The sequence below is a fragment of the Mytilus galloprovincialis genome, chromosome 6 (assembly GCF_965363235.1).
Source record: "Mytilus galloprovincialis chromosome 6, xbMytGall1.hap1.1, whole genome shotgun sequence".
Taxonomy (NCBI): Eukaryota; Metazoa; Mollusca; class Bivalvia; order Mytilida; family Mytilidae; genus Mytilus; species Mytilus galloprovincialis.
Window position 1 is genome coordinate 80,227,433 of NC_134843.1, and position 144,179 is coordinate 80,371,611.

The 144,179-nt window shown below is 31.3% G+C and overlaps 1 protein-coding gene across 1 annotated transcript; it reads left to right on the forward strand.

Annotated features, from left to right (window-relative positions):
* Window positions 1-4,773: 4,773 nt before the first annotated feature.
* Window positions 4,774-114,759, forward strand: LOC143078346 (thyrotropin-releasing hormone receptor-like). Its single transcript, XM_076253234.1, has 3 exons — window positions 4,774-5,508; window positions 111,022-111,244; window positions 114,586-114,759. The coding sequence occupies exons 1-3, from the start codon at window positions 4,828-4,830 to the stop codon at window positions 114,741-114,743; spliced, it is 1,062 nt and encodes a 353-aa protein (XP_076109349.1). The 5' UTR covers window positions 4,774-4,827; the 3' UTR covers window positions 114,744-114,759.
* The last annotated feature ends 29,420 nt before the right edge of the window (window positions 114,760-144,179 follow it).

The following is a 144,179-nucleotide window of genomic DNA, read 5'->3' on the forward strand; positions in this document are numbered from 1 at the left end:
CAGAAAAGTTATCAAGAGGACAATCAAAAATCATATGCCCAACATCTAAAAACAATAAAATGGACTTACACAACAAGCAAAGAGATAACAATAAGAAGTTTATCACGATTTATGCCTTATTCTGTATACAGCCGCAGCCATATGTTTTATAAAAAAAAAAATGACAGAAGAGGTCCATCTATCATATAAATTCTTTGACGAGTTATTGAAATGGTTCTTAAAAGAGATGAGAGTCTTGCATACTCCTTTATTTCTACGGCGTCTCGGTTAATTTGAAACTGCACATGTATATATTGGTATATGAATAAAGTCAAATTTTCATTTGTTTCAAGCTGGAGATGGTTCATTATGTCTTTTTTATTTGTCCTTTATTCTATCAGCATGAAAACGTTATGTAAAGTATACGCTTAGACTTATTACAAAATATGAAATATTCATTTAATCAATAGTGGTTGTTACAGTTTCAACTATTTTTAATGAAAATTGTACATAGTTAAATGCATTGGTTATTAATTTAATACCTTTAAACCGATTTAAATTAAGTGATCATTCAAAAGTGAGTGAAAGGCGTAGAATGATAGCCATCTTGGTTCTGTATGTAGTGAATAGAATATCTTCCCGCTACTTTTATCTTTAACTATTTTCTGCGATGACAACACAAATGATATATTTGAAGTTTACTTAAGAAATTCATATACTGTATTTCGCTATTTATTTCTAAATTAATTTTCGTGTTGTGGATTTCAATATCTGATTGACAATAAACGAGATATAGAAACGAACGAAACTAGATCTGCACTATGTGTCACTGTAATAATTTTTTTTATTTAAATTTTTACCATAACAATTCTTACCAATAAATGTTTTAAACTTATGATTGCTCTGTTTTTGCATAATATTCAACGCAAGGATCAATCTTTAACCTGATTACTGTGAAAGGTTTACTAAAATTATAAAAGTCATAGACATCACATCTACTTGGAGATATCAAGATGTGGTGTGCACACAGGCAGCAAAAACATATCTAATTAACAAAAGAAAGAAAATCAATAAAATTAGTTCAAACATAAGTACAAATTGAGGCATCACGTTTTTGTTACTTTTTGCAACGTTCTTTTTATAAGGTGTCCCTTCTATTCTTTTGAACCCAATCGTCCAACGTCAGGAAAAAAAAGAACGTAGAAACAAACAAAAATAGACATAAGTAACAAAAACAAAATCTTAACCATTTAAGATATTTATGATTGTTTCAATCCAATATATACTGTGAATGTATAAAGTCGCCAGTTTGTTTATATAACTTGTAAATCAGTGTTAACCGTACATCAGACAATTGTCACGTTTAATCACGAACAAGTTATTGACGATTCTGTCATAAGATATTTTTAGAAAAAAATCCTCAATTTAGGAGGAATAGTATGAATAAAGGCAACAGTAGTATACCGCTGTTCAAAACTCATAAATCCATGGACAAAAAACAAAATCGGGGTAACAAACTAAAACCGAGGGAAACGCATTAAATATAAGAGGAGAACAACGACATAACACTAAAATGTAACACACATAGACAAAATCCCACGAGAATAACAAATATAACATATATATATAACATCATATTAATGTATTCAGTAACACACATACATGTACATATTTTGATGAACAACACTCAATAAAAAAAACGTAAATACCATAGACATTGAAGGAACCCACGGTTTATAAGTTGTACAAAAGAGAAAGATAACGACGGTTAAGGATGAAAAATGATTACATGTGCATTTAACAAAAGGGGAGGGAAACATAGATATTCATGTGTACATAGCAATGTACAGCAGACAACAAAATGAGTACCAATTAAGGATAAACAATTAAAGTTAACGTGTCAGGAGGCACGGACATTGATTTATTTATAAACAGTAGACACACTTAACGACAAGCAAGGATGAAGAATAAAAAATCAATTTACCAGAAGACATGTTCTGACATACACTTCTTTTGATGTACAGCAGTCAAAAATAACAAAAATTAACTATTTGACTTACCATAATAATTTGACGAACATCTTGTTAAAAATGTACAGGAGAAAATCAAATTAAACCAGCAGTCAAGAATGTACACTGAGCCATTCACATTTCATAGGTTATATTAATTATATACTGGTGTTTACCAGACAATTAAAAAATCATAAGATTTAATATAAGTAGGCGTGAACACACATTTCTTTGGAGTTTTACAAAAGACAAACAAACAACAAATAAGGATAAATATAGGAAGTCAACGTATCAGATGGTATTGAAATTCATTTTCATTTGAATATACAAGAGACACAAGAAATGATAGTAAAGGAGTAAAATTGAGAAGTTTATTACATTAGATGGCATAGGCTCACATTTACATATTGATATATTAATGTGCATTAGACAATTGAACGACATTAACTGCAGGTTACCGATACGATCTAAACTTTCAAAAGACATCAACCCGCATTTGTATACTTATGAAACCCGTATTATTCCCCTACAAAAACACATGCCTCTTAATTTATATGTAGTTTTTACACACTTTAAGTTGTTGATCAATCGTGAACCAGGTCACTGTTTTCTTATGCATTGATTTACATTATTCTTGTCATGTCCTTTTATACGTTAATATAAGGTATTGGTTCTGTTCATATTTAGACTCCATACATTAGCATACTTTTTTGTCTCTTTTTTGTTATATACGTTAATGCCTTTGTAATATGTACATGTTTATGAATTATATAATGTAGAAAAATGTCGATATGTCGATAGCAAAACACGTTAATCCAACTTCAATTATAAAAAAATGCTCGATATTAAACGACACGTTACTCGTTGTCTACATCTTATACTTCTATAGAATATACCCACACTCTTTAGATTGTTAGTAGCACGTAGGTCAAATTTATCATACACGTAGTTTCACTGCAAATGTTTGTCTAAAAACAATGAAATACAACAATACATATTGCTAGACTTGACGTCATGGTCCCATTTTTAAATCTGCTGTACCCCACGGACCCACCGTGGCGGCGTCAAACCAATCACAACGTCATAATTAAACTTAATAATAAATGACTGATTAAAGTCCAGTGGCAAAATTAAATGCATAGTCATGACGCGCATGTGTAAACATCATATGAATGTTAACCCAGTGTTGTACCAGTTCGACACCCTTGTCGGTTTTTATATGTATTTGTTCACAAATAACTCCAAGTCGAACAGCATTTACACTTACTTCTCAATATCGCAAGTCCATAAAAAATTATTGCACCAATTTTTTTGAGAGGCAATATTTCAGTCCTAATCCGTTATATCTTGTTTGTCCCAGTGGCGCTCCAAGTTGCCCGACCAACCTTACAGTCAATCTCCTATTACAAGACCTACCTATTGTATTTATTTGTTATTGTCATGAACATGCATAAAAATATTGGTATCTGGGCGTAAAGTAATCAACAATCATTCAAATTCATCAATTATTTCATGTAAACATTACACGAAGACAAGCTATCATCTTAAATTTCTATTCAAATTACTTGATAATTATGCAAACTGAAACGGTTTTTAGTTAGTTTTTGCCGAAACTCTGAAAAAAAGTCTGAACGCTCATCTCATTTCTTTAAATATCTTTTTTTTAGTGTTGTTTTTATTTACTGATTGGATACAGTCTATCATATATTATTATGTAGGGCAATTATGGAATTATGGTTATTAAAAGATTTTATAAAGGGTTTATGCTTAATTAAGACATTTGAAGTTTAGTACTTGACATAAAATATGTCGTTTTCGTGTAAAGCAATGTATTCAATTCAGGACCAACTTCATTTTGTATCTCGTATACGCGATTTTTAGCATTGTTGGATTGCACATTTGACTTTAATTATATTCCTAAAATCATCAATAAATTAAGAAAAAATTTTAAAATGCTTCAATATATGATAGTGTATAACTAAAATATATCACATTTAAAACACATCCACTCCACTCCATTTGAAATCTGTTGCAAATTTTATTTAAGGATGTTTGCTCCTCTACTTTTTGAATTTCTTGCCAGATTTTCGGAATCCTCCGGTTTTATCCATGTATTAACATTTGAAAAATTTGCCCACTAACCCGTACTTTTCTTTTCATATTTGTATTACATATTATTTAAAAAGCCATATTTAAAAATCTTATGAAATCCTTGTTATTTTTTCATAGTTTTCTTAAAAAAAAAGGTGCCAATGTTAAGTGAAAGAAAAGTCTAGAGAGATTTATTTCCCGCTTAATTTCAACGGCTTATATCTCGAAAACAAGCACACGGACCCTCCATTCTTTTAAGCCTTTTAGTTTCTTTTTTTATATTTTATATTCTTATTTTAAACAGAGTAGCGAACATCCTTAATTGAATCATTTCGCAATAATTCTGTCTCAAACTTCTTCAGTGTTTCTAAATTAAATATAAAATCTACATTGTTCACATCGCGTAATGTAAATCCACAAGAAATCTCCACTTTCAAAGATCAGGAAGCAGATTTTAATCGCTGTGTAATTGTAGGAACACATGTTATTATATATAATCTAAGGCGATAAAACGTCACCAATGATTTATTATTGTAACTGTCAATTGATACGTATAACTGTATTGATTGGCTAAAAAGCGAGGGATGGTTCTACTGTATGATTTCTAATGCTCATGAATGAAAGTGTGCAATTATCTTTAATAGTGACTTAGTTTCAATCTATCGTCAACAGATTTTTGAAAATGAATGAAAAAACAAATGAATCGATTGTTCTTTCAGTGCTGAAGAACGAGAGCACAACAAATTCAATGTATTATCCAAAAATATATCAAATTATTTCCGTTTTGTTTGGAATTATTATTTTTCTCGTTGGATTTTTTGGAAATATACTGGTAGTGATAATTGTTTCGAAAAGCCGGAAAATGCGTTCTCCTACCAATTGTTATTTAATTAGTTTAGCGGTAGCGGATATTTTGGTGCTTTTTTCAGCCACTTTGCCTGCGATTCCAGAACCTTTCTTTGAGATGCAACAATGGCCATGGGGAAGAGCAATGTGTTCTATCTTAGTTTTTCTGCAATATTTAGGAGTTGATGCCTCATCGTTGTCCATAACAGCGTTCACAATAGAACGATACATAGCAATATGTCATCCTATGACGGCACAACGCATGTGTACTATACGAAGGGCCAAAAAAATTATTTGTGGTATTTGGATATTTTCTATCTTGTATTGTTCTCCGTGGCTAGGTCTTACAATTATTATAAAAGCAGGTGACAAAAGCATCTGTACTTTCCGACTTGAAAGAGAGCAGTATAATGTTTACTATTTAGCGGATTTAATCGTGTTTTATGCAATTCCGTTGTGTATTGCTGCAATCCTGTATGCCTTAATTGCAAGAATATTGTTTGGAACTACTATAGCATCAGTACGAGGGGGACAACCTCGAGACGCATCGCGTGCTCGATCGGCAACAAGTTCTAGGAAACAGGTAAGTTAATTCAATACACGCAGCTTTTAAAGTAATCAAGGATTCCATGCACAAAACTCCAAGTTGATTAAAATGTTATATGCAATATTTACTACGCTTACTTGTGTTATACAAGATATATATAACGCAACAAAGATGTATCTGTACGAAAATTGCTGCCTATTTTAACACATTTATATAGGAAAACGTATCAAAATGTATTGAAAGTTTTTAAAAATGTGTAACATTTTTAGAGAAACTTGAAAAGTATTTGAATTCTGAATAACTAAGAAAATGTTGAGGACATTTTTACATAGGGTTTGATTGTTGTTGTTTCAAACTGTACTATTCGCAAACTAATATGTGTCGTTTGTCGACAACCCCATTTGCGCGTTTTCCGCAAGTATCAATCAGACGGTGGCACTTCCTTTGTTATCTCTTGATATTTTTGTCGTTAATGTGGCCAGGGTATATAAACACTAATAAGTCTTTAAGGGAGCTGGCTTCTCAGTTTCAAAGTAATTAACTTTTCAAAACACTAGCATATATTGATAGGGGATTAATGAAGGATTCAAAAGAGCAAAACAATTATATAGGTCACCGTGCTTGTTTTCGAGATATTAGCCATTAAAATTTTGACGTGAAAATGTTCTCTCTTGACTTTTCTTGGCTTTATCATTGACAAGTTAAAGTGTTCAAAAACTATTAAAAAGTAATTGAAATTTTATAAGACTTTAACAGACAGCTTATCAATATATATGTTAAAGAATTATAAAAAAGAAAAATGGGGGTCACAGGGCAAATTTTGTTAAGGCATTCAAATGGATAAAACCAGAGGATTCCAAAAATCTGACCAAAATTCCAAAGCATGACAAGCGAGCTTCCTTAACGTGCTTTTCCTATAATATTAATAATCATCGAAATACTAATGATTGTCGTACCCAAGGCATAGATAACCTTAGCCGTATTTGACACAACTTTTGGAATTTTGGGTCATCAATGCTCTTTAACTTTGTACTTATGTGCCTGTCTAACTATTTTTATCTGAGAGTCACTGATGAGTCCTATGTAGACGAAACGTAAGTTTGACGTATTAGATATTAAGCCTGTTATCTTTGATAACTATTAACATGTACTGCGATTTAAGTTGTGTTTATAACCAATGCCTGATGTAAATATAAGTATATAACAAAAAACAATATGCCTGGAAAATGAAGCATGACATCAGTTATTATAGAAGGATCAGCAAATAATTCGCTATTAATGAAACCCGGTTGCCCTTCTTTAAAAGCGAGTTGAAGTTTCATATCTTACATGTATAGACCATCAAACAAAAAAACACAATCAGACAAGCGTCTTTACAATATTGCGAGTTGTTTATAGTAGTTATTTAGTATTATTATGCTTTTTGTCATTTTTAGTATTGATGTTCTATGTGAAGCAGGATATTCTAACTCTTCCAGATCACTCAAAAAATTAACATAACTTTTGTTGTGTTCGTTTTGCTCAGTCTTTGGTTTTCTGTGTTATGTTTTGTCTATTGTTGTTTGTCATTTTGTCTTTTTTTTTCATTTTTAGTCATGGTGTTGTAAGTTTCTGTTTGACGTATGAGTTTGAAAGCCCGTTTGGTATCTTTCATGTATATAAATGGTAGCATATAAAACAGAAGATGTGGTATGATTGCCAATGAGACAGCTCTCAACAAGCATCGTTCTTTCAACACAAATGATATCTTACAAACAAGCTGTTCTGCTGATTCAGTTTTAAGGTAGCCATATACAAATATAATTTAACGATTGTAGAATGCTACCTCTATATGAAATGACATAGATCAAATTTGATGGGACTTCTTTGTACTTTATAAAATGTAAGTAAATTATTAATGGTCGAAATACGTTCATTGATAATAATTATTATAGTAAACATGATACGACTCGCAGACGTCCTTTTTTCCAATAGTGGGTATTTGTCACATTAAAATTGGCATTCATACCTCATCCCATTTTGATAAATATGTAAATAGGTAAATTTTAAACCATATGCTTTAAAAATAATTACAGCAAATTCAAATGAAGCAAGCAGTGATGACAGTGACTATATATAATAGTGTACATTTCAACGTTATAGCATTTTATATTTCTATTGTGATAAACCAGTATTGTTACAAAATATAACTCAATACAAAACTTAGGATATGAAAAAAAAACCTTCAAAGACAATATAAGTCTATCTGACAAGATAAAATCACCATGATAGTGTCATGTTGAAAACTAATAGCGTATTATTTCAATAGTATAAACATATGTCAGAATTATCAATATACATACAAAACGAAAAGACAATACTACGAAAGATTAAGGGTGACATTCTATTGGTAAATATTTATTTGTTTACATTTACATTTCTTACTTCAAGATTGACATTTCAAAAATCCAAAGTGAAATATCTCAATTTTCACTTGAACTTTTTCACTTCGAACCTGACAGTTCTCAGATCTAACCTGGCATGTTTCAGTTTCTACTTAGAGATAAGCCATGCTAAAATGAAATTGAGTAATTTCAAATTGGACCTAGGAAAATAAACTTGTATATGAAAAAAATCAAATTTGAAATGTGAAATGACTGCTAGCAATTGAAAAATGTCAGCTTGGAAATTACAAATACCAGATGAGAATTGAAACCGAAATTGTCAATATCATGTACCAAACGGTATTTCAAACCACAAGTTGCATAATATGGTACACTGTGGAACTCCTTGAAATGTGTACAGACTTATTAGAAGAGTGTTGACTAACGATTTATCTCTACCGTTTCAAAACCTGTTGTTCAATGCATCAGTAGCTATGTACCAATTAGTTAAACAATTAGTCACAAGAAATTTATATTGGCATACATAATTAATAAAGTATCATTTTTTCATTTGAATTTACATTTCTATGAATTAATGAAGAAGATAAACAATTCTATGTAACTTTTTTTTAAAAACTGTAATTTTACACTATATCTTTTATTCATGAAAGAATGAACCATGAAAAATAATATATATGATAAATGCACAGATGAATGACACTGGAGAATGTTTTTACCTAAAATTTCCTGTATCAATTCAGGAAAAAGTCAATTGCTATCCTTTACTTCGTTTCTGTGTGTGTTGCATTGTCGTTTTTTGTTTGTTGCACTTTAGTATTTCTGTTGTTTCGTTGGTTTCCTCTCATATTTGATTCGTTTTCCTCAGTTTTAGTTTGTAACTCGGGTTTGTTTCCTTTCAATTGATCGATGACGTTTAAACAGCGGTATACTATTGTTGTCTTTATTTATTAACAAGATCATGCAGAACACAGTTTTCATAGCTTTTAATATAATTTAGTGGTAAACAATTTAAAATTATGAACCAAATTTTTCTACTGTATGGATGCTTCATGCATACATAAGATTTAAAAGAGCCAAGTAGGCAACATTAGTGATTAGACTTATAACAACTCCATAGAGAGAGTTCATACCCAAACCCGCCTCTTAAGTTCTCCTCTGATAAACAATTTTCCTACAGAATTTACCAAGAAAGGTGATAAATCTCATCTTTAAGCACCACTGATCAACTTACATATTGAAATACACAAAGTACGTACTTCTGTAGACAGTAAGAAGACGAGTCGAATAAGACTGAGAATGGAAATGTGGAATGTTTCAAAAATACTACAACCCGAGCAAAGAGCAGAAAGCTGCCCAGGTCAGCTTGTATAAAAAACACTATACGATTCAAAGTGAAGGAGTGAGCAACCTGTGACATATTTATATGAATTTTATGAATTAATTGCATACACCATTATTAGTCCCAGATGCAATAAAATTGCCATGAAATGGTTAACTTAATTAATTGACTAAAAAAAAACAAATTATAACATGGGTTTTTAGTAGCCATTGTAAATGTTATAAGGTTAATTTAAATGGGTCTGTATCTTTGTACACTGTTTTCCTTAATTTTATGAACATTTTGTTGTTATGCATGCCTGTATAAACCAGCAGTACTTAATTATTGATGGTTATAGTTTGCTGCATCCCTTATACATTTTTTATTCGGGGCAAATGGGAAACAAACCATTAAAAGTCAAGTCAAATTGTCCTAAAAATCTGCACATGGAAAATATATGTTGTTCTTGTAAATTCAAATGATACAACTACTAGCCAGAGATAGCTTCAAACTTGACGAATATATTGATACACTCGATTCACTGTTATTGTATAGATATGGAACCAAGGAAAACGGTATATTGAAACTAAAGTACATGATTTTGTTAAATTATATATAGAATTAAAATTTGAATATGGAAACTAGAGATATTTTAAATGAAATTTGATTTGAGGACCAATTTGGCTCAAACCGTATCGAATACATTAACATGGAATACCATCACACAATAAAAAACGATTGTGTGGTTCAACGGTTGAAGTAATTGATACTTATATTTTGGTATCTACCTATTTCTGAAATGTCGTTTCAAGGCGGGATTAAAAGTTGAAAACACATAATATGAAAAACATTTTCCACCAAAAACAAGGTGTGAACTAATGTGTTCTAGAAGGGTAGGTGTGTTTTGCTCCACATGTTTCACCCGTCGTGTAACTCGTGAAAACGTTTATGTTTGAAGCTATACATACGTGAATGAGTACGTAAACTATTGATGATACCGTGTTGTAAAAAAACTGTTTACTACATAACGGCTAGATTACTCTTGACAATTGCGAAAAGGAGTGTGAAGATCATCCTTTTTTATTAGTGGATTTACTGTGACGATACTTATGGTATACGTCATTGCATATTGTATCAATAGTTATTGTTGTCGGGACTTACAGAAATGTACAGTCTTGCTTATTTCAGGTGCAAACTTTGAAACATTTGTAATGCCTATGAATACACGATTAACATTAAATGTATATTTCTTTTAAAAGTTTTATTATCATTAGTCTAAGTTAACATTTTTTAACAAATCTATGGGGAAAAGTAAGCATATCAGACAATGTTTCTTATTATTTAGGAGATAGTTAGAATAGCGAATAATGTACAACTTAACACAAATTGAACTTGTACTTATAAAATTCTGATTCGCATACACAAAGCACAATACCTGTGGTTAATAAGTGTTTAGCGTTTCTGTTTTTTTTATATCGATTATACGGTCACGATTGGGTTTCCTGTTTGAATTATTTGCACAGTTTTAATCGGGCCCCTTATAGCTTGCTGTTCGGTATGAGTCTATTGTGCCTTAGTCTAGTACCCAGCCTTTATAGTTTGCTGTTTGGTATGAGCCTAGTGTGTCTTAGTCTGGTACCCGGCCTTTATAGCTTGCTGTTTGGTATGAGCCTAATGTGGCTTAGTCTGGTACCCGGCCTTTATAGCTTGCTGTTCGGTATGAGCCTAGTGTGGCTTAGTCTGGTACCCGGCCTTTATAGCTTGCTGTTCGATATGAGCCTAATGTGGCTTAGTCTGGTACCCGGCCTTTATAGCTTGCTGTTCGGTATGAGCCTAGCTATATATAGTGTGGCTTAGTCTGGTATCTGGCCGTTATTGAAATACTTGATAATATTTTTTATAATCCGATGGCATACTGGGTATTTGACGGAGGGACCTTTTACTGCAAGTGACGAAATAAATCCTTCGTATGAAAACATACACCTTAATATATGATGCATATTATTTACTTTGAGTAAAATCAGAAAGAAAACCACAACGAACTACTATAACCAGGTTGTAATATTGTAAAGCATTTTAACTGAATTTCAATATCAATACTATTTCTATTTTTTGTTGTTAAAATGAGAAAAGAAACAAAACTTTCGTGAATGAAGTTAATTTGATCAGTCATCAAACAGGATTTGTTATTTCTATAAGAAAATATAATGATTAAGGAAGATAAGATAAGTCGACTAAAAGAAAGCAAAGTAATTCGATATTATTCTGCCAGATCTTTAATAAGTAGGTTTATTACAGTTGTACCCCATGACCCCGAGATAAAGAGGAAAAAATAATATCGACCTGCCGCCATCGTTTGTATGTTTAAATATAGAGGTGAACATATTCCTTGGTATGATTTTAAAAAGCAACATAATCTCACAGTTGATAAGAATTCAGACTCTACACATAATAATAACTTATAAAGTACACAATATACTTTACGTTGCTGAGAACTAATCTACCTTATATATTCACTTTTCATTTGCTATGCACATTTAAATGAAGCTATATTCAAACTCGTTATTCTTCTGAAAGTCTTTCTACAAAGCAGATTATCAAGAACAAACTAAAATACAGAAATAACCTTTGTCATCCCTGATATCTCAACGTGTAAACGTAAGACAAACATCAACAATAACCAAAAGCATCTCATGCATACCAATAAAAAGAATCTATTAAGACGGAAGTGATCAGAATTTCAAAAAACACGATTTATTAATGTCTCATTTCTTCTTTTTCTAAATGGATTCCTTTTATAGAAATATTTATGACCAATAGTCGTCAATTATGGCGTTTAATTCCATGAAATGACTTTTTGATCTGTTTAAAAGTAACATATTTATCTTTATTACGTGTATTTCATCAACTAAATGTCATCCGCAAGTACGTCACATGTATTAATCTTGAATTTTTTAAACTAGAAAATTAAAATATTTAAAGTAATTTTTAGAATTTCTTCACTGTCGTGTCATATTTACAGTTTAGATAAATAACAATACAATACATAAATTATTCAGGCTTATTTTTAGAATTCCTTTACTGTCTTATTTAAATTAGAGTAAAAATAGAAAAGAGAGAATACTAACGACGCCAGAAGTTTCCGAAAATGTAAATTTGAATATGTAAAGTCGGTTGATGAATGCTGAGTTTAGGTATTGACGCCATCTCTATTATCTTGTATTTTGTAATTATTTCTGAATGTATTGTACATGAGTTATCCTGGCTGAATAAAAAATCATAGAAAATATATAACTGAGAAAGTAAATGATGACATCACATTGAAGAAACAATAAAATCAACAATAACCTTTTCGAACTGTTTAGTATGAAAATTATCAGAACAAATATATGAAAAAAGTACTAAGCAATTATAGTAAAATTTAAATATCTCCATCATAATGACGAAAACACAGTTACTTCTTACAGACTTTAAGTCTTAAATGGTCATTTTGATCTGACAATCGTCTGATGACAGCCCCATAGTCCAGTCGATTTGTGCAGATTTTTGACAAAATTGCTCAGATTGTGGTAAAAGCATGAAAATTGGCATAGTAGTAGTATATGTCATGGACAACATTTTAAGCTATGGACCCAATCTGAAAGTCAAAATTGGGGGAAGAGGCGGCCATTTTAAAATGGCGGCCGTTTGATCTCAATAGATTAGTATAATAAAAAAAACATGAAAATGATATTAGAGAAGATATTGACATGAAATCTGGTTAATAGAATAACAGTGATGAATCCAATTGTCTTGTAGAACAAAAGGTTTGGAAATATTACCCATATTGAATGGCGGCCATTTTGAAATATTTTTTTTTAAGCCAAAATATGTAGTCATTATTCGATATAATAAAAAAAAATGCATTGTGGAAGATATACAAATGTATTTGTTTGAGCTATATAAACAGGACAAAATGCGAGCCTATCCCCCTCCCCGAGTTATTCTTCTGTTTTGAAGAAGACACAAAGAGGATCATAACATGAACTATCTATACTATTAAACGAGAAGACCTCATTTTGTGTGTCGCTTCTCTTCTTTTCACAATAAATTAATCAACACACCTCTGTGTCCTATAGGTACAGTGCATAGTCGCATTTGTCATCCATTCATATAATTATTCAGATTGAGTTATTTTGGGAGAAAAACGAGAAAAAAGGCATCCGGATATTGTCCCGACATTGGACGAAATTTTAAGTCAGATTAAACTTCCGGTTTGCGTTTTTCTGTATACTTTGAACATACATATACAAAGAATAAAGTGTATTTTCAGAATTCTATCTGCTATTATTTTCAAATTTACTATCCACGGTTGTCACAGAGTTTATTAAATAAAGAGGGTCTGTATACTATATCAATGACCACCATGGATCGATTAGTAAACTTAGAATTGAAAGTAAATACACTATACTTATATAGTAATGAATGTTCAAATAAGCGCTAAAAATATTCATGTGAACTTTTGATACCTTTTCTGAAATTCTTCAGTCATTACATCTTTTACAAAATTCATTGATTACAAAAAACAATTCAAACCAGAAAACTATCGGCCTTATTTATGTACAAAAAATGAACGAAATCAAATATGTTACACATAAAACAAACGACAACCACTGAATTACAGGCTCCTTACTTAAATCTTCATAACATACTAAATGTATGTTCATTTAAGGAATGACTGTAATATTTTTTCTGTCTATGAAGAAATAACATAAAAAATTTGGCGCACACTGAATAGCGCGCGTAGCAGGTTATTTAACAGTGTGCACCACATTTTTTTATGTTATTTCGAATAGATAGAAAAAAATATTACAGTCATTTCTTATAATCTAATTCTAAATTCCATTTTAAACCGTAGAAAACATTGAAAAAACGTTGATGACGTGACGGTCACATGACTAAATTATGTCTATGGTCTGATAACAAAATAACGTCAGCCAATCAGAAGACGCGTTACATCCAAAATTAAATTATATTGAAATAGATAGAAAACCAAAAATTGGGAATTTTGGAAATAAAGGAGGAGGAATAAAAAACAAAAAAACATTTTCCAGTCCCCAATAACCTATGACTTATGATACTTTTGCTGAAATTCTCCAGTCATTCAATATTTTACAAAATTCTTCCAACAACACTTTACATACTTTAAATTACGCTCTGAATGTCCGCGATTTCGCGGGTGTGTTCTAGTTACTTTGAAAGCAATATTCGTGCAACCGCTTGTTCAACATAGAATAACAGGAGAATTTTATTTTATACGTACAAATAAAGCAAGAAAATATTTGTATACCTGTCGTTTATAATAGTTGACTGATTACTGGATAATTATTGTTGATATTGTTCATTTGAAACAACTTTCAAAAACCTTGATTGTAGACATAATAAATTTTATATTATACAAGTAATGTTATAAGAACATAAACTGCTCAAATGTTCTCAATTGACGTTAAAAATATCTAACAATAAATGAAATGTACATGTTATGTCAAACAACACTCTGTTTATCATATTCTATCGCATTGTCCCCCACATTAACATAGAGTAGTACAACTTAATACTGCCTTTACATATTTGCATTTCCTTAGTAACCGTGTTCACTTTGACTAATAAGTTAATCGCTTGCTGCAGGAAATTAATATGTAGTCATGGTATATTCAACACAGATGACAAGGACTGTCATCTGAGGACTTCATATATATATTGATTATTTGGTAGCCATTTTGAATGCATGAATTTCCAATATATCATTATTCGACAAAAACAGGGCATGAATGTGCACTTGTACTACAAGACATATTCCCTTAGCCAAAGTCAGAGCTGGAGATGTCAAATCACTAGTATCATGATTAATGATTGATGAAACTTGACAACATAGCAAATAGGCAAAGAAAAGAAAGAAAGCCAGGATTTTTTTATCCTTGGAGTTGTGCTTTCCTAAATAATAAAATACATTGATGGCACATGGTCTGGAAGAGGTATTGTACCAATCTACAAGCTTGCAGATCACGCTAAATTGTACAGTGAACGCCTGGAACATGTTGGAGTTATCATGGACGGAAGAACTGATACAACACAGTTAATAAAATTGGAATGTAGCTGCCATACAAGCAAGATAAACTAGTGCTCTTAATTTTCAACAAATGTAATCGTGACGCTCTGAAACAGACTCATAATAAAAGGGTAAAAATGAAGGCATCACCATAGCCATAGCAGGTAAAATATACATGCTTGGTACTAAGAATAACTTTACAGGGACACTCAATAACAACTGTTGACACGAATCAGTTCAACAGACATAAGTTTCCTTAGTAAGAATGATACAGGATGGCCAAAGCCTACATTGAATGTCCCTGTAAACCTTTGTATAGTAACTAGCTAAACTCTTCAAACTATTCTAGTTACTTTGACTATGAAGAGGCTTTCATAATCACGACTAAAAGACATGGCCTGTTTCAGAACTTCCCCAACATATTCGTTGAGAATCCAAAGAAAGACGAAATCTTTCATGTGTGCTTGCATATTATCTATCGCAGCTAGTATTTAATTTTTCAGAAGTGTTGTATTAAGCATTCCTTCAATGACAACTCATATTTACTAAGAACGTTTACTGTACAATTTACCAATATCATCAATTTCAAATATTAAAACAATATCGGTTCCAGAGCGTGAGCCGTCACTGTTTTCTATCAATTTGGCGAGCCCCATTCCATGGATATCAGATTCTTGACTTTTTTACTGTGTCTCGAATTCTGTCTAATTGTCTTGTCGTGCAGTTTTAACAAACATTTAGCATGATATCTGCTCCTGAAATATTAATCTCCAGCACTGAGTCTGGCTAAAAGAACAATGGTTAGTAGTTCAAGTGACAGTCACATAATCTATTGTCGATCATAATTGTCGAGGCTTCATGATGATAGTCAGATACCTCAACATAATGGAAGGAAAAAATCCCTGCAATCATATTGCTCTTGTTAATTCATCACAACCGTGGCTGGTTATTTTACTGGTATTTTCAATTCATGACTCATCTTAGACTTTTTTCGTTTTTCCTGACAAAATATATTTTGATTTTAAGATTTGCTTTGACAGGATAAGTACCTTTTGCTTTGTGATTCTCCCATTACATGGTATTCTTCAACTTAAAACAGTTGTATGCTTACAAAAATGACTGATTACCAGCTCAAATGTCTATGTCTGCTCTTTTTGTATTTGATTGGCATTGTAAATCCTCATGTGTCCTCTCTTGGCGTTACGGAATTCTTTCCAGTCTATTTATTATTTTTTCAGCTCCAGTGACTTTAATACCTACGTATTATTCCGTTTCAACATACAGTGGTCATAACTTATATTGTATATACGCAATTTTTGGTGGTAAAAAAGTAACTAAGCCCTACATGCTAAACTGCATTTAAAAGAATTTACGCGTATTGTTTATAAAATACATTTATTTGTTAACATATGCATGCCTTATTTGAGCACTTGGTGAATATATCATATATGAATAGCAACAGTCATAAATAAATGATTAGCAAAACTAGTTGTACATGCATATAAAACTTAGTATCAATTTAGAAAACGATTTAGGATAGCGAATACGGATATATTGGAAATTTACGTTTCCAAAATGGCCACCATTCAAGATGGCCACCTTATACTTCAATAGTCCTCAGTTGATATTCTTTGTCATAAGATATACGAAAGTTTATCAAAATTGGTAACGTAATATATTTTTCAAATTTTTTTTTAATAATTTTTATTAATTTTTTGGACATGATTTCAAATTGGTCGCCAAGAGCCGCCATTTTGATTTTCTGAATTGGGTCCATAGCTATAAATGTTAGTTATGACCTCAACTAACGCTATGCAAAATGTTATGCTTTTACCACAATCTGAACAATTGTTTCACAAATCGACTGAACTACCAGTGTGTCGTGTAGATGAATATCAAGACATTTTTACAAAACTTAATAAAGATATGTTTTTGTCGTGAGTACTGTTGACAAATTCAAGCTGTCACAGCTAATCTCATACTTTCGATATCATTCCATTCACTATTTAACCAAGGGACAGACAGCACCCGAAATGACCGCCTTTGTATTGTTTAACTTTGCAGAAAATTTTATCTGCCAGCAAATTAACTGCATTTGACAGACAACCACCTAAAAAATGCTTGGACAACTAAAATAATACATTGCTGTTAGAGTAATTTTTTTTAAGAAGGTAAAAAATACAAAGACCAGTTTCGTCATGAGTTTGCACCAATATGGCTGTAAGATATATAAGTGGTTGCTTTTAACAATTTCATTTTCAGCGAAAAATGTAGATGTATACTTTGAAATACATGTTTCATATCTAAAAATGTTTATGCTTACATACACTTATCTATGCGTTTGACTGTCCCTTTGACATCTTTTTTCCCTCTTCTACTTTTAAAGGGATAATTCTTGATTCGTTTGGATCGTTGTCTTCGTTTGTCCAATTTTAAAGTTATTTTGGTTTTACATTACGTTTTTCATAAATATGGTTAAACGACAATAATTGTGCACATGGAAAACCATTACATTTAAAGCTAGTTGTATTATCTTGGTTTATCTTTTAATTCCATCCTCACCATAGTGACATGTGCAAAAATCGAACTGGGATTCAGTATCGTTTATATAGGATATAAATGTCGTCTTATTTGTATCATTTTCCAAAGAAAAAAATACATATACGCTCAGACATATATTTATATATAGCTTCTTATTACCATATACATGCATATTCTATTCCATTTTTCCATTCAAAGCGTAACTGTTTGAAACATACACTAAGACACAACCATTTTTAAAATAATGTTTGGGTACACGAACAATAGTATCTGATCATTTTCAATATCAAGTTGATGGTACGCCAAAGGTCAATATTTTATTAATCAATGTGATTTGAACACAAGTTTATCTAACCTTGCTTGATACAGTCACGCTTTAATCGCTTCGATTCATGAGTTTGAATGTCCCTCTGGTATCTTTCGTCCCTCTTTTTTAACCGCTTAAAGATGAAGATTTAAAAGCCGACAATGTATCATAAACGAAACAATTGAACAGCTGTGACTAAAAATACATTTAAGGTCAACTTTGTCTAATAAAATCTAAATGTTAACTTTGATATCATCTGGATACATATGTTAACACTTTTCTAGATCAAAGGTGGTACTTTGTTTATAAAAGGTATGTTTTGTAAGGAAACAGAGCTGATAACATAAGGATGTTGACAAATACATCTTCTGTTCTTTATACTAATTAACGTCTAATGAATTCAAGATACCGGTAATATGTATACCATATACCGTCTCATAAGAGTTTGATATTTAAGAATATGTTGATATATTGAATTATCAAGAATAGTTGCTGATGAATATGTCAGAAAACAATCTTCACGCTTTAAAATCGGCTCAGACTGTACTTAACCTTTTACACTAAAAATCGGTAATGCTTAGCATTTTATTTTGATACAAAATGATAAATTTATTAAACATGTTAGATGTAAGCTTAAGTTTTTTTTTAACTTTTTTTGGATTCGAGCGTCACTGATGAGTCTTTTGTAGACGAAACGCGCGTCTGGCGTATAAATAAAATTAAGTCCTGGTATCTATGATGAGTTTATTTGTATGAGAAAAGTGGTGATAATTTTAATGAATTTCTTCTGAAATTATTTCCTTTTATTTTCATTTCTTCTGACGTATATAAACATGCGGACTGTTACTTCGGTCATCATTCTTCAGTTTTCTGAACATTACTTTCACTGGGTTCATTTTGGCTTTTGACTATTTTTCATTGTTTTGCCATATTATCAGGTGTTTGACCATCCCTTTTGAATTATTCGCCTCTCATTTTCAAAACTAGCATTATGTATATGCAATAAAAAGGAAGTTATAATCTGCTCTATAGATTTGAAACACTGTTAAGCTAAATCTTTTTGCAGTAAATCAATCAGCAGCGTAATTCTTTGACGCATGCTTGTATACACTCCCAAAGAATATTTGTCATAACAATTTTAATTTCAATACAATTGATTTTGCGACCATAAAATCACAATAATATTCAATATTTGAAAAGTTACTCAAAAACATGTTTGATATTTCAATTTTTGAAAGGCTATATACTTCATTAGTTGTAACAAATATCTGAAACTATAATTTATAGGGGAAAAAATGAAATACTTCTTATTCTGAAAATAAGTTTTGTTTGATTATGTTTGCTTTCTAAAATTCAATATACAGTCTAAAGATTTATTTTCGACATAAAATCGGTATAACCTTGCCCTTCCCAAGTTTCACACCCTTAATGAAAAAAAATACATTTTTTTTTACATTGACCTAATCTTGCATATATACATGATCATATGTTTACGCGTAAGGTAAACATATGGGAATTTAATAACATCCTTTACCAGTTGGTCGTTTTTATGTCTAAGATTATCAACTCATTTTGAAAAAAGAGGGGCAATATTAATAGGCGACTATCTAAAACAATAAATTGAGATCTACTACCAGTAAATGACAAAAAAACAACACAGAAAGATAAAACAGCACATTACAATTATATAAAGAAAACTTTAACAAACGCAATGAGACTATGTCTTGTTAGCAAATACAAAACTTTCGATTTATCTCAGTCGGTTAATTGTCCAAAATATGTAACCTGTTCAGGAAAACCCTTTCTTCTTTGATTTTGATAAAATGAAATACTTCGAATTACCGTTAAAAAAAATCATCAAAGATAACAGGTCTACTTATGATAAGGTAAACCGAGTAAATTATATGGTGTTTAAGAATCTTTTGAATAACTCGACACTTGACACATTCGCGGCAATAAATAAAGGCAACAGTAGTATACCGCTGTTCGAAATTCATTAATCGATAGAGAAAAAAAAACCAAATCTGGGCAATAAACAAAAACTGAGGGAAACACATCAAATATCAAAGGAGAACTACGACACAACAGAAACACAACACTAAGATAAAACACACAAAGAAACAAACTATAATATACCAATAAAACTGGCTAAATATATATTAAATCAACTTAAAAAACACCATCGTGCTGGAGAGTATTTAGATCAGCGTCTGTGTTCGTCAGATTGTGTTAGTTTTTTGTTCTTTGACTGTTCAGGATTTTTTTTGTAACTATGAAAGCTTTGTTATTATTCTGGTTAATTACTAAGTAATGTGGCTTGTTAAGTTTCATCTTCGTCTGTTTAAGAGAGATATGTCGATAAGGCAACTAAAAAATTCATGGATATGTCCAGTTTATTTAACCATTTTGATTACAGATAATGACAACTAAGTTCTTGGAGTACATTTGGCATATTTATTTTAAAAGTACACTTTCATTTAGTTCATCAGAAATAAGACGTAAACAAGAAATACGATATTGGCAATCTTGCTTTAGATGAAGTGGTACCAATATCGTATCACATGATGGTACTGATGTAGATTTAATTTAAATGTTCCAATTTCATTACACGACTGTTTAAACAGGTTTTTTTAATGATGATTTGATACATGTATATGATAAATATGAATAAAATTATCATTTTGATTAAATAACTTTGTTAAAAAAAGAACCTGGCAAAGCAAATTTACAGAATGTAATTCATCATAAATGAAATTAGATATAACTCTTCTATTACTCGTATCATCTTGTAATAACTTCACATTATAATATTAAATTTAATTCTCATAGTATATATATTCCCTTACACAAATGATAGATTTCACTATTTACAGAGTTGCTAGTATCTGCATTTTTTAGTTGCTCTGTACTTATACATTTTTCTATTGTATAATTAATAAATGGTAAATGTTTATTTATATATTTGTTTGTTTTGATAGTGATTAAGATAATAAAACAATGTGGGTTGTTTTTACCCATTATGTTTGTTTGTTTTGTTCATCCATCGTTGTCAATATAATGGAATTAATGCGACTTTCATTCGAGTGGTTTAACTCGCTTTAAAAATAAGGTTTAATCCATCATTTTCGACAAAAAAAAACATGACTGTACCAAGTCAGGAATATAAAAGCTGGTAGTCATTTGTTTGATATGTTTGAGCTTTTGAATTTGCCATTCAATTAGAGACTTTTTTTTTTTAATTTTCCTCGGAGTTCAATATTTTTGGGATATTACTTTTGGTCTTTTTTAGTTTTCTTATAGCTTGTTGTTTTGTGTGAAACAAGGCTCCGTAATAAAGACTTTGACATATAATAATTTACTTTTACAAATTGTGACTTGGCTAGAGAGTTGACTCATTTGCACTTATACCATATCTTCTTATATCTAAGCACTGAATGTTCTGCGAGCGGAATGTCAAAACCATATTGAATTGAACGCAATGAACGAGTTTGACATGTCCCTGAAACATGATAATGACTGAACAATCTTTTATTCAGACCATTTCAGATCCTTCTAAGATGAAAGTTATCGTTTCAGACTAAAATCAGTTTACTTGTGCACTAATTAAGAAAGCTGATGATACGTTTTTCGATCAACCATTATTGAAATACGTATTATTTAGTTAGTCATACAATGCCTAATAAAAGAGACTATCAAATATCTAAAATGAAATGCCTTATATTTCTTCGCAGAAGTATTTTCTAACAAAAAGAAATGTGTTCTTTCATATTGCACCAATGAGTGACTCGATAAGCGTATGATTACATAAACTTTCATCCGTCTAGTATTATGATCTATGATGTGGGTGCGCTGTTTGGCATTATATACTGTACCAATTCATCAATTTATTACCATTTCAACTCGAAATGAAGACGTTTAATTGCCACAAATAGTGCAACTGCCTTTGGGCGCAAACAAAGACCCGTTGAAAGGCTACACTGTTTCTCCTATTCTATTTCTTTTATGTAAATCACCCAATGTTTCGTATTACAAATCGGTAGAACAACTTTGTAATACTAAGGTAATGTATTTGATATAGTACCATTCTTACCATGCATAAAATGTTATGCACCATAAGCTTATCATTCAACTACCATACAAACAGAAATAGGATTATCGTGCAAATTCGCACTCACACACTTATATATTTAGACAATATACGTATAGTGTCTTGAAATATGATTTTTTTTTTATGAGGCTTAGAAACGGAGAAAATGCGAGGTTGTACCGTGTATTTTTCCGTTTCGTGCCGAATACAAATAAATTTCATATTTCAAGACACTATACGTATATTGTCTTTATACTGAAATCGATAAAACATTAAAGAAAATAAAAAAAAAAATATGTAACAAATATTGTTAAAAAAAAGTGTTTTGAATTTCCCTCATGGGGTACCATTTTGGGGTATTTTCCTATGAGCGTAGTCCAAACGGTAAGACATTGACGTTTTAAGGAATTAGAAAGGGAAAATGAACTTAATTGATAACATTTAATAAACATGGTATATGAATAACCAATTTGAAGACATAACAAGTTTAACCCTGCCACATCATTTATGTATGCGACTGTCCCAAGTCAGGAGCCTGTAATTCAGTGGTTGTCGTTTGTTTATGTGTAACATATTTGTTTTTTACATAAATAAGGCCGTTAGTTTTCTCGTTTGAATTGTTTTACATTGTCTTATCGGGGCCTTTTATAGCTCACTATGCGGTATGGGCTTTGCTCATTGTTGAAGGCCGTACGGTGACTTATAATTGTTAATGTCTGTGTCGTTTTGGTTTTTTGTGGATAGTTGTCTTATTGGCAATCATACCACATCTTTTTTTTTATATTAAATTCATAAAAGTTTGACCATTTTTACTACACGTTGTCATGGTTGTGACGTGACGTTGTTGATGAAATACAGTAGTTCCGGTAAGTAGGCGAGGCTTATAGGTTAGTTGAGGTCATTGACGTATAAACATATATATCTGTATCGTAAAAAAGCTGATTGCAGTATAATTATGTTTATAAGACAATAGATTTTAAACAAAATTTGTAAATACTTGTGAGAATCATAAGATTAAACTTTCGCTAAAATTACTGCTGCAAGTTGTTGCGTAATATAATATAGATACGTATATTGACATTATCGTGAAATTTTATTTACTTTTTTTTTCAAACATGCATTATTCATTCTTTCGTTTAATCATAAAGCAACTGATCTTCGCGTAATTGTCCTGGTTTTTATTTTATAGATTTATGTTTCATATTTCAAGTAAATTGATTAATTTAGAAAAAATAAAACCAAGGGTGAAGCATTACAAAATTAACTGCGAAGTCTTGAAAAAGATATGGTTGCTGTGCTTATTTTTACGGTTTATTATTTTTTAGAAAATATCAAGACATTTCAAAAATTGAACATTAAGTATCTTTCGCCTCTTAAAATATGATTGAAATTATTATTAATTTGTTTCTATTGTGATATCAAATTGTATTTTCTCTCAACTTAACAAAAGATGCAGTGGTGTTATATTGATAAAAGGGAAAATTTCTGTTTCTGACATACAATAATTATTTGATTAATCTAATTCTTATTATATCAAATTGCATTTTCTCTAAATTCAACAAAAGATGCAGTGATGTTGTACTGACAAAATGAAAAAAACTTCTACATGTGACATACTAATAATGACTTGATTAATCGTATTCTTGATAAATTAGATCAATATATTATTAGATAAGTAGATACAGTCAATACGTAAATGAATTATTAAAAGCTATAAAAATATATTGAGTACGTTTTTATAATCAGAAAACATTAGTACATCATTAAACAAAGGCTTCTTTTAACTTCTTACAGACATCTTTTTGAAACTATTTGTTACGGAATGTATATCACAGCGGTACAGACCCTTTGTTGTTACATTTTCTCAATTCAAACATTCATCAAACTTGACATTTGCAAGTTGATATATTTTTTTTTTTAAGTTGACATTTTTCATTTCAAGCAGACCTTTTTTTTATTTCTTGTAGACATTATTTTTCTAGTAGACATTTTTTTTGCTAGTAGACATTTTTCATTTCAAGTTGATTTCTTATTTAAGTTTACATGTTTTACTTGCTATTTGATATTGTTCAGCTGAAATTAAGTTAGCATTTGCAACTTCAATGTTGACATTTCTCAGTTTTTTTTAAAATATTAATATTTCTACTTTTGAACGGTGAATAGTTATTCCGGAAATAACGAATATCAATTTAAAACTGAGAAACGTCAACTCAGAATCAAGGAAATATCAACTTGAAAGCTAACACGTCTAATGGAACTTTGGTGGTCATGTAACATATGTTACTTTTTTATAGGCACTGGGTTGGTCACGTAACATATGTTCTTATTTTGTGTTTATCTACGATCTTGCATACTACTGGACCGATTTATTTACATTCGTTTTTTCTTATAATCGGCTGGATTAAGATATTAACATTTGATGTGGATATCAGCCTAATAACATAACTACTGAACTCCAAGAGAAATTAAAACGTCAGTCCCCTTAATTCAAACTCAAACTCATCAAACGAAAAGAATGCAACTGGTATATTCCTGACCTTGAACAGGAATTTCATTATTTGAACAAGGTGAATTAAAACCAGCTAAAGCAAATGATCAATTAAACATAAGTTCTATATGATTACTCAATAAGGAATTTAGTAAAACGAATGTCAAGGACAATATATCTGAAAATAATATTAATTTAGTCAATGAAAATTTAATTGAAAACACATGTTTGTATAAAAGATCGTATAACAAACTTTGTAATTTTTTACGCTTTGAAGAGAATAAAACGAAAAGACATGACACATAGCTATTTAAACATTTTCAAGTTCAACTGAGTTTGTCTTACAGAAGGTGTTAATGTAAGGTCGTTTGTGTTTAACTCAGTTACAAAATCAGCATAGAATAAACCAAACATGTATGTGTTGACAAGCGTTAGGTGATCGTCTATTAGCTGTCGAGCGTAATGAGGTAATTCGTGATGTTCTCGGTTTAACATATGACACAATTGCGTATTTGATCACATCGAATACACATTTTCAGCCAAGAAAGTAATAACCTAATAACATCAATCCTGACATATTCATATCAAAGACTAAGATCTTTGCCCATTTCGCTAAGTCAGCAAACACGCATGGCTTGACATTTTCCACGATAAATGTCAAGAGTATGGAAAACTTTTACAATTTATCATCATGACTTCCAATAATAAAATTTTAGATATATAATCCAATCATTCTACTATTGTCTTTTAGTTAAAACTATCTGGGTACAATGCATATTTTAGAATTCAATGTATATAGCTATGTACTAAAAATAGCATAGTCAAAATCTTCATTTACAAAATATGTAAAAGTAGTAAACTAGATGTATAGTTATGATAATTAAGGAAACATTAGTTTTACTACATTCATTCCTGACAGTGAATTATTTAAAAGTTGATCTTAAAACGCAGGTCTATATAGATAAGACAATATGGTATGACTGCAAGTGTGACAACTCTGCTTCAAGGTAACTATGTATATATAGTTAGAAATTACAGGTAAAAGTACAACCTTCAATACGAAGCTTTTGCTCACACCGAACAGCAAGGTATAAAGGGTTACAAAATGACTAACTTATTTACCGATTTGCACAAATCCCTCATGTGTGCTTATGTGTTTGGTCTGTCACTGTGGAGTGTCTACAAGCCATTTTGTTTGTCTGTGTTCACATAGTTATTTTTGTTTATAGTGATTACAATCCTTATATGATAGAGAACTTTCCATTTTGAAATTTCCTTGGAGTTCGGTATCTTTGTTTTTTTTACTTTTCCAACCAGTAGGCCACGGAATAAAGGTAATACAAAATTGAGTATAGCAAATTCCATCAACTGCCCAAAGTCTTTTTTTTTTTTGGCAGAAAGTATGATTTTGTATTTCATGAAATCCAACGAAAACAATTAAAACAAGAATACAATACTTATAATGTTATTGTTTATTTTTACTTTAAAATAGTATAAGAAACATTAAAGGACCATTATTTTATATATGAACTATTCTCATAAGACAAACGTCAATAACTAGTCAAGTCTCTCATCGGAAAATATGATTTAAAGAAATGAGATTGAAATATTCAGATTAATATGTATATCTTGACTAAATCTGACACTTATTAGATATATGTTCGAATCGGAAATTAAGATCAGTAAATTTGCCAGCAACAAAATATATCAATTATATTATGAGTAATGCATTATATCAGAAGAATTCACATGCTGTTAAAATTTTATCACGAAAAATAATTTTCAACTGAAAGGTACGTGATGGAATACACAAGAAGCTTAACTTTGTTAGAAATACTTACACTGCATTGGTAAACTATCTATTATATATATATTGTATAACACGACGGGTGCCGTATACGGTGCAGGACATGCTTACCCTTCCGGAGCACCTGATTTCACACCCGGTTTTTATTGGGGTTCGTGTTGTGTCTTTCTATTATTCATAACTGTTGATGTAAATATCCTTTGGTTTTGTAAGTCTTTGTTTACTCCTTGGTTTTGATTGTTATTATCATCTATAACAGAGAATATATTCGAGTGTTATAAAAAGCTACGAGTAGTTAAAACGATGAAATAAACAGTCCTTAAAACAGAACAATTCATACTTGGATTCGGTTCAACATGTTACATCAATCTTTAACATATATTATGAATAGTGATGCGTCATTATAGTAAATATTAGTTTCCAAATACACACTATCGAATGGTTAAGTAGAGTTAACTTTATCGCTTGTTGTCCTTATTATGAAATTAAATAAAATGGTTGTGAGTTAACAATGTAAGATAAAACATACACGTTCTAAAACACTAAACGATTGATTTTGATAGAATAGAAGAGATTTTGGGTAACTATTCTTTACACAAAATCAGTACTTGTGCAGAAATAAAAACCAAAAGTACAGGTACATCGCTTTTATAGCTGTTCTTCTTGTTAAAGTAACAGTGTGGTATTGAACACTTTAAAAATTGGGACAGTCCTAGCACTAGTTTGAGAAGAATTCTTGACAAACTGATGCATTCATCATAACTTTGAACTAAAAAACTTGTTCATAGAGTTATATCAATATAATACCTCTGGTAAAAAAAAATTTAAACTTTTACTGTTAAGATTTGAACTTTTATTCAAAACAATCGTTTATTCTCATGATTAACAAATTCTAAATACAATTTAAAACAAATGCTAAATTAATTACCTCAAGAGGAAATGCACAATAAAGTTCTGTGTATACTTATTTTTATATAAAAAGCCAATATGTTTCTGGTCTATTGACTAAGACACAAGACTTAGTTAAGAGATGTCTATTATATCCAACACTTATGACTAAATACACTGTACGTTTATTAACAAATTCAATTTATGGTAGAGTCATTACACCACTGTTGACACGAATATACTCAGAGATTTTATCTATTGTATGACCATTATATCAAGAGAATTATTGTTCAGTTTTCACCAAATGCAATATCATATTATTGACTTAAATGCAAAATTAAACTATGACATACAAATAGAAGATATGTTATGTGTTCATTTTTTAAAATTGAAATGACAGTACTCATTATACTGGGGAAATTAAACACGATTGCGGACAGAAAATGACCACAGTATTTCATATTAATTTGAAATCCAATAAAATCACACGCTTTTGGTGTATCAACTTAAATGTTCTCACTTGTTCTACATAGTCATTTTCAAAATAACCACCATAAATGTAAGGCATTATTTTGTAAGACAATTTGATAGTCGTTCTAAAATCGACAAATTCGCAATTTTCTTGTCGATGGTATATATACTGATCAAAGCGTATGACTTATATTTCTAGTAGGGAATAAGGAGGTATGCATGCAACAAATATTTCAGAAGCAACCAATACGTCATTGATTTTTCAAATGTCTAAATTTTACTGGAAACATCTAAAAATAAAAATGTAAAAAATGAACAAAATAATTATTACAAAACATCAATTTATTAACAGACATATATGAAGATAGTAACTTAGAATATAAAACCCTTTATTATCATGTATTAAGTTGTATAACATGAAGGGTACCAAGTCTTCTGCACCAGATGCACATTTTGACAATCGATGTTTATCCAGTGATACTCGAGGCCAAATCTATAAATTCATTGTTCGTATACTAAATTACAATTTAGCGTTTCGTCATTACTTGTTTTTCCATTATCAAGAATACCGAACACAATGTTTTCCGTTCCCGCTTTGAAAATAATACCCAGAATGCGTTAGATTTTGAAATGTCTAATGAGAACACAAGAGGATTGGCTTTCGACATTTCCGATATACCTAGGTTTTGTAAAGACAGACTCTCTTACATACATGATCAAAACAATAATCAATATTAACTTAGTCAATTAAGACTTAAAGTATTTTCTTGCAATTAAAACGTTTATCCCTTAAAAAAATTTTAATTGCAGAATAAAGTTAATAGAGGTTGTTATTGATTTTATTGAATTAGGGAAAGAACCTTTTATTGTCTTAATCTCCATTTTATGCATTTTTATGATATAAATGCACATTACTACTGTCATATCATCAAAGGTAAATATAGATTAAATAAAAAAATTAATCGCTTCGTTGTAAATACATGTTAAGACATTCTATTATATGACTCCATACACTCATTTTGATATGATGAAAAGTTCCAATTAAGCCCTTTTTTACTGCATGCCATAACCATATAAAAATACTGCGTGAGAAGCAAATGAAGGCGTCTTTGTTAAACTTAACTGTTAGATTTCTAAAACAATAACAATAAGTATTTAACGCATACATAAAAAAAAAACCCATTATGTTGACTCCATACTGTGCACCATCCCCTCTGCTCTCCTCAAATAAAAAGAGTCAAAAGGTGCTTCAGGAATATATTAACTTATAATAAAGAAAAGCCGTCAACTGTTTTTTTTTTCTAGTTGGATACAAATAAATTCATCATAGATACCAGGACTAATAACTATAAGATGCAAATGCACTCTGTGTTTGGCAATTCCATAAAACCAAAAGAACGTTTTCAATCTGTATCACGACACAAACGCTGAAAATTACTTCCTTTTGTGGCATGATAACAGCTATATTGACTTCTAGCTTTTTTAATATTTTTGTTTCAAGATTTAATGTTTTCGACATTTCAAAATAATCGTGGATTATTCCTTTCAGATAAAAATGTTTTCATTGTTTCATAAGTATGCGTTTTTACTCCTAATAAAGTGCTTATTTGTTATTGCTGTGACAGCTTCAACACTTAGTGTGTATAATGCTACAAATTACCAAACTTCTTGGATTAAGGTAGCACAATACAAAGACTTTTCATCCCCAATCAGACATCTTTAAACTGATGTTATTCCACTCATCTTTCTTTAAATTTTATAAATAAGGTACCAAAAGAAAGAAGAAGGATTAATCTTTCAAATTGTGATAATTTCTTTATGACATAATTATTACATAATTTTTTATGTAATTAGTTGCCATATTGTGACGTCCATACTTGAATGAATTTAGCTTGTTATTCATAGCATCCCAAAATATTTTATAGACTGTTGTAAAACACAGTTTGATCTCCAAAACTGTGGTTTTTTTTTCTCTCTGTCTGTTATGATTTAACAAATATGACTGCTCATTAAATGCCGTGCTTTGAAGCCGAGGTTTACCGATTGTCACCTTATAGTAAACAAATAACAAAAAGCATGGGTATTGAGCACGTGTTTAACATGAACAATCAGATATTTGTTTATTTTAATGACAGATCCATGCGTATTGCGGTCGCCGGAGTTTTACGAGGAGGACTAAGCTCAGGTCACTTTGCATACGGAAAATATGTCGGGGAATTGCTTCCTGGAAGGATGCAATTAATAATAAGTAAACTTCTACTAAATGTGGATAAATAAAAGAATTTTCCTGAGAAAAAAGTATATGTACATAAGTTGTATAATGAAAACTATCCATTTGGTTATAAAAAACATATGCACATTTTTTTTTAATTTGAAGTTTCTTATGACTTTAATTATTAGGGATAGATTGTAGGCGTTAAAAAAGAACCATGTAGTATATATTCGTAAAGTTTATTCTGGTATCTGTAATGAGTTATGATATCATGAACACATCTATATATTTAAAAAGAGCGACGCAATATACCAGAGGGTCATTCAAACTAATAAATCAAAAATAAACCGACAACGCCAGGGCTTAAACAGAAAAAGACAAACAGACAAACAATTGTACTCGAAACGAAACATAGAAAAAGACTAAGCAACATAAACCCCCCTAAAAACCTTGGATGGTCCAAGGTGCTCCGAAAGGATAAACAGATCCTGTTTCACATTTGACAATAGTCGTGTTGCTCATGTCAGTACAAACTCGGTAAAAAGTCTAATTCGGTAGGTCACACTCGTGAAAAAGGGATGGAATTGTAGTTACGACATTATGAACATATCCGCTATCATTGAAACAGATACTCCATAACAGTCTACCGACTCGTTTTGGCATCCTTCAAATATACCAAGAGAGTAGGATATCAATGGAGAACAAAACATACTGAATGATATTAACTAGGTTCTCTGAAGAAACAACCTTGACGAACTAAATTTTTCAGAAATGCATTACCTTTTTTCAATATGTTAAGTACATTTGATTACATTCTTCAATTATAAGTTTACTTTATTTCAGATTTCTTAATTCAAAAATCTGAAGGTACTATTACATTTTTTTTTTAACTTATTATTAATATTATGTAAGTCTTGTTTGTGTATTAACGCCATGACTTAGATCTCTGATAACCAATATAACAAAGTTATCTAAGGTCTGCTATCTTTCATGCAAAAAGGATTAATATTACATTATCAATTGAGTTTTTATCATTTTTGTGTTTTTATCACTTTTTAAAACGTTTTGAAAATTGCATACTCATTACGTACTGTTGGGGGTAATTATTCAAACAGCATATATAACTTAAAAATACTACGTGTTAATCTCAGATGATAGATATCGTCTTATCTTACAACGAAATAAATTATCATTACAACCTCAAAGCAAATTGTTATTAAATAATATATACAAGCCATCTTCCATCTAATTACTTCATCTTCTATGGGTTGTCTCACATTTGTATCAGTATTGTGTAATGGAGTGTGAACTAGCTACAACGAAATCAAGATAATTTAGCATATGTCTTATTTGCTTGATATAGCATGACATTCTGATCCTTTTAAATATCACAAATCTTTACTTTCCCTGAAGAGGTTAACCCAGAAACTATAGTGAGCATCGCTATTGAATATGAAGGCTAAATACATTCGATTTCAACATAATTCAATCAAGCTGTGCAAGTAATGCATTTACATGTCCAAAATCATAAAATTAATTACGTTGTGCTAAGAAAATAACATCAATGACTGTGATATTAACGTTCATATAGTACATTATATTCAATATACAATTAGTTGTCTCTTATATCGAATCCGGAATCTGGAGAGTTCAAGGATAGTGCATCGTAAGAAAACGCCGCCTGATGTCCCGTATATTTTCATTTTAGTTCTTTGTTGGTACTAATAATTGGTTTACTAAGCCTTTTTCATAAGGCCTTAAACAAAATCGGCCTAACAGAGATTTAGTTGAGAAACGAAATCGACAATACACCATTAAACTGTCAGAAACTGGTTGTCCGATGCTGTGTGTTTGTGTGTCAGCTTACAAACGCTATATTTTATCAGTCTGTATATATTCGGAATTCATGTTTTTATATTTTTTTCGAAATATTAATTGTTCATTGATTTCTTTGGTATTGGTTGACCAACAATTTAAATGTACAAACTGTCTTTATGTTAGTATGCATAATTTAGCAGAATCATAAATTTGAATACAGTGAAAATACTTTTATTTGTAGGTCCCATTTTTTAGGAATGAGCAAAAGTTTCATTTTCGAGGGTTCCTAAATTTGTGTATTTCAGAAAAAAAGTGAAAATGTTAAGTCAGCAGAACGGATATTTTTGTAAAACCGAATTTGTTGGGGAATAATGATTTGTTTAGGTTTACACAATAATGTGTTCATTTTTACTTACTTGTCTTTCATTACTGATAACCTTCATCAATGTTTAACAAAATAAAAGCTTATAGAAATAAGCGAATTTATATATCCTAATAAGTTGTTTCGATAGAAAGAAATTGCAAAGTCTACATTTTAATTGTTGCAGAAGTGTTATCAGAAGTGACGACCTTTCTTAACACGAGATTGAATGGTAAACATATTATTAAACGTTCATCAAAAGTTTTATTTGGCCATAAACATTTTACTTAAAGGAAACAGTTACATTAAAACTTACACCAAAGTACTTTGAAACAAGCAATTAATTCTTGTCAATTTAAAAAGAAAGTTCAATGTTTGCCAGACATCATTATCAGGAGATAAAATGAACACCTCATCATCGCATATTACCCCCGATGATTGACTTTCGTTATTTTATATAAAAATTTAAAAGTCAAAGTCGTACTACTTAGATTTTTTAAAAGATTGAATTATTTATTATGTCTGAAATTGTACATGTATAATAGTTCATAGTGCGTTTGCTGATATTCGATGTATTCTCTAGATTATGTGCAGGTATCAATGTAGTTAAATCTACATGGAGATCTTTGCATATCTTGATTTGGACTGTAATAATAGTTATATTTTATTGGACAGTTAAATTCGTAGATAAAGCCATCAACGAAAAGTGCCAACGAATAAAGGTACTTTTAGCATATCGACGAAAATTACAATTTTCCTCACTTTGATTTAGTGATTTAGAAAATTAGTATTCTCGGGCACTGACAGTCCCTCCCCGACACAGGTAGCGATGAATTAGTAAACATAACAGTTTTGCAAGATCAGGTTTGATTCATTACTTTGTAGATTAGAACATGTGTGTGATAAGTCAGGAATATGAAAGTAATTTTCGATTCGTTTGATGTGTGTTAACATATGATTTTGCCATTTGAAAAGAGACTTTACGTTTTGACTTTAACTTGGAGTTCTGTAAAAAAAAATGTTTGTTACATTACAGTGTCCACATTGTTGTTCAATTAAGCATCTCTACTGAACGTATCATTTACACATTTATGCAAATCGATTCATCTAAGATTTTGCCTTTTAAAATATGAAATTCAGTTCTGAAGTTAACATATAAGACGAATATAGCGGTATAACTGAGGTCATTCTGGTGAAAGTTAATCAAGAGATTTATTTCTGAAGCATGCAAATTATGAAGAATTCTTTATATATATTTCCCATTTTTGAAGATTTAAAGGCATATACAAATTTCTAAAAGTATTGCGAATCTTACTGACAATCTTTTTTTTTAAATGTTATAAATATTTGTTGTTATACTGATGGTAGCGATTGTTCGCAGTTCAAATTTAGTTCATAATTTTTTTACAATAAATTACAACGTACTATCAGTAGATTAAAGTTTGTATTAGATGAAGAAGATAGTAATATGTGATATGGAAAAAACAGATTTCAAACTATTAATGAACAACTTTAAAGAGAATTCGTTTTACCCACAGGACCTGTATGAAACTTACAATCTAAAATTACAATCAGCAAGATTCCAAAACAAGGGAAAACAATTAGCTACCACTAAAAGGAAACATTAAATTGTCAAGCCGCAGGCATTTGACATGCTTTTAATGAAAGAAAGCAATTGTCCTTTTTTTAATAAAACTTAACCACAAAGCCAATAGTTTTGCAGTCTTGTTCATTGATTAAGTTTTTATCACTACTCGACAATGTCGACATATACCTTGAGTGTCGAAGATAGAAGAGGACCAAATCATGAAGAATCTTTGAACATTTGTTATAAAAGAGGGACGAAAGATACCAAAGGGACAGTCAAACCCATAAATCTACAACAAACTGACAATGCCATGGCTAAAAATGAAAAAAGACAAATAAACAACAGCACACATGACACAACATAGAAAACTAAAGAATAACCAACACGAAACCCCACCAAAAAACTAGGGGTGATATCAGGTGCTCCGGAAGGGTAAGCAGATCCTGATCCACATGTGGCACCGTCGTGTTGCTAATGTGATAACAAATCCGGTAAATAGTCTAATTCAATAAATCTTTCCAAAAAAGCTGTAGTCTTGCCTTATAATAAAATATATTCTAGCCTTTCCAAAGTTAATGTTTCATTCTGATCATTTAAGAGTCTATTTTAATCAAATCATCAGGATTTCCGACGAATAGTACCAATAAAATATGAAAATTTAATCAATCGGACAAGTTAATTGACATTTTCTTTTCATCATATCAATTCTAATACCACGATATAAACAACAACTAAACAGAGTGTAACAACATTTATGATCTTTTGATTAAATGTATACATTGATATATAGAATTATAATGCTCCCTTTATGTAGTATATATATTCTACATAAATTCTATATAGTTTAATATTCTACTGTAATAATTGGTCTTATTTTTTTTAAGTATGCACTGATTTTGTTAATATTCAAACATTAGTAAAAATGGTTCAAGTACTCTTCAATTCAGGGAAAACAAATTAAATCACAGTCTGAAATTAAGTAATCAAAATAGAAAGATTATCTATTGAGATACCGTGAAAGGTTATTGATTTTTTTTATATATTAAAGTGATGAAACTGTTCTGATATTCTGATATATTTCTTTTGGAAAATTGTAATATCAACAATCGGTGAAGAAAATTATTGAAATCTGTAGCAAATATTACATTATTCATTTCCAATTTAAATTAGTTTATAACCCGTTACTTCAACTCAACAACATACAGTTTGGTTCGAGAATCGATTATTTCTATAAAATATGATTTACTAGAATGAAATTCATTTCTGCATGCATACTTATTTTCTGTTTCTCTTAAATGTAAACACAATTATTTGTTTTAGAAAACTGAAGCATCAATCATTTTGTTTTATATAATGACTTTTGTTTCATAAATGAGAAATCAGGCAACGGCAGTTTTCCGATGCCAGCATCCAAAAATCAATAAAAAATGAGTAGCTTATAATTGTGAAAATCTTTTGTCAAAGAGACATCAACCCGACTAAAGACCAAAAATAAAGTCTTAACATAGCAAACAAAATCCCGCTCCCGGATATTCATATACATTGTAATGATATAATTGCTATTGTTAACTGACAGATTATATATTCTGGTATCGAAAGACAATTAAGACACAGACATATATTATCAGTCACCCAATTCTTGACAATGATCGTAAACATTATGTTGTGTCGATTTGAGTCCCTCTTGCTCATAAATTTGTTAAAGTTTGTTTGTTTTTGTAATGATTAAGATGGTAACATAATGTTGACTGCTATACCCTTATTTTTGACATTGTTTACCTATTGTGTCTATTTGTTTTGTTCACGCATCGTTGTCAATAGAATTGAATTTGATGCGACTGTAATGCAAGTGAGATGTTAAGCTAGCTATAAAATAAGGTTCAATCCACCATTTTCTACATACGAAAATGCCTGTACCAAATAAATGCAACAGTTGTATACCGCTGTTCTAAAGTCATAAATCGATTGAGAGAAAACAAATCCGGGTTACAAACTAAAACCGAGGGAAACACATCAACTCATTACATTACCAAGTCAGGACTATGAAAGTTGTTATCCATGTGTTTGATGTGTTTGAGCCTTCGATTGTGTCATTTGATTAGTTACCTTCCTTTTTTAATTTTCCTCCGAGTTTAATATTTTTGTGATTTAACTTTTTTTAAGCAGTTTTTTTTTAGATTTAATCTTAACCTTAAAAACATGTCGTCTATCAAATCTTTTAGTCTAGATGAAAATAGTAAAGAACTATAAAAAAACGTCTAGTAGAATATATGGCTACAAATCTTAGTTTATATCTTTGTTTTATGGATTTTTGAGAGTCATATCCGGTTCAAAGACGAGAGATAATTATCAATCTGTTTTATGTTTATATAAATGGACATATTGTCTATGTTCTTGAAAATCAACTTTCGTGAATGGTGTAACATTAAATGTTGGATTCACAGTTGATTTTATGAATTCTAAAAAACTAAGTGACTAACGTACTCTTGCGTAGACCAGTTATTTCAATCTTTGGCACATCATATATGATCTGTTGTCCAATACATTACTATCTTCACTTTATCAATAATTTAAGAAAATAAAAAGCCTCTTGCAATCCAAGACTCTGTCAGGAAGAGATAAGAGGATTATACTGTAATCACGAACAAAATTATTCTGCAATATTTAGATTAAGTATAAATGTATAATGACTTATTAATTATATTATATAAATTTGAAGTTAAAATGTGCATAAAAAATTTGACTTTCCATATTGACTGACGAATTATTTTCATATTAATGCAAGAGGTTGAACCATACATGTAAATAAAATTTACGATGATAAACAAGAAGACGTTACCATATGGTCAATCACTGCTAAAAATTTTAAGCAAAATTGTGGGTTATAAGAGAAAAACAAACAAAACTTTTTAAACATTATAATTAGATGCAAGGCATCAATATCAAACTGATGTTCAAACCTCGTGAATTTATTTCAATAATCAAATGAAGAAAAAGCAAAACAGGAGGGAATCACATAACTCCAAATCAAACGAGACCAGATGTCCGATAAGGAAAATTTGTCTTGTCAGGTCAGCATCACAAAACAAACAAAACCAAAATAAGGCAAAATATTGCAATGCAATCTATATTTTACAAAATCAGTAAATATACAGTTCAGATGACTTTTCCGGTATCTAAAAATATATAACTGTGGGAAACTTGTCGTTTGTAAGTAATGGCACAATCAAATAGTATTGACCAGTACATGTAATGGTAACCATACATCTTTTGGAATGTTCAGTACAGTCGTTATTTAAGTACACATAAGTAAATTGTTGCACGAATCAATATAAATCTAAAACAATGGGTTTTTTGTGGTGCATCAAAGGTTCAATTAGCACAGATTTATAGTTTTTTTTTTTGTTAAGCCTACAAGAAATATGTTTATGGCTTCAATATAGAATAATAATTTCACGGCAAACAGTCATTTTTCATTTCAGATTTAACTTTTGGAAGTCGAATGTTTCTGCCTATTAATTTCTCAATCTCTAGATATCTACAACCTTACAACGTTCTTTTAAAAAGCCCGACAAATCCACAAGAAAGAGCCAATCTACCAACAACAAAATATGAAGCACAATGTAAATGATTTTAGATATAAGTTGTACTGTTAGTTTAAGTAAAAATATCTTCAACTTTTGAACAACAAAATGGGATTTATGATTTGTTTTATAACAATAATTGATTCTGCTGGAAAAAGTGTAGGATCATGTTTTAGGTCTTTACAATTTTTTAGATATGGAAGCATTTGTATCTTGTAAAAGTTCTCCGATATCTATGAGTACTGTTTTATTACCATAATCAAAAAGTGATCACTACTTCAAAATAGAAAAGTAACATAATTTTAAGTATATGTTAACATGATCCGGTAAAAGTAACACAATTTTCAGTACATGTTAGCATCATCTATTAAAAGTTCGCCAATGTCTGAGTACTATTTAGCTACCATAATTAGACGGTTGGATAACTACTCCGAAATAGAAATAGCGGCCATTGACATCACGAGTCTGTAATGATATAACTATTCCCCGATAAACTTATTTGATCTTCTTACTAATGAATGAACACTTGTAAAACTCCTTTAAGAACATTGTAGAATATTAGTGTTACGTTTATGTGATATCAGAAAAAAATTGGCTCTTGTTCAATATTTCTTGATTCTTCAAAATCCGCCAATTAATGTTTTTTTAACAATTATAGGGTTTTCAATGGTTAAGGTAAAGTGACGCAATCTTACGATAAAACAAACTTGTTTGATTTTGTCAGCTCAAAATCTTACTACTCTAAAATAGTTCAAGTTATCAATACGTTCTATAGATATTACATCACATTTTATAAGAATAAATTATCTTTTTTCTCAATTAATTTGTGTTCTTGTGGTGTTAGTGACTGACTGATCGTTATTACATTTTTTTGTATATGACTATAACAATAAAGCATAAGAAGCGTAAATTTGTAATATTTATTAACAATTCGATTAAATGATATTACCATGAAATACGACAAATTCAAACTACTTTGAAAACACATTATCATGATTGTGATGAGGGGAATGGATTATTATTTTTTATCACGAACTTTGAACAAAGAAAATTATTCCATATTGATATTATTCTCTCAAGTATATGAATTTGATTTGAATAAAACAAAATATAAGCAGAAAAAGAAGTAATCTTACCAGCGACAAACATACCTGTCGTTTCATGTATAATCATGTTTATAGGATGTATATGTTTGTAAGACAATCGATTTTGGAAAATTATTTGTACTGGCATAAAACAAATGCGGATTTTATGTGATTAAAATTTGCTTTGACACATTTTCGAAATTATCTAAAATTTAGTAATGTATCTCCCTTATACATAGTTCTTATTCCTTGCCCGGCTTTGGCTACATTTTTTGTCCTTTTTTTTAATACGGCTTTTCATATTTTTAATAGGCACATGATTTTCAAACATTTTTGCTTTGAGTGTTTATCTTATTATTGTCATTTGATACATTTGTCTCTCGGTATATGAAATGAAATAATTATTTTATTTTTATTTTGGTAAAATATGTGATTAAATTTATTTTTGACCAAAAAAATATGATATTCAATCCGTCTTTGCCTCAGTAAATATCAAGGTTTTTTTTAAAAGTCAATAAAATAAGATTTTAAGCTCATTATAAGACAGCAATTGTATCACACCGAGTATAAATATATACGTGATAAAATTTAGATGAAAATAACCAACAGTGTAATTCTAAGATTCATGTAACTATATATTTTTCTGTAGATATATTTGGTATATTGTTGAGTCGAGTTACTTGCTGATTAACTTTGATGTATGATATTGTATGCCAAAATTAGCAGCGAAATATGTTCCAATCTTTTTCTTCCAATACCAGCATACTGTTCCATTGGATATCAGAGTCCGAAAAACGAAGCAGTAGAACAGAGCTTGGAAAAGTACACTCCTTAATGTAATAATGCTTATTGATAGAAAGCTTTGGGTTTGTTTTTGTCAACTCTCATGGGAGAAATTTTTTTGTAGTAAGCTTTTCAAGGGAAATAAGAACGACAAAATTGGATAAATGTTTACGAACACGTCTCTACGTAAATAAATTATATCTGCTCGCATTATTCCCTTTTTTCTCATGAGGACAATAACCTACTTATATTAATAATGTTTTTATAGTAGATTATGATGACGATAGCTCCTAGCACTCATCTGAGGAACGTTTTACTTTTATAACCTGCATTTCTTTTAAAAGGTGTACAAGTAGGGATGATAGATATATAGTATTCAATCATTATGTATCAGATACTGTTTTACCAATACGATTTTACAAATTACTTTTTTGCAACGCCTTAATTCTTTGCTACACGTTTTAGTTTCGAAATAAAAGATTTTAGATTAGTCGAACTAGATTTTTAGATAACGTTTGTTTATCCTTCAACATAAAAACTGTCTACTAGTTATTACAATCTGAAATTATTCATAAGTACCATACAAGAATAAGCATTCTCTCAAACGAGACAGACAAGAAAACAAAAACAAAAACCAAAAAGATTCAAAGAAAAGTCTCTAAGACAATAACTAATATACTGAAAATATAGAATTCTTTGATAGATACCAATCTTCGTACTTTATTTGGCCTTTATAAATTTTTTCGGTTCGAGCGTCACTGATGAGTTTTTTTTGTAGACGAAACGCGTGTCTAGCGTATATACTAAATTTAGTCCTGGTATCTATGATGAGTTTATATTCATTGATTCATAATGTAATCAACCACCATACGAGCCTTACTTGTATTACCTGTTGATACTTATAATTTGATAGTTCTGTGTCATTAGCAACGCCATAAATGCAAATTGTGTAACCAGAAATGCATAACCATCTCAAGGTAAACACAAGATTGTCTATCCTTTGTGCTTTCTTGTTTTTTTTTCAGATATGATGTTGTCTGTCCTCAATAATTAATGATTGTAATTGTTCCCCTTGGTATTTTTATGTGGTTTGGATCAACAACTGTTTAGGTCTAATGAATTTAACACGGGCATTTTACAAGTTCTTTAATCTCTAAAATATACGTATCGTAGTGTACACTGCCACAATTTAATAGTATATGGAATTTGTTGATGGAAGAATCAGCGTTAGTTTCAAGATTTTGGTAGTCCTTGTGGTTTTATTTTAATGTTATTTTTCTATATTCAAGGGCTTAACCTGTTCTCTTCCATTACATAGCGTTTCGTTCCCAAGGCAAGTCGGTCTCTTTTGGTCTTTATAATTGAATCCTCTGGTTTTTTTAATTTTCTGTTTATTTATTGTTCAGCTTTTAAAAAGATCAACATAAAGATTTAATCGTTTTTGTATTTGTTACACAGTTTAAAAGTTCAACATAAAAATAGACAAACATTATAAGAAAAATAACATGAACTCTAAGGTATACGTATTTTGATCAGCTTTGGTAGTCTCCTCAATCTCCACTTCAGTGGGATAAATGAGATGCAAACACTTACTGAAATGTAAATAATTGAGTGGCAGGATTAACGGATAGCTCGAACGGATGCCTAACGGATAACTTTTTTCAAGACGTTCATGTCCGTAAGACGTCCCTTCTTATCCGTTAGACGTCCGTCCATATCCGTTGCATGTCCGTTTAGCGTACGTGTTATCCGTCGACGTCCATTCCGTCCGGTGGAAAATTTTGAGGACGTTCAAAACTATGAACGTACGTCCAATGGATGAAATGTCCGTTGAACGTCCGGTAGGCGTCCGTTTTGTACGGTACTCGTCCGTTTCGTTTCCGTTTTGTATCCGTTGTGTGTCAGTTATACATCCGTTGGAGGTCTGGAAGATACATTCACCAACGGACTTCTACCGGACATTTAACGGATAAAACGAATGTTGAACGAATGTGAAACGGACTTCTACCGGACGTATAACGGATAAAACGGATGATGAACGGATCTGAACCGGATAAATGCCAATTGAAAATTTTGTGTCAGAAATGCCAATGATTGGTATGTCACATTTCTTAGGGTTCATAAATTCTTATTATTCATAATCGATCTTATATAGTAAGGCCACGTCTTCACAATTAAGCAGATCTTATTCAGGTCAGACACTGCCCTTTTGTGGCATTTTGAAGAACAAACCAAAACCAGTTACACAGAAACATTTTAAATATTATTCGATTTATATCTATCATTATTGTCGCCTTTAATGTTTCCGTATATCTTGTTCATACGTTTCCGTGAGGTGTCCGTTTCATGCGGTACTCCTCCGTTGGATGTACGTTCGACATCCGTTATGTCTGGTACGTTTCCCTTTCTCGTACATTGTATATCCGGTGTGTGTCCGTTATGCATTCGTTACGAGTCCATTTTATTTTGTCAGTACATCACCGGACTCCCAACTGATAAAAATTTTGTAAACGGACAACTTTTATTTTCTTCCATTAGACGTCCGTTCGTGCTATCCTGTAAGTTGTGACCACATCTTTACAGTCTTAATCCCAAGAACTCTTAATATTTTAAAAACAGTCGAAAGATAAATCAAGTTAAAATCGCCTTTGTCACGAGTAAAACAAAAATATACAAAATGTCAAACGAAAACACAAAACGAAACAATAAGTTCGTTTATTCTTTCAACTACAAATTGCTTAAATAAAAAACATAATGTTGATCTAAACTGTAGATGACTTTCCTGATGTTACACTTTTTAGTTTTCATATCTCGTTTTATTAGGATTGAACAATTATGTGAAAGACAAACCTTATGATTAGCCTCGTGGGAAATTACAACCAACCGTTCAATATTACAAAGCTTTCCTAAGACATGAAATCAGTCAGCTGGAGATAGGTTTGCACGCAATATCTCAATCAATTTTATATAGTTCATATGCTGTCATATTATCACTGGATAAATCATTATTAAACAGAACAACTAAAGGAGACAAACATTTTCTTTTCAAGATTTTACATATTGATGTTCCCTCACTGAACCTTCTAAAACATTTTGCTTCTAATTAAACACTTCTCTTGTGATTTAATCTCTAGATCATACGTGTAAATGCATATGATTGGTGCAGCTCTACTTATATTTATTAAAAGATACATCAAAGTCAGTATTCATGAAAAGTAGAGTACAAATGATGGTGAAGGGATTCGTTGCAACGATAAACGATATTGTACCGGGATAACGACATTCAAATGAAGAGTCTTACTAATATTATTATTTGCTTAAACCTAATGGTGTGTAATCATAACACATAGGCAATCATAGACATAGAACGGTAAATGGGGTAATACAATACCCTGGACGGTCTAAATAAAATTTCAGTACACCAGAATGTCTTTAGAAATGCATAACCAAAATAAATAATTCTATAATGATAAATATACACACACATGCAATGAGAGCAAATACATTTTTACTTTCAATTGTCTTTATATGGTTATATATATAAAAAAAGAAGATGTGGTATGATTGCCAATGAGACAACTATCCACAAAAGACCACAATAACACAGACATTAACAACTATAGGTCACCGTACGGAATTCAACAATGAGCAAAGCCCATACCGCATAGTCAGCTATAAAAGGCCCGATAAGATAATGTAAAACAATTTAAACGAGAAAACTAACGGCCTTATTTATGTAAAAAAAAATGAACGAAAAACAAATATATAACACATAAACAAACGACAACCACTAAATTACAGGCTCCTGACTTGGGACAGCACATACATAAATAATGTGGCGGGGTTAAACATGTTAGCGGGATACCAACCCTCCCCTAACCTGGGACAGTGGTATAACAGTACAACATAAGAACGAAAGCTTAACTCATCAGATGGACAAAAATACAAGTGGACGTTAGTATTGAGCGTTCCTGGTGAAAAATAAATCAAGAAAAAAAGCTATGGGCGCACAAAATTTATGACGTGTTATCTTCATTTTCAAAACTAAAGAGCAATCTGTTAAAAGATTCATCATGTCTTTTAAATAATTGTGAAGGCGTATAACTACATCAAGTAGCCTTCAAAGTGCAAACAGAATTTAATTTTCTTTGAAATTGAAAACGTCAAGATATTGTTGAAATTCAAGATCGTAAAACGTATTTTTAGTAATTTTTGTCTTTGTGTTGTCACCTCATGACGTTAAATCCATACCTTCTTTGATTGATAATTATGTTATCCTTATAATAAATTGTACAACATTGCTTATGCTGTAGTTTCAAGAACTTATAAAACAGAATTAAGATTAGGCATTTGTTTGAAGTTATGTCTGTGTAAAGAATAACAAACATAACAAACCATCAAACTAAAAGCGTAGACATTTATATACAATGCTGTATGATATATACTGACGAAAGTAATTGTTTATCTGTGAAATAAATAAAAATCGTTTTATGACCTTCGAAAACGACTGTATGAAGGTCATGATACTGTTTGATAAATTTCTTTGCTGATATCCTGTTATTTGATATTTCTTTTTCGGAGTTCATTTTTGCTTTTAACCTTTTAGTACAAGATTTTCAAACAAAAAATGCTCACAATTTTACCATACTTGTCAGATTTGAACATATCATTGATAACAAGATAAGGAATATCATTTAGTATTAAAGAAATTATTTGACTCATCAATTTTGATTGTACAAGGCAAGTATCTTGATATTAAAAACCCGCACTAAAAGACCTACATCAATTAAAAAGACAAACTTCGTGTTCTTTGAAGTTCTTTATACATATATTTATCATATCAAGGATGTTTTAAGTGAAATTTATTTTATGATTGATTTTTTTTAAATTGCTTAGAAAAACTGACTCGGACTTTTCCTTCCTCTCAACACTTTTGTAAGAATAACCATTATGAGTAAAACCTGTAAAATTAAATTCATATGTAAATCACAACCACGAAATATTCTGCCTTGTCTTAAAACGAAACTGGCATTTTTTATGTTGTAATGCGGGGACCGTCATAATTTAATGGATAATTTAAAATTGAGCCATTGTATTTGAAGGATACTGATCAATTGTTTTACCTCGATCACTATGATTTCTTTTTGGGAATAATTTTATCATAATCAAGGCTGTTAATGACGATTCTACATGAGGGTTTTAAACATATGAAGGTTATATTAATGACTACACATGCAATTCGTCTTGTTTATTTCTAAAATGAAACCAAGTATTTTTGTGCAAGTTTTAAAGGACTAGTATTTGTCGTTTCATCAATTTTCTTTTGACATTGTCTCTCCTAACGATTTTTGACATTGTTCCAGTAAAAATAAACATAGTCAAATCACTGTGTTCAAAGTGCATTTGTATAACCAATTTTCCAGTACAAAAACGCAGAGCTTTCCCTAGTGTATGAAATAAAGACGATGTGGTTATCGAAATTACTAATGAGTACGCTACTGCAATAATTTCGGACGAACGGGAAAATATGCATAACGCTGAAAGGCAGTTAAGTTGTTGTATTTACTTTCAAGAAAGATTAAAAAGATCAATAATTCTGAAATGAACAATGTGTATGGCATAATTAACAGAATACCGTGTGAGAACATTTTTGACAAACAGGCAGATATATAATTTCCGAGAATGGGGTGTTACATTTGTATACAAGCAAAACGCATCAACATTAGCATATATTATTAGTTAAATGGTGTGTTTGTGTCCTAATACGATATATATGGGGTCAGTAAATTCAATATGGGGTGAGAGCGAAGCTCCAATACCTATATGGAGTTCACTGACCTCATATAATTCGTATTAGGTCACTAGCACACCGTGTAACGAATTTATCTCACCTACTACATGTATCTTCACATGTGGTATTTTGACTAGCGTCCTAATGAACGTGATCAAGTCTTCAGTACTTAGTATTAAGATCCTACTTCCATTTGTCTATACAGAAAACTAATGCCAACAATAACAACTTTTTAGCTTTAAATTTGTTTTATGAATTTATTTCCTTCGTTTATTACATGTATCAATTTCTTCGTCTGGTGAGTCCTTTCAGATTTGTTTTTGTTTGTTTTGAAAGGGAAGTAACTCTGTTATGCCAACAATAACAACTTGTTAACTTTAATTATGTTTAATGACCTTGTTTTAACCTTTCATCGTCAATTTCTTCGTTTGTTGGATCCTTTCAGATTTTTCTTCAACACCGTTTTTGTTTTTATAAAAGTTTGTGTCATCTTTTTTTGTTTTGAAAGGGAGCTAAGTCCTTACTATGTGGTCATATTTATAAATTTACTGTTTAGAAAACTTTGAATTTTTCGAAAAACTAAGGAGGTAAGATATATATATATATATATATATATATATATATATATATATATATATATATATATATAAAATGACTGAATAATAGTCAAGGATCATTCTTACAGGACGATTGTTCATATAATTATGATACAGTAAACTACAAAATATAATATATAACAAGTCTAAAAGGATACAGAATCCATATAAAATAACAATAAAATGAACACATGTTAGATATTTCGGAAATAAACATAGTTTTAGTAGCAATAAACAAAAGAACTATGTCAATTGGACATGCTTTGATACTATATATGCGCTTGAGTTTTTACTTGATAACATTTTTGTTTGCTTTGAAGATTCCGTATATCGTCATGTTATTGGAATTCCAATGTGGACTAACTGTGCACTACTTATTGCGGACCTGTTTTTGTATTGTTATGAGTTACAATTTATGACTAAAATTAGCAAAGACCCATCGAAACAATATACAACAATTTAACAATACTTTAAGATATTTGGATGATATATTGGCTCTCAATAATGACGACTTCAGTGGGTATACTTTAATTTATCCTGTTGAACTCACTTTAAATAAAGCTAATACTAACAATGACCACTGCCCTCTCCTCGATCTTGATATCTTTATCATTAACGGGAAGCTTAATACAAAATTTTATGATAAAAGATATGATTTTTTATTTCCTATCGTTAATTATCCATTTTTAGATGGCGACGTTCCCTTGTCACCATCTTATGGTGTTTATATATCTCAACTTGTAAGATTCGCTCGAGAATGTAATAACAAACGTATTAGATTTTAGCGAAAGAAATTATGTTTTACTGAAAAAAATATTACACCAGGGTTTTCGATATCACAAAATAGTCAAAACATTAACCAAATTTTATCATCGGTATAAAGTAATCATTCGTAAATATAACTCAACATGCAGACATCTTATACGTTCTGGTATTTCACATCCAATCTTTTATGGTAATATTCTTTACAAAGCAATAAAATGTCAGTATTTATCCCAAAAGCTTACAAAACCTTTATACAGACTTATCAAGAAGGAATATAGTTACGACACTGTTGTCAGGTCATTAAAGATTGCATATTTTGGCTTTAATATTGATTCACTTATAGGGTCTTTGCATCAAAACTATACCCATTTATTTAAAAAAAACAACAGTTGTTGGCATGACACGGGTTATTTTTTTCTCATATATTTTATGATAGTATGATACTAAACCCCTTACGGAAGGGATTCTGCCTGATATTCATATGATGAAGACATAATCTTTCAATCAGATTAATTGAGGTCTGGAGCTGGCATGTCAGTTAACTGCTAATAGTCTGTTGTTATTTATGTATTATTGTCATTATATTTATTTTCTTTTGTTACATCTGACATCGGACTCGGAATTCTCTTGAACTGATATTTAATGTGCGTATTGTTATGCGTTTACTTTTCTACATTGGCTAGAGGTATAGGGGGAGGGTTGAGATTTCATAAACATGTTTAACCCCGCCACAATTTTGCGCCTGTCCCAAGTCAGGATCCTCTGGCCTTTGTTAGTCTTGTATGATTTTTTATTTTAGTTTCTTGTGTACAATTCGGAATTTAACGTCTATTATCACTGTACTGGTATACATACTGAAGGACGCCTACGGATGCGGGAGTTACTCGGTACATTGAAATCTCATTGCCGGCCTTCGTCTGTTGTCTGCTCTATGTTCGGTTTGTTGTCGCTTTGACACATTCCCCATTTCCTTTCTCAATTTTATATAAATGATTTTAATTCATGTTTTTTTTTTCAATAATAAGTCAAGCGTTACTAACAACTAGCTACGAAAACCGCTTACCCTAGTATTAGGGACCGTATCAAACGTGCGATACAATGTAAGAATTCGAACTGTGAAAAAACCTTCAATATGACGTTTGATGTCAAACACGAAACAAAACTTATTTTCTCGATTAACTACCGGGCAATCATTTCAAACATTAACATGCCATAGTTCTTCTTTCCCATTTCAGTGAATTAGATGATTGACTCTTACGAATCTAAGATGAAGATAGCTTTAATTAAGACATAATATCTTTTCTGATTTAACAATTTCGAAAGGATTTATATCGTAGTAACCGAGTTAAAGAATGTAGTATGCAAATCAATATTCTTACACAATTTTCTAATCAACAAATATGATTAGACCATTCTGTGACTACCCCTTTAATAGTTTGTTATTTTCACGAATACATATTGTGTTTCTCTGGACTTCAGATAACACTATTTGAAATTTCAATTGAGATGACCTCTTGATTTGATCGCAGGAAATGGAAATTAATATAACTTTTTTATTTTTTTATAACCGTATTATCAAATTTGTACAGACCAATTGTCGCTTTTAATCCATATAAGATGCAACTTCATTCAAGTAATTCTTACAACTGCTTTTTACAAGTGCAAAGTTATAACAAATTTTTAAACAAAATTAAAAAAAAAAGGAAATATTGACTGTAAATATTGTGTCTGACAGGGCACACTATATGATTTTATGACAAAGTTCACTACTTAACAATGTCTTTAATGGTACATGGCCGAAACAAAAATATGGACATCATTAGCTTTACATGTGCTTTAGATAATTACTCATTTAATACACAAACGCAGAGCTTTCCCTTGTGTAAGAAATAACGAAGATGTGGTTATCAAAATGGCTAATTAGAATGCTACTACAATACTATTAGATAAACGTGAAAAAACATTTTAAGTCGTCTTTACTTTTCAAGAACATTGAAAAGTTCAATAAATGGGTATAACATAATTAACAGAATGCATTGTGAGGATATTCCTGACAGATATATTTATAGATTCCAAAACAAAGTTGTTATATTCCAATAAAAAGCATCAACACTAGCTAACAAAACCGTTTAACCTAGTACTAAAGATTTCAATTGGCGTTAATGTGAGCATTCGAACCGTGAAGAACAACCTGCACTATGATTCTCTGTTGAAGTCAAACAAGACAAAAACTCTGTGTTTACTCGGGTGCTTACAGGGCAATCATTTCAAAGATAAACATGCCATAATTTTTTATTTCCATTTCACAGAATTTAATAATTGAACATTTACGACTCTTAGATAAAGGTAGATTTAAGTTAGACATAATATTGTTTTTTACTTTAACAATCTCGAATGGATTAAAATCGTAATAACCGAGTTTGATTAATAGCGTCATATATATATAAGTGTTTTTAAAATAGACTGTCGTGAAAATGAAATAAACTAACAACGACCATAATTGCTTTCAGTTTTTATAAGATGTATACAACTGGATGCAAAGTGAGTCTTGTAACTGTTACTTTACGCGTACAAAACAATGAAAATTATTATATTAAATACAGAAATACTGACTATGATAAATATAATTAACAGCGTGCACCAGACATTTGTATGACAAAGTTCACTACTGAACGATTTCCTTAATATTGCATGGCCGATTTTTTAACGGTAAGATTTATATAAAGCTTTAGATGAAACTGAACGTATTTTTTTTTATTTAATAGATAACCTAGATTGAAGCTTAAGTACTTGATGGAAATTGGTCTATTGTTTTACTTTGATCGAAATGACTTGGACTTAGACCTTACTTTATCATAATAACGACTTTACTTTCACCTGCTAAATAAGTGTTTGAAAAAAGTTATCTAAAAGAGGGACGAAAGATACCAAAGGGACAGTCAAACTCATAAATCTAAAACAAACTGACAACGCCATGGCTAAAAATGAAAAAGACAAACAAACAACAGCACACACGACACAACATATAAAACTAAAGAAATAAACAACACAAACCCCATCAAAAAACTAGGGGTGATCTCAGGTGCTCCGGAAGGGTAAGCAGATCATGCTCCACATGCGGCACCCGTCGTGTTGCTTATGTGATACATGTAACAAATCCGGTAAATAGTCTAATTCGGTAGGTCACATGCATGAAAGGGAAGGGGATTGTAGTTACGACGTAAGGAACATATCCGATATCATTTGTGAAACGGTTATTCTATAACGGTCAACCAACTCGTGATGGCGTCCGTAAAATTTACGAAGGGATGATTTCAACTTCACCATTTGGAACTCTTGGTTTAATAGCTTCCTCTTGAGCAGCAACCCTCTATCAAGAAAATCATGATAGGAAATGCAAGCACGGGAATATCGTATCAATTGGGAGATATATACCCCGTATGCAGGTGCTGCTGGAATGTTGCTACTTAGAAATTGAAAGTTCACAATTGGAAAGCTGAAGTCAACTCTTTTTAAATGGCTATACACATGATTCGTAATGGTTTTTGTAAACAATCAATCAATCCTTTTGTGCAAGATTTTAAGGACTGGTGTTTGTAGTTTTATCATTTTTCTTTTGGTCATGACATTGGATGTCTTCATCTTATTGTTCTTTTTCGTCTTTTTCCATGCTAAGGACTTGATTCATATTTGTATGTTACAAGACTACTAGACAAAGAATGAAACTGCAATTCTTTTGTTTTAAAGATAAAACATTGCGAGATTTATACAATTTAGACCATGTACACGTGGCTGCTGTATATGAACTTAATTTCTGAGGTACACGATTGTTGGATACTGCACTGTTGAACCCCTCAATTGTCAGACCTTCCATTGGAGCTGTTAGGAGATGGTTCAACTCTTGTATAGTATAGTTTGAGGGAAGAATGATGGTTTGGTTAGACGTTGCTTGCCTGTAGTATGTCGATCGCTTGTCGACTTTTTTAATTGTTCCCGTTGTAAAAATAGGAAAATCATGGTGTTGAAATGAGCAGTGGTATAACCAATTTTTCAATACCCAAACGCTGAGCTCTACTTAGTGTAAGAAATAATAAAGACGTGGTTATAAAAATGCCTGATTAGAAGGCTACTACAATATATCGGATAAAAGGGAAAATATGCAAAACGCTAAAGGGCAGTAAGGTAGTCGTATTTACTTTGCAAGAAGATTGAGAAGATCAATAATTCTGAAGGCAACAATGTGTATGACATAATTAACGAAATGCCTTGTTCTTGACATACACGCATAGATATATTTTCCGAGCAAAGAAAACAGTTAACATTCCGAATTAGAGAAGCTGATCCTACACAATGTATTTAGGTGCCTCGGAATGGTAGGTTGTTCCTACTCGCTAATATTAACATACGTCGTGCTGCTCATTGTAAAGTAAATTTTGGTATAAGAGACATTTGCTGATGACACACTCTAGTGACAGACGACAAGTGGAAAGTTTATGTGTTTATCTATAACACAAATATTCAAAAAGGATCAATCTAATAATGATGGCGCCCATAGAGCTGTGGAAGATCTAAATTCCATGTGTTTTACTTTACCAAATTGAACATTGTTACAAGTCCAATTTTAACCTTTAATCTTCTATGAAGGACATTATGACAGAAAACACAAACCCTTGAATATCTTTTTTGTATTGAAATACATATACTCTATATGCCCCTGCTGCCTTAAATTGAGAATTTCAAACATTTTGTCGTAAAGTTTAGTCGTTATTGTCAATTTTTAGATAGGTCTCAATCTGTTATAATTCATCATTTAGTAGGGACACCAAAAAGTATGATAGTCTTTAAAATGAAACAGCATGGATCTTTTTGCACATTCTAATCATATTAATATGCATTCTAGAAACCGTGAACTTCTTTACTTGAGTGGTCAGTATGTAGTTGAATTATTTAAAACATGGCAACGCTCAATGTTGAAGACCGAACTTTGACCATAATGGTTTACAATTATAAATTGTGACTTTGATGGAGCGTTGTTTCATTGGCAGTCATACCAAATCTTCTTATAGCTCTGTGAACTATTTACTGGTATGTCTACTTAAGGTTATTCTAAATTGTGTTGAAATGGCATTATAATATTGGATGTAGACACATAAGTGTAAATTACAAGCTGATGATACTAGTCCAGTATTGCATATATATATACTATTTCGATCTAATTATTCTCGTTATACCAATATCTTAATTTTAAATTATCAATTGGAAATCATTTAACTCCATACTAAAGCTCAGTTTCGCTACCATCACTCCATATTTACAAAATATGTTTCTTCTATTTCATTCGTTCCAAACAACATCCTAGAAACTAAAACTCGATTGTGTTCGAAGCAGCTTATTTGCCATTTTTTTTTTTTTTTTGGTGCGGGAGGGTAATGTATTAAGTGCAATCTTTCTTGTGATGTTCATTGTTACGTTTTAGTATTTCCAACTTGACGTACTAATCTAGATACATGTAGCACTGGGAGCACTTTTGGTATTTAAATCCATACAATTAAACATTTTTTTAAAATGATAAATTCATTAGAATAGTTACTTGGACCAGAAAGAAGAGAAAAATAGCTTCGTTTCGTTTTATTCATACTACCTCAGCATAAATTCTGTCAAAACACTGAAAGGAAAGTTTCAATTGGTATGTGAATGTAAAAAGCATCTTCATCGGTCTCAACATAAATGATTTCTAATTTGTATTTTTTCAATCGCTGATAAAGCGTTACCAACAACTAGCAAAGGAAATTGCCCTAACGCCTTGAACATGGAGTAATGTGTGATAATTCGAATCGTGCGAAAACCTTCAATGAGACTCTTAAAACAAAATAGGATAAAAACTCTTGGTTTTCTCGAGTGCTTACAGTACAATCAGGTCAGGTTAAAATGCCATAATTCTTCATTATCATTCCAGAGAAATCAATAATTGAATATTTACGACTTTGAAATGAAGATAAATTTAAGTTAGACATAATTACCTTTTGAAATTTCACGAAAATCTGGAAAAGAATTATGATGGTATTTGTTTTAAGAATCTATATGCATAGAATTTCACAACAGGTGTTCATGCGCATTAATTATTACTTCAAACTGCAAACGTCGATTTGAACCTTCTTTTTACTTAAACAACAATCATAGGACGACAGAAAAAATATATTCAATAGAAAAAATCACAAATCCTAGTGCCGGAAAGTTGCATTAAGCTGATTTGGTTTTTTTCAAATGTTGAGTAAAACCCGCAGCTCTTATATTGTCTCAGCGAATATCTTCTCAACTATTCTAGCCCCGTGACCATAGTGGAAATATTTATCTTTGTTAAAGACAAAAAGACATCTGATTTTGTATATGCCACATGTTCTTTTATGATTTCAATTTCTTAATGGATCGAATACGAAAAAGTCTCCCTTCTTCTTTTAGATACAGTTAGGTCAGTAAATGAAATATTGACACTATCTTAGAACAGAAAAAAATATGTAGAGATTGCAATGACTAATATTTTATTTTATCGGCAATTAGAACATTTTCCCTCTGATCTTACTGTCTAATATTTTCAATAGCATAGAGAGGACTTGATACTCGAAAATATTAGGCAATGACGTCATGTATCAGTGCAGTAACGTGAAATGCTCTTGTCCATCTGCTTCAGTTTATCAATGATATGCACGTGACTTCATTCATAGAACCGAACAACGAACCCCACGCTTCGTACTCGTGAAAGTAGTTTTATTATTTCATTGTACTTCTTATTCTTTACAAAAAAACATCAAGTTAAGACAGATTACCGATGAAAAGCATAATGACATTTTATTTATTGATACTGACTTTATCAGGACGAATATCAGCTCTCTGATAAAGTTAGTATAAAAAAAAACAGAAACGCCTTTCTTTAATAAGTATTTTAGAATACAAATGGATAAGGAAAGGGAAGGGGCCTGGTGGCCTCGGTGGCTGAGTGATCTAAGTACTAGTAGTTACTACTGTAATCACTAGCCAATCAATACTGATGCTGTGAGTTCGAATTGAGCTCTTGCGGTTGAACTGGTACCCAATCGTAATTGACAAAGATTGTCAGTTTTCCTATCGAAGGTCAATGGTTTGCTCCGGGCACTCGCGTTCTTCCATAAAAAACAAACTGACCGCCAAGAAATATCCCAAAAGCGGTGCTTATCGGAGGCGTTAAAACACCAAAAAAAAAAGAATTAATCCTTGGTAGCTCTCTCTTTCTTAACTTTTGCCAATTTCTTTCAGGAACAAATATAGTCCAACTCTTAACATCTTGAACTTATTATATATATGAAAAAGCAATTAAAAAATATCTATACATTTCATCAGAAATCAGAAGAGATATATTATCGTATGTCTAGCATTAAAAGTCCAAATGATCATCTTTAATTAGTAGTAATAAACAGTAATGTTAGTGATAAATTCCTTTATCTGTCCTAATGATATCTAATTGTCGCCTACGTATGGTAGTAAAATGAAACATTTTGAGGTATTTGTCACGTTTGTGTAGATGAAACTGTAAATCCTTGTCTATCAAAATTTGTCTGGGATCATAGTAAAGAAAATTCAATTTCCGCTACTAGCATTTATAGTGGAATAAAGGTTTCGTGTGTTATCTTAATTCACAATCAAAGACAGCAGAAGTAATTTAATGAAATCACGTTCGTACAATCTTAGTCTTCTCTGACCATTGTGTCTTTAAAAGGTTAAATGTTCTTACAGATTGATTAAAATGTGACTTGAATAATGTATTGTTGTATTGCTTCCTGTACTTATAAAGAAAATGGCTTACCAAAAACAATTAGGAGAATAAATGGATACCTACTATATAAACTTAACACAGTTGGAAAATATTATATGTAATATGTTGGATGCCAGCTCAAATGTTTAACCCTCAAAATTATGTATTTGACTGTCGAAAGTCAAGAGCCTGGTATTCAGTGGCTATCGTTTGCTGTATATAAATTTTGTTTTTCGTTTATTGTTTGAAATTTTTATACATTTGTCACGTCGGTTCCTTTTAAATCTTGCTATACATGAGTGGTTTAATAAATTGATGAGGGCCTTATATACTAGGAAGTCTTTTTATGTGATGCCCTTGTGTTCTAACTTGGTTTATTGATTTTCCAGTGGCAAATTGATCATGCTTGTTCAGGAAAATGGATTTGAAGAGCAATATGATACAAAATAAGTATCCTGAAAATATTTACCAAACTAGTTGTATTATTCCAATCACTTGGTATCATTATGAACATTTGACATTTTCTTATTACATTGTTTGTCCAAATGGGTGCAAATACTAGTAGTGTTTTATCCCTTTATAAGTACACTTGGAACCTGTCCTATCACTTCTGTAATTCTCGATTCCAACATAATTGTGTTAATTAGTAACAAAAATTCCTGCAATGAGAGTATTCTCTTGTGCACATTCATTGCTTTGATTTGATTTTCTCTAAGACCGTTTGAAGTTTAACATAATACCCTATTGATTTTCTTAGAATGTTTCATGTAGATATTAGGCACAAATTGCTGAACTTCAATAAGTGTTTCTTATTTGTAAATTGAAACATTTTAAAATTAAAGTTGATTCTAAAATACGCACGAGTAAATAATGAAAATTCGGTAAAGATTGTTATCAGTGCTTGTAGGATCCAAAATTGATCACGACGAAAATCAAGTGTAAAAAAAAACATACAAGATCGTAGCATCTTACAGGGAACGGATAATTTCTTGTCTGGAAACTTTCCCTATACCTACTTGGGTTAAAGTTTAAAACCTGCTTAAATGATGAAAAAGTAACAAACAGTTACCAATCAGAGGCACCGGAAATAGTGAAGTATGATTGAATAATTCCCTTTCGGCAAATACAAAAAAACCTCATAGAATTATCTTTGCATGTATATATTGTTTGATTATATGTTATGTGAATTAGTGCTTATGTTTAAAATATCGTTCCATAAAATGCAAATTTTTAGGTTATGTGCTTGTAGTTCAGAACATAACATGACTATGACCAATGATCGATAAGCATTATGATAATAGACACTTTTTTATAATCAGCGTAAAAAAATAATTACTAGAGGGATGTTTAAATGAAGTTATGGCCTCAAAGAAAAACATAAAGTTTTTCACTGTTTAAATTTCAAAATGTTTGAAGTTTATACATCTTGTATCTGTATCGATCGGAAAATTTAAAATATTTTATCAAAACAGAATTTGAAAAAAAACAATGTATAAGTAATTATTAGACAAACACACAAAGTGAACATTCTTGGAAATTTGAAACTCAAAAGTTCCTATACGAGAGAATTTGTCTGCATTCCATATACATTTTTAAATGCATTAGCTGAAAAGTCATTATAGAAACGGTACCTTTTTATTGATACCTAAACGTGACGTAATTCAATTCCTGGAAGTTATGTTCTATATTATTCCATGCGGTTTCTTATTCTGGTCTTAAATGGGATAGAACGGAAGTAATTATAAATTTTCTACCTAAATTGTTATTTAGAGACTTAAGTATGACCTGAATTGTTCTGTTATTTGCACATTTTTCTTAGCTGAGTGGCTGATAAATCAAAAGACCTACTTAGAGCTGTTTCTTAATTGATGTTTCAACTGAGATACAAATAGCTTGTGGCGAACGTGTTAGAGTGATGTTGGGTTTTTTTTGCGGTTATATAGAACAAATTATAAAACAATAGGGGTAGGTTCTGCAAGAGGGAACGACCTGGTCGAAGGTCGGTCAATTTTATAGACGACTGGAACTGGAAAACAAGGTTGTTTTTGATTGGGCATAACGTCACGGTACCCAAATTGCACCGAGAACCCAAATTGCATTTTATTTTCAAAAATAGCAACAGAAATTTTGCAAGATTCCCTAGAGACTAAAAAAAATGTCTTTTTATTATTTGATACTATGCACGTCTTACTTCATAGGTAAACATATTTAGATATACACAAAACGTGCACAGTTTTTATCAACAAGTGAATGTTTACTGATAAAGGAAAATGTACGGAAACGTTGCGATTTGATGTCATCAAAACGTCACCTTTTTAGAATGAACAAATACAATATGTTACAATTATCCATTTCTTGAAAAATGAAGAGTAAGCATGGACTAATATCCAATTGTTCAAAATATCTTAAAAAATAAAAAAAAACAGATGTTTTCGATTTTCCATGATGTGAATTTAACATGGATGTAATTTGGGTACTCCTCATTACGGAATCATGCATGGATAGTTTGGAGGTTAATTCAAACCCATTTTTCTATGACTCAATGTGGATTAAAAATCAAATTAATTACTTATATAATAAATAGGGCTACAAAATAAACACAGAATGGAAATTTTGGTATTGATCATAAAAAAACGTAGGTGAAAAAACTGTCAAAATAGGTGCAATTTGGGTACTGTCACGTTACATTTTGCATTGCCAAAAACAGAACTGTTCAGAGAGTTAATGCAAAGATCCTTGAAGAGAGTTTGAAACCCATTTTTTCACGTAGCATTGAAATAGTTGCTTGGTTCGAAAAATACAAGAAGTTAACATATCTATATAGCTAAGTAAAAACTTAAAGTTTTCTGTTAATGGAAAGGTTCATTGAATAACAACCCTGATAAATGTTTAGGAACTGGTCTTTTCTTAATTCCTCCGTTCTAATGACTTTATTGTCATACTCTGATACTCTGATAGATCAATAATTCCATCATTAGGATAAAACCGTATAGATTGTTTTCTCTAATCTGAAGGACAATCAGAACTTTATTTATAGATATTACTAAAGGAAACACTGTAATAAATATTTTGTTTAAAAAGACATAAATTGTCGATGAATGACTTCTATACAAAGAGCCCCGAAGTAATTAATTTATCAATTGATATAGTATAAAAGGAAGAAATCACAAATCAACATAAATTCTATAAAAAAAATGCCTCAAAAGTGAACTTTTCTTATTTATCAATTGATTCATTTAACAGTTGGAATATCTTGTTCTAGGAAATGATCAGACCTGAAATTTATTTGTTCTCTTTTTTTTCAATTTATTAATTTATTTATACACTCCTATTTTTTTATTTTTTTTTCATGTTTTGATATATAACCTGCACACCATACAATTATGTTGTTTTATTTGTATACTCCCTTCCACAGAAATGGTATACGATATATTAATTTTATTAATAAGTTCAATTATGGATATAGAAGATAATCTTGTCTATTTGAGCCAATAAAGTGATTTTTGAATGTATCACATGTTTTAACATCAATACATGTGATGTTTATGTTTAAAGTGCTTACTGTTTCAACTTCTGTGAAACGTTGTTTCCGATTAAGATGTTTCAACTGTAATGTAAAGAGTGTATTTGTAAAATTCCAATCTACGTCATCACTTGGATATATTTCAGTAAAGGCAACAATAGTATACCTTTGTTCAAAACAGTAATTAGTATTAAAATATTTCACTTTTACAGTTATTTAACAGACAAGTAATTGAAACACTTATCGATTAACATTATTAAAGACATGAAAGTTCCGATTTGTTTTATTCTTTAAAAGTCGCCTTTAAACTAATAATTATAAATTATGCAAGTAAAAAATTGTTGAAGCTATTAAGATAAAGATCTTATCACTAGTTATTGTTGACAGCAAGAAATGGCGGTTCGATGGAAACTAGCGATTGGCAAGCATATAATGACTACCATAACAAAACTATATTTCGTTTAAGTAAAAAATCATTCTTTGGAAATTTGCACTTAGCCTGAGCATTTATATTCGAATACGTTTTCTGGCGTATTGGTTTTAGTGTGTTTTAATTGAAAACTTTATAAGTCATCAATAAAAGCCTCATGCATCTATCAAGATAACCTCAAACATTAATCATATTCTGTCTTAAACAACGCAATTGATTTGTCTAAACATTTATACAATCTTGCAATGCGATATTTTGAATTGTTCCACGACCTTTTGATTTTTCCCCTGGTTTCTTTAGAACTAGATCTAGACTATTTATTTTGGGCAAATAATGAAATGATTTATTTGAATAACATTCTTACTTTACAAGAAATAGTGTGTAACGATTGAATCATCCAATTCGATTCATTTGTTCGCGTGCTGTCGACCGCCTTTGTAATACGAGGTAGCTTATGTTATCTAAAGGAGGATGGATGTCTTTTAAATGCTTATTACATTAATTCAGACAAATGGAGGTCAGAAAAGTGTCATTTCTGTTTTTATAAAGCTAATATATCTATTATATGTAACAAGTTAAAGTGCACTTTAACGAAAGGATGTTCATATAACTGACACTTTGCAGGAAAAGTTAAAGACATTTAATCACTTCCGGCAACCACATTTCATGACAATAAATTAAATGCATGATAAATTGATGAAAAGAGTGAATTTTGTCGCTTTGATTACATCAGTTCCTATTAGGCATCTACTTGCTTCATTTCGATTCCGTGTCATCGTATGAATACAATGACAAAGATATTAAGTCGAACGCATAGGGATTTCTTTGTATCATGACAATTCTTTCTGAAAATGCAATCAAAGCGTCTGATTATAGTAATCAGCTGTTCACAGAGAAAACCCAAATACCAATAATTTGAAATTACTACAGTTAACACGTGTGTTGTCTCTCAGGAGGGGGTTTAGAAAAAAAAACCTGTTAGCGAATGCGGTTATCACCAGACTTTCCGATCTCATATCAAGATAGTGCGACCTTTAATTGAGGGAAGGTCAATATACAAAAAAGGCACTAATGCATCGTCAACGTTCTATCATAGAGATTTGCAGCAAAAGTTTTCAAACGATAGGCACACAATAATTTCCAGCACAGTATAAGACCATTGAGGCCTTTATTATCTTATTCTATTCTACTTCTTTTCTTTTCTTTACCTTTGTTTCCATGAATAAGACATATGTGTTGTGAATAGAAATTGAAAATCTATGTTTGGTTATTGTTCAGTATCGAAAGAATTAAACTAGGAATAATTATGATATGAATGAATATTTGGTTCAATGAATTATCAAATAAGCAACACGACTGGTGCCACATGTGGAGCAGGATCTGCTTATCCTTCCGGAGCACCTGAGATCACCCCTAGTTTTTGCAGGGGTTCATGTTGCTTATTCTTTAGTTTTCTATGTTGTGTCATGTGTACTATTGTGTGTCTGTTTGTCTTTTTCATTTTTAGCCATAGCGTTGTCAGTTTATTATCGATTAATAAGTTTGACTGTCCCTTTGGTATCTTTCGTCCCTCTTTCATATTAGTGTGTTATATGATCATATATGGTTAAATGTTAGTTTTCATTGGGTTATATGTATGTTTCAATAAAGAATGCCATGCAAGTTCAGACACAAATGCTTGAAGTTTCAAAGAGTAATACACATGCAAAAGAATAATTTAATCATCAAATGCTGTCTCTGAACTTTTGAAATCGCATCCTTAACCCAATTAAATACTACACTAATAAAATATTTCAGGTTATTTTTAGAATTTCTTCACTGTCGTATAATATTTATATTTTAAATAAATAACAATACAACACATTAGATATTCAGGCTTTTTTAAAGAATGTCTTTACTGTCTTAATTTGATTTAGAGTTTAAATAAAAAATAATCTAACGACGCCAGAACTTTCCGACAATGTAAATATGAATATACAAATTCGGTTGATAAATGCTTTTAATAATAAATAAGTTTAATTATTGACGCCATCTCCATTATTTTGTATTTTGTAATTTTCTCTCAATGTATTATGCATGATTTGTTCCGACTGAATAAAAAATCGTATAAAATTCTTAATATTCTTAACTGAGAAAGAAAATGAATTTATATTGAACAAACAGTAAAATCAACAATAACATTTTAAACAAAATAACTGTTTTGTATCAAACTTCAGGACGAATATACAAAAAAAAAAGATGAAAAGTGCTATGCAATTATAGTAGAATTGTAATACCTCCATCATAATGACATAATGATAGTCACTTCTTAATACATTTAAGTCTTAAATATTCATTCTGATCTAAAAATTATCTGATTACAACTTCAGTTTGACGTTTTGATGAAAAAACAAGTTCTTTTTTACAAGAATGAAAACATATATGTTTTTGTCGTGAGTACTGTCAAAAAATTCCAGGTTTCACAGCTTATCTCATCTTGTCTATCTAAGAAGCAGAAAACACCCGAAATGACAGCAGTTGTATTATTTAACATTGGAAAACATTTCATCTTTCGGAAAATTGACTATGTTTTACAGCCCAACACCTAAAAGATGCTTTGGACCACTGAAATAATACATTGTTGTAAGAGTATATTTCTATAAGAATGTCAAAAAAAAGATCAGTTTCCTGATGATCTGAATGTATACGCATTTAATATATAGAATTTGCACCAAAATGGCTATTGGATATATAAGTGCTTACTTTTAACCATTTCATTTTTATTGAAAAATGTAGGTGTATACTTTGAAATACTAGATTGACGTGCATGTTTTATATCTAAAAATATTTATGCTTGCATAACCTAACTATTGAAGAAATGCGTCGTGATTCATTAGATTCGTTTTCTTTTTTGTCTACGTTAAACGTTATTGAGGTTTAACATTACGTCTTTCATAAATTTGGTTAAACGACTATATTTGTGCACATGCATGGCAAACCATTACATTTGAAGCTAGTGGTATTATCTTGGTTGATCTTTTAATTCCATCTTTACCATAGTGGCATGTGCACAAATTGAACTTGGATTCAGTATCGTTTATATAGGATAGAAATGTCGTATTGTTTACGTAATTTTTCAAAGAAAAAAATATATACGCTCAGACATATAATATTTGTTTTCGATTTAGATCTACCTTCCTACTTCCATTTTCATGCATATTCTATTTTCTTTCTTCAATTTGAGGCGTAGACTAAGAGAAACATATATTGATAATGCATTGTATGGGTACACGAACAATTCTATCTTATCATTTTCAATATCAAATCGACGGTACAAATATTTGATGAACCAATGTGATTTAGGTCTCACAACGAAATACCTCGATTTAGTTTTTTTAAATAAAAGTCTTACAACACAGACTTATTTTACCGTTTAGTGTTTGTCTCAATACCAAAATCAATCACAACATACATACCCACCCACAATACGCCATTCATTTCATGCGTCCGAATCAGTTTTCTGGATTACCGTTCATCAGGAACAAATAGTTAAAACCTAAGATGTATCAGAAACAACACAATTGAAACAATTGAAGGGCTTTTATGACCAAAAAAGACCTTAGAAATAGTAAAATCCATATAAGGTCAACTTTTCCAAAGGATATACCTGTAAATGTTTTTCTAGATCAAGGGTGTTATTTATGTATAGGTGGGTTTCAGACAACAGATCCAATAACAGAAGGAAGGTGACAATTAGTTCTTCTTTAAATGATTACGAGTCCTATGTTTTCGAGATACCGTTAATATTACACAGTTTACTGTCTCATAAGAGTTTGATACTTACAAAAGAATAATTGCTGATGATTATTTCATAAGATAATCTGATCACACTAAACTCGGCTTAGACAAAATATTTCTTTTTGTAATAAAAATCTGTACTACTTTTTTTTTTATCTAAATCGGACACAAAATGATTTATGTTTTAAATGAAGGGGGCATGAGATAAGTGAGGACAAATTAAATGTAATCTTCCGGAATGATTTTTTTTTCTATTTCTTATGATGTATACAAACGTAAGGATTGTTACTTTGATCACCATCCTTCAGTTTTCCAAACATAATTTTCACTGTGTTCTTTTTGGCTTTTTTGTCGTTTACGATTTTTGTAATGATCTTTTTATTATTTTTTTATCTAAGAATTTGATTATCTCTTTTGAATTTTTCGCCTTTTATATTCAAAACTTGCATGATGTATATGCAACAACAATGTATTGATAATCCTTTCTGCTCTACAGATTTTCTAATGAAGCACTGTCAAGATAAGCCTTTCTGTAATATGTCAACCAGCAGCTTAATTCTTTATAGCATGATTGTATACGCTCCTTAAGAAAATTTGTCATAACAACTTTTATTTCAATACATTTGATTTTCAGACCATAAGATCACAATTATATTCAATATTTAAAAGTTACTCATCTAAATGTTTGATGTTTCATGTTGCGACCTCTTTTATGAAAGCATTTTATTATCCTAAAGACTTGTTCATATATCTTTACAGTCATTCGCAATAATGAAAGCTGAACAATTATGTCTATTGAAGACGTGAGAAGCTTGTAAAATGTACACAAATCTTAAAATCAGATCTCAAAAGAAAAACTAGCTGGTGCCATAATAAAATATTAACAAGTTCAAATGATCAAAAATAAATCTGTCAAAGACGACGCATGTACAAAGAACACATAAAGTTGAAACTAAAATACCATGACTTTTATCTTGTCTTTACAAATGCCTTTTTTTTTTTTTTTAAATATTTGCAATTTTTGAAAGGCTATTTTCTCAATAGTTGTAACAAATATCTGAAATTGTATATTTCATAGTGGAAGAAATGCAATACTTATTGTTCTAAAGATCAGTTTCGTTTGAATAAAGATTTGCTCTCTTAATGACACTATATGAATTATTTTCGACATTTAGTTGCAATGTAAGACACATCAATGCTAGAATCTTTCTTGAATATTACCTTCCAAAATATAACTTATTTGCCATAGACCTACTTAGCTTTTATGAATAAAAATGCTGCTTGTAACATATGGTTACATTTATCAAACTTACAAATAGCGAAAAACCATTAAAGTAGCTGTCGCATCAACATTGCACAAAATTATGTTTTTTAATATACATATACAACAAACGAGACTTTTTATAGCAATTTCATTTCATTAAGAAGGGAACTTGTAAGAGAAATCCAAAATCACAACACAGATTTATTGATTTGATATAAACACCATTTTCAGCACTTTTGTGTTAATTCGTTTTGGTCATTTTTTTTTTTGTGTGAAGGAAATGCGTGAAGAAAACTACCGACAAAAATGTCCCAATTTTCAATTATTCAAGTTTCTATCAGAAGTTCAAACACGTTTATTATACTTTTATGAAGTGTTCTTGATACTGGCACGGACAATCATTGTCATCAAAACCTAATTCATCATCATAGGAAAGTATGCTTTGCTTTTTTTAAATTTATAGCTCCTATAATATCCGATGAATATGTTCGCTGTTTATGCGTTCTCATAATAGATAAAGGAAGATGTGGTGTGAGTGCATAATCGTCTTATGGTGAACATACTTATATTGTAATGTCGAGAAGATTTCATAAATATAATTTACTTGTGTCATATCTACTTTTCTTAGATTCAGCAAATAAAACATGTTTAAAAGTACCACCCTTCAGTAAAATGAAAATCCTTGCATATACATATAAGCCACATTTGGGTGTTGTACCCACAATATCCGTTTTGACAAGCATGTGGTAAAGCCGTTCAACTTCTTTGACCACTCGGCTCCTGATGATCATGTTTGTACAAATAACATAAAAAGTATATTAAAAAGTAAAAAAACAACAATACCGAACTCCGAGAAAAATACAAAAAGGAAAGTTTGTAATCAAATAGCAAGATTAAATGTTCAAACGCATCAAACGCAACAACAGATCCACGTTTTTTGCTTGCAAAAGCAGACAACAATTTCAGAGATCCAAAATTCATCAAAATAAAGAAATTAAAAAATATTTATACTGCAAATAGTTGTGTTTATTTCCTAAATATAGTAACACAGCTATATTTTGTGCAATATCAATTTCACCATTGAACACTTTTTCCACAGACATGGGTTCATTTAGGAAGTTCGCTTGTCATGTTTGGGATTTTTGTCAGATTTTCGGAATCATCTGGTTTTATCCATTGAATGCCTTTAAAAAAATGCCCATTGACCCGCATATTTCTTTTTATAAATCTTTTATATGATGATAAGTCATCTGTAAAAGTCCTATAAAATTTTAATCATTTTTTAATATAGTTTTTGATAACTTGATCTTGTAAATGATAAAGCTATGAAAAGTCAAGAGAGAATATTTTCCCGCCAAAATTTCAATGGCTTTTATCTCGAAAACATTTTTTTTTTGCTCTCTTGATTCCTTTATTAATCCCCTATCAATATAAACTAGTGTTTAGAAAAGTAAATTTTTTGGAAACTGAGAAGCGAACTCCCTTAAGGGATAAAAACAAGCATTACAAATTGAAAAGTCTTTTAATTTCACCTTTCGGTATATTGATGATGTACTGTCTCTTAATAATAATACATTCAGTGATTACTTACATTTGATATATCCAAGTGAACTTGCATTACAGATACTACCGACACGACTAAATCTACTTCATATTTAAACCTTTTTTCTCGAAATGGCTACTGATAGTAGGTTAAATACCAAAATTTATTACAAATCGCAATGATTATACTGTTCCTATAGTCAACTTTTCATTTCTGTGTAGCAACAACCCAGCGGCACTAGCATATGGAGTATATGTGTCTTAATTGATACGTTACTCTAGAGCTAGCTCAAAGTACGTTGATTTTGTTGAACGAGGAATACTGCTTTCTCAAAAGTTGCTGGACTGAACAAAGGAAATAATACGACGGGTGTCGTATACGGTGCAGGAAATACTTACCCTTCCAGAGCACATGATTTCACTCCCGGTTTTTAGTGGAGTTCGTTTTGTTTCTTATTCATTATTTATAACTGTTGATGTAAATGTCTTTTGGTTTTAAAAGTCTTTGTTTACTCCTTTGTTTTGATTGTAATTGTCTTATTAATGTACTCATTTAAGTTGCAGTATAAAACTATTTTGTATTCAGCACAACACTACGGAAATGCTCGGTATAGCCTCGCTCTTCACTTGTTTCACCGCCTCATACAAAAAATGTTGATATTTCTCTGACATTCACGCATTATCCATGGAATTTAATAACATCCCTTACCAGTTGGTCGTTTTAATGTCTAAGATTATCAATTATTTTTTTCAAAAAAGAGGGGCAATATTGAGAGGTGACTATTTAAAACAATAAATTGATGTCTACTTCCAGTAAATGGCCAAAACAATAAAGATAGAAAGATAAAACATCACAAAACAATTACATTGTATATAAAGAAAACTTTAACAAACGCAATGAGACGTTGTCTTGTATGGATAATACACAACTTTTGATTTATCTCAATCGGTTAACAGTCTAAAATATGTAACCTGAAATTTGTAAAAGAAAACCCTTTATTCTTTGATATTGATAAAATAAAATAATTCCAATTACCCGTTTAAAAAGAAACTTATCAAAGATAACATGTATACTTATGATTTGGTAAACCGGGTAAATAATATAATGGTGTTTAAGAATCTTTTGAATAGCTCGACACTTAACAAATGTGGCCTAACGAATTAGACAATTACCGGATTTGTTATAACATGAGCAACATGACGGGTGCCACATGTGAAGCATGATTGGCTTACCCTTCCGGAGCATCTGAGTTCACCACCTAGTTATTGGTTAGGATTCGCGTTGCTTATTCTTTAGTTTTCTATGTTGTGTCATGTGTACTATTGTTTTGCCATGGCGATGTCAGTTTATTTTCGATTTATGATTTTGACTGTCCCTCTGGTATCTTTTGTCCCTCTCTTTGACACATTCGCGGCAATAAATAAAGGCAACAGTAGTAAACCGCTGTTCGAAAAATGGATTTAGAAAAAAACAAATCAGGGGAACACACTTAAACTGAAAGATTGTCTTAGGTTTTTGTTCTTTGATTGTTCAGGCTTTTTATTGTAAATATGACAACTTTGTTATGATTCCGGATAATCAACAAGTAATGGGGCTTGTTAAGTTTCATCGTCGTCTGTTTAAGAGAGATATGTCTATAAGCCAACTAAAAAATTCATGGATATGTCCGGTTTATTTTATCATTATGATTACAGATAATGACAAATGATTTCATGAAGTACATTTGGCATATTTATTCTAAAAGTACACTTTCATTTAGTTCATCAGAAATAAGACGTAAACAATAAATACGATATTGGCAATCTTGCTTTAGATGAAATGGTACCAATATCGTATCACATGATGGTATTGATGGACATTCAATTTAAATGTTCCAATTTCATTACACGACTGTTTAAACAGGGGTTATTTAATGATGATTTGATACATGTATATGATAAATATGAATAAAATTATGATTTTGATTACATAACTTTGTTTTGGCAAAGCTTATTTACAGAATGTAATTCATCATACATGAATTTAGATATAAATCCTCAATAACTAGTGTTATTTTGTAGAGAACTTTATTACATTAGATTCTCAAAATTAATATATTCTCTTACAAAAGTGATTGATTTCACAATTTACAGAATTGCTTGCATCGGATCTTTCTCGGAGGCTTTGGAATTTTTCTCTATTCTTATAGTTTAATCATTATATTATGAACATAGAGCTTTTGATGCACAAAACTTATATTCATTTTATGTACATTGTTTGTTGGTTGTTTGTTTCAATTGCACAGAAATATGGTTTGGATGCATGAAATTATGATATCTTTTTTATTTTATTGTTTGCGAATCGAAAACTCTTTCGAAATAGTCATCTAAATCTTGTATTAACTAATCTGGACGTTTTTCTTTATGAATGAATTACACTAGTTTACCTCAGGAAAGTCCATTATCGGCGAAATATATAGCAGAATTTTCTTGACGATGATAATTTATAGCCTTCAAAAGAGTTTCAGAGTTTTTAAAGGAAAAGGTGAACTATGCCATTACATCCTCTAATCTCACTTTAACATATTGCTGTAACATCCGTTTGACCCACATGTACACATTACGGTAACATCCGTTTGACCCACTTTGAAATATTTCCAGTACATCCTTTTGGCTCAAATGTATAGATTGCAGTAACTTCCGTTTGACCCACTTTAACATATGGCCGTTACATCCTCTTGGATTATTTGTATATATTGCGGTAACATCCGTTTACCCCACTTGTACATATTGCCGTTACATCCTCTTGGTTCACTTGGAATATTGCAGTAACATTGGTTTGGCCAAATTGTATATATTGCCGTTGCATCTTCTTGGCTAACTTTTACAGATTGCGGTAAAATTCATTTTATCCTCTTGTAATATTGCTGTTACATCCTCTTGGTTCATTTGTACATATTGTAGTAACATAGGTTTGACTCACTTGTGCATATTGTCGTTATATATTCGTGGCTCATTTGTACATATTGAGGTTACATCGGTTTGACTGAATTGTACATATTGCCGTTGCATCTTCCTGGCTGACCAGTATATATTGCCGTTACATCATCTGGTTACTTGTTGAATTTATTTTCTAAGGAATAAAGAATAAAGCGAAACGCATGTAATACAGTGGTTTTTGATTTGTTGCTGTATATCATATTCGTTTTTAAATTTTTACATAAATCAGGCCGTTGGTTTTCTCATTTTCTTCATTGTTTTATCTTTGGCATTACTGGGCCTTGTCTTGCTCACCATGGGGATGGCTTGGTCCTTAAAGTCAGACGGGTTTTAGTTGTTAACTTTTATATAGTTTTGACTGTAAGAGAAAGGGCACGAATACCACCTCTGTTTGTTTACATAAATAAGAAGTAAACACATTTGAAAGAATTAAAACTATTCCGTAATAAGGTAAAGCACATAGGACTTTCAATTGAACTAGTCGAATAGTAGAGTAGAGAGTAAATATGTATTTGGAGAATGTAAAAAGTATTTAGCACTTAGTGTTGTACAGATTTAAAATTTCCGAACAGTGACAGGTGTTATAAATCAAGTCATTGCTTAAGCACCATCGACATCAGGAATCCAATTTTGATCTGAAACGGTCATTTTGATCTTAACACATTACAAGACTGAACAATAATTCAGTAAGTTATTTTCATTAAGCTTGTAGATAATTGCTACCTTTTCCGTGTATGTTCAGAATTTTCAATATCTGTTTATATCAACATCAAACCGAATTGTCTATGATGCTTCTGAACAGTACTGAATTGTCTGCAAGCAAATATATGTACCATATTGAATTAAACGCATTTTAAAATTTCCCTGAAACATGATTTTGACTGAACAATACTTTGTTCAAACCTTTCAGATCATGCTAAGATTAAAATTATCGTTTCAGACTAACATCAGTTTACATGTCCACCAAAACGTATGCTGATTATATGCTCTTCGACCAACCGTTATTGAAATAAGTACTCTTTAGCTAGTCACACAATGCCTTATAGTAGAGACTGTCAAATATCTAAATTGAAATTCCTTACATTTCGTCGACGAAGTATTTTCTCATAAAAAGAACTGTGTTCTTTCAAATTGCACCAACAGATAACTTGATAAACATATGGTTACTAAACTTTCATCCGCCTGGCATCCTGATCCATGATTTTGGAATATCTGTTTGGCTGTCTTTGATGTATCAATTCATAACGTTCACTAGGAATAAAGACAAATTTTAAAGTAAATCACGTAAGGTTTCGTCTTCCAAACCCGGAAGAACAACCGTGTAGTATTAATACGATATATTTGATATAATACCATCCTTAACATGCATAAAATATTAACCCCTAAGTTCTAAGCATGTTTAAAACAACATTACAAACAGAGATAGGGTTATCGTGCAGTTTCACACTCACACACATGTATATTAATATACATAATTTGGCAATATGTTTTAAACAAAATCTTGTAAATGCTTGCGAGAATCATAAGATTAATATTTAGTTAAAATTACCGCTGCGAGTTGTTGCGTAGTATATAGATATGTATATTGACATTATCGTGAAATGTTTTTTTTTTTTCTAAAAGTTTTTGAAACATGCATTATTTATTCTTACGTTTAATCATAAAGCAACTGAGCTATCGCGTTATTGTTCTGTTTTTTATTTTATAGATTTATGTTTCATATTTCAAGGAAATTGATAAATTTAGAAATGATAAAACTAAGGGTGAAGCATTACAAAGTTAACAGCGAAATCTTGAAAAAAGATATGGTTGCTGAGATTATTTTTTAAGGTTTACATTTTACGAAAATATCAAAACGTAAAAGGTATCTGTCGCCACTTAAGATATGATTGAAATTCTTACTAATTTCTATTGGTTTCTATTGTGATATAAAATTGTATTTTCTCTCAACTTAACAAAAGATGTAGTGGTGTTATATTGATAAAACTGAAAATTTCTGTTTCTGACATACAATAATTATTTGATTAATCTAATTCTTATTATATAAAATTGCATTTTCTATAAATTTAACAAAAGATGCAGTGATGTTGTACTGACAAAATAAAAAACTTTTTCATGTGACAAACTATAATGACTTGATTAATCTTATTCTTGATAAATTAGATCAATATATTATTAGATAAGTAGATATAGTCAATACGTAAATGAATTATTAAAGCGCTATACAAATGTATTGAGTACGTTTTCATAGTTACAAAATATTGGAATATCATTAAACAAAGGGTTCTATTTAATTTCTTATAGACACCTTTTTGTTATGCAATGCATATTACAGCGGTACGAACTCTCTGTTGTTAGATTTTCTCAAGTCAAACTAGACATTTCTCATTTGCAAGTTGATATTTTTATTTCAAGTTGACTTGTTTCATTTCAAACAGACATATTCATTTCTAGTAGACATTTTTCAGTTCAAGTTAATCTCTTATTTCCAGTTTACATGTTTTAGATGCTATTTGATATTGTTCAGTTAAAAAAAAAGGTTGACATTTGCAACTTCAATGTTGACATTTATCAGTTGCAATTTTTAAATATTTATATTTTTACTATTGAACGTCGAATAGTTATTCCGGAAATAACGAATGTCAATTTCAAAGTGAGAAATAACAATTCAGAAACAGTGAAATATCAACTTGAAAACAAATGCATCGTAGGGAACTTGGGTGTCACGTGACATATGTTTAATTTTTATGGGGCTGGGGTGGTCACGAGATATATGTTTTTATTTTGTGTTTATCGCAGATCTTGTATTCTACTGGACTGATATAATTTCATTCTTTTTACTGTCGGCTGGATTAGTATATTAACATTTTTAAAGATACCAGCCTCACAACAAATATACTGAAAATCAAGGAAAATCAAAACGTCAGTCCCTTTAATTTAAAGTTAAAACCCACCAAGCGAATAGAACGAAACTGTTATATTTCTAACTTGGAACAGGATTTTCATTATTTGAAAATGGTGGATTGAACCAGCTACAGCAAATAATCAATTAAACATAAGTTCCATGTGATTAATTAATAATGAATTTAGCAAAAGAAATATCGAAGACAATATATCTGAGATAAGATTAATATAGTCAATGAAAAAAGTGATCGAAAACAAACTCCGGTAAAATAGATTGTATAAAAAACTTTGTAATTATCTTTGATCAAGCATAATATTCACACGCTTTGAAGAGAAATAAAACAAAAGGAGCTGACACATAGCTATTATAACATTTTCAAGGTCAATTGAGTTTGTCGTGAAGAAGGTGTTATTGTAAAGTCATTTGTATCAAACTAGGTTACAAAATCAGCAAAGAATGAACCAAATATATAAGTATTGACAAGCGTATGGTGATAGTCTATTAGCTGTCGACCATGGTGAAGTAATTCTTGATGATCTCGGTTTAACATATGACACAATTGCGCCTCTGATCACAACGAATAAACATTTTCCACAACGAATTTAATAATCTAATGACATCAATCCTGACCTATTCATATCACAGACTAAGATCATTGTCCATTTCGCTAAGTCAGCAAGCACGCATGGCTTGACATTTTCCATGAATATGTCGAGAGTATGGAACACTTTTACAGTTTGTTATCGTGACTTCCAGTGATGACATTTTAGATTCATAATTCAATCATTCTACTCTTGTTTTTCAAATATCTTGGTACAAGGCATGGTTTTGAATTCAATGTATTGTGATATTTAACAGAAGTAGTATGATTTTGTGATTACCTTACAAAATGTGTAAAAGTAGAAAACTAGATAGATAAATAAAAAACATTACTTCACCTACGTTTAAAGTCACAAAATAAAAAAAATAAAAATTATAGGTCAAATAAACTCATCATATATACCAGGTTTTGAATTTTATATTTGCGCTTGACGAGCGTTTCGTCCACAAAAGACTATTCAGTCACACTCGAATAAAAAAATGTCAAAGTACAACCTTCAATATGGAGCAATGTCTCACAACGAACAGCAATCTACAAAGGGCTTCCAAATGAGTGACTTATTTAACAAAGTTCACACATTCCTTAGTTAAGTCTGTCGTCAGAAGATATGATTGAAAGAAATGAGATTGAAATGTCTAAAGCAATATTTATATCTTGACTGAATCTGACACTTATTAGATATATGTTCGAATCGGAAATTAAGATCAGTAAAACTGCCAGCAACAAAATATTTCAATTATATTATGTGTAATGGATTTTATCAGAAGAATTCACATATTGTTAAAATGTTATCACGAAAAATTAATGTCAACTAAAAGTTACTTCATAGATTTCTAAAGAAGCTTAACATTGCTAGAAATACTTACACTGCATTAATTACTATTTATCACAGTGAAAATATTCGAGTGTTAAAGCTACGAGTAGTTGAAACGGAAGATGAAATAAACAGTCCTTAAAAAACAGAACAATTCAGACTTGGACTCGGTTCAACATGTACAACCTTTTACATATATCATGAATAGTGATGCGCAATTATAGTAAATAGTAGTCCCCAAATACATACTTTCAAATGGTCATGAACAGTAAACTTCGTCACATGATTTTATCATTAAAGTAAAAAAAAAAATAGTTGTCACTTAACAATGCAAACTAAAATATACACGGTCGTAAACACTAAACAATTAAAATTGATAGAATATAATAGATTTGAGGTATCCATCCTTGACAAAAACCAGTACTTGTGCAGCAATGAAAAATCAAAATTACAGGAACATCGCTGTTATTGCTGTTCTACATTTCAAAGTAACAGTGTTGCATTTAACACTGAAAAATTAAGACAGACATAGAATTAGTTTGAGCAGAATTCGTGACAAACTGATGATTCACCACTACGTTGGATTAAAAAAAAACTGTCACAGAGTTATATCAATATAAATACATCTGGGTAAAAAAACTTTTACATTTTAGCGCTGAACTTTTACACTTAACTTGTTATACTTTCCATGGTTAACACATTCTAAAGACAAAAAAAAACATGCTAAATAAATTACCTGAAGAGGAAATATTAGTGGGAGATATTATGGAAATAGTTGTGCAAATCGTGATACAAGCATGAAAGTATAAAGGTTGACTAAATGATAATTAAAAAAGACCAGCTGTTGGCCATAAAAAAGAATTTTTCAAGATGTCCACCACTTATTTTGCAAACGAATGAAACGGCGTCATATCCAATTGGCTACATTTCGTATATCCGTAAAAAGATGTGTTACAGATATAATCCAATGTAATTTTTGAAAAAAACGTAAATAACAATTCATAAGTACAACAAAACAACACACAAATGAAGAAAAATAGTGACTTCCTGTTTCAAAATGGCGGCAAAAATGGTGAAAATGTTTTTTTTATTTTAAATTTCCATCAACTTAACAAGTGATATCACTTTCTTTGTTAAGTGTAAATGCCTAATTTGGTTAGAAAGAGAGGTTGCTTATCTTATAGTTATCTGACACTTGCCAAAACGGTTACAAGGAAGGCCAGAACGATAGCATATACAGTTGGTTTCCAACTGTCATTGATTTTATTCTTTCATCCAACCCCAGTGTTTATGACTTGGTACATGTACCTGTCGAATGAAGGAATCAGGCTAAGCCCAAACATGTCCTCCCTGATATAATTCTCTTTTGATGTGCTCTGGAAAAGGGATCTTGTAGGCGGAGTTGCATCACAATGCTGCTGCTTCCTAGTAAACAATTCACATTGTGCCTCGTTAACAGAAAATGTTGATGTTGTTCTGCCATACATGATGCAAACAAATGCTTCTATGATGTCTATGTCTGTGTCTTCATATTTAAGCGAAAAAAACGTCCGTTACATCTAGAGAAACTTCCCATGTCAGCCAAGCTGACCTCTTCCCATTCCCAATAAAAATTCGACAAAGTGTCACATCCACTGAATGCATTGAAAAAAAGAAGAGCAGCTACACGAGGACCAAACGCATTGGATATGTCACGTACAGGAAGCCAGGAAAAGTCTTTATTCCTTCCAAAACCTATTACATAATAATGATGCTTTGTGCTAATTTTCATGCTTGTGTCATCATTTGCACAAGTCCCTCGATTTTGCTTGCTAATATCTTCCACTATATACAGTAAAGTTATGTTTGATCCGATTTATCTTTTAAAAAGCAAACACATTCCTGGTCTATTGGCTATGACACAAGACTTGGTTTTTGAGATATATATATTATGTCCAACACATATAAATAAATAAACTGTACGTCTATTAAAATATTCAGTTGATTATAGAGTCATTACATCACTGTTGACACGAATATACTCTAATGATTTATCTATTGTATGACCAATATATATATGAATTTCAGATATGTGTTCAGCTTTGTTTAATTGAAATGACAGTACTCATTATACTGAAGAAATTAAACAAGATTGCAGACAGAAAATGACCACAGTATTTCATATTAATTTGAAATCCAATAAAATCACACGTTTTCGATTTATTCCAATGGAGAAATCCCGTAATACAGTATTAACTTAATTTGTATCACTTGTTCTACAAGGTTGTTTTCAAAATAACCACTATAACTAAAAAGCATTACTTTTTTTTATTAAAGTTGAAGACGTGCTGAATTGTCAAAATTTGAAAATTTCTTGTCTATTGAATATATACTGATCAAATATGAATAATATTTCTGAAAAGAAAAATAGGTATGCATAGAAGCAATATTCCAGAAGCAACAAAATCTGTTAACTTTACTCTGCAATTAAAAAACTTTCAATGGATAAACGTTCCTAATGCAAAAGAATATTTCAAGTCTTAATTGACTGAAGCAATATGACTCATTCACAATCATACCACATCTTCTTTTTTTATAAATGTCATTGATTTTCAGAATGTTAAAAGTTATTAACAGACAAATATGCAGATAAGAACTTAGAATATGAAACCCTTTATCGTAATGTATAAGGTTGTAATAACATAAAGGGTATCATTGCGCATTTGGACAATCTATGTCTTATCAGTGATGTCCGAGGCCAAAGCTATTGGTTATCTCATTGTTCGTATTCTAAAATAGTAAATAACGTTACGTCATAACTAGATTTTCCATTATTTAGTATAGCAAACACAACGCTTTTCGTTTACGCTTTTGAAAAAATTACCCAGAATGCGATGTATTTTGGAATGTCAAATGAGAACAAAAGATGATCGGCTTTCGACATTTCCGATATACAGACTATCTTACATACATAATCAAAACAATAGTCAATTTTACCTTAATCAATTAAGACTTTAAATATTCTCTTGCATTTAGAACGTTTATCCCTTTAATTTTTTTAATTGAGGTTGTAATTGATTTCGAGCCTTATATTACCTACTAAAAATTGGGCAAAGAAGCTTTTATTGTCTCCATTTTATGCATTTTATGATAAAAATGTACATTACTACTATGATATCGTTAAAGGTAACTATAGATAGAATAAAATTGTTAATCGCTTCGTTGTAAATACAGGTTATGAAATTCTATTATATGGCTTCATACCCTCAGTTTTATTTAATAAAAAAGTCAGATTAAGTCCTTATTTACGTCATGCGATTACCATACATGAATGCTGCGTGAGAAGAAATGAAGGCGTCTTCATTGGACTGAATTGTTAAATTTCTCAAATAAAATCAATATTTACTGCAATTACTTCCTAGTTAACAAAAATGACTTAAGGTAGATAGGGTATCTTTCTCCATCTTGGATTTTGAAATACCAGAAAAGATCGGTCTAGATCTTTGACAAAATGTTCAAATTTTGAGAGTAGTAGGTAATTCATGTGGAAGTATTTTCATTTCAGTATAGAAAATGAGATGTTTATCATATTTATGGTTGTATTTTACAAAAAACAGAAACTTTTGTTTTATTCATTTATTTTTCAAACTTTGCCAGATAATGGAAGAGAACTCAAATGTAAGCGCAGATAATTCAGATAAGTGTACTTTTACAATAGAATGTGTTAGGAATTTCTGTATTTTATTATGCAGCAAGAAAACGGGTCCGGTGACCTCATTTTTTCTTTTTCTTATTTGAAAGCATACTATTAAAGCTATCTTCTCATGTTTTATCTCAAAATTCTATGGTGCATTTTCAAAAATTGGGTTTTCCATGCATAATCTATACAAAATCTGTCAATTTGAACAACATGTAGCATGAAAATAAGCCCCGTGAACCATTGCTTTTATTAAAAAAAAAATAAAAAGCTTGATATAAACTACATTTTGGCAAATTATTAAAAAATTCTATGGATTATAATTTAGACACCCCATCTACCTTAATGTCTAAAATAAAAACAATAAATATTTCATGCATATATTAGAAATACATAACTTCGACCCCATTTCTTGCACCACCCCATTTGCTCTCCTCAAATGAAAAGAGTCAAAACGTGTTTTTGTGATATATATGAATTATAGAAAAACACAGAACCCAAAGGAACTTCTACAAACTGTATCACGACAAAAACGCAAAAAAATGACTTTCTTCTATGTCATGTATGTTATCACAACATATTGACTTTCTTCTATGTCATGTATGTTATCACAACATATTGACTTTCTTCTATGTCATGTATGTTATCACAACATATTGACTTCAGGTTTTTTTATATTTTTGTTTCGTGATTCAATCTGCTTGACATTTCACAATAATCTCGGATTATTCCTTTCAGATAAAAACTGTCGTCATTGTTTGATTAGGGTTTTTTTATTCCTCAGAAAGTGCTTATCTGCTATTGTTTTGACAGCTTCAAAACAGTATGTGTATACTGCTAAAAATTGCTTTACTCCATTGTTTTAGCTGAATGTAATTCCAGACAGATCCACAAGAGTCTTCCGACCTGTTATGTGACATCTTATCAAATAATGCAAAGAAATCAACAAATGTTTTATACTCGCGTCTTTTCCGTTTATTAAGCTTTACAACCAATTCTAAAAACAAACATAAAATCAGGAAATGTATTTTTCCGATTATAACGAAACCTTAATGAGGAACTTAATCAACATCAAATGAATTGAAAACGATGTACCGTACACGTTTTATGTATTCCATGACAAATATTAAAACATTACATCGGTCAAATTTCAGATAACAATCTGAATACATTTATTTTTAACGATGAATGGTAGGCGTTTAAAAAGAACCATGTAGTATTTGTTTGTAAATGCTTATCCTAATATCTATAATGCGTTTTTTCATGAACGGCTTCTTGGATTTAAAAAGAGGAGCGAAAGATACCAGAGGGACATTCAAGCTCGTAAATCAGAACATAAACTGACAACTTCAGGGCTAAAAAGGAAACAAAAACAAACAAACAATAGTAAACAAAGCACAACATAGAAATATAAAGATTAAGTTACATAAACTTCACCAGGTGCTCCGTAAAGATAAACAGATCCTGTTCCACATGTATCTCTAGTCGTGTTGCTCATGTCAGTACAAATCCGGTAAAAAGCCGATTGTGGTAGGTCACATTCGTGAAAAGGGGAAGGGATTATAGTAATAACATTATGAGTGTATCCGTTATCATCATTGAAAGGGATTCTCAAAAGCGGTCCACCAACTAGTGATAGCGTCCATAAAATTTACGAAGGGATTGACATACCCTCGTTCACAGGGAGATAAAAGATAAACTGAATGATATTCATTTAGATTCTCTACAGAAAGTACATTTGATTACAATTTTTGATTATAAGTTTACTTTATTTCAGATTTCTTAATTCAAAAATCTGAAGGTACTATAACATTTATTTTTGAACTTGTTAATGTTATGTAAGTCTTGGTTGTGGATCATCCCCATGACTTTGATCTTTGATTACCAATATAACAAAGTTATCTAAGGCTGCTTTCTTTCTTGCAAAATGATTAATATTACATAATCAATTGAGTTTGTTTTTTTATCAATTTTGAGTTTTTATCAATTTTGAAAACGTTTTAAAAAGTGCATACTCATTAAGAACTTTTGGGGCTAATTATTCTAACAGCATATATAACTTGTGATCACAAAAATACTCTGTGTTAACCTGAGATGATAAATTTGGTCTTATCTTACAACGGTATGAAATAACGTTACAACCTCAAAGCAAATTGTTATTAAATAATATATATATAAGCCATCCGCGTTCTAATTACCTCATGTTCTATGGAGTGTTTCACATCTGTATCGGTATTGTGTAATGAAGGGTGAGTTAGCCACAACGAAATCATGATAATATAACATGTGTATTATTTGCTTGATATAGTATGAAATTGTGATCCTTTTAAATATCACAAATCTTTCCTTTCCCTGAAGAGGTTAACCCAGAAACTACAGTGAGCATCGCTACTGGATATGACGGCTAAATACATTCGATTTCTTCAACATAATGCAATCAAGCTGTGCAAGTAATGCATTTATATGTTCAAAATCATAAAATTAATTACGTTGTGCTAAGAAAATAACCTCAATGACAGTGGTATCAACATTGATATAGTACATTTTTATTTTACATACAATTAGTTATCTCTTATATAGAATCGGGAGATCTGAATAGTTCAAGGATAGTGCATCGTATTTTTTTCATCTGATGGCCCGTTTATTTTCATTTTAGTCCTTTTTGGTACTAGTAATTGATTCACTCAAAAGTCTATAACAAATAGATTACTAATTTTAATGCAACAACGTTTGTAACGTTCATTTTGATTGAATAACATCACTTTCTTACATGGCATCAATAGACAATTGATGCTATGGGACGTACGCGCACGTGCAGACGACATATGAGAGATTTTAAATATATGTTTTAACGTTATTTTCTGTCAGTTTCATTAGAATGGAGATACCACTTTTGTATATTAAGCTCCGACGGCATCAATTTGGGATTTGATGGTCGCAAATACCCGTTTACTGTCTCCGCTAACGCGTCGCCAGTAAACTTAATTTGTGATCATCAAATCTCCAATTGATGTTGTTGGAGTTTAAAATACAATACAGTTATCTCCTATGTCTTGTTTCCAAAGTCGTATACGAAAAAGGACCCAGAAGAGATCTACAGGAGGAACGAAATCGGCAATACACAATTTCAGTTTTCTTAAGAAACAAAGGTGAAACACATATGTGGTTTTATAATGAAATGTTGGCGTTCATTTTAACTTACTCGTTTGTCTTTCATTATTGACTTTATTCGTCAATGCTTTAATAAAATGATATCAGAAATAGGCGTATTCAAATATGCTAATAAATTGTCTCAATAGAAGGAAATTGAAAAGTTTACATTTTAATTGTTACAGACGTGTAATCAGAACTGACGACCTTTATTAATCCGAGATTGAATTGTAAACATATTATTAACCGTTCATCAAAAGTTTTATTGGGCCATACACATTTCACTTAAAGGAAACGGTTACATTAAAACTTACACTAAAGTACTTTGAAACAAGCAATTAATTCTTGACAAATTAAAAAGAAAACCAAAAGTTCAATGTTTGCCAGACGAAAGTATTAGGAGATTAAATGAACATTTCATCATCGGATATTATCACCCAAAGTTTGACTTTCGTTATTGTATATATATAAAAAAACAGTTAAAAGTCGTACTGTTAAGATTTTTAAAAAGATTGAATTGTTTAATATGTCTGAAAAAGTACATGTTTCATATTTCATAGTGCGTTTACTGATACTCGACGTATTCTCAAGATTATAATTATGCAGGTATCAATGTAGTCCAGCTGAAGGACGCCTCCGCATGCGAGAGTTTCTCGCTACATTGAAGACCCATTGGTGGCCTTCGGCTGTTGTCTCCTCTATGGTCGGGTTGTTGTCGCTTTGGCACATTCCTTATTTCCTTTCTCAATTTTGAACCTACATGGAGATCTTTGCATATCTTGAGTTGGACTACAATAGTTATATTTTATTGGACAGTTAAATTCGTAGATAAAGCCATCAACGAAAAGTGTTAGCCAACGAATAAAGGTACTTTCAAAATATCCACAAAAATTATAATTTTCCTCAATTTAAAAAAATTAGTATCCTTGTGCACTGACAGTCGCTTCCCCAACAGAAGTAGCGATTAATTAGTAAACATTACATTGACCGAATCAGTTTTTGTAAGATACTATCATGTAAGTCATGTTTGATTAATTACTTTCTAGACAAGAAAATGCGTGTGACAAGTCAGGAATATGGTAGTAATATTCCATTCGTTTGAATTTGTCTTGGAGTTCTGTATTTTGTTAAGTTACATTACAGTTTTCACATTGTTGTTAAATTTATTATCTCTGTAAAACGTATCAGTTACACTCCTATGCAAATTTATACAACTGGGATTTTGTATTTCAAAATAAGAAATTCAGTTCTGAGGTTAAAATATAAGAAAAACAGTATAACCGAGATTATTTCTGATGAAGATTAATCGAGATGTTCATTTCTGAGGCAAGCAATTTATGATATATTCTTTATGTATATTTCCCACTTTTTGGGGTTTAAAGGCACACGCAAATTTTTAGAGGTATTGAGAATTCTGATTGACAATCGTTTTTTTTTCAAAATATTATAGATATTTGTTGGTAGTCCTTATGGTAGCTCTTGTTAACATATTTTTATATGATTTTCATTTGACACTCGTCTCCATGTACATTTACTTCTCAATACCTTTAATTTTGATATATATCAAATTCAAGAGTTTAAACTTAGTTCATCATCTTATACAAAAATTGCAATTAAAACGTACAATCAGTAGATTAAAGTTTGTATAAAGATGAAGAAGAAAGTAATATGCGATTTGGAACAAACAGATTTCAAACTTTTAATGAACAACTCTAAAGAGAATTCGTTTTACCCACAGGACCTGTATAAAACGTCCAATCTCAAATTACAATCAGCAAGATTCTAAAGCAAGGGAAACAATTAGTTAACACTAAAAGGAAACATTAAATAGTCAAGCCGCAGGCATTTGACATGCTTTTAATGAAAGAAAGCAATTGTCTTTTTTTTTAATAAAACCTAACCACAAAGTCAATAGATTTGCAGTCTTGGTTATTGATCAATCCTAGACAATTTCGACATTTACCTTGAACGTCGAAGATACAAAAACCAAATCATACAGAATCTGTGAACATTTGTTATAATGCAATAAATCTTTCAGAAAAGCTCTAGTCTTGCCTTATAATAAAACATATTCTAATCTTTCGAAAGTTAATGTTTCATTCTTATCCTTTAAGTGTCTATTGTTAATCAAATCATCAGGAATTTCCGGCAAATTGTACCTATGAAATATGAAAATTTAATCAATCGGACAAGTTAATTGACATTTTCTTTTCATCATATTGTTTTCAATACCACGATTTAAACAACAACTAAACAGAGTGTAACAACATTTATGATCTTTTGATTAAATGTATACATTGATATATGGAATTATAATGCTCCCTTCATGTAGTATATATTTATTTAATATTCTACTGTAATAATTGGGTCTTACTTTTTACGTATGCACTGATTTTGTTTATATTCAAATGTTAGTAAAATGGTTCAAGTACTCTTCAGTCTGAATTTAAGTTATCGAAATAAAAAGATTATTTATTGAGATATCGAGAAAGGTTATTGATTCTTTATATATAAAAATGATGAAACTGTTCTGATATTCTGATATATTTCTTTAGGTAAATTGTAATATTAACAATGATTGGAGAAAATTATTTGAAATCTGTAACAAATATAACATTTTCAATTGAAATCAGTTTGTAATCCGTTACTTTAACTCAACATCGTACACTTTGGTTCGATTATTCCTATAAAATATGATTTACTAGAAGCAAACTCATTTCAGCATGCATACTTATTTTCTGTTTCTCTTGAATGTAAAAAAAATAAATGTTTTAGAAAATAAAAGCATCAATAGTTTTGATGTATTTAATGACTTTTGTTTCATTAATGAAAAATTAGGCAACAGTAGTTTTTCTATGCTAGCATTTCATAAATCAATAAACAGTGAAGGTAGCTTATAACTGTAGTCAAAGAGACAACAACCCAACCAAACAGCAAAAATAAAAGTACAATGTCGACAACGGGTCTTAAACACAGCGAGAAAATGCCGCACCGGGAGATGCATACATGAATACGGATTGGATGATAGGAATTCATCGGTAAAATGACAAATTATATATTCTGGTATTGAAGTAACTAAGACTGCAAAAATATTATATGCCGATAACTAACTGAGACACAAATTTATTTTACTAAAACAATATAATGAAGTGTCGATTTCAGTTCTTCTTTCTCATAACTCTGTTGAAGCAGTTTTTGTGCAAACAGCACGACACTGATACTGAAGTCTGGAACTTGTGGAAACAAACGAGTGTAGCTAATCAGTTAATATTCACAAAATCCATACAATAGAACAGTGTGTTACTGTTGAGAAATTGGAGGTTGACAATTGAAAATTTGTAATCATTATAATGTTATAGATTGGATATTGATTTTTAAGTTGTTATTTATTACTGATGTCAATAGCACTGATCAAGACATAAAATAATTCCTAATTTTAGTAGTTCTCTTATTTTTCAAATTCAACTGTATAAATGTTAAGCATAAACTGACTTAATTGAGGGTTATTGGTTGACTGGACATCAGCAATATGCCTTAAAGCCAAATTCAATAATTTTGCAGTCTGTCCTTTCTTTCTTTTGTTTTTGATAATTTTTATATAGATTTTCCCTCATATTCGGAGAGAGACAACGTCAGCAAGAAGAGATGCACAATCTGTATCCATTGATATGCCGACTCAGACACATTTTTCGGGGACAGCTGAAGACCACCTCCGGGTGCATGATTTTTCGCTGCGTCAACGACCCACTGATGGTCCTCCCCTGGTATCTGCTCTTTGGTCGTGTTGTTGTCTCTTTGGCATATTCCTCCATTTCAATTCTCAATGCTTTTTCTGCTGAAGTGTCAATCTAAAGTCAAATATTATGCTGCATTTACCAGTTATTTCAAAACTATTGTACATCATATATGCTCTCTATTCCAAGACATTACTATCATCTCTCCATCAATTATTTAAGAAAATAAAAAGCCTCTTGCAATCCAAGACTCTGTCAGAAAGAGATAAGAGGATTATACTGTAAGCACGAACATAATTATTCTGCAATATTTAGATTTCGTATAAATTTATATTGACATATTGACATATTGATTATATGATATAAATTTGAAGTTTGACTTGTGCATCAACAACTTTGACTTTCCATATTGACTGACGATAATTTCTATATTTTTACAAGAGGTTGACCAGAACATGTAATTCAAAAGAGTAGGTCCAGTAAGACCCCTTTTCGGCCCCAAAATATAGTAGTTTTACAAAATTATTAAAATGTAAAATACTAGTTATTTATTGGAAAGTAGATTGCTACTGCATAACTATGGGCTGTTTTTGACAATACAATGCACATATATCGGGTACCAGAATCAATAAGTCATGCTAAATTACTGAAATCTCCACAATTTTAGCATTTTAGTTAAATTTTAGACGGTATCCGTCTTAAATGAAAGTGGTCGTGTTCATTTTTAATATTGAAATGTAAGTTGTATTTAATGATAATATATGTCATATATAAAGGTTGAGGATGAACACAGATGCGGTCACTTTCATTTTTGACAAAAACCATCTGAAAAATTACATTTTTTGCATATTTCATAGATTTTCCATATTGAAGCTTGAATCGGAGCGTTTTTAATGACTAAATCAGTTAAAATCTTTCACATAAACTAATTGAGTCAACTGCAATAGACACTTAAGTGTTTGAAAAGTGTTTAAAATCTTTCGTTAGATGAACCTGAAATTTGAGGCAAAAATCGGTCTATACCAGACCTACTCCTTTACGATGATGAACAAGAAGACGTAACCATATGGTCAATCATAGCTTAAAATCAAAACAAAATATTGGGATAAAAGGAGAAAACAAAGAAAACAAACTTTCATTTTTGAATATCATAAGATGAGACGCAACAACACTTAACCGATGCTCAAATCTAATGAATTTCTTTTACTTAATCAAATCACAAAAAGCAAACAGGAGGGAATCACAAAAATCCAATTTGGACTAGACCAGGTTGTCTTCACGGAAAACATATCCTGTAATGTGTGCACCACAAAACATACAATCCGAAATTATGCAAAACATTTCCACAAAGTATTGGATACATTCCGTAAATGTATAGCTCAGATGACTTTTCCGGTATCTAAATATCTAAAACTGCGAAACACTCCTCACTAGTTTGTTAAGACACAATCGTGGCGTATTCATCAGCACATTTATGATGGTGACCACAAACCTTATCGTATCAAGTCCAGATGTTCTTGAATAAGTACAAATTAGTAAATTGTTATATGAATCAATAGTAAACTAAAATAATGGGCTGTTTGTGGTGCATTATAGGGTCAATTATCACAGATTTATAGTTTTGTATAATAAGCCGACCAGAATAATATATATGGCTTCACTATAACAATAACTATACGGCAAACAGTCGTTTTTTATTCGGATTTAACTTTTTGAAGTCGAATGTGCATGCCTATTAATTTCTCAATCTCTAGCTATCTAAAACCTGACAACTAACTTAAAAAAAATATGTAAATTAACAAGAAAGTACAAATGAATTAAAAACTATGAAGCACAATGTAAACTATATTAGAGAACAGTTGTATTAATAGTTTTGAGTGAAAATCAAAATCATAAACACTGAACTCCGAGGAAAATTCTAAACGAAATGTCCCTTATCATTGGCAAGATCAAAAGCCCGAACACATAACAATATGGACAACAACTGTCATATTATTTACATGATACATGCATTTAAATGAAGATATCTTCAACTTTTTAACAACAAGCATAGGATTCATGATTTGTTTTATAGTGTAGCAATAATTCATCCTGCTGGAAATAGTGTAGGACCATGTTTTAGGACTTTCAGAACTTCTAGACAAGGAAGCATTTATATATTGTTAAATTTCCCGATATCTTTGACTTGACTACCTTTTGATTACTTTATAAGAAGGTTGACAACTTCTTCGACATAGAAAGGTAACTCAATCTTCAGTACATGTTACATGATCTGGTAAAAGTTCGTCGATGTCTGAGTACTATTGAGTTACCACAATTAGACGGTTGGATAACTACTCCGAAAAAAAAAAGTAACACAATATTCCGTACATGTTAGCATGAACTTTAATCTATAAAGCTTCTCCAATTGATTTAAACTCCTTCATAATACTCTGAACAACTTCCTCATTATATCAAAATGGAATCTTAGCGGCCATTGACATCACGAGTCTGTAATAATATAACTACTCCCGATCAACTTATTCGATCTTCTTACTAATGAATGAACACTTATGAAACTTCTCTAAGAACATTGTAGAATATTAGTGTGGCGTTGATGTGATATCACAACTGTATTGGCTCTTGTTCAATATTTCTTAATTCTTCAAAATCCGCCAATTAATTTTTTGTTTACAATTATAGGATTTTCAATGGTTAAGGAATAGTTACGTAATCTTGCGATAAAATAAACTTGTTTGATTTTGTCAGCTTAAAATCTTACTACTTTAAAATAGTTCAAGCTATCAATGCGTTCTATGGATATTACATCACATTTAATCAATAAGAATACATTATCATTTTTATCAATTTATTTGTGTTATTGTGGTGAATTAGTGACTGATTGAACATTATACAGCATTTCGTCTATGACAATTAAGCATAAGAAACGTTGAGGTTAAACTCGGATATTTGTAATGTCAGATTTCTTATCAATTCGATGTAATGATATTACCTTGAAATACGACAAGTTTAAACTACTTTGAAAACGAATGATCATGATTCTGATGAAGGAATGGATTATTATCTTTTATCACGAACTTTTAACAAAGAACATTTTTCCATATTGATATTAATGTATCAAGTAAATGATTTCAATTTCCAATAAATATTCACCAGAAAAGAAAAGTAATACTTATCAATGTCAGTCACCTGTCGTTTCATGTATAATCATGCTTTTAGCATGAATATGTGTAAAAGCCAATTGATATTGGAAAATTATTGGTACTGGCATAAACAAAATACGGTTTTTATGTTATTAATACTTGTGGTGACAAATTTTGGAAATTATGTAAAATTAAGAAATGTATCTCCTTCATACTCTGTGATTCCTTGCCTGGCCTTCGCTACATTATTTGGTCCTTTTTTGTTTACAGCTTTTCATATTTTTAATAAGCATTGGATTTTCAAACATTTTGACCTCCAGTGTTTATCTTATTATTGTCACTTGATACATTTGTCTTTCGAAATATGAAATGAAATAATTGCTATCTTTTTGTTTTGGTTAAACAATTGATTTAGTTGACTTTTGACACAAAAATATGATATTTACTTCGTCTTTTGCCTCAGTAAATATCAGGGTTTTTTAAAGTCAATAAAATAAGATTTTAAGCTCATCATAAGACAGCAACTGCATAACATCGAGAATAAATATATGCGTGATAAAATTTAGATGAAAATAACCAACAATGTAATTCTAAAATTCATTTAATATATTGTTGAGTCGAGTAACATTGTACTTGCTAGTTAACTTTGATGTATGATTTTGTATGTCAAAATTGGCAGCGAAATATGTTCCAATGTTTTTCTTCCAATACCAGTATACTATTCAATTGCATATCAGAGTCCGAAAAATTAAGCAGTAGAGCAGAGCTTGAAAAAGTACACCCCTTAATGTAATAATGATCATTGATAGAAAGCTTTGGGGTTTGTTTTTGTCAACTCTACTGGGAGCAGTTTTTTTTTGTAGTAAGCTTTTCAAGAGAAATAAGAAGTCATGCAAACGATAAAATTGGATAAATGTTTACGAACACGTCTCTACAAAAATAGATTATATTTGTGCATTATTCCCTTATTTCTCATGAGGACAATAACCTACTTATATTAATAATGTTTTCATAGTAGATTATGATGACGATAGCAATCATATGAGGAACGTTTTACTTTTATAACCTGCATTTTTTTAAAAAAAGTAGAAACGCAGGGATAATATATATATAGTATTCAATCATTATGTATCAGATAATGTTTTACAAAATGGAATACGATTTAACAAATTTTGCAACGCCTTCATTCTTTGCGACACGTATTTGTTTCGAAATAAAAGAGTTAAAATTAGTCGAACTAGATTTTTAGATAACCGTTTTTATCATTCAACACTTAATATGTCTAATAATTGTCTACTAATTATTACAGTCTGAAGTTATTAATAAGTACCATATAAGAATTAGCATACTTTCAAACGAAAAAGACAAGAAAAAAAAGATTTAAAGAAAAGTCACCAAGACAATAACTAATATACTGAAAATATAGAATTCTTTGATAGATAACAATTTTTATTGATTTCAAAATGTACTCAACCACCATACATGCATTACCTGTTGATACTTATAACTGGATAGTTCTATGTCATTAGCAACACCATACATGCAAATTGCGTAACCGGAATTGCATAACCACCTCAAGGTAAACACAGTATTGTCAATCCTCTGTGCTTTCCTGTTTGTTTTTCAGATATGATGTTGTCTGTCCTCAATAACTAATGATTGTAATTGTTCCCCCTTGGTATGTTTATATGGTTTTGATCAACAACTGTTTAGGTCGAATGTATTTAACACGGGCATTTTACAAGTTCTTTAAACTCTGAAAAATACGTATCGTAGTGTACATAACCGCAAATGAATAGTATATGGAATTTGTTGATGGAAGAATCAGCGTTAGTTTCAATATTTTGGTAGTCCTTGTGGGTTTTTTTATTGTTATTTTTTTATAGTCAAGGACTTAACCTGTTCTCTTCTATTACAAAGCGTTTTGTTCCCAAGGTAAGTCGGTCTTTTTTGGTCTTTATGATTGGATCCTCCTTTTTTTTATCTTCTGTATATTAATCTTACACTTTTTAAAAAAGTCAACATAAAGATTTATCAGTTTGCTATATCCTGCGTATTTGTTACACAGTTTAAAAGTTGCGCTCAACATAAAGATAAACAAACATCATTAGAAAAATGATATAACCTCTAAAGTAGAAACCGGGTTCGTCTACAATGTATGCGTATCTTGGTCAGTTTTGGTGGTGTTCTCAATCACCACTTCAGGCCGGCAAATGAGATGCAATCACTAAATGAAATGTGAATAATTAAGTGGCATGATATCACCAATACAGGTTATGTTAAAAAATATATCTATTTTCTTACAGTCTTAATCGCAAGAACTGTCAACGTTTTCAAATCAGTCGGAAGATAAATTAAGTTAAAATCGTCTTTGTCACGAGTAAAACAAAAATATACAAAATCTCAAAAGAAAATATAAAATGAACCAATCATTTTTTTCACTATTTCAAATAAAAATTGCTTGATTATAAAATATTATGTTTATCGAAACTGAAGATGACTATCCGATGTTACACTTTGTAGTTTTCATACGTCATTTTATTGGGATTGAACAATTATGAGAAAGACAAACCTTATGATTATCCTCGTGAGAAATTACAACTAAACGTGCAATATTACAAAGTTTTCCTAATATGGGAAATAACAACCAAACGTTCAATATTTCAAAGCTTTCCTAAGACATGAAATCAGTCTTACAACCAAACATTCAATATTATCAAGCTTTCCTTAGACATGAAATCAGTCTTACAACCAAACGTTCAATATTACAAAGCGTTCCTTTCATGGGAAATTTCAACCAAACGTTTGATATTACAAAACTTTCCTTATACATGAAATCAGTCAGCTGGAGATAGATTTGCAAGCAATATATCAATCAATCTCATATAGTTCATATGCTGTCATATTATCACTCGATATAATCATTATTACTGACACAGAACAACAAAAGATAAACATTTTCTTTTCAAGATTTTACATATTGAATACTGAATCTCCAAAAACATTTTGCTTCTAATTTCACGCTTCTCTCGTGAACTTATCTCGATATCATACGTGTAAATGCATCTGACTGGTGCAGCTCTGCTTAGAATTATTAAAAGATACATCAAAGTCAGTATTCATAAAAAGATGAGTCCACATGATTTTTAAGGAATTCGTTGCAATGATGAACGTTTTTATACCGGGATAACTACAATCATATGAAAAGTCCTACTTATAACATCTTCTGCATCCACGCAATATATATTTATAACAAACAAACAAAAACAATTTGAAACTGGCATGTATAGACATAGAAAAGTAAATGGGGTAATACAATTACTTTAGAAGGTCTAAATACAATTTCCTGAGAGATTGTTAACACAGTAAATACTCATATAATGATAAAAATACACAAATATGCTTTGAGAGCAAATATATTTTTATTTCCAATTGTCGTTATATGTTAAGCATTAAGCGTTCCTGGTGGGAAAAAAATAAGAAAAAAGCTTATTGTTATATTATAGTTCGTTTCTCTGTGTGTTACATTTTAACGTTGTGTTTCCGTTGTGTCGTTTGTTTTCTCTTATTTTTGAGTGTGAATTCACATCCCTATAAGACGTGTCACGGTACTTATCTATCCCACATTCATGTATTTGGTTTTGATGTTATATTTGTTATTCTCAAAGGAATTTGTCTAATGCTTAGTCCATTTCTGTGTGTGTGTGTTCGTGTGTGTGCTATATTTTAATGTTGTGTCGTTGTTCTCTTATATTTAATGCGTTTCCCTCAGTTTTTGTTTGTTACCCCTATTTTGTTATTTGTCCGTGGGTTTATGAGTTTTGAACAGCGGTATACTACTGTTGCCTTTATTTAGGGCACACGAAATTTATGACGTATTATTTTCATTTTCAAATCAAAAGAGCAATCTGTTACAACATTTGTCATGTTTTTTACACTTTTGTGAAGGCGTAGAACGACATCAAGTAGCTTCCAAAGTGCAAACGGAATTTAATTTTCTTTGAAATTGAAAACGTCAAGATTTTAAATGAAATTTATTGTGACAAAACAATAACTCTCAGTTATGCGTGTAATCTTTCATTTCAACTTGTTGATTGATGTATCCCTGATTAGTTTCTTGTTCTCCTCGTGTACATGCTACAATTTCATAACTGTATATAGCTAACCTTTGTCTCAAGTATACCATCGTCAATCTGTTAAGTATTGGCTTCCTTTTCACTATTATAGTCTTTGATTTTGTTCTTCAATGTAAATTTCATTTCAATTTCAAATTACATTTAATATATTCAACAAGGTGATTGATTTTTGTGTTATTGATAATATATTTGTAATATTTGGATGACTTGTTTTTGTCAATTGTCACTCCAACTGTAATCAGGTGTTCCCATCCTGTTATATGAATTACTAGAATTTTCTTTGTTCGCATGGGACATACATCATACAGGAGCTTATGGTGAAGAATGAAAAATAAAACACCTAATCAATGATCCGGAAAGTATTTAACGCAACTCGGTCATGCTGAGATAATTTAAACGTTGGTGCCCTTTTAATTTTTTTTGTAGAAATAGCACTAGATTCATAGCATCAACATCCTTATGACTGTTTCATCGCATTTAAAACATTCATTTTCATACAATTTCTTTTAAACAGACAAGAACAGTCAAAGGAAGGCAACAGGTTAAAAATAATGAATGAATAAATTGAGTCATTATTTTTATTCCTTTAATTATATAAAAGGGTGACATTTTTTCAGCAAAGTTGTTAAAGTACTGTGACTATATTGATATCATTTTCCAGTTCAATTTGTAATAGAAGATGACTGTAATATAACAGAAACAGAAAAGTTTGCTTTCTTATCTTTACTTTAAGTTAGATATTGACAACAAGTCGGAGTTTATTGCAGATATATCAATCGGTAACTTGTTGAAGTTCATGTTCCTTAAATGTAGTTTTGGTATTTTTGTCTTTTTGTTGTCAACTCATCGAGTTACCTCTCACAATTTCTTGTAGTTATAATTATATAATCCCTATAATAAATTGTACAACATTGTTTATACTGTAGTTTTGAGAACTTATAAAACAGAATCATAAAGTAGGTCATTGTTTGAATTTATGTCTGTGTAAAGAATAACAGACATGATAAACCACCAAACTAAAAGCATAGAAATTTATATACAATGCAGTATGATATAGACTGGCGAAAGTAATTATTTATCTGTGAAATAAATAAACATGGTTTAATCACCTTTGAAATATACTGTATTAAAGTCATGATACGTGTAATAAATTTCTTTTTCTGAGATTCTGTTATTTGATGTTTATTTTTCGGAGTTCATCTTTGCTTTTAACCTTTTAGTAAAAATATTAGATATACCACATTTTCTAACAAAAAAATGTTCATAATTTTATCATATTTGTCAGATTTGAACATATCATTGATAACAAGATAAGGAATATCATTTAGTATTAAAGAAATTATTTGACTCATCAATTTTTATTGAATAAAGTAAGTTCCTTGATATTGAAAACACACACTAAAAGACCTACATCAATTCAAAAGACAAACTTCGTGTTCTTTAAAGTTCTTCATGCATATATTTATCATATCAAGGATGTTTTAGGTGAAATTTAAAAACTCTAGAATTTAATATTGATTCTTTTTTGTCAGAAGAGCATTTGTTAAGGATCGAATTAAGTTATAAACTTTGATAAATTATGGAACTACTTTTCAAGATATACGATTTGTTTTTTAATTTGCTGAAATAGAGACCGACTCAGACTTTTCCATTCGCTCTACAAAGTGAAAAAATATTCATCAAAGGTTAACCCTGAAAATTCAGATGCATATGTAAATAAGAATAACTGAACATTATGCATTGTCTAAAAACAAAAGCTGGCATTTTTTGTTATAATAAGAGGACTGTAACAAATTTCATATATAGATAGCAAAAAAAATGAGTTTTTGTATTTGAAGTATACTGGCCCATTTTTTAATTTGATCGCCTTGATTTCTTCTTTGGCCTATCATTATTATAATAACAGTCTTAGATTCACCTGTTAGTGATAATGCTAAAGTAGGGTTTTAAACATAAAAAGGTTTTATTAAAGACAAAGCATATGATTTGTATTGGGTTTTTTTTTTAAAGATTAATTAACCAAGCCTTTTTTATAGGATTTAAAGGACTGGGCATTTTTCTTTTGATATTGTCTTTTTAACCGACCTAATTGTATTCTTCCCGTAAAAATAAACATATTCAAATCATTGTGTTGAAAATGCATTTATGTAACCATTTTTACAATACCCAAACGCAAAGCTTTCCCTAGTGTATGAAATAATGAAGATGTGGTTATCGTAATAGCTGATTAGAACGCTACTACAGCAATATCGGATAAACGGGGATATATGCATAACTCTGGAAGACGTTTAAGTAGTCGTCTTCACTTTCCAAGATGATTGGTAAGGTCAATAATTTTGAAGGGAACAATGTGTTTGGCATGATTAACATAATGCATTGTCAGGATACTTTTAACTGAAATAAAGATATTATCCGAGAAAGAGTTGTTCCAGACAAAAAGCATCAACATTAGCACTTATGTAAACGATTTGACATGTATAGGTTATGTTTTTAATCTAAGATAAAACGTTAACAAAAACTAGCTTATGAAACCGCTTAACCAAATACAAGAGCATTCTTGATCGTGTCATAACGTTTTATCATTCGAACCGTTAACACTAACCTTCACTTTGACTTTTGAAGGCTAACATGAAAAACCTCTGTGCTTTCTCGAGTGTTTACCAGGTAATCATTTCAAAGATTGACATTCCATAACTCCTATTTCCAATTTCAGCATATGCGATTATTGAATATGTACGACTCTTGCATGAAGTTAGATCAAAGTTAGACATACAAGTTTTTTTTCAACTACTATCACAAAAGGATTAATATCCTAATTACAGAGCTTGAGAATAGAGTTATGTAAATAAGCATTTTACAACAGGTTTTTGTGTATATTAATTCTAAAATATAACAACAACAAAACTTGTCTTTTAATTCTTAAAACGATCTGAGACGATAGAAAAAAAAATATTAATTAAAAAAAAATCAAAGCTGCCAGAAAGGTTACACGATTTTTTTTTTTAGTATTTAGTAAGACATACAAATCTAATAAAGTCTTTGCGAATATCTTCTCAATTGTTCTAGCACAGGGTCCATAATCATAAATTATCTTTGATTGAAGACGAAGATCTTCTTTCTTTGTCGTTGGGTTGTTGTACGATCGACGTAAATGCGACATTCCTTTCTTTAATTAAATAAGATTATTTTTGCAACCGTTTAATTCTTTTTAAAACAAATACGTACAGTCATAATATCATGAAAATAATATATACAAAGTAGGTTTTACGTGTTAGCCTAGGCTTTATAAGAATATTATCTATTTCAGAATGTGATATGCAAATCAATACAATTTTGCAATTGACAAAGATAACTGTTAAAGCTTAGACAATTCCGTTACTATCTTTTAAATAGTCTTTTTTAAGAACAAAGATGGTATATTTCTGGGCTTCAAATAAAATCAGTGAAACGTTAAATTGAGACGGACATTCTGATTTGACAATCTACATTGTATTAAATAATCGATTAACATCTACTTTTCAAAAGATACTATACAATTGAAATAGGGATCATGACATCATATTTTTGTACTTGTAAGAACACGAGATTTATCTTTAAGTTAATCGGATGTATATTTTCCCGTCTAGTTATAGGAACAAGACAGATTTTTTTCTTACAATTGAATGAATTTCTTCGTAGCAATAGTGTTCTTTTCTTGACCATCGTTCAAAGAAAATGTCGAGACGTTTATATATGCTTGATTACTATGCGTCAATACGTTTGTAAGGTATTGGTGCACACTTCAAATCAATTACTTCTATCAAGGTAAAAGGAAAAAGTTTAAAGTCCGAAATGTTTCTTGCTTTTGAACTGTTTTCGTCATTACAACAGTTTTCAATCATAGGTCAAGCGTTACTAAGAACTACCTAAGAAAACCGTTTAACCTGGCACTAGAGACCGTCTTGAACGTAAGATAATGTGTGAGCATTCGACCCATGAAAACAACCTTCACTTTGAATTTTGAGGCAAACATGTTTAAAACAAATTATGTGTGTTTCTAAGTGCTTACAGTACAATCATATCAAATATTATTTTACCGTGATTCTTCTTTCCCATTTGAGAGAATTCAATGATTGAAATTTACAACTGACTCTTAGATGAAGATATATTTAAGTAAAAAATGATATTTTTATAAATCTTACTATCTCGAAAGGATTAAAATCGGAATTACCTAGTTTGAGTAATAGCATCATATACCGTATAGCGGGGTTTTTTTTACGCAGGTGTAAAATTTCGTTATTTTTCATTGAATAAGGTATACAAAATGTTTTGGCGGTTATATTTTTGGCGGATTCACAACTTTTATCAATATCTTTGCATGTGCACTTTGAAATTGGCTGAATTTATTTTGGCGATTTTGTTATATCCGCAAAAATAAGCGAAAATTTCAACCCCGCGAAAATAATCTGCTTTACGGTATATAAGCATTTTGACAATAGGCTCTCGTGCATAATATAAACTAAAATATAAAACCTGTCATTTTATTCTTAAAAGAATCATTAGACGATGGAAGAAATATATCCAGTGAACTAAGAAAACACACATTTTAGGGCCAGATAGGTCACATGACTAATTGTTTCTATTATCTAGAAAGACAATAATACATTTTGTAAAGTCTTTGCGAATATCTTCAATTATTCTAGCTCTGGGTCAACACTGTAAAAAATTTCTTTTGTTAAAGACGGGAGTCTTCTGATTTTATTTTTTTTTTTTTTTTTTTTTTGTCGTTATGTAGTTGTCAAATCAATGTAAATGTCTCATTTCCTAACTTTACTTCAAGATGACCATTTTCAAAAACGTTACCATTTCAGCATGCAAATCATTGTGTTGAAATGTGAATTTGTATAACCAATTTTCAAATACAAAAACGCAGCGCTTTCCCTAGTGAAAATAATAACGAAGACGTGGTTATCTAAATGGCTGATTACAGAATGCTACTCTAATAATATCGGATAATTGGGAACATATACATAACGCTGAAAGGCAGTTAAGTAGTCGTATTTACTTTCTAAGAAGATTGAGAACTGAAGTTCAATATATCTGAAGTGAAAAACGTGTATGGCATGATTAACAGAATACCGTGTGAGAATATTCCTTACAAAAAATACAGAGATATATTTTCTAAGAAAACAGTAAACATTCTGAAATCGAAAAAAAACTATCCTTTTCAAGCAATATGTCTATGCAATATGCTTCTACATAAGCTTTTTAACATATGACCGAAAACATATGGAACTTGATTGTTCTATTCAATGAACAGTAACCATGATCTTAAGAATATTAGCCATCTTATGGGAATGTGAACCACGTCAATGTTTGAACACCATGACAACCAAAAGTAATAAGCCAATGAAAATTAAACAACACCATTATCAGAAAAATTATAAAACTGCCGAAATAAACAAAATACATAGAAACAAGATATTGGGCAACTAGATTCCAAACAATATACGCAAGTGCCCGAGAATGGTAGGAGGTTCTCATAGCAAGTTGAATTTTGGTCATAAGTAACATTTTCAATATGAGACACATATACTTCGTATGCCTACGCTGCTGGAATTTACTACGCCAGTATAGTCGTGATTGTCAATTTCTAGATATAAGTCAAGCTGTTATGGTTCATTATTTAGAATAAAAGTGTCTCCCAATGAAACAGCATGGCCCATTTTGTATTTTTCATCAAATAAATATGCATGCATTCTTGACAGTGGACTTCTTGACATACAGTTATTTAAAAACATGTGTACTATATACTGGTATGTCTCTTTAAGGATATTTTTAATGGCTTTTAATTGTTATTCCAATATTCGATGTAGACTGACAAGATGATACCGTATAGCCAGTCGGTTATTTTCGTAGAGTGCAAATTTTCCTTTATTTTTGCAGATAGAACATAAGAGCCAAAACAAATTCGGCCAATTAAAAACGCCACATGCAAAGGTATTGATAAAAGTTTGTATCCACCATAATAATAACCGCCAAAATTTATCGTACACCTTATTCAACAAAATTTTACACCCGCCAAAATAACCTACTATAAGGTAATACTAAGTATTGTATATTTACACTTTTTCGATCGAATTATTCTCGTTATACCAATATCAATATTTTACATGTGATGTTCATTATTAATTTTTAGTATTTCTTAGTTGACGTTATGAACTAAATAACATTGGAATCATTTTAAATATTAAAATTTCCGTAGTACAGCATGTTTTAGATAACTTAATTTGAAAAGTACAATCAGCAAACAGAGGAAGATAACGAGAGTGTTTCTGTTTATTCATAATACCTCAACATAAAATCTTTCAAAATGTCGAAAAGAAAATTTCTATACATGGTACATGAACGTATGGAATTATTGCTTTCAAATTTATATAACTGCAAACAGCATCAACGTTAGCTTGAAAGTAAATGATTCGAAATCTGTGCTTTTTCAATCACAGATAAGGCGTTAACAACAGCAAGAAAAGGAGACCGTCCAAACTCAAACGTCTTGAACGTGCAGTAAAGTCTGATAATTTGAACCGTGAGCCAACCTGTAGTGAGACGCAAAACAGGACGAAAACTCTTGGTTTTCTCGAGTGCTTACAGGAAAATCATGTCAGGTATTAACATGCTATATTTCTTCATTCCCATCTCTAAGAACTCAACAATTGAACATTTACGACTTTAAAATGAAGACAGATTTAAGTTAGACATAATTGGTTAATAAATTTCACGACAATCTGGAAAGAATTATCATCGTTTTTCCGTGCACCGTAGTTGTTTTCAAGAATCAATATATATGCATTTTAAAGATAGGTGCGTGTGCTCATTAAAACAAATCGCAAATGCTAAAGTCGTCTTGTGCCTTCTTTCTCTACAAAAATTGATCAAATATTTAATGGACAGAAAAAACCTCAGAGCGAGAAAAGTGTTCAGTAAGACACGCAGATCTTAGATAGTACCTTTGAATATCTTCTAAGCTATTCTAGCCTCAGGTCCATCTTGTAACTGTTTTTAATTGTAAAAGACAAAAGTCCTCTGGTGTTTTTGTAGTTCTTTCACTGAAGTATATTTCCCATTTCATTTTGACGATTTCAGTTCCTCCTGAAATCGAAAATGTCGCCCTTCGTCTTGTTTTCTTCACAGGAAAAGGTCTGTACCAAGTCAGGAATATGACAGTTGTTATCCGTTCGTTTTATGTATTTGAGCTTTTGTTTTTGCCATTTGATTTGTGACAGCCCGTTTTGATTTTTCCTCGGAGTTCACTATTTTAGTGACTTTACTTTTTGTCTTTAGTTTTGTTAAGATACATGTACATCAAGGTTACAATTAGCAAAAATTACGACAATATCATAGAAGGTCGGTAAAAAGTATTCTAACACAATGTTTCAATTTGCAAAGATAGCTGTTGACGATTACACTATGCTGTTACTACCCATTACCAGAAAGTGTACTTGAAAGAAGGTGTCATCGAAGATATACGAGAACATGTTTTAAGATATCTTAGGTCAATGTTTAAGATGGTCTTATGACAAGTCTCAGACATCTCTTAGGAAGTAAAACACAGCTATCTTAGAACAGTTCTAACTACAAATAGCATAGCAGCATCCTCACAATAGAATAAATGTGTTAAGGTGTAACATCTTAAGTCAAATATGCACACGGTTATGGCATATGCTACATTTGCGATAAAAACAAAAATTATATCAATTTCTTTTTTATACAGTTTTTTTTACTAAAAGGTACATCTGATCATTTTCTGTTTTTTTAACTATCCTTTCTAATTTTTCGCTTATTTCTTTTCGGGAAAAAGTATATTCGTACTCACAACATCTTGAACAAATCATATATGTATAAAAACAATTAAAAACTTCTCTCCAGTTTTAAAGAAATCAGAAGAGATAAATCATTGTTCGTCTAGCAGTCAAAGTCTAAATTACAATCTTTAATTAGTAATAATGAAAAGTGATGTTAGTGATAATTAATTTTATCTGTCCTAATGATATCTAATTGTCGCCTACGTATGGTAGTAAAATGAAACATTTTTAGGTATTTGTCACGTTTATGTAGATGAAACCGTAAATCCTTGTCTATCAGAATTTGTCTGGGATCATAGTAAAGAAAATTCAATTTCCGCTACTAACATTTATAGTGGAATAAAGGTTTCGTGTGTAATCTTAATTCACAATCAAAGACAGCAGAAGTAATTTAATGAAATCACGTTCGTACAATCTTAGTCTTTTGTGACCTTTGTGTCTTTAAAAGGTTAAATGTTCTTGCAGATTGATTTAAATGTGACTTGAATAATCTATTGTTGTAGTGCTTCCTGTACTTATAATGAAATAAGCATATCCTACATAAAACTATTAGGACAATGAAAGAACACTTAGTATATAGACTTGACACAGTTGGCAATTGTATTATGTTGGATGCCAGTTTAAATGTTTAACCCTCAAAATTATGTATTTGCCTGTTCAAAGTCGGGAGCTTGGTATTCAGTGGTTATAGTATGCTGTATATAAACTTTTTTTTTCGATTATTGTTTGAACTTATTTTTACATTTCCCACGTCGGTTCCTATTAAATCTTGTAAAGCATGAGTGGATTAATTCATTGTTGAGGTTTTATATACTAGTAGGTCTTTTTATTTGATACCCTTGTGTCCTAACTTGGTTTAATGATTTTCCAGTGGCAAATATATCATGCATGTTCAGGACGACGAGTACACGTTAACAACAAATACAACAGATAGGTCATGTTATAGAGACTATCCGAGATGATAGTCGGGGAAATTAGGACTGCCACTAGAAAATGAGGTTAATATTTGATAAAAACAGAAATCTACGAACAATAACTTCATACTTTATTTGGCCTTTTAATTTTTTTTTGGATTCGAGCGTCACTGATGAGTCTTTTGTAGACGAAACGCGCGACTGGCGAATATACAAAATTTAGTCCTGGTATCTATGATGAGTTTATTCAAAGAGTTGTTGCAAGGGTTCTTTCCGTTCAAAAAGTGTGGAACTCTCTTTACACGAGGCATCACTTTTAACGTCCAAATTCTGATTGCACCTGATTGCAAACATGTACATCACAGACAACCAAACGGACACTCCACTTTGGCACGCGTTTTACTGCGGGTCGGTGGAAGACCAAGTGACCATATTTCTATTCCCCAGTCACCCTTGGAAAATGAGGTCAAAGTCATGTTCTCAGTTAGATTTTCGCTGGTATTTGCATTTTCTCTGACACTTTTAAAGATATACATGTATATAAAATAACTAGTGCAAACTGTGTAATGTATTATAGTGAAGATATATTACGGTTAGGCAGAAACAATCTTATGAAGTTTGTAAGTAGTTGTTGCCCCTAGAATATTTCAATTTAAGGATTTTGTTATTAGTACTTCAACTTAGTTCGTAATAAGGTTTCAAAAAAGTGCATATATATCATAGTTTTGGAAATCAGTAAAAATCAGTTATCATACGAGACCGGAATTGTCATTTTCTGAACCGGACGTTGGCAATTATTTCAATTATTTCAAGCAAATGTGAGTGAAATGTTTATTTAGTTAGAATGAGAGACGTAAACAAGTAGAAAATTGATTTGGAAAAACCTTAATTTGAAATTGATTTTTTTATTTAGAAATGTTATATTTCGCATGTATGAACCCCAATATCATTTTATTTATTCTTTTTAACCGACTCGGTCTCACGCTTTTATCTAGATCTTGTTGTGTTATATGATTAATTGATATTTTATGCGTAATTGGTGCCGTAGGAAGTCCACCGGAATTTTATGCGAGGGAGGATTTCTTTGCACGTGAATAGTATCCTCACTTTAGCTTCCTCCACCAATAATGAGGATTATGTACTTCAAAACATATTTGATTATCCAAGATGTCGTCTCTTGTATCGATGTAGGATAATCTCACTTGTTGTATGCCTTTATACGTACATTTGGAACCTGTCTTATCACTTCTGTAATTCGCGATTCTAACATAATTGTGTTAAAAAGAAGCAAAATTGATGCAATGTTAGTATTCTCTTGTACACATTCATTGCTTTGATTTGATTTTCTATAAGACCGTTTAAAGTTTTACCAAAAACCCTATTGATTTTCTTAGAATGTTACTTGTAGACATTATGCACATATTGCTGAACTTCAATAACTTTCCGTCTTACTAAATTAAAACATTTTAAAATTAAAGTCTATTCTAAATTGCGTACGAGTAAATAGTGAAAATTCGTTAAAGCTTTTTTATCAGTAATAGTATGACCCAAAATTGATCATAAAGAAAAGTCAAGTGTAAAAAAACTATACAAGATGGTAGCATCTTACACGTGATAAAAAAGTAGCAAAATTTTACCAATCAGAGGCACTGGAATTAGTATTGTATAATGTAATAAGTTTATTTTCGGTAAATACAAAAAGAAAATCATCAAATTATCTTTTTATGTATATGTAAAAATTTTGTACATGTTATAATTTATACAATGCAAAAATACAAGTTATAACATGTACAAAAGTACCTCATACATGTTATAACATGTACAAAATATTGCTTAAAAATGGTTTTAACTTGTTCAAAATTTGAAAATAAAAATATGGTTCTATTATTACAACACATGCCATTAACCTCAATAATATTTTCATCATTGTTTTGTTATTGTCCATTCATGTTAGTGTCCAACCTTTTTGATACAGTTAATGGCAAGATAAATAGTTTTTATAATTACTTAATACCTTAAAGACTTTTAAAATACACATGTAGTTAATAAACATTAATTAGTATTCTTACCTGGTATTCAAACAGAAGACTTAGCAGCAATATTTGAAGCAAGTTCTGTATTCAACAATACTGATAGTGAAGACCCTTTTACAGAGACAGAACATAATACCGACACCTAAATTGAAAATGACAAAACAATGTCAGAGACGGGCATTATTACTGACACAAACACTGAAACTGATGGTGAATTGAATGGTCATGATTCAGCAAACAACATTACAATGAACAAACAATTGTGTTAGAAACAGAAACAGACACAATAGTAATTGAATGAAGTGATGTTAACACGGTTGGTGAGGCATCTACTGGTTCACTTCCTCGTAAGAGTGCGCTTCCTGGTGGTGATATTTCTGCTGTTAATACTAGTGAGGGTTTGTTTGAAGTCCCAACGAGTGATACGAGTATGAGAGAGATGGTGCCTAATTAGATATCATTAGGTGGATGGCAAAGTTTTGTGCATTGTCAGTGTAAGAAAGGCAGTTGTAAGTCTGGTCGGTGTAAATGTGGAAGAATGAGAGTTTGTGCAACTCAAAGGTGTGACATGTCTCTGTCTTGTAGCAAAAAGTAATAAAAAACTTGTTTCTAAAATGTATGAAAATGAAGTATTTTATGCATGCTGTAAATAATGCACCTTATTTTGCATTTGATTATTGTTCTTTACTATTTGATAATTTCAATCGTGAACGTATATTCTGCTTTATTAATTATTTTCAAATTTTGTACAGGTTAAAACCGTTTTTAAGCAATATTTTGTACATGTTAAACATGCACGAGGTACTTTTGTACATGTTATAACTTGTATTTTGGTATTGTACAAATAATAACATGTACAATATTTTTGTACAAGTTATAACCTGTACAAAATTGTAACTTGTACACGACATATATATTGTATAATCTGATCTTATGTAAATTAGTGCTTAAGTTTAAAAATCTTGTTCCATAAAAAGCAAATTTCCAGGTTATGTGCTTGTAGATCAGGGAATATCATGACCAATGATCGATAAGCATTATGATAATAGACACTTTTTTTTATAATAAGCGTTCCTTGTCTCGAATGTCGTGTCCTGTCTGAATATTAATAAAAAAAAATAATTGCTATAGAAGTGCAATGAAGTAATGGTCTAGAGGAATATGCATAAAGTGTATCGCAGTTTAAATTGTAATTTAAGTTTAAATATCTTGGATTGAATATGGATTGGAAAATTTTAAATATCTTATCAAAACCGAAATTTGAAGAAAAAACATAATGTATAAGTAATAAATAAACGGACTGCTGGTGCTGAAAAAACAGACAATACAAATTGTAGAAAGAATATAGAATATTTATTACTAATAATACAACAAGTATCTGTACAAAATATGTATGTGTGGATATTTGATAGGCCGCAGATAAAATGTTTAACCAGATCCAGGGAGACAAACAAACCGATAGCCAAAGGATTGAAAAGAGCATATCGGTGACCCTATGGTAACACAAGTGTCAAAGCATCCCTCCTACGTGCAAGAGTGGACTGGACGGAGAACCCCTTACACAGACCTCTGAAAACAACAGTCTCTCTATTTTTTTAAATGCAAACAACCTAAATTACGTGTACTGTGGAGATGACACATTCCTTCTGATACCAGAAGTGGAGGGGATTCATCTTGTTGACAAGAGTGAACCCTAGGTAATTATTTGATACCCTCCACTAAAGCGCCTGTAGGGTAGAGATATGTGCCAGAGGGGGAAAGTTCCAAGTCCGTTTATTGTCTCCCTGAACTGCCAAATAAATGGGGGTTTTATAAATGCCCATTCACCGCCAAACATTCTCTGCGCTCATTTATCTGGTGGGGAAACCTTAGCAACACCGAGTACGACATTTTCAATAGCAGTTTGAATGTTTTTTTAGGAAAATGCCAATACCGACTTGTGACAGGTGGCAGCCGTCATGTCTAAATAAATTGTGTTTAGAGGCTTTGATAGCTGGATACCTGGAAATATATCGGCCTTCGGTCTTTATAAACGATCTTACGGCACAATTGACTCTTTTTCTACCTATTTCTAGTAACTTTGGCCTTAATGTTCCATGCCAAATAATCCTTGGTAAAAGGTCTGATCATATTGTTCTGATGTCAGGTGCAAAAACCTTTATTCTTAAAATTGAACATTTGATGTTCTCTATTAGCTCTTTTGATTTCATCAATACTAAATCATTTGCACCTAGATGTATAAATATATAATAAGGGGCTGGCTTATTAATGCGATTTCAAAGGGTTAGGGTTTGGAATGTTACAAAAATTAACTGACTTTCTTAGCATAGCTGACGGTTGATAACGGGTTAGCGGTGACCTGTCAAAATGCATAAATAAATGATTACAACCTGAAACCACAGGAAATGTGGCTGAATATTTCTTCAAGGTTAACACAGGTCAAATGCTCGCGTTATCTCTGTATTAATTTATCACAATGAACAGATCTCGCTCTTGAATAGCTTATCCATGTATTTCCGGCTAACGAATTGGGAAAAAAAGTCTAGCTGATTCCTCTGTTATAGAATCCATACTTGGTTCGGAATTGGAGTTTCGTGCTAGGTGCCGGAAACGAGACCACAGATGATCGTCGATTAGTTACACTAGCTATAGCTTTTCTTTCTCCTTAGGGTCGACCATTCTTCGTCGTTTGACCCCCTGTCCTCTAGCTGGAGTCCCTTTCTTTGTATTCCCTCTTGGCATTGTAGATTGTAAAACTGGTCAGCAAATGAAAAACTAGGATGGCACTAAATTTAGAAACTGGCAGCAAACAAACAGCTAGGATGGTTCGTTATTTAGACAATAAACGTCACACTTTTTATACGGCTAACGTTTCTTTGGTATAAACTCTAAAGTCAACAAAATGTTTGTTTGCGATGATACTCCGGCAATAATAACTACACAGATGAAAATTGCACAAAAAAAACAAGAATATAGACTAAGTCAAAATTATTTTTTGTATAAGAAAATGTTTGTATGAAGCTAAATAGATGCTATGTGAGAAAGAACAAAATTTGCGTGATAGTAATCATTCTTAACCGAAAGAGGCGTTCCTAAATGTAAGACAGTGTAAGTAGACACTTTTGATTTATAATACAAACACATTATAATCCAAAAACAACATACGCCAGTAGCCTCATTAAATTAAATTATCTGATAAACAATAATTGCTATTATTAGATAATGCACTCAAAGTGTAAAATTTGGGGAATTTGTATTCGAAACTTTAAAGTTCCTTTACGATATAATTTGATTTAATTCGAAGTGCACTCCATTCAAAATAATATTTTTTAATGCATCAACTTAAGAGTCAATATCGAATCGGTACCATATCTAAACGTAATGTAATTCAATTCCTAGAAGTTATGTAGTATATTGTTATTTCATAAAATGTATATTCAAGTTCAATGTTCAATGTTCTATATTATTCCATGTGTTTTCTTCTTCTGGTCTGAAATGTGATAGAACGGAAGTAATTATAAATTATCTACCTAAAATTGTAATTTAAGAACCAAAGTATTACCTAAATTGTTCAGTTATTTGCACATTTTTCCCAGCTAAAAGGCTGATAAATCAAAAGACCTACTTAGAGCTGTTTTCTAATGGATGCTTCAACTGAGATACCAATGGCTTGCGGTGAGAGTTTTAGAGTGATGCATGTTTTTGCTGTTATATAGAACAAATTATCAAAGCAATAGGGGTAGGTTCTGAAAGAGGGAACACCTGGTTAAAGATCGGTAACTTTAGACTGGAACTAAGAAATAAGGTTTTTTTGATTGGGCATAAATCTTGCATTGTCTAAAAAGAACTGTTTAAAGAGTTGATGAAAAGATTCTTGAACGAGCAGAAAGCTTGACACCTATCCTACACGTAACATCGAAATAGACATTTCCATTCTGACCAAACATTGTTATGAAGTTATGCATACAGAAAAGTTAAACGGGCATTCAAACTTATTTTTTCTGCTGGGCTAGAAAAGTAAAAGAAATTACCTTATCTATATAGATAAGTAAGGACTTGAGGTTTTCTGTTAATGGAAAGGTTAATTGAATTACAGGCCTGATATATGTTTAGGATCTGGTCTTTTCTTAATTCGTCCTTGCTAATGACTTTATTGTAATACTCTGACAGATCAATAACTCCATCATTAGGATAAAACCGTATAGATTGGATTCTTTAATCTGAAGGACAATCAGAATTTTATTTACAGATATTACAAAAGGAAACACTGTAATTAATGATTCGTTTAAAAAGACATAAACTCTCGATGAATGACTTTTGTACAAAACAAATAATTTACTGATATAGTATCAAAGCAGGTGCTCACACATCAATTTAAATTCTGTGAAAAAACACCGCCTCAAAACTGAACTGTACAAACTCATAGTTTGTGAACTGATCCATATATAGTTGGACTATCTTGTTCCAGGAAATGTTCAGACCTGAAATTAATTTGTTTGACTTTTTCATGATTTTTAGAATTGTTCAAAGGATAGTTGAAATTCCTGTCTTAAAAGAGAGACGAAAGATACCAAAGGAACAGTCAAACTCATAAATCTAAAACAAACTGACAACGCCATGGCTAAAAATGAAAAAGACAAACAAACAACAGCACACACGACACAACATAGAAAACTAAAGAATAAACAACACGAACCCCACAAAAAAAAACTAGGGGTGATCTCAGGTGCTCCGGAAGGGAAGGCTGATCCTGCTCCACATGCGGCACCCGTCGTGTTGCTTATGTGATAACAAATCCGGTAAATAGTCTAATTCGGTAGGTCACATTTATGAAAGGGAAGGGGATTGTAGTTACGACGTAAGGAACATATCCGATATCATTTGTGAAACGGTTATTCCATAACGGTCAACCAACTCGTGATGGCGTCCGTAAAGAGCAGCAACCCTCTACCAAGAAAATCATGATAGAAAATGCAAGCACGGGAATATCGTATCAATTGGGAGATATATACCCAGTATGCAGGTGCTGCTGGAATGTTGCTACTTAGAAATGGAAAGTTCACAATTGGAAAGCTGACATCATCTCTTTTGTCGTAAAGTTTTGTTTTCAACCGTTTTAAGGCAACAGTCGTATAGCGGTTTTTCACTAATTAATTAATGTATACACAGCTTTTTTTCGTGTTTTGACAAATAACCTGCACATTGTTGTTTGATTTGTTTACTCCCTTTCCATAGAAATGGTATCCGATATATGTTTCCTATTAAAAGGTTTCAACTGTAATTTAAGGAGTGTATTTGTAAAATTACAATCTACGTCATCAGCCGTATTGGATATATTTCAATAAAGGAAACAGTCGTATAGCGGTGTTCAAAGCAGTAATAACTACTGAAATATTTCACATTTACAGTTATGTAAGGGACAAGTAAAAGGAACAGTTATCGTTAATATCATTCAAGATATGGAAGTTCAGATTCGTTTTTTCTATAAAAGTTGTCTCTTAAAATTATTAGCTATTAACTATGCAAGTAAGAATTGTTGAAAATTGTTAGGATAAAGATCTTATCGCTAGTTATTGTTGACAACAGGAAATGGCGTTTCGATGGAAGCTAGCAATTGGCAAGCATATAATAACAACCATAATAAAACTTTATTCCGTTTAAGTGAAAAATCATTCTTTGAAAATTTGTACATAACCTCAGCATTTATATTCGAATACTATCTCGAGCGATTTGGTTTTAGTATGTTTTTAATTGAAAGTTGTATATGTCGTCTTTGAATGAATTTGACTGTCCCTTTGGTATCTTTCGTCCCTCTTTTGAAAACCTTCATGGAACTATCAAGATAAAGCAACAAAAGCTATATTACTTTTGATTATTTAAAACAATATTTTTGTTAGGTTTTTGATCATTAAATACCAAATAACCTTCTTGAAATGTTCACAAGACAACAGGGTTTCAGATAGCAGTATGTATATCGTTAAATTATATCTTTCATGGTACACAACTTCAATAAAAGCAAATCTGAAAGAAGTAGACCCGTTTGAGCTCTTGTCAATGTTTATATATGAGCCTTATCAATTTATTCATTAACAAAATGTCTTTTTTAGGGTTTTAACACGGATAACGTTTTGACTCTTATTCAATTTCGCCAAAAATGATGCTTAAAGATGGCAATGTTCGATATGAATTTTGACATGTTTTTGACCTTGAAACACAATAATGTAAAAAGAATAAGGAAATGCTGTACAATGAGATAGCTATTCACCAAAGTCCACATGCAGTTGATGTAAGCGATTATAGGCAATTACAAGCAACACAACCGCACGGCCTCCAACAATGAGAAAACCCATTACGTGTGGTCGTCTTTAAATGCCCCGACATGAATAATTTTAAAACAAGGGACAGGCATATAAAGAATATAATTGGGTTAAACATGTTTGGAGCTCTCAACCCTTCCCTATTATGTGACAAAGGTGTTACAGTACAACATTAGACCTAACTATAAAAAAATCAGCAGAACTCATCAGATGGATACAAATAGAAATACATTCAGCAAAAACACAAAGTGGACGTCGACGGGTACTTGGTCGAGTGTTAAGTACAGATTTGAGAATACTAGTACTCGAAGTTAATGATGGCTAGTTCAAAGACAATAACAACTAATAAAGAAAAATATGTATCTAGGACTGAAATTACAATCAGTCCGCATCCATGTCTATAATTAGGAGGTGAGATTGTAAACCAAAATTCGTAATTAAAAAACAAATTCAGCAATTTTGAGGGAATACAAATGTTTTTGGATTATTTTTTTTTTTCAGTTTTAGAATTCCTGTATGATTCTTAGCATTTTTCTTCTTTTCTTTACTGATGAACAATGTTTTAAAAATAGTTTTACATTCCTGGTTTATATTTCTTTACATCACGTTTATCCTTACGGGTGAAATATGACATGCTTTTAAACATAAGACTTCCGAAGTTTTGTAGTTTCAAAATAGTATGAGTTTGAAGTTTACATACAGAAAAGGCAGTCTTATGATTATGATTTGATTTACAGAGATCTATCTATCTCAATCTGATGAAAATAAATCCAGAATAGCGTTTCGGACGCAAGAAATTAATTTAGCGCGTTGTTTAAATCGTTTTAAAAAAAAATCGACAACTGGATGTTAATGGACATATAAAAGTTTGCACCACTTTAATACCATATTACACTGCATATGTACGATTTTTATCTAATAGTATATAACATTTCCTATTTCCCTGTAAGGTCAAACGATCAATTATAGAAAAAAACTTCCATGACACTTGATAAGTTATATCAAATAGTTCTTACAAATACCTAGTTAAACAAAATCTCTTCGATCTCTCAGCTGATCAGTCTAAAACACGGGCTGTTTTTTTGTTCTAAGTCGAGTTGTCTCTGATAAATTCCCCGTTTCGATTCTTAAATTTAAAACTCGTATTTGGATTATTATAGTACCTGCTTATCATCGATCGATCTAGGAATCTAAAGAACTATTTATTCCGTGATTCTGTTTGATTACTAACTTATCATAATTCTGAAACCAGTAACAGAACAGCTTTTTATATGCCATTGTTTTTAAAACAAACGTGTTATCAATGAATGATCTCCATACATCAACTATATTCATTCTTAAACAACACAATTGCTTTGTCTAAATATTTATACAATCTTGCAATGCGCCATTTTGCATTGTTCCATGACCTCTGAGCTTTTTTGCTTAGCACTTAGAACTACAACTAGACTATTTATTACGAGTATATTATAAAATGATTTATTAAAACAAAATCCTTACTTTAAAAGAAATATTGTGTAATGATTAAATCATCCAATTCGATTCACTTGTTCGCGTGTTGTCGACTGTCTTTTAAATACGAAGTAGCTTATGTTATCTAAAGGAGAATGAATTGCCGCGCTGTCTTTCAAATCCTTATTACATCAATTCAGAGAAATGGAGGTCAGAAAAGTCTCATTTCTGTTTTTATACAGCTAATATATCTATTATATGTAACAATTTAAAGTGCACTTTAACGATGGGATTTTCATCTGACTGACACTTCGCAGGAAAAGTTAAAGACATTTAATCACTTCCGGCAACCACATTCCATGACAATAAATTAAATGCACGATAAATTGATGAAAAGAGGGTAATTTATCGCTGTGATTACATCAGTCCCTATAAGCCATCTAATTGCTTCATTTCGATTCCGTGTCATCGTATGAATACAATGACAAAGATATTAAGTCGAACGCATAGGGATTTCTTTGTATCATGACAATTCTTTCTGAAAATGCAATCAAAGCGTCTGATTATAGTAATCAGCTGTTCACAGAGAAAAACCAAATACCAATAATTTGTAATTACTACAGTTAACACGTGTGTTGTCTCTCGGGAGTGGTTTAGAAAAAAATCTGTTAGCGATTGCGGTTATTACCAGACTTTCCGATCTTCATATCAAGATAGGTGCGACCTTTAATTGATGAAAGGTCAAAATACTGAAAAAGGCACTAATGCATCGTTAACGTTCTATCATAGAAATTTACAGCCTACTCTTTGATACAAACAATGGGCACAAGATAGTTTTTAATATAATATCAACACATCGAGGCAATTATTATCAAATTGTGCTGTTCTATTTATTTTCTTTCATTTCTCTTTGTTTTCATTAATAAGATAAATGTGCTGTAAATAGTAAAAGAAAACTCATCTTGGGATAGATTTCGGTATCGAAACAATTTAACTTGAAATAATCATGATATGAATGAATAGTTGGTTCAATTGATTGTACAATATGTTGTAGAGTGAGAATAATAGATCCTTAGCGTGGTTGGTCTTAAAATCTTTATTCTATTGGAATTCTACTAAATATTGTTCATAGAATGATACTTGTTTTCTACTTTTGGGGAATCCTTACTTGGAAGAAGAAAATACTTGCTATGGGAAACATATCTATTTACATAACATGAGAAACAAACAAATGACAAAAGAGAACAGTAGTACATGTATCAGAGAATACAATTATAATATAATGACAATAAATGGTATATAAATGGTCAAGCTGCTTTCAAATTCCAAGTAATTTTTTATGAATACTTAAGTGCTCTTCAGATATAAAAGATACCTTTGTTTGAAATGATTATGAAACTAAATATTGGGGTAACCGTTTATGTCGTATTGCTATATAACATAACTGGTAACATTTAAGTTATTATTACAAAATAAACATGATACGAATGCGTTTATTCACACACAAAAAATTGTTCATGGATGTTTATTTCCACATTCTTGATTAATTATAATGATAATTGAAACTGAAATGACTGTCATATTAGTGCGTATTGTTTTCTTAATGTTCATAAATGGGTATTTGTAAATCGCAATGTTTGATAGGAGCAACAACAACAATTCTTGGTAATACATAAAAGTATAACATTTTGCTGTCATTATTAATCTCCGGATGTCATAAACCCCTATGACTTGGTACATGTCTTTTCTAGTTTATTGTGTTTAATTGGTTTTATTTTATTATTGTTGCTGCCTACGTACACAATGTTTATTCCAAATGAATACTATCTATATCGCCACGAAATGTTACAACAAATTTAACTGCTAGTATAAGATTCTTTAAATAATAATTGGAACTGAAAAGCCAACAAGGATACTATTTTAACCCCACCACACTTTGTATGTACTTCTCCCAAGTAATTTAATGAGTATCAGTTGTTGCTGCATATCGTATTTGTTTTTCATTTATTGTTTTGTACATACATCTGGCCGTTAGTTTTCTCGTTTGAATTGTTTACATTTTGTTACTTTTTTGGTTTTTGGATTTTGTATAGCTTGTTACGCGATGCGGGTATTGGTCATTGTTCTTGGCCGTACAGGAATAGATATTTGCTAACCTTTTACGTCATTTGGTCTCGTGTGGAGATTTGTCTCACTGACTCTGATTTTTCTGTTTTTCTCATATACACATTTATAAGACTTATCAATGACACTCGATTGAGAACAGGTGGAAGGTCAATTAAACTAAAGAAATGAAGGTTTAGAGCTTAAAACAAAACAAAAAATGTTGTTCAAAACACGGCTTCGGCAATCTATATATGGGGCTAAGATAGCCACTGTTGAGGTTCATGACTTGAGACAGACTGTGACGAGGTATAAATAGTTCTTTAAAGTACCCAGTCCTACGCATGTTTTACCTCTTTGTATGGTTTTATATTGTAACAATAATAATAACCTTATTTGTAAATATATGCCATAATTCATACAAATAGACAAACATTTCAGACTTAAGTCTTTTCTATTTTCAGGTTGTTCGAATGTTAATAGTTATAGTTAGTGTATTTGCTACTATGTGGCTTCCGTATCGTGTAATGGTGGTATACAACTCCTTTGTCAAGACAAAATATTTAGACATATGGTTCCTGTTATTCTGCAGAGTTATGGTTTATATCAATAGTTCCATAAATCCTATCCTGTATAATGCCATGTCGGCTAAATTTAGAAGGGAATTCCAAAAGATTCTGAGCTGTGGTACGTTAAGGTATTTTTCTTGTTTTTACTTTAAATTCGAAAGTACAAAACATCGTCATTCATTTATCGAGCCTCAGATACATTGACCAGCCTTCTACAAGACGTCCGTTATTGGTGGCCGTACTTGCACTTATAAACACATTTATTTAACTTGTGTTGCAAATTTTACTGTAGAATCAACTTTTTTTTTATTTATTTCAAATAAGCAACTATTGGTTTAATGGAGATCTTTTTGATTTGAAAAAAATTTATAATCATGTTAATGGTAATATTTATCCCCAGCTTTCTCAAAAATATTACGTTCAACGCACTCCACATTTTTTATCATGACGTGAATGGTCAATAATACTCTATTCCCGATAGGCCAGATGACAAATGTAATTAGGTTAATGTATAGATCGAGTTTTATTGCATATTCATACACTGTAAGTATAGACAATTATTATAGAACAAATATTTGTGGTATGACATTATGACAAGCAATAGAGTTAAAATGAGGAACTATTTCATATTTTGATACGTGAAGAAACCATTTTCCAAAAATATTTAGATAAGCATTGCCGTAGATACATAAGTTGATATATGCTATTATTAAGAAATGAAATGCACTATAAGTAGTGAGGTATATTACTCTATGAAATAATACTCTATTCAGTTTGAATAGTGTCTTTGAATCGTTCTGAACAAAATCATAGAATGTGACTAAATTGGTATACCTTAAGGTGGTACGTACCTCACACTACAGGGAGATAACTCTGTCAAATCAGTTAAACGTTTAAATCACGTTGTATTGTTCAGGAAATAAGAAGCTTCTCAATGATCAATATAAGTGTTTGTCAAACTACAATCTATCCAACATTTTTTTTTTTCAAGAAAGTAATTGGTTCAAGTTTTCTGAATTTTTTTATATTTTTGAAGGGTCAAAGTTAATATTTTGTCAACATTTTATGAAAATTAAAGGAGCCAAAATAATTTTAGTCAAGGTGTTGGGTACCACCTTAAGGTTATGACAGTCATTATGTCATATATTTCCGGGTTTTTTTTAAAGAATAATTAAGACTAAAATATTTCCACAAATTGTTATTTTGATAAATTTTATCAAATATCATTATCATTATTTTCCATATTTTTAAATGTTCTTTATGAAACCACATTGTGTAGTTTGTAGATATAAAAAGACAACTCTCCATCCAAGTCACAAGTTATAAAAGTAAACCATTATAAGCCAAAGTACATTCTTCAACACGGATCCTTGGCTCACAACGCAGAGCAAGCTATAAAGGGCCCCAAAAATTACAAGTGTAAAACCATTCAAACGGCAAAACCAATGGTCTAATCTATATAAAAACGAATTACAAGAAACACTTATGAATCAAATCAACAAGCTACAAATACTGAACATCAGATTCCTGACTTAGGAAAGGTGCAATCAACTGCAGCGGGTTTAAACTTTTTAATGGTACCAAACTTTCACCCTTATCTGACAAGATAGTGTACCATCACATATAAACGACATGGTTAAGATGTGTAGACAAAATAGTTAAAAAAAAATCCCAAATAGTTGTGTTTTTTTTTTTGGTATTTTTTTGCATCCATACATTGACCCAATACGCAGAACAGTTTCTGGATAAAGTGGCTTTACATTTTATATTGCTTCAAGCAGTTGGTTGTAAAGTCTTCAATTTTTTTAAAACAACACAGTTAAGGTTTATGCGTCCGACGCTTTTCTCGATTTAACGTCATCAAGAAGGCTCATAGTCGAATATTTGGAATGTTTTCTAATTGAATAATAAATAAAACATTGATTGACGATCTGACAGTTTCGAAATTCTGTTCAATACGATCTGAAATATAAAAAGCATTTCTTAAAAACATGTATTTATTAACAATAACTCAATTGACGTATTGTACAGAATATAACACGGCTACTTTAAAGTAACTAACTACAAAAGTGAGAAAGTGAGAGAGAGCTCAAACAAAATACACTACATGTTGAACTGCACAGAGTTTAACCTTTCAGGAAATTTATTCATAAACCAATCTAGAAAGACAGATATATATGTTTTATTCGATCGAAATAGGCTTATATATGTATAGCTTTATTATTAAACTAAGTAAACCCGTGTTCCAATACCTCTCCTCGGTTTGATCACCAGTTTTATGTAAGATTCAATATTCACAGTCATGCACAGAACATTGATTTTTCTGAAAATATATAAACTATACGTCTAATTGACTACAGGCAAAGTGTTGAACAGTACCTAATTAACAGTAATTGGATGAATTAAATTTGAAGGACTGACTTAAAGAAAATATAATTAACTTTTTTATAGACTTACCTTCTATGATTGATTCAAATAAATATAGCGATAAAAGTTATTTAAAAGTAATTTATGGGTGTGTAAAATCGGTCAACTCACTCACAAAATTAGATTAAGTCGAAAATTAGCCCTTTTGTACTTGTATTAAATGAAATAAAACTATGTCCAGATGAAAATTGTTATAACATCTCACAAAACTGATTCGCCTGTATAGGAATTTATAGTCGTATCGATAAAAAATGTGGTTATTTGTTTTTTTTTTTTTTTTTCCTTTTTGTTGTCATGACACTCATCAATAAAAAAAATTCTAACATTCAAAATTTGAATTATGAGAAAGGTGTGGCGTGTACGTCAACGAAACACTAACCCACTAACACCAAACAATCTAAAGTTAGAAAATTTAAATATTGTGATTTCTGCAATTCATTAACAATCTAAAGTTAGATAATTTAAATATTGTGAGTTCTACAATTCATTAACAATCTAAAGTTAGATAACTTAAGTATTGTGAGTTCTACAATTCATTAACAATCTAAAGTTAGATAATCTATTACAAGCTAAAGATATCAAGATACCATTACGACGAATATTATGGGGCATAATGTTGACCTTAATGCACTAACAACAATGATATACTTGTTGTCCACCTAGTACTGTAGTAGTAAACTGAAATTAAGTTTGATAAACCATATAAACGAGAATATCGAGTTTAGAAATACCACTTATAGATCTTTGATTCGACCTGCAGAACAATTAGAAGCCATATCTGTTTATTTCTATTAAGGAAAACAAAGTAAATTTGCACATTATAAAAATAATAAAGAAGTTGTGATTGCCGATCAGTCAACTAGTTTGTTTATATCAATATGCGCTATTTTCAATATGAGAACTTAGAAGTTGTCTGTGTAAAACCAATTAATGTCTTCTGTGGATCTTCTAAGATACAATTAATATTAAAGCCTCATAAACATTTGTTAATTATTACGCTTACTGATTTGAATATGCTTTAATGTTTTGTAGATGCTGGACGATACAACAAGCCACAAGCCACGTTTAGTATGGAGTGTATGACAAACAATGTTGAACGGAATGTTCTTGTCATTAAAAATCATCGCAGTAGAAATCCATCCCCGTACTCTTCCTCGGAAAGAATCACATCTGTAATTCAACTGAAATAAACATATTTAAGCTTGTTATCATTTTCATTCATCATGCATGGATAAAACAAGAGATATGATTACAAAGATGAGTTTATTTTTATTCAGCAACCGAATTGTGACGGTACTATTCTTTTGTTTCGATTGTTCATTATTGAAAGTTTATGGCTTCTGAAATACTGTTTTTCAACATCGCCAGCTTTAAAGTTGTTCATTTCATTACAAATTTTGATAAGAAAATCTGTTTTTACTTTGTAGAAAAATGTGTTCTAACCAATGTTTTCAGGATTCATGTCCTTTTATTTGCTTCGATTCTTATTTCCACATTGAAATCTAAATAATTCAGCACATGTTGAAAAGACCTTTTTCAAGTTCGGGAGCTATTTAAGTGACGTTTATAAAATTTTCTTACGTGTTTGTCCAGACAGGAATAGTCTTTGTTCTAACTTTTATTTAATTTTTTAGTTTCTTGAAAATTTCTGTCGCATTCCTGACGTACGACCGATGCCATATCATATATATATTGCAGATGTTATCAAATACTCCGTTTCTACGAATGTTGGTGTTTGTTTTTGTTGCAGTTTAGTGTTTCTGTTGTTCCGTCGTATTCCTCTTAAAGTTGATGTGTTGTCCTCGGTTTTAGTTTGTAACCCGGATTTGATTTTAATTAATCGACTTATGACTATAAAAAAGCGGTATCATACTGTTGTCTTTATATAAATACACTGTAATGAGGAACAGGATGTTCACAAAACTGTGTATGGTAAATAATGATTTAGAAATTTTATTTTTATTTGTTGTTGTTGGCATAAATTTATCTTTTATTTTTCTTACTTGGTGTTCGGTGATAAGCTTTTAGCATGAAAAATAAATAATTGAAAATACCATGAAATAAATCAAAATAACCCAGCAGTAGGTTACCTACGATAAAATCCCATAAATCGATTAAGAAGACAAAAGATTGCAAACTTAAATTGATGGAATCGTTTAAACTTCAAAAGAGGCGAAACCGCTGCGTCGACAGTTTAATCATCCTTGTTATGCATGTATCACCTGCCATTAAAATCTTTACTTGATCCATCAAAACGTCATACTCTGGAATAAGACACAAATTGGTGAAATAACTGATCAGACGAATATGCTGGTAACTTAGCAAAAAGGGTAGACGTAACATAAACAGATACATGACATAGATAAAAAAAAAAAGGACACAAAGTCAAAAAAACTATTTTAAAAACACTATACATAACATAAGTGATTGGCATAAAACTGGGCTCAATACCGACGCCGGACAGCAGTTCCCAATTGGCTACAGGCAAACAGTCCATACGAGTATAATCTGTATTTTTGTTGAAAGTTATCTTTCTTCTAATATTGTTTACTCTTTTTATTGTTAATGATAACAGTATATATAATATTTGTTGTTGATCATTTCAATTCATAACAAAACAACTGTAAGCATGATTTCCCTCAGGTTAAGTTTTTATTATTAAGGTGCGTGATCGATACGGAAAAAAATTATATCGTTATTCTAAATATATTAACGAAATGATATATTAATTCCGAGTATATTGTCAGATATATTATATTCTTATCAAATAATCATCTAAGATAATAGAAATCACGCACAAAGAGTCATAAAAGTCATCAGCTCCCTGTTGTAACGAATACCGTTATAACGCTATATTTGTCTATTTCCAACATATTGCCTTATAATACGAATTCACCTCAGGATGTTTGTTGGTACCAAGGAAAGGTACCTTTAGCCCACCACTTTAAATTACCTTTTACTGTCCCATATTATTCTTTAATCCTATCACTGCACTAAAAGAGATACATCATCAAATTTAGAATAAAAATCGATATATGATAAACATCTTGAATGACGGAATGATATATAGCAAAAACCTCAAGTACACAAAATGAGATATAAAACAATATAATACAATGTATCATTGATTGCTCGCAGCTACTGAAAAGATAGCCAAACTATACCAAAAAACATATTCAAAAATATAAGTCAATGCGATTACAAAAATAAGAAACTTCAAAGAGACAGCAACATTTCACTAAACCGAGTAAACTGAATACTCAGCAGCACATATCCAAACAAAAAAACATTTGTGGTTTCATGTGCTTCTTTAGAGTCAACAGATCCTGCTTCATATGTGACACACATTGAAAAAAAAACTGCTCAGTTGTCTTATCCTTATACTTTTCAAGTTGTGGTACATGTAACAGCATACACTTTTAGTCACAAATGTTTATAAATTTGTCATGATTGTGACGTCTTCGTTTAAACTTGAAAACACACAATAACCGTGTCTGAGAGAGAGAGAGAGAGAGAGAGAGTATTCTCTCGGTATTCTTTTTTATAGCATGTTCAAGATACGTTTAAAGATGATATGGATATTTAGTATCATTACATTAGATATCGATCGCCGTTTGTCCAAATAAAATTGATTCCATTCATAGATTTGAGAGATATATGTTGGGTCATAACAAATATCACACTGCATACCATTAGTATGTATAGATAAGGATTGTCAGATATAACTTATCTAAATAGTATAATTGATAATTCAACTATAGGCATTGGATACTTCCGATAGTCTACGTGTAACTATGTAAGAATAGTTTTCTCTAACGGCTAAAAAATAATTTTTCATTTTTAATAAACGAAACACCCCTTCATGTGCCTAAGCTGGATTTGGCAAAACGTTTAGGAATTTTGGTCCTCAATGCTCTTCAACTTTGTACTTTATTTGGCCTTTTTTAACTTTTTTGCATTCGAGCGTCAATGATGAGTCTTTTGTAGAGGAAACGCTCGTCTGGCGTATATGCAAAATTAGGTCCTGGTATCTATGATGAGTTTATTTTTTCGCATTCCAAATTTTTTTCTTACACCTTTTAGCACATTACGATACATCTAGTCAGCGTATAATGGTTGTGACCCTGAAACTCGGCCAATTATCTTCTTACAGCAACTACAACAACACATTTATCAAAATTATTTATGAAATGAGTAAAAAAAAAGGTTAAAATGCAAAGGAATTAGAAAAATTGGACTGAAACCTATTCATATGAATAATAAAAAATGCCACAACTCTCTATTCAAGTAACATTGTATAAAAAGTTGAGAGTTAGAGGTCAAAGTACGGCGTCAAAGTCCGTGGCTTACACCGTACAGCAAGCGATAAGGGGCCTAAAATGACTTGTGGACAGCAATTCAAACAGGAAAACCAACTGTCTAAATTATATAAAAACGAAAAAAGAGAAACACACATGAACCATATTAACAAACGACAACGACCGAAAAACATGTTCTTGAGGTAGTAGTAAAACACATAAAGGAATAGTGAATTCATCTCAGCAAATGTTTCAATCAATTATTGAAATAAGCAAGCGTTAGAGACAACTTTAAATATACGGTATTTTTTTTTTTTTTTTTTTTTTTTTTGAATAGTCATAATCAAGGGGTAAATGATCTTCACAGAGATCTTGTTCAACAAAATGTATACTGATAAATTTTTATGCAACTTTGGTTCTAAAATTATTTAAATTGAGTAAAATTCAATCCATTCGACAATGTTGTAAACCTATCTTTTCACCACATCCAATTTCAAATATGACAATATCGCTTCGTACAATTAAAATGACTATCCTCCAATTGTTCTACAATGTTCTGAGTATTTTCCGCTGAGACTTTGTTTATAACTATGCAATTATGGTTACCAGACTCTCTTGGGTTATATGTAGAAAACAGAACTGACGCAAAATCAAACAGCCAAAAACATCTTAAAGTAATAATACAATGTAGATTGAGGCATCAATCTATGTATATATTTATATTTGGAATAGATTCGTGTAAGCTTGTACCCTGAGGACATGTTTCTTTTTATAAATAGCTTTTACTTTGTACTATAAAAGAATTGTACAATTGATGTATTTACATTTCACATATATCAAAAATGTAGAGCGGGAGGAAATAATAATCAAATAAGGCAATAAAACAAAACACACATCTGATGACGGTAATTGATTGGTTCATAATAGCTTTCTTTTCAATTTATTACAAATACATCAGCTTTCTCCTGAGGGTGGATGTACTCATAAAACTAGCTCTTCAGACCCATATATATATATATATAAAACTGAAAAGCTGCATATTATTTCCATATATTAAAATACTGAAATTAGCTATATGCATATGGTATTATTTTTAAATACTATTATAACCATTTTCACTTCAACTTTGACATAAGAATTACTTATTTATACCCCAATTTCAACTTCTTCAAGAAAGGCAAAAAAAAAAGCAGATTATTTTCAAAGTAATTTATATAATGTACTAAATCATAAAAGTCTTTTGTTTGTTAAGAAAAGCTTAAGTAGCCGACAGATATTAATCATTTATTGTCGAGCCTGTGATTTATTTACAAAAACCGAGACATAGTGATCTTATATTCCGGCGTCGTCGTCGTCTTTAACAAAAATTCACTCTCTGATTAGTTTTTAAATTTAATTATTTTCTTACAAGTTTCTGGATTTCTACCAAACGTGAACAGAACCTTGTTTATAATCATAAGAAAGTACCCAGAAATACATCTAAAAGTATCCTGTTTTTCCGTATGTTACTAATAAATGTATCCAGTTTTTTGGCCAGTTAACATTACATTCACTCTGTGGTTTAAGTTTTATTTTTTTTTTATAACTCTCTTAAATTATCCTGGAATTGTACAAATCTAAGCTTGAAGATTTTTATGATTAAAAGCTAGTATCTATACAGAAGGAAATTTTGTAAACATTTATTTCCTGTTTTTCCGTATATTACTTATAAATGGACTATTTTCTTCCAGTTAACTTGAAAACGGACTGCAGTTAATAGCTTTTTTAAATCCTAATTCAGATTCATAAACCATCCTTGATTTTTACAAAACTTGGACACAAGCTTCTAACAATAAAAAGATAGTAATTAGGTAACTTCTTATTAATTATTCCCCCTTTTTGTTGAGCATGAGACTAACAGAAAAATCACTGAGTTCCGTGAAACTCTTACCAATTTTATACTTAATCAGAAAATCTAATAATATATCTATATAACTATCGACGTGGAAACATCAGACATATTTAACAACATGATTTCACGATGAAGTGAAAACAGGAAGTTAAACCTATAAAATCGTTCTATCAAGTTTTTTATTTATATAAGTCATGTCAAGTGCGTGTTTGGTAATCCCCGATTTCTCTATTGAATATAAAAGATCATTAGTCTAATACGATATAACATTGTAATAACAAATGGCGCGCTTAACACGTCTATTCACAGATAGATTCGATATAGATTCAGTCCCTGTTTTTCGCTATATATCAATGGTTGATCTTATGTAAAATAGGGGCTAAAGGTACCAAAGGGACAGTAAAACAAATAGATCGAAACAAACTGTCCACACCATTGCTAAAAAGAAAAAAAGCCAAACAGACTAATAACACACACGACACAACATAGTAAACTAAAAACTAAGCAACACGAATCCCACCAGAAACTGGAGTGATCTCAGGTGCTCCGAAAGGATAAGTAGATCCTGCCCCATATGCATGTGGTACCCATCGTGTTAAAGTTGCTAATGTATTACAAATCCGATTAAAAGTCTTATTCGGTAGGTAACATTCGTGAAAAGGAGAGTGAATGGTAGTAACGACATACGGAAAATATCCGATATCATCTGTGAAACGGTTATTCCATAACGGTCCACCAACTCTTGATGGCGTCTGTTTGGAACTCTTGGTTGAATATCTTCCTTGTAAGCAGCAACCCTCTATCAAGGACATCATGATAGGAAATACAAGCCCAGGAAAATCTTATCAATTTAGAGATGTATACTCCGTATGAAGGATTTGCTGGAATTTGCTACATATTATTAATCTTCTTTCTTGATGTTCTATTTGTGTTTGAATTATAATTGTATCATTACATGTATAAAGAATGAGAAAAGCGTATGTCATGTATTTGTGGCACCTTCGACCAAAGTTTAGAGGATTCTTTCTAGCAAGCATTTTGATTAGGAACTTTCCGTTTTGAAATTTCCTCGGAGTTCAGTATTTCTGTGATTTTACTTTTTCATTTGGATATAACTATAATGTGGTCTACCATTAATGACTGCGTCATATATTAAAGTTATTGTATTTCACAATTTATTTTACTTGGCAGGACAAATCCTTATATATGGTAGGGGTCTGTTAAAAACCATAAAGCTTTTAAAGTAAAAACTTAAACATCTCGTTATTGAAAAATCGAATTTCATCAATTGATTTTAACGAAACCAACAACTCAAACTTAAATTGATGGAATCGTATAAACTTCAAAATGGTCGGAACCGCTGCGTCGACAGTTCAATCATCCTTGTCATGCATGTTTAACCCGTGAATCTTTACTTTATCCATCAAAATGTCATACTCTGGAATAAGATACAAATTGGTGAAATAACTGATCACACGAATATTCTGGTATCTTAGCAAAAGGTAGGCGAAAAAACAGATACATGACATATAGATAAAGAGGGACAAGAAATCAAAAAAATAGTTTTAAAAACACTACACATTACATAACATAATATAAGAGATTGACATAAAACTGGGCATATACAGGCAACGGACAACAGTTCCCAATTGGCTAGAGGCAAACAGTCCATACGAGTTTAATCTGTACTTTTGTTGAAAGTAATCTTTCTTCTGATATTGTTTATGCCCGGTCACACTGTCCCGATTTTTACACCGATGGTAACACGATTATGGAAATTTTCAAAATCGGACTGATCGTATTCAGATCGGGCTATTCGTAGTGCCATCTTTAACCATCGTAGAACCATCGGCAACTTTTTCTAGCCTTCGGGGACAACTTCGGGAAGGGTTATAAATTTTCTAACAAATCCCCGAAGGTGTGTCCGCTGTTGAGGGTTCGTATTGAGTTCGTATCACCATCCTCACCATCGTAATGTCACCGGGAATATTTCCTTGAACATCGTATTGCATTCGTGTTTCCATCGTATTGCATTCGTGTTTCCATCGTATTTAATTCGTGTTTCCATCGTTTCCATCGGGCGGTTTTGACATTACGATGTCTACACGAATGAATCACGAAGCTACCCGAAGGTCTTACGATGGCAACACGACTTCGTGAATACCTCGTAATCCCATCGTGTTGCCATCGAATAAAAGTACGAAGGCGACAAGATTGAACTACGACGGCAATAAATCCAGCTAAATAAAAGTTAATTTTCGCGCTAAAATACATGTAAAGTGCCATGCGCGATATGCACTGGTCAGTCTAATACAGTTAAGAAAGAAGAAGAATCAGATTGTCTGCTATCGGTTAGGGGAGGCGTCGACGCTTGTTGTTCCGTCTTTTGGGGCTCTTGGTCCTGTTTATGGATTTCTTGTTGAGTTTCGATCGGACTTCCAGTTCTTTGTCTCTTTTTCTCTGTGCTATGGATATCCGATTCCGAACTTTCCACTTCTATATCTATTTTTCTTTTGGTTTAAAGTTTGTACTTTCCAGCTAGACTCATACCCCTCCCTCTTCTTCTTCCTCTCCCTCTCCCTGATTTTGGTGGCATTATATGCAGAGACTCAGAGTCAAGTTTTACCCTTCGAGCCCACGGTCTTCCGTCTTATGATTAAACCAGTCAGAAATTAAATGTACAATATAATATATATTCAATATTGATCAAATAATATATAATTTAAATGCATCGTAAGCTGTACACGACGTCTTTTATACATCGTATGGTCATTGCGCTATCATCGTAATCCATCGTGTAGCCTTAGTAATCCATCGTGTAGCCTTCATGATCCATCGTGTAGGCTTCGGCTGAGATATGAAGCTTAAATACCCGTCTTCGGTTAACCTTCGTATGTCCATCTTTTGCTATCGTATATAATTATGGTACCATCTATAGACTTCGTTATTCATCGTACTTGCTTCGGTCACTTTTTGGTATTTTAAAGCGATCGGGACCAACTTCGTACGAACTTACAATTTTCGCACTCGGGTGTCCATCGTATATAAAAATCGGGAAAGTGTGACGCGGGCATTACTCTTTTTATTATTAATGATAAAAGCATATATCATATTTGTTGTTCATCATTTCAATTCATTGCAAAACAATTGTAAGCATGATTTGCCTCAATTAAGTTAAGTTTTATTATTAAGGTGCGTGATTGATACGAAAATAAAATTATATCGTTATTCTAAATATATTAACGAAATGATATATTAATTCCGAGATATTATCAGATTTATGATATTCTTATCAAATAATCATCTAAGATAATAGAAATCACACACAAAGAGTCATAAAAGTCACCAATTCCCTGTTGTAATAAATACCGTTATTACACTATGTTTGTCTACTTCCAACATATTGCCTAATGATACGAATTCACCTCAGAATGTTAGTTGGTACCAAGGAGATGTACTTTTACCGTACCACTGTATATTACCCTCAACCGTCCCATATTAATCTTTAATTCTATCACTGAACTTTAAGAAGACACATAATCGAAATTAGAATAAAAATCAGTATATGATAAGCATCTTGAATGACGGACAGCAAAAAACGCAGGGTCAAACAAATAGATATAACAAATATAATACACTGTAACATTGATTGCTCGCAGCTATTGATAAGATAGCTAAACTATACCAAAACACATTTAAAATCATAAATCAATGCCATTGCAAAAACAACTTGAAAAAAAATAATAAAGGTGCATCAATACCACCGAGAGAGAGAGAGAGAGAGAGAGAGAGAGAGAGAGAGAGAGAGAGAGAGAGAGAGAGAGAGTGTTTTCTTTCGGTATGGTTTTTTTTTATAGCATGTTCAAGATACGTTTACCACTGGGTCGATGTCTCTGCTGGTGGACTGTTGGTCCCCGAGGGTATCACCAGCCAACTTCGGTTCTGACATGAAAATACGGATTTTTTTGTGTTATTAAAATTTGCTGCTACAAAATGTTAGAAATTATTATAAATTAATGAATGTATCTCCCTCATGCAAAGCTCTGATTCCTTTCACGGATTTGGCTATACTTTTTGAACCTTTTGCATTATAGCTCTTCATCTTTTATATAAGCTTTGGATTTCAAATATTTTGGCCACGAACATCACTGAAGAGTCATGTATTGTCGAAATGCGCATCTGGTGCAGGAGAATTGGTACCGTTAATGTTATAACTACCACTGAGTCGATGCCTCTGCTGGTGGACTGTTAGTCCCCGAGGGTATCACCAGCCCAGTAGCCAGTACCTCCGTACTGACATGAAAATACGGATTTTTTGTGTTATCAAAATTTACTGTTACAAAATGTTAGAAATTATTATAAATTAAGGAATGTATCTCCCTCATGCAAAGCTCTGATTCCTTTCACGGATTTGGCTATACTTTTTGGACCTTTTGGATTATAGCTCTTTATCTTTTATATAAGCTTTGGATTTCAAATATTTTGGTCACGAGCATAACTGAAGAGACATGTATTGTCGAAATGCGCATCTGGTGCAGGAAAATTGGTACCGTTAATGTTATTAAAGATGATATTAGTATAGATTATATGAATATATATATATATATAGTATCATTTCATTAGATATCGACCGTCGTTTGTCCAAATTCAATTGATTTCATTCATAGATTTGAGAGATGTATGTTGTTTCATAACAAATATCACACTGCATACCATTTTGTATTTATAGATAAGGATTATCAGATATAATTTTTCTACATATTATAATTGATAATTCAACTATCAAGATTTGATAAATTCGATAGTCCATGAGTAACTATGCAAGAATATTTGTCTCTAGTGGCTATCAAATAAATTTTCATTTTTGGTAAACGAAACAACCCTTCAATTGCCTTTCACATTCCAGATTTTTTTCTTACATGTATCTTTTAGCACATTTCGATGCATCCTGTCAGCTTATTATGGGGGTAACCCTGAAACTAAGCCTATTATCTTCTTACATCAACTACAACAACACGTTTATCAAAAGTATTTATCCAATGAGTAAAAAGAAATGTTAAATTGCAAAGGAGTTAGAGAAAATGGATTAAAACATATTCATATGAATAAGACGTGTATACGTGTCAAATGCGACAATTTTCTTTCCAAGTTACATTGCATAAAAAGTATCCAATTATAGGTCAAAGTACGGTCATCAGCACGGGCCCCTGGCTTACACCAAACAGCAAGCTATAAGGGGCCTAAAATGACTTATGGACAGCAACTTAAACAGGAAAACAAACTGTCTAAATTACATATAAATGGAAACAGAGAAACACATATGAACCACATTTACATACGACAACGACCGAACAACATAGTTCTTGAGTTCGTTGTAAAAAAAGATTAAGGAATGTTGAATTCATCTCAGCAAATATTTTTAAATGAATTCTTGAAATTAGGAAGCTTTAGAGATAATTTTAAATATACAGTATTTTTTTTTAAATAGTCGTAAACAAGGGGGAAATGAGCTTCACAGGGATCTTGTTGTTACAAAATGTATACTGATAAATTTTAATGAAATTTGGTTCTAAAATTATTTATATTGAGTAATATTCAATGCATTTGATATTGTTGAAAAAAATTATTTCACCTCGGCCAATTTAAATTACGACAATGTTACTCTGTAGAATTATAGATGACTATTCTCCAATTGTTCCAGAATGTTCTGAGTATTTTCCGCTGAGACTTGGTTAATAACTATGTAATTATGTTTACCAGACTCTCCTGGGTTATATGTAGAAAACTAAACTGATGCAAAATCAAATAGCCAATAACATCTTAAAGCAAAATTACAATGTACAAATGTTGATTGAGGCCTCAATCTATGTATATATTTATATTTGGAATAGATTCGTGTAAGCCTGTACCCTGAGGACAAGTTTCTTTTTATAAATAGCTTTGAATTTGTACTATAAAAGAATTTTACTATTGATGTATTTATATATTACATAAATTCAAAAATGGAGAGCAGGGGAAAATAATAATCAAATAAGGCAATAAAACAAAAGACACATCTGATGATGGTAATTGATTGGTTCATAATAGCTTTTTTAATTTTTTATAGCAAATACATCTTTCTCCTGGAGGTGGGTGTAGAAACATAAAACTAGCTCTCTCTCTCTCTCTATATATATATATATATATATAAAACTGAAAAGCTGCATATTCTTTTCTAAATATTAAAATACTGAAGGCCGTACCTTGACCCATAATGATTTTCTTTATAAATTGCTGTTTGGATGGAGAGTTACAAGTCTCATTTGCAATCATACCACAACAGTGAAAGAAGGCGAGACACTGAGTTCCGTGGAACCCTTACGAGTTTTATACTAAATTGGAAAATTTAATGATATATCTATATATAACTACCGATGTGAAAACATCAGACATATTTAACAACGTGATTTCACGATGAAGTGAATACAGGAAGTTAAACCTATAAACCGTTATATCTAGTTTCATACTTATATAATTCATGTCAAGTGCGTGTTTGGTAATCCTCGATTTTTCTATTCAGTAAACAAGATCCTTTGTTTATGTGTAACATATTTGTTTTTCGTTCATTTTTTTTACATAAATAAGGCCGTTAGTTTTCTCGTTTCAATTGTTTTACATTGTCTTATCGGGGCCTTTTATAGCTGACTACGCGGTATGTGCTTTGCTCATTGTTGAAGGCCGTACGGTGACCTATAGTTGTTAATGTCTGTGTCATTTTGGTCTTTTGTGGATAGTTGTCTCATTGGCAATCATACCACATCTTCTTTATTATAAGATGTAAAAAACCAATAAACAAAAATGTAGCGCTTAACACGTCAATTCAGAGGAAAAATCGATATAGATTCAGCGCACTGTTTTTCGCTATTAAGCAATGTGCGATCTTAAATAAAAGAGGAGCAAAAGATACCATGGTGACAGTCAAACTCGTAGATCGAAACACACAAACTGATAACGCCATGGCTTAAAAGAAAAACACAAAAAGAAAAATAATAGTACACAAAACACTATATAGAAACCTAAAGACTAAGCTACACGATCCCCACGGGCATATCGAACAAGTTGTGATATATATAGACCATAAGATGTTGATATAATTTGTTCTTCTAATTTCACCATGAAAATATTGGCGTAGGAATGTTCGTCCGGAAATTATTCATATTCCATAATGGTCAACCAACCCGTGATGGCATCCGTAAAATTTACGAAGGGATTATTTCAAGCCACCATTTGGAACTCCTGGTTTAATAGATTCCTTGTGAGCAGCAACCATCTATGAAAGACATCATGATAGGAAATGCAAGCCTGGCAAAATTGTGTCAATTGGGAGATACATACTCCGCATGAAGGCGCTGCTGGAATGTTGCTACATATAATAAATTTTCATCATTTTTAATGATCTGTTTGTGTTTATGTTTATAATTATAATTTTTATCATTATAAAGAATGAGAAAAACGTATGGTATGTATGTGTGGCATCTTCTAATTCTTGTTTAGCGTATCCTAGCTAGCAATCATTTGGATTTGATTTTGATTTATATTTGATCAATTGATATAGAATGATAAATTCAGGTTGACAGGTTACTATAGTCACATATGAGGCGTTATGGAGTTTTAATTCGGGTTTAACGATTTAGTGAAGTGAAATGAGGAAAAAATCTAGAATTTACAGTTGATACTATAAGTCAGAGAGTACCAGGAATATAATATGGGACTCCTCTTTGTGATATTTCATTTTGTAAGGTGCAGGAAAAACTGACTCTTACTTTTCCGTTTACTTTTTTTTATTCGAGGGTCATTGATAAGTCTTTTGTTGACAAAACACGCCGCGTAAAACATTAATCATTAAATTCGAGATAAATTCAACTCGGTTTTCCTTGTATATCTGATTTGTAATTAGGTGATTACGATGTCAACAATGGAAGCTTGTTTCGTCTCAAATTCAAATGTCAAATATTTCTAGTTGTAATTTGACAGTTCGTGAACTTGAAATGAATATAACCTCCTACATTGTCATATATGTAAAACATATCGCAACCCGGGCAAAAAGTTACGTTGTGATTGATTTAACGCCATAACGTGCACGTCGTGATTCACTATTGATCCGTAGGAGATGGATATATTTTTCTTAGAAATATCATCATTACGCAATGTCTACCATAAATGGTTGCGTCATGAATTAATGTAAATGTATTTCATTGTTTATTTTAATTCAAACTTTGCAGGAAAAGTCCCTATGGAGGGTAGGGATAAGTCAAAACCCATTTAGCTTTTAATAAATACTAAAAAAAAAATCGGTATTTCAAAATCGATCTTCATAAAGTGATTTTTAACAAGACCAACAACTCCATAAAATCCAAATGTATCCCATGTGGTTCAACCCACCATTGTTTTCTTAATTTACCAATTCATGAATATGGCAATTGACCGATACTATGTTAGATATATGGCAGTTGTTATCAAAGATATCGTTTCTTTTGTATGTTAGTGTTCGTTTTTGTTGCTATTCAGTGGCCCTGATGTTCCTTTGTTTTCCGCATATTTTATGTATTTACAGAAATCGAGACTCCAATAATTCATTTTACCAGATACACAAGATTCATAACAAAAATTAAAACGTCTCTTCTACGACACAACACATACAATATAATTGGTTGCTCACTGAAGAAGCGAAGTACAAGGCGACGATTTTCATATATTGATAACTTATCGCTCTTATTTCTAATGTTTATTTATACACTTTTATCATGTGTACAGAAAAAGTCTGAATGCAACATCAACCGCAATGGATTATTAGGTAGTTCCGAAACACCACAGACAAGCAAACGATAATAAGTTTTCGTATCACACATTTTCGTATCACACAACATTTACTCAGACTTACTCTGAATGCTCAGTAAAACTGCATTTGCAACCGTCAAATCACCAATTGACTGAGTCAACTCTTCAACTACAGTACTCGTATTCCTTAGATAACATGCAAAACCTAACAATAGTATTCACCATATATGAACACTCATGTCATTGGTGTACCCTCTTCAATAATGGACGAAGAGGAGGACTAAAATAAAACACAAAATGTACGTTTTCAAAAGTATATTTCATGAAGAAGTAAACTTTCCTTGGCTATTTTTAGTTCTATCAGTTTGTAAATAACAGTTATAATATTACATTTAATGCCAACATTTTCCTGTTTGAGGTTTGTGCATGTGAATAGGACATTTATTTTCAGAAACACATTTATCTTTACTTTCTTTTCTCAACAACAAAATACATTTACAAGCATAAATACAAATCCTATTTTACTTTAATTCTAACTTGAGCATCGTTAATCAGTCAACAGGTTTTTTTTTTCATCACAAACTATACCACAAAGAGAAATGCTTCTTCTAACCTTAACATAATTAAGTCTGTTTTTGTAAATGAAAACAGTACTGTTATTTGAAGAATTGGCACCGACGTTTGGCGATTTATGCAAATGCAGTTTTTACTAGCGACGTGGAGCCAGTGAAACGGAAATTTTCGACTTCAAATTCACTTGACGTCAGCAATTCTTTAATTGTATTACTGTTATTACAATTCTCATGCTCTACAAAAAAAATATTACGTAAGTGGGAGCTTATAAAAATATATTAATTAAAGATAAAGTAAAAATTCGAGAAATTTCATTAGTAGATTTTAGCATGAACGTCATTGCAAAACATGGCGATATTGGATGAAATATCAGCAGGACGGCGTGTATCGGTAAAGTGAGATATTCCATTTAAATATTCAAGGTGTGCTAGATTTCGGAAAACTAACAAAAAAAACCCAAAAAATGTCATTGCAGCTTTCACTAATAAATGGATTTCAGTATGAAACGGTCATAGTTTGTTTCTGTGTGTCTTACATTTTAATGTTGTGTTTCTGTTGTGTCGTAGTTCTCCTCTTATATTTGATGTGTTTCCCTCAATTATAGTTTTTTTTTCTCAATCGGTTAATGAATTTCGTACAGCGGAATACTAATGTTGCCTTTCATTTAGTCATGTTAAGTTTTTCAGTAACATTAATTCATAAAGTAAATTCAGTACTGGTCAGACAATTTGCATCCCGCCAATATATCTTGTTCGTTAGTTTTAAAGACAGTCCAGTTTGGTGTGAATCTATCTAACAACTGAGCATTATCAGCATAGATTGAACAGATCTTACAGCATATTGCCATACATGAGTCAACTTTATTTATGGATGCCAAAAAGAACAAAAATGTTGAATGAACTTTAGATAAAAACAAACCTCACAAAACAAGTTTTATTTTTAATATTTTGTTTGTCCACCTTTTTTGAATTAGAACTTGTCTGCAGCGACGTCGAAGGCTTGAATAAAATGTTGAATATAACATAATGGCAATTCAGACTTAAGGTCTTCAACATTACGAACCAGATAAAGTCTATTTTTTTTTTTTATTATTCTTAATCAGAAGCAAGGCATTTTCAATTGGGCTCAAGTCTGGTGATTGTGCAGGCCAGTTAAGTTGCGGTATTTGAGTTTGCCTTTTCCATTCTTCTACAACCCTTGACAGATGACAGGGTATATTATCATCTTGAAATAGATAAAGTTCATTGTCAAAATGTTTGGTTACAACTTGCCATAAATTATCGTCCAGTATTTACAAATACTTGACAGAGTTCATATTACCATTTATCATAGCTTAAGTACCAACTCCATAATGGACTCCAGATTGGTGGACGGTCGCTGTGCAACATATCCTAGTCATTCAGGTCTTCAAATTTCCATTGATTGTTAGCAGTTCAATGAAGTTTACTCCTGCAATAAGCAACTCTATCCTTTGATGTACAACCCTGATGCCACTTTTTTCCGAACATATCGTTTAGTGTACCCTTATTCATACTATTGTCGTAGGACAGATTTTCTGAATACTTTTGCAGGTGTACGAGTGTTCCTTTGTGATATTCTTTAGTGTTGAACGGTGAGATGTTTTTACAATCCGTGACAGAGTGTTTTCTGCCCGTTTGGTGACAGTTTTACTCCTTCCGCTTCGAGACACATTTTCCGTATTTCCAAGCATCCGCATACGCTTCAATAGCCTGGAAATTGTGAATTTAGCTATTCCTAAGCTGTTCGGAAAACAAATGTGTTTTGTTACTTAAATATTTATAACAGAAAACAATCCTTTTTAAAGTGCTGCATATCAAAAATACTCCAAATTACAAAAATCAGGTGTAAAAAAACAGTGTAAATGCTGAGAAAAGTTATTGGTTAGCTCATACCCATATAGAAATAACTGACCCCTTATATATCTTATCAGGTCACTAGTTCACTATATAACTAATGATACCGCTATGTACATTTTATTATGTCTTATTAATTATACATCGTATATGACATTGAGCTTATTTTAATTCTTTAACTTATTTATCTTTTTTGATTTTTTCATATTTTCTACTCTTCCGTTTTGGGGATTAGATGAGAGGGAATGTTATTGCAGTCCCTGGTTGAAATCTAAAATGAATCAACAAAACTGACAGTAGCATTACATCATTGTATAGATAGATAGAAAAATCATCGATAGGACAAGGCTATTTCTTTCTATGTAGTATATGGTTTACTCATTGTTGAAGGCAATACAGTGACCTAAAAATACTGATATAAGTTGGTCCTTTGTAGAGAGTTGTATTATTGACAATCAAATCACATCTTAATTTTTTTATATAAATATTTGAAAAACATTTGAATTAAACAAAATATTATCGAACAATTTCATCAATGGTGAGAGTCAAAACCTGTATACCAAGTTAATAGAAGCATCCCCAGAATATTCGTCTATTTCTTACAATAACTTGGTATCTTATGTTTCTGATATATAATTATGCTTGAAAACAATTATTTTGAACGAACGGATTAAAAAAGTAATGCAACCATGCCTAAAAAGCCGCATATTTATAAACAACACCAGGAAAAGGTCTGAACTTTTAGTTGCAAACTCAGTTTCTGTGCTGACTTTTTAGTTGTAGCCTCATTGTATGTGTTGGACATTTAGTGCGAACCTCATCATATGTGCTGATCATTTAGTGGCAACCTCATTGTCTGATTTGAATATTTAGTGACAACCTTACTTTATGTGCTGAACATTTAGTGGCAATATATTGAAGCCAAAAAGTGTCCAATTTGATGAGAATATTTATCAATAAATTATGAAACAGGCAAAATTAGAAATTGAAGTTAACTTTAAAAACAAATTAAATCATCTTGTTTTGTTACTTCAACTTACACATATAAAGATATAATTGAATACGTATATACTGCATTATAACATTATTATTTTTTTGATATCTTTTTTCGGATTTTTTAGTAACATCACAAGATTTGGCAAGTTTTGACTACTATAAGTAGCAACATTCCAAATAGCGTCGAGTATAATCGCTGTCCTATTGTCAGAATTTATCGTATTGTTCCTTCATAATGTTAGTATTGTAAAACTGTTTTGATAAATGTTATTTTTATTGTACCTGTTGTAAAATTTATCAGAATGTGAACTAGGGCAAATATATAGATAGCAGCATGAACTATGTTCAAGGTCATACGTCATGCCGAGTCCTATCTAATTCCAAAACAATGTAACATCAATATGTTCCAACACAAATGAAGAAAAGCATTAACAAACCAGGATAACAAGATAGATTTCAAACATAGGACTAAGTATCTGCACAATCAATGAACCACCTTGACTGTTAGTCTCCATTAAAGCTATAGAATTCTAGATCTTTTCAATTAAATTGGGCTTGTCGGGGCCATGATGTTCTTGAACTATACAGAAATTTATTGCATGTTCATACCTGTATTCAGCCATTTTACTGTAGAAATGATAACAGTGCACAAATAAATCTCAGCGATTAGCCTATAATAAACAAATACCATTGCATGTTTCCCGCTTCTAAAATGAACAAGGGATAAATTGCATTTGTTGTATCGTGATAATAGACGTCTTAACATTCTTATATAAAGTATGTGTATCTGATTTAATGAACAATGGGAGTCGTAAATTCTGTAAATACAAAAGCCATCATCCGTATGATGTTTTTATTCTTCGAGGCATTTGATGACCTTTATTGATGTCGTGATGCATGTAAAAGTTTATAATTTTTTATTGCTCTAATGGGAAATCAGTTTCTTATGTTCGATACTGCAAAACGAAGAGGTTTACGTATATCTTTTACAAACAGGAAGTATTCAATCACTTAAAGTTCGTGAACTGTCAAATTACCACTTGAAACATTCAACATCGTCTCATGTTTGAACAAACAAAACTAGGTGAATACATAATTAACTCAGTTGAGGTACGAGACAAATATTTCATCGATGACATCTCATTTCACAAATGAAATATGTTGATAGAGGAAGGCCGACTTTTGTGTACCAAAAGTTTAATGATCAAACTATAATTGGTCGCAGTGAAGTAATTTTCTGATTTATGCAATCTTATGTTGTTTTTTTATTGCGTCTCTGTCGTATCTATTGCAGTCGGATACATGAGATGGGTGTTCAGTGCGATAGCTACCAAAAAGCCATAGTTTCATAAATACATATAGACGAACCTTGTTAGTATTAACGAGTTTGATTAAACAATATGGTTAGAATTGTGCTTATAAATTCGAAATTTTATGACTTTTTTCACAAAAATCATAACTTTTTTTGAATAACAAAATAATGGCGTCTATTAAAACGTTTAAGCGCGTTGCCTTTGCTTGCACCTGTCCTAAGTCAGGAACCAGATATTCAGTGGTAGTCGTTTGTTGTTGTGGTTCATAAGCTAAAGTTCTCGTTTGTCGTTTTTAATAGATTAGACCGTTGGTTTTCCTGTTTGAAAAGTATTACACTAGTGATTTATGTGGCCCTTTATATATTGCTGGTTGGTGTAAGCCCAGGCTTCGAGTTTAGACCGTACATTGACTTTTGAATGTTTACTTTTACAAATTATGACTTAGATGGAGAGTTGTCTCATTAGCATCTATACCATATCTTCTTATATCTATATAATATTAAATCTGGTTGTAATTTTTTGAACTAACATGGATCACATCATGCAAGTTGCAGTGAAGATGATAGTTGTAATAGAACTGGCAGTTCCTTGGGAAGAGACATACCAGCGGAAGGCGGACAAGTACACAGAGCTAATGACAACATGTAGAGAGAGGGGTTAGAAAGTGTAGCTGTTCCCAGTAGAAGTAGACTGAAGTAGACTGAAGAGGTTTTCCTGAACAGTCAGTATTGAGGATGCTACAGACAATGGGAATAGTCGGAAAGGCAAGAAAGACAGCAGTAAGACAGATAGGGGATGCAGCAGAGCGTTCATCTTGCTGGTTATGGATCACCGAGATGATCTGAGCTGGAAGCCGAATGCTGATGAGTAGTGGTTTGGCCACCTCTACTGAGCCGCAAACCAGAGGATGTAATGGTGCAGGGTCGAAACATCTGGTGAAGGTTGGAACCATCTAAAGAGATCAAAGCACCGGCAGAGAGCGACAGGGATTCGGAGATGAATGAAGATGAGAAGTCAAGAGAATATCACAGCAGAAAAGAAGAATAACACCATCTGTAAGTAATAATCTCAATAAATAAAGGCAACAGTAGTATACCGCTGAGAAAAAAAATCCGGGTTAGAAATTAAAATTGAGAGAAACACATCAAATATAAGAGGAGAATCACAAAACAACAGAAACACAACACCAAAAAACAACACACACAGAAACGAACTATAATATAGCAATGGCCATTTTCCTGATTTGATACAGGACATTTTAAAAAGAAAAAGTGTTGCTCTATCAACAACATGCATAACATGTCAAGCTTTTCGGGCTTATTGTAAACAATGCTTTGGATTATGCTCTTCTCGTACATATGATGGTATGATACTAAACCACTAATTGAAAGGATTATGGTTGATTTTCATATGATAAATCATCTTTCAATCAGTTTTATTGAGGTCTGGAGTTGGATTGTCAGTATTTGCTAGTTCTCCTTAGTTAAGTCATGTATCATTGTCATTTTGCTTTTGTTTCTTTTGTTATTCTTTCTAACATCGAACTCTTTAAAATTAATTTTTAGTGTGCGTATTTATGTCAAACTCCATACAGCGTTATCGTTCGGGTCATACTTCCCTTTCTCTGTAAAGAAGCGTAGCTAGATGTCACCACTGTTTCGGAGTTTGTATTTATATGTGTTGTTTATCTTAGATTGGCCAGATGTATAGGGGTAAGTTTCAGATCTTTAAATCCGCTCATCCACGTTCAGGAGATGTCTTTCTAGTTTTAGTTTATTGATACTTAATGCAGTAATGATCTGAACATGTTTAACTATCTTGTTTTGATTTTCAACCAGCGATAGTACTGTATAGTCGTGTCGACAAAACAATTATTATTTCAATATTTTGAGGTATCGTCATCTTTCGGACATTTTATTATGCTTTTTCCTCCGGGTGCGAGCATTTGTCGTTGCATTGAAGACCTGTTGGTGACCTTCTGTTGTTGTCTGCTCTATGGTCGGGTTGTTATCTCTTTGGCACATTCCCCATTTCCATTCTCAATTTTATTTTGTTTTAAGTTGTATTGTCCGATAAAAAAAAACCCTTAAACATACAAATTACAATGTATAACTAGAGCAAAAAAGGGGGCGAAAGATACCAGAGGAACAATCAAACACATAAATCGAAAATAAAATGGCAACGCCATCCCTAAAGAAAAACACATACAGACAAAATATAGTACACAAGACACAACATTGAAAACTAAAGACTTGGCAACACGAACCCCACAAAACCCTTACGGAAGGGTAAGCAGATCCTGCTCCACATCTGGCACCCGTTGTGTTGCTCATGTTATTACAAACCCAGTAAATAGTCTAATTCAGTAGGTCACATGGATGAAAAAGGCGGTTGTAGTTACGACATGGTGTCCGTAAAATTGGCGTAGAGATGATTTCAAATTTGCAATTTTGAACTCTTGGTTTAATAACTTTTTTTGTGAGCAGCAACCTTCTATCAAGAAAATAATGATAGGAAATACAAGCGCGGGAATATCGTATCCATTGGGAGATATATACTCCGTATGCATGCGCTACTGGAATGTTTCTACATAGAAATTGTAAGTTCACAATTTGGACGCTGAAATCATCTTGTTTGTCGAAAAGTTTTGTTTTCAACCGACCCTAATTGTTAATTTTTTTTCATCTATTTAGCGGAAAGTAAAGTTAAAGGATATTGCTTATTTCTTATTTTTCATCCTAAGAAGTTCCTGTATGAAGTCAGCCTCATAATAGTAAAAAAACAAACCGTCAAGATGAGGGACACAATTGGTTCCCATTGGAATGCCGAAAGTCTGTTGAAAAACACGTCCTTCAAACATAACAAATATGTTGTCAATCAAGAAATCAAGCATCTTGATAATGTCAGTTTCAGAGATTGTTTTGTTTGAATCAGTGTGATCCTTTGCAAAGAAGGATGTATCCCTCCCTTAGACAAGATACTAGTATCTACGTTGGCCATTCTTTTTTATGAAACAAAGGGATACCAACCCTTTCAAGTCTTTAAGTTTGGAATGTTTACAATAATAACATCTTAACGTGCGTCTATTGTGTATATTTTTATCAACGGAAAAGGGTGTCTACTATTTATGTTCACAGTTGTCGAGCATGCAAATAAAACTTTCATGACAAGCCAATAAACCCAATAAAAGACAGTATTCGTTTTTAGCAGTTTCTACATCTGTGACTTTAGTAATACATTTGTTAAAGCGTCTTTAAATTTAAAAGTGTGTTTATTCCGAAGATAATTTAAGATTTAAGAAAGCATTCAAAACCTTCAGACGTTCTTGTAAATTTTTGTACATGCTATTTATCTTTTAAATTATATTTTACAGCGACTATTTTGAAAGACCAACGGAAGATACCGAAAGTATATTCAAATAATTCGAAGTTAAACTGAAAAAGCTATTGCATTAAAAAAAAAAGACAAAAAAACTAACAACTGTCTACTAAATACAAGATAAAAATATTTAGACTCAGAAACACGAACTTGACTTACCACACAACAAAAACTTAAAACATACAAAGGAAATTCATGTGATAGAACTTTATTTACTATTTACGTTCATGCATGTTTTCCTTTAAATGTATTCCTCCCTATACTTTTATGCAATAACCTTTATATAGTTCTATTAAAGCTAATATTTCCGATTCTTTTTCAATTGACACGATGCATACTACGCCAACAGGCATCTTTACGTTAAATTGCATGTAATATATAGTGAGTTAACACTCAGAAGGTTATTAGTTTAGAACATGAACATTTTATGCAGTTTGAATGTGAAATGCATCAAATCTGACGTATTTGATACAACCGATGATATTGAAATGAAGTTTGAAATTAAATTTAAGTGCATTGTTAAGTTTTTTTCTTATTAATTTTCAAATATTCGCTACTTATCGGGGAAAGAGTTTTTTTTTTTTATTTAAATAAAATTGAATACGCTGTCGTCTGTTATTTCTAAAACTACATTTGATTCGTCTCAGTATAAATTGGTGTTATCGTAAAATGCTAATCAAACCATTGAAAAGTATATGACGCAAAACACAAGATTCAGCTAACAAGGGCACTGACGAAGGAAGTCATGCTCCATGTTTCGAAAATTTTGAGAAAATGCGAATATTAAAAACCAGTTCGAACAATAATATGAGATTCATAGCCATGGACAAGCACTTGATAATTAGGGATATACGATAACTGGGTATAGTATGCAACGTTCTGTTCACTAAAGGTTTACAATGGTCCTCTATAAAACTGAAAATAATCGAACGAAAAGTAACACTGAATAATTTAAGATCATGTATATATACGATATTACTTTAATAACCTAAAGTATCTCCTGTTATATATGGATTACTGATCACACGATTTCAAAGTCAAACGTAGGGGGAAATATTAGACAATATTTCTATGATACTGTCGAAAATGAAAAAAAGGAAATGTTGTCAATGACACGGTTTACCTAATGACAAGCCAAACCACAAGACATAAGGTCAAAGAACGGACTACAGTCAGCTTATAACAATTGTCTCAATAAATCATCTTGATTTCACACAGGGAAATAAAAAAGTATGTATATTCACGAAGTATGTATCGAATATCTTTCCACCAACACCAAAATTTTCAAATATCACAAGCAAGTAGTACCATTCACATACACAAATAACTAATAGTGTTTGTTTATCTTTTATTATGTATCTATAAACATGTCACATATTACTAATTCGTGTGTAGTTCATCCAAATTCTTTTAAAATTCGACTACTTACATTTATCATGAATTACTTAAATAAGGAGTAACATCACTATAATATCGTACACAAAAAAGAACACATGAAATATGTATATATACAGACTGATAATGTTAAGATAAAACATAAAAAAAATCCAGAATGAGGCTTTTCATCGCATTTGTACATGGATATATAACAATCAATGTGAAGCAGAAACTGCTTACCCTTCAAGAGCAAAAGAGTTCACCCCGATTTGAAGTTTGTTGCTTAGTCTTTAAATTTCTAGGTATTATTTTGGTGTTGACTTATCGTCTTTTTGTCGGTTTTCCTTTCTTTTCTTTGTTTTTTTTTTTTTGTTTTTTTTTTTTTTTTGTTTGGCAACTATTCAATGAACCATTTGTGGATTCTTATAAATTCTAAAGAACTTTCGGACTATTTTAAATCTCGGACTATTTCTAAAAGTTATTCTTACATTCTTTTGATGTTTTAACCCTATATGCCCACTTGAAAATTCAAAATTGTTTGTATAAACATTGAACGACAAAAATATGTGACGTATAAATTATCTGACGTCAGACACAGCAATGAATGTGTCTTTAATTTGATAGATGCTTTTGTGTTCTGTTAGATTGTTTCTTTTAAAATTGTAACACGATGTTGACTGCTGTACCCATATTTTGACTATTTTATTCGTAATGTCTGTTTAGTTCACGCATCATTGTTAATATAACAGTATTTGATGACACTGTCATACAAAGTGAGAGGTTTAGCGCTATAAAACCAGGTTTAATCCACCATTTTATACATTTAAAAATGCCTGTCAAAAAAAAGTCAGGAATATGACAGTTGTTTTCCATTCGTTTTGGATGTGTTTTGTCATTTAATTTTGCCATGATTAGGGACTTTCCGATTTGATTTTCCTCTAAGTTCAGTATTTTTGTGATTTTGCTTTTAACTATGTACATATGCTGGAAACCTGTTTTTTAATCAAAATATCAATCAAAAATAGCTTACTATTGAAAAGAGAAAGGCCATCAAAACAAACACCAATTCAATATCAATGAGCAGGCTCCTGATTGCACATGGGCGTAATAGATATGTTTATATTTTGATATTTCAATGAGTATCACTGTCTATTCATTATGGAAAGTGAAATTATATGTTTTTCCATAATTATTATGCTATTTTTATTAAAATGATTCCATCAGTTTAAAATTACTTGCCTCTCTATTATCAATTATATTCTAATTCGTCACCTCAAACGTATATAAAGTATTTATAAAATAAAAACAGACACTTGTTTCATAGAAATAGCTCGCCAGCATGTGCAGCTTACTGTTATATTTTATTAAATCAAAATATTTAGTTCCGATGTCATGATATCGGCAACACCGCTGCGTATTACACGACAGCCTACAAAATAGAAAAACAAAATCAGAAATCATATATACATATATATCTTGATAATCAAATAAACTATGTCCTACTGATAGTATAAGTATCTATCTATCTGTGCGTGAAAAAAATTCAAATATACAATCATCTAAATCCGGGGGAGGGGGTCTTTACCTAAACTAAGCTGCCTTACTGAACGGTGAACATCCTTAACATAAGCTTTGTAAGTCAAGTTTTTATTGACCAAAATGGCGCAGACACCTATCGTGGGACAATCAAAGACCCTTTAGCATTACAGTAAATCAGATGTTTATTTGTGCGTATAACTGAATACTGAGGGGGGACAAGCTAATTATTTTCTCCTTGCCAATTTTGTGTAAACGTATCTACAGCTTCTACGGTCGGATTCCAGAAAAGTGACTTAAACCTTTTTGTCTTGTTATTCATCACGCTAGAAAACCTGTCAATAGTAAAAGGTCCCTATAAACTTTCTAAAAATTCAAAAATTGAAATTTGCCAATCCTCATGATCACTCATTTTGCTAATGTAATCTGCCTTTCAATTCAATGTGCGGGGAATCCATTGTAATTCAATGAATATATTGTGCTCTTTACAAATACAAAATATAGAATAGGCAAGATTTTGTAAATCTTCCTTCATGCTTCCAGCTTGTACTATATGTACACAGTTTTGGTTATCAGTAAACCATTTTAAACTGTTGCTCCTAAATAGAGTACTAAACGACAATATGGCCTGTTCGATTGCTCTCATCTCTCTCCAGGTGGAGCTTTTACATCTTTCTAATTCGTTCCACATTTTGTGAAAAAAATATTATTTTCTAATTCTACAGTATAAGCCCCACAGGCTAGTGGAGAATTATTTCCCCGAGGGTATCACAAGCCCAGTAGTCAGCACTTTTTGTGCTGACATGAATTGTCATTGATATGGTTATATGTTTTTAAATACTAAGGCTTTTCTACCTCAGGCATAGATTACCTTAGCTGTATTTGGCAAAACTTTTAGGAATTTTGGTCCTCAATGCTCTTCAACTTCATATTTTATTTGGCTTTTTAAACTTTTTGGATTCGAGCGTCACTGATGAGTCTTTTGTAGACGAAACGCGCATCTGGCGTATATACTAAATTTAGTCCTGGTATCTATGATGGGTTTATTTACAACCACTGGGTCGACGCCACTGCTAGTAGAGATTTATTTCCCCGAGGGTATCACAAGCCCAGTAGTCAGCACTTTTTGTGGCTACTGATAAAGGATTAACAATATAAGGCGTAAAGGGAACTTAATATGCACCTACATAATCAACTAATTCTAAAACGGCTTTATTCACAAATTCTGCATTAGAAACAGCAGATTTATTGTTTTTCATATGCATACTGGGGGAGGCACTAAAAATGGGATAACATAACCGTTTAATTGTATCTAAAACAAAATCACTAGCTCCAATCTTAACCCAAAAATCGTAATGTTTTGCAAGCCTGCCTTTAACACTTTTAAAGTTATGACTAGCAGAAACATCTAATTTTTTAAGAAAATGAACTTGTGACATAAATTCGTCAAGTTCGTCGTTATTGCATTCATAGCTAGAAGATAACAAACTTATATCTAGATACTTATCATTAACAGTAACTGCATCATTGCTGTTTGGATGGCTGGTAACTGGGTGCAGAAGCTGTGGCTGACTTAAAGTTGAGTGAGCAGTTTCTTCTCCAGTGACCATACTGCTAGCAGTAGTGACAGATGTCCATGGGGCACGGCGTGTGAGGCACGGCTCACGCCGTGCAGTGCTGGTACAAAAGGGCTGTTGATAGCGACTGAAATCGTGAGCTGGAGGAGGAGCAGTGGCAGTAGCGATACTTCCAACTCCTGGAGTAGGTCTAGCTGTATACGGCTGAGGGCGGGTCTTTTTCTCCTTAATAGTTTTGAGGGCTCTAATCTCGGCCTGGCGAATCTTTTTCTCGTCCTCATCATTTTCGGCGATATCGTTACTTTCATATTCTCTAACCGTAACTCATCTCCCAGTGGAGTTATCAGCAATCCTAATGAGTTTGTTCCTTTCTTTAAATTTCCCACCAAATCACCAGTAATAGAAGAAAGGGGGAAGCAACAGATACAAGATCATTGAGGATTTTGTTAAGACCATCCATAATATTCTCATTAAAACGAAACTGAATCCGATTCCCTTCTGATTTAAACTTAATATTAGCCTCATCTCTGTATTTCTTGGATAAATTGTCTTGTTCTGATAGAATTTCAGACTTAAAATCAACAAGTTTCTTATCCAAATAGTCTTTAAAAAGCCCAAAAGTGTCCACTAAGTCGCGGTTTTGTTGATTAGCTTTTGAATTGGAAGCGTTAAGACGTTCGGGCTGACCATGCAAAGGGTCCCTTAACAAATCTTCTTGTTACATTGTCATTTTGTGATCTTTTATTGCAGATCATGCGGTATAGGATTTTCTCATTGTTGAAAGCCGTACGGTGACCTATAAATGTTAAATCCTGTGTCATTTTGCTCTCTTGTGGAGTGTTGTCTCATTGGAAATCATACCACATCTTCTTGTTATATAAATAAGACCCAGTAAAATCATCAATGTACAATTGCACGTGCTTGTCTGTCCATTTATATACAGATCTATGTTTAAATCGGAGTATATTATCGACAGCAGTAATCGGGGCCATATCAAGGGTCAAGAAGATGGAATCTATTCTAGAAGACAAACAAAATTCTAAATCATTATAGCGTGACCATACATTGTGTATTGTTACTTTTGTAGCTATCATTAGTTTTGATATAACTTTTAGTACATTATTAATCAAATATGAGAATTTGAGTGAAAACGGTGAATATTAATTTTACAGCTAATCCCCCTTGAATTGTACTAAACTCATATATTACATACTCATACATGCGTTCTGTTGTTCAACTTAGTTAGTTTTAAATAGGAAAGACTGAATTTTCAAAAAAGAAATTTGATTTCCTCGAATGTTTGATCAAGCGTCTAATCCATGTTTTAGATAACGGAAAACAATTACAGTGTAAGCAAACCGTAATGATATGCTATGTCATTTATTTAAAGACTAACTTGCTACTAAAAGTATTTAACCTGCTATTTTTATTGATGGCTATATTTAGTTTCAGAATACCATACACTTGCTTAAACTCTGCGAACGACTTTTCTAGAAGAAGTCAGGCGGTAAAAGGTGCTCACTTGATTAATATATTTTGTAATTTTTGAAAAACAATTATGCTATTTACGGATTGTTTTACTTTCGAGGAGTGTAGTTTATACTTTATTAAATAGTTGTTATTGTGAGAGCCTGGCATCAAATGGTAAATGAATCAAACAAATTACTGTTGCAATGTTTAAAAAACAACTTTGTGAATTAATTGAAGAAATAGAAGCATTTTACTTTCGTAAATAAGGGCGTAAAATTGAATAAATAAAATAATTGGCAGCACCTAAATAGTCTTGAGAGATTGTTTTTTAACTATATAAGTAATTTGCTTAGACAAGGAAGAAATGTTATGGTGGTTGAAAATATTTAGCCTCAATAAAAGTATCACTTTCAAGTGTGTATTTCGTTTGCTATCTAAAATTATTTCATATTCACTATTGTATTCTTCTGTTTTCTCTTCAAGAAACTGATACTTCTTTGAATGCAAACGTACATGTAGGTAAAAACTTACCATTAAACTAAGGCATATCAGTTAGTATAATATAGCAGATGGGTTGTAATAATTGATGGATACCAAAGAAAACAAACACAGAAATGATATGAATGTTACAAAATAAATAGAAATAAGAATACGTGGTGTTAGTAACAATGAGACATTCTCCACCAAGTCGCAATGTGTACAGAGTAAACCACTATAAGTCAAAGTGTGGCCTTCAACACCGCACAGCAAGCTATAAAGGGCCCAAAAATGTCTAGATTAAAACAATTCAAACAGGAACACCAACGCTCCAATATATACAAAAAAAATAAACAGAAACAAGAAACACTTATGAACCACATCAACAAACGACAACCACTGAACAACAGATTCCTGACATAGAACAAGTGCATACAATAGAAATGCTGGAGGTTCAAACGTTTTAACAGGCGCTAACCTTCACACTAGCCTGAAATAGCAGTATAACATTACAACATAGAAAGACACACTACAAAATATCAATTTTAATAACTCTAAGGCTTTTTTAGCTTAAAGTATAGATTCATTGCTGTGTAAGGCACATTTTACCCCGATAGTTTGGATTTTATGCTCCTGAACTTCGTCTTTAATTTAGCTTAGCATGAAATTGTTGTGATTGCCAATAATGAGTCTTGTTTTATGAAACACTCGTCTAACAAAACAAACTATGCGCCTGCTATCTTTGGTAGTCTTTGATAGCCTTTAACAACTACTGGTTCGAAAATAACTGTTTGTGGTAGGGTTCGTCCTCAAGGGTACTCAACCAACAAGTCAGAACATTGAGATTTTCTTTTATTAAAATTCACTGTTCATCAAACACTGAATTATTTGAAATACAACATTTTCTCCCCCAATCTAATTAAAAACCGATCTATCATTTGTCCCGTTTTCTGATATGTCGCATGGGAGATCTAACGAAACCGGCTTTGAGGTCACATGTGAGTGAACTGGAAGTAATGAATTTATAATGATATGCAAATGAGTTGACG

Bases quoted from the DNA above. Each gene is read 5' to 3' on its own strand.
- LOC143078346 (XM_076253234.1), top strand. From the start codon at position 4,828: ATGTATTATCCAAAAATATATCAAATTATTTCCGTTTTGTTTGGAATT. The intron at 5,509-111,021 runs GTAAGTTAATTC...TTCTATTTTCAG, and splicing joins CAACAAGTTCTAGGAAACAG to GTTGTTCGAATGTTAATAGT. The intron at 111,245-114,585 runs GTACGTTAAGGT...AATGTTTTGTAG, and splicing joins CCAAAAGATTCTGAGCTGTG to ATGCTGGACGATACAACAAG.